This window comes from Podarcis tiliguerta, assembly GCF_965153285.1.
Source record: "Podarcis tiliguerta genome assembly, chromosome: 6".
NCBI lineage: Eukaryota > Metazoa > Chordata > Lepidosauria > Squamata > Lacertidae > Podarcis > Podarcis tiliguerta.
The window spans coordinates 7087004-7231182 of record NC_139539.1 but is presented as its reverse complement, the minus strand read 5'-3'; the positions used below and the strand labels follow the sequence as shown (position 1 = coordinate 7231182).

General features: G+C 45.8%; 1 protein-coding gene and 1 long non-coding RNA gene across 3 annotated transcripts; one reads left to right on the top strand and one right to left on the bottom strand.

The window, feature by feature from the left end:
* The first annotated feature begins 47700 nt into the window (after positions 1-47700).
* On the top strand, positions 47701-116565 carry LOC310680775. The gene is made up of 3 exons (XR_014512933.1): positions 47701-47770; positions 115997-116062; positions 116520-116565. It is a non-coding gene; the product is annotated as an uncharacterized lncRNA (long non-coding RNA).
* On the bottom strand, positions 102830-122618 carry LOC310680632 (uncharacterized protein). 2 transcript variants are annotated; one of them, XM_083447555.1, is made up of 8 exons: positions 122464-122618; positions 115508-115646; positions 113792-113980; positions 113116-113175; positions 110747-111085; positions 108496-108571; positions 107246-107332; positions 102830-103887 (listed from the first exon to the last, which is right to left on the bottom strand). In XM_083447555.1, the coding sequence occupies exons 3-8, from the start codon at positions 113964-113966 to the stop codon at positions 103437-103439; spliced, it is 1188 nt and encodes a 395-aa protein (XP_083303681.1). In that variant the 5' UTR covers positions 113967-113980; positions 115508-115646; positions 122464-122618; the 3' UTR covers positions 102830-103436. The 2 variants fall into 2 exon arrangements, with proteins under 2 accessions (XP_083303681.1, XP_083303682.1); XM_083447556.1 differs by lacking the exon at positions 113792-113980.
* Positions 122619-144179: the final 21561 nt, after the last annotated feature.

Sequence of the window (144179 nt, the reverse complement as noted above, 5' to 3'; positions counted from 1 at the left end):
GTGAGCACCGTTTGTACGCAAAGCTCAGCAAGTGCGAGTTCCACCAGCGGACTGTGGACTTCCTTGGTCACCGGCTCTCTCCAGATGGGGTGCAAATGGACCCGGGGAAGGTGACAGCGGTTCAAGAATGGGCGGCACCCCGGAACCGCAAGGACCTACAGCGTTTCCTGGGGTTCGCCAATTACTACCGGACCTTCATCGCTGATTATGCTCATCGCACCACCCCGTTGACCCGGCTACTGCGCCCAAAGACGCCGTTTTCCTGGGACAAGGAGGCAGAGGAGGCGTTTCAGGGGTTGAAGGCCTGTTTCCAGAGGGCACCAATCTTACAACATCCTGACCCCTCTCGACCCTTTGTGGTGGAGACCGACGCTTCCAGTACGGCTCTCGGTGCCGTCTTGTCTCAACAGATTGGTCCTGAAGCGCCACTCTTGCCCTGTGCCTTCTATTCCCGCCAGCTCCTACCAGCGGAGCGTAACTATACTGTGTGGGAGCGGGAACTACTGGCCATCAAGGTAGCCTTTGAGGTCTGGCGCCACCATCTTGAGGGGGCACGACATCCGGTGGAGGTGAGAACCGACCACCGGAACCTGGAGTACCTCCAGACCACCCGCAAGCTGAACCAAAGACAGATCCGGTGGGCGTTGTTCTTTTCCCGGTTCCAGTTCCGGATCCGCTACATCCCTAGCTCTCAGAATCAGAAGGCGGATGCCCTGTCCCGGAAACCTGACGACAACGCAGACACGGTACAGAAAGCAGAACCCACCACGATCCTACCTCCGGCTGCATTCCTGGCCACCCAGGAGGCGCAGCCACTGCAGGTTCGGGTGCGGGAACAGCAGCGGGTCGACGCTTGGGCCCAGGAACGACTCCGGGAGCTGGCTGAAGGGTCCAGCCCACAGTATCCGGGGCTGGTCCTGCATCAGGGCCTTCTGATGCACCACGGTCGTTTGTACATCCCGCCAGGGCCACTACGGCTGGAGGTTCTCCGGATGGCCCATGATGCCCCAGCAGCGGGGCACTTTGGACGGTATCGGACCACCCATCTGGTCAGTCGAGAGTTTTGGTGGCCCCGCCTGAAGGCTGACGTGGCTCGCTACGTCGCTGGTTGTGATGTCTGCCGGCGCGCCAAGGGACCTACCGGGCGACCCCCCGGCCTACTTCAGCCATTGCCAGTTCCACCGCACCCTTGGCACACGGTTTCGTTGGACTTTGTAGTGGACTTACCCTCGTCTCGTGGCTGTACCTGCCTTCTGGTTTTCTCCGACCATTTCACCAAGATGGTGCACTGCGCTCCCTGTCCATCTGTACCCACAGCCAAGGAAACTGCTCAGCTGTACCTTCAGCATGTCTTCCGCCTGCATGGCCTACCTGAGCGCGTGGTGTCCGACCGGGGCGTTCAGTTCACATCCCGGTTCTGGCAAGCACTACACCAGACCCTCGGGACGGAGGTCTGCCTCTCGTCAGCCTACCACCCACAGACCGATGGCCAGACGGAACGGGCGAACGCGGTGCTGGAGCAGTACCTCCGGTGTTACTGCAGCTACCAGCAGGATGACTGGGTCGACCACCTGGCATTGGCGGAGTTCGCCTACAATAACGCGGTGAATGCGTCCACCCAGCAGACCCCGTTCCAGGCCAGTTATGGTTATCATCCACGGCTGTTTCCAGAGGTGCTGCCGACATCCGCAGTCCCGGCGGTGACGGAGTGGCTTCAAGAGCTCCAGTCCCAGCAACAGCTTTTGGTGGAGCAACTGCACCAGGCCAAGGAAGCGTACAAGGCCCAGGCCGACCGCCACCGCCAGGTGGGGCCGGAACTTCGCGTCGGTGACCTGGTTTGGCTCTCCACTCGCCACCTCCACCCCTCTCGACCTTCGCGGAAGTTGGACGCCCGCTTCACCGGCCCGTTCCCTATCGTAGACCAAGTCTCTCCTGTGGCATTTCGTCTCCGGTTACCCGCAACCCTGAAGGTTCACCCGGTCTTCCACAGGTCCCTTTTGAGTCCGGTGGCCCCACCCGACGAGTTCCACCCGAACCGTCCCCGACCGCAGCCAGTGTTGGTTCGGGGAGAGCCTGAGTACGAGGTGGAACGCATCCTGGACTCCCGATACCGCAGGGGGAAGCTGCAGTATCTCATTGACTGGAAGGGGTACGGACCGGAGGACCGTTCCTGGGAACCAGCGGCCAACGTCCACGCACCTGCCTGCCTCCGAGAGTTCCATGCGACGTACCCCGGCAAGCCGGGTCCGGACCCTCGGTTGAGGGGGGGGCCTGGGAGGGGGGATGGTGTGATGGCCTGGGATTCCGATTCGGAGGATGAAACAGAGGAATCCCGGCCTGCACAGGAGTCCCCGCCTCCGGGGCCGGCTGAACTGGGGCCAGGCCTAGATGCTGAAGAGCCTGCACCTGTGGCAGTGCATCAGGAGCTGGCCCCAGGTGAAGCCCTTCTGGCCCCAGAGAGGCTTGACGACTCAGTGGCCACAGGTGAGCCTCCTCCGGGGCCCAGTAACCCTTCGGCCTCTCCTGATCTGCAGAGGTTTAGAGCAGAGAGGCGAAGGGAACTGGTTGCCCCCAGGAGGAGTGCTCGCCTTAAGGCCAGAGGAGGCGGGGCTCCTGGGGGCCGGGACCGCCCCTGGCCTTAGAAGAGGATAAAAGCCCAGTCAGCCCGGCCCCAGGTTGCGGGAGCAACGTCGTTGTTGGCTTCGGACCTTCCTGCGTTCTTGATCCCTGCTCGGCCTCCTGTTCCTGACTATCCGGTACTCCTGTTCCCTGCTCGGCCTCCTGTTCCCGACCATCCGGTGTTCCTGTTCCCTGCACAGCCTCCTGTTCCAGCGTTCCTGTTCACCGCCCGGCACTCTGCCTCGGACCTTGCCCCTCTTCGTGTGGACTTTGCTACACCCAAGGTACCTTACCCCCGGGACCAGCACACCTAGCATGGAAGACGAAGAGCAGACTCCATTTGAGGATCTCTCCCTCATTACAGTCGATCAGGTATATGAAGATGAGCAGCAAAGTCAGTCCTCAGGGAATGTGCAGGCGACCTTGGAACGGACCGCTCACAGAAGAACCCCGACCAAACCTAAGAGGAGGCATGTAGTGGTGATAGGGGATTCCCTACTGAGGGGAACAGAAGCAGTGATCTGTGGGCCTGACAAGATGTCTCGGGAAGTGTGCTGTCTCCCCGGGGCTAAGATCCAAGATGTAACTGAACGACTGCAAGGAATCATAAAACCCACTGACAAATACCCCTTCCTCTTGGTTCATGTGGGAACCAATGACACTGCAAGCAATAGCCTCCAGAAGATCAAAAGAGACTACGAGGCTCTGGGCAGGAAATTGAAGCAATTAAATGCACAAATCGTCATCTCATCTGTCCTCCCAGTTGAACGACGTGGCCCAGGGAGAGAGGGGAAAATAGTGGAAGTAAACAGCTGGCTTCGCAAATGGTGTAAACAGGAACGGTTTGGATTCTTAGATCACGGACTGCAGTTTCTTGAAGATGGACTTCTGGCAAGCGATGGGCTGCACCTCACAACGGTTGGGAGGAATGTTTTTGCCAAAAAACTCAGAAACCTCATCAGGAGGGCTTTAAACTGACTAATGTGGGGGAGGGAGACAGTGCTCCTGAAGGTAGGAGTCTATCAATTGATGAAGATGATCATCCAAATGTCATAGACCAAATGGAGCAAACAGCAAGCAGACCTAGTGGTGGGAGGAAAAAATCCTTAAATAAGAGACACGGGGGAATGACTAATGGACTTCAATGTCTGTACACTAATGCACAAAGCATGGGAAATAAACAAGATGAGCTTGAGCTCTTGGTACAGCAAACTAAATATGACATAATAGGCATCACTGAAACCTGGTGGGATAAGTCCCACGATTGGAATGTAAAAATGGAGGGATACAATCTATTTCAGAGAAACAGACCAGACAAGAAAGGAGGAGGAGTGGCGTTATATGTCAGGGATGTGTATACCTGTGAAGAGATCCAAGATTTAGAACCTCAAAGCCAAAGTGAGAGCATTTGGGTCAAAATTAAGGGAGAGAAGAATAACAGTGACCTCATTGTGGGAGTTTACTATAGATCCCCAAGCCAAACGGAGGACATAGATGATGCCTTCCTGGAACAGATGGCCAAGCATGCAAAAGGAAGGGAGATAGTAGTAATGGGGGACTTCAATTACCCGGATATTTGTTGGATGTCAAACTCAGCCAAGAGCATAAGGTCAAACAGATTCCTCACTGGCCTTGCAGACAACTTCATTGTCCAGAAAGTGGGAGAAGCAACAAGAGGAACAGCCATTTTAGATCTGGTCCTAACCAATGTTGATGACCTGGTTAATGGGGTAGAAGTGGAAGGATCATTAGGCGCAAGTGATCATGCTCTTCTGAAGTTTACTATACAGCGGAAAGGAGCAGCCAAGCATACTAGGACTCAATTTCTTGACTTTAAGAAAGCCGACTTCATAAAACTTAGGGAAGTGCTGGGTGAGATCCCATGGACAGTAATACTAAAAGGAAAGGGAGTTCATGATGGCTGGGAGTTTGTTAAGAGGGAGATAGTAAAAGCACAACTTCAGGCAATACCAATGAGACGGAAACATAGAAGGTACCTAAAGAAGCCAGGGTGGCTATCTAAAGAACTTTTAACTGAGTTAAGATTAAAAAAGGATGTGTACAAAAAATGGAAAAGGGGGGAAACCACCAAAGAGGAATTCAAACAAATAGCCAGCACGTGTAGACACAAAGTCAGAAAAGCTAAAGCACAGAATGAACTCAGGCTTGCTAAAGAGGTTAAAAGCAACAAAAAAGGCTTTTATGGGTATGTTCGTAGCAAAAGGAAGAACAAAGAAACAGTGGGGTCACTCAGAGGAGAAGATGGTGAAATGCAAACAGGGGACACAGAAAGGGCTAAACTCCTCAATGCCTTCTTTGCCTCAGTCTTCTCCGATAAAGAAAACAATGCCCGACCTGAAGAATTTGGAGCAAATGATTCAGCAGAGAAAACACAGCCCAGAATAACTAAGGAGATAGTACAAGAATACTTGGCTAGTTTAGATGTATTCAAGTCTCCAGGGCCAGATGAACTGCATCCAAGAGTATTAAAAGAACTGGCAGATGTGATCTCAGAACCACTGGCAGTCATCTTTGAGAATTCCTGGAGAACAGGCGAAGTCCCGGCAGACTGGAGGAGGGCAAATGTTGTCCCTATTTTCAAAAAGGGGAAAAGAGAGGACCCAAATAATTACCGCCCAGTCAGTCTGACATCAATACCAGGGAAGATTCTGGAGCAGATCATTAAGCAAACAATCTGTGAGCACCTAGAAAGGAATGCTGTGATCACCAATAGTCAGCATGGATTTCTGAAAAATAAGTCATGTCAGACTAACCTGATCTCATTTTTTGACAGAATTACAAGCCTGGTAGATGAAGGGAACGCAGTGGATGTAGTCTACCTTGATTTCAGCAAGGCATTTGACAAGGTGCCCCATGATATTCTTGTAAAGAAGCTGGTAAAATGCGGTCTTGACTATGCTACCACTCAGTGGATTTGTAACTGGCTGACTGACCAAACCCAAAGGGTGCTCATCAATGGTTCCTCTTCATCCTGGAGAAGAGTGACTAGTGGGGTGCCACAGGGTTCTGTCTTGGGCCCGGTCTTATTCAACATCTTTATCAACGACTTGGATGATGGACTCAAGGGCATCCTGATCAAATTTGCAGATGACACCAAACTGGGAGGGGTGGCTAACACCCCAGAGGACAGGATCACACTTCAAAATGACCTTGACAGATTAGAGAACTGGGCCAAAACAAACAAGATGAATTTTAACAGGGAGAAATGTAAAGTATTGCACTTGGGCAAAAAAAATGAGAGGCACAAATACAAGATGGGTGACACCTGGCTTGAGAGCAGTACATGTGAAAAGGATCTAGGAGTCTTGGTTGACCACAAACTTGACATGAGCCAACAGTGTGACGCGGCAGCTAAAAAAGCCAATGCAATTCTGGGCTGCATCAATAGCAGTATAGCGTCTAGATCAAGGGAAGTTATAGTGCCACTGTATTCTGCTCTGGTCAGACCTCACCTGGAGTACTGTGTCCAGTTCTGGGCACCACAGTTCAAGAAGGACACTGACAAACTGGAACGTGTCCAGAGGAGGGCAACCAAAATGGTCAAAGGCCTGGAAACAATGCCTTATGAGGAACGGCTAAGGGAGTTGGGCATGTTTAGCCTGGAGAAGAGGAGGTTAAGGGGTGATATGATAGCCATGTTCAAATATATAAAAGGATGTCACATAGAGGAGGGAGAAAGGTTGTTTTCTGCTGCTCCAGAGAAGCGGACACGGAGCAATGGATCCAAACTACAAGAAAGAAGATTCCACCTAAACCTTAGGAAGAACTTCCTGACAGTAAGAGCTGTTCGACAGTGGAATTTGCTGCCAAGGAGTGTGGTGGAGTCTCCTTCTTTGGAGGTCTTTAAGCAGAGGCTTGACAGCCATATGTCAGGAGTGCTCTGATGGTGTTTCCTGCTTTGCAGGGGGTTGGACTCGATGACCCTTGTGGTCTCTTCCAACTCTATGATTCTATGATTCTATGGAGACCAGGAAGTACCGGAAAGGGTTACTTCCGGGTTTCACCGCTCATGCATACGCAGTAGTGCTAAATCGCACTTCACGCATGCTCACAAGACCAAATCGTGCCACGCACCTGTGCAGATATGGTGCTTCAGGTTGCAGGCTTTTCATGTTGTGAACAGGCCTCCGGAATGGATCCCGTTCACAATCAGAGGTACCACTGTACCCAGAAGAAACTTAGTTGGTCTATAAGGTGCTACTGGACAATCTTGTTCTCCCTTCTCTGCGCACGTTCCAGCGTATCAATATCCTTCTTAAATTGGGGCACCCAGAACTGGACTCAGTATTCCAGGTGTGGTCTGATCAAGGCAGAATAGAGTGATACTATTACTTCCTTTGATCTCGACACTATACTTCTGTTGATGCAGCCTAGAATGCCATCAGCTTCTTTTTGCCACTGCATCACAATGTTGACTCGTGTTCAGCTTGTTGTCTACTAAGACCCAGAGATCTGTTTCACATGTGCTACTGACAATCCAGGTTTTCCCCATCTTATATTTATGCAGCTGGTTCTTCCTGCCTCAGTGTTGAACCTTGCATACGTCCCGACTGAAATTCATTTTGTTGGTTTGGGACCAGTTCTCCAATCTGTTAAAGTCAGATTGAACAATTCTGGATTGAGGAAAAACTATGTTTGTGCTCTGAATGGGTTGGTGTGCACACAACCTAATAGTGGCAGTTAGGTAGATCAGAAGATAGGATACTAGCTGCCTCATACAGGTCCAGCCAGGAGTGCCAGTGGCAGACATTTTAGGTGGTCCACGAGGTGAGGCTGCCAGTGTCCTACCCACTGACACCACAGATCAAAGAGTTCCTTTCTCCGATCTCTATCCTCTTTAGAGCACACAGAATCCGCTTCCTGAATCTTGCTCAGTGCTGCTGGGTGCTGTGAAGCAGATGGCACCTTCTGCAAAGGGAGCCAAAGGATGCTACATGGCAAATTTATAAAGCTCAGCGAGTGATTTCAGCTCGCTGTGGGAGGCTGATGCGGGGCCTTCAAAAGGACAGACGTTCCGCAACAGATTAGTGAGGGAAATGTAAATGACTGCCAACTACCCATGGGGTTAAGGATGCCCGCTCTGTATTGTCGTGCCAAAACCGAATCGCGGAAGTTGCATGCAATTTCGCAATGCCAGCCAGCCAGCCAATAAATGCAAATGCGCTTGATCTGCCTGGTAAACTGAGATTCCTGGGCCCGGGTTTTCATCCCCCCTCCTCTCAATTCGGAAATAGAGACTGCGCTCCTTCAACTATATTCAGCAAAACACTTCTGTTAGATCCGAGCAAAAGTTTTTGGTACGTCTTCAGAAATCAGCCTCTGATATTTCTTTCGTTTTCAATGTGAGTTGCCATACGGTTATCTGGCAAAGGGAAACAGAGAATCTGAAAGCTAAGTTTTGATGGAGGTGTTGAACTTAGGGAAAGGGCCGTAGCTCAGCAGTACAGCACACAATCTGTACGGTGCTGGATTTACGTAGAAGCCAAACAAGCTATAGCTTAAGGCCCCACTCTTCTGCCCCCCCCCCCAAAATGAAAAAAACCTACATAGAGCAACAGTGTTTTGTGTTGTGTAGGTTCCTATGATGTAAGTAATGGGCCCTGTCTGCTAGCCTGCTCCCTAAAATATCACTAGTTTGCTCATTTCTATCTATAGGGTGCCTACATTCTGCATGGACATGGCAACACGTGCAAATGGCTTGAGATACCTATCAGGTCCATAAATTACCACATAGCATATATTCAACACAAAAACCAGTGACAGTTTGTTGTGGACAAAGGACAACTGGACATATAAAGGGCCCCATTACTTTCAGTAGCTTAGGGCCTCATCGAACCTAAATCTGGCCCTGACTCTGGACACGAAAGGTCCCAGATTTAATCCTTGGGAACTCCAGGCAGGACTGGGAAAGAATAATTTCTGAAACCCTGGTGGACTGCTTGCCAATTGGTGTAGACTAGGAACAGGGAACTTGGTGCTGTTCATATGGTGCTGGAGTACAGCTCTCATGAGTCCCATGCAGTATGGCCAAAGGTCAGTGATGATGAGCGTTGTTGTTCAAAGCCTCTGAAGGGCACTGTTGCAAAAGTCGTGTGCCAACCTCACTCTCTGCCGAGCAACAGCAAGATTCCATGGGGTTCCAGGCACTCACCCAGGGTCTGTGTGCCTTTGGGGAATTGAGACACGACAGGGACTGTCATAGCTTTAAGAAATATTGTTTATTCCCCTTTGTACACCTTCAGTCTCCATGAAGGATTTTGCAGTGTGGCCATTTCAAGTTGGGCTTGTCCCTCACAGCAGTGCAGCCCTGAAGTCCAAGGCATCTCTCCCAGCCAACTTTCAGCCAGCCTGCCCAAGATGGATCCTAGTCTTTCTTCTCCTTTCTTCCAAGAACACCCTACTAAAAGCTCTCTTTTCCTGTCACTTCACACCCAGTCCCCCTGGCAACCTTCCAAACTCCCAGTCCCTGCTCATACCTCAGGGCAAGGGGAAAGGCAGTTCTCTTGAATTGCCAGTTGCCCTCAGCGACCCTGTATTGTTTCTTAATGGCCCTAGCTTGGCCAGGTCATTTTGCATAGGCTGGCTCAGGAATTCCTCTGCAGCTTGTATTTCTCCCGTCACAACCCGAATAATCGAAATCCTGCCATCTATTAATTTTGTGTTTATTCCCCTCCCTGCCGCAATCTGTAACAGGCACCATATTGCATGATGGAAGTTTGGGGGTACAAAAATAAAAACAGCATTCCTGACCTTTTGCTAAAAATTGCCAATGCAAATAACAACAATGTAAAATATGTTTTGAAACAGTTTAAAATCACAGTCACAACCACACTGGGTCCTGAAACTCTGTGCCTCTGGTGTCAAAAGCCAGGGTAAAGATTACGGAAGGCTGTTCTAAAGCAGGAATGGTTTTAGTGCCACCAAATATATATATATATATTTAAAAAAACATATTAGAAATTACAAATGGGTTGGAGGGGATGAAAGAGTAGGTCCACAACATATTTCTCAACTGGATCACATCACAATGGATTGGAACCTAGTTTTGTGTTAATGGGAGACACTCTTCCATCCCCCAGTAACACAAAACTGTTCCAGCCCATAGTGACTTGATCCAGTTGAGGAAACTTTGGCTGGAAGAGGAAATTAAGAATCTTTGAAAAAGGCATTTGGAAAGCACTTTTCCGCCTCCCTCTTATCACTTCTAATTACTTTCTCTTTTTTCAAAAAATACACTTGTAACAAGCTTTATTAATAGTCTTACAATACATTACACATAAATCATGTACACAAAAAATGAAAAAAACACCATATACTTATCTTTTCTTACATAATTACGAACCTTAAGCTTCAGCTGTATTTATGCTACTTTTTATACGATTATTAACAAAAAAATATCATAAAGACTTTGGACTTCCTGTCAACTCCCATTGCATGATTTTATTCTAATAGTGAATGTACCTACCATTATTAATCTATTCTTTATATATTCTCTAATACATTCTTTCAGCAATTTGTGCCATTGCTCTTATTTCTCATATATGTCTTTATCCAAGGTCAATCAAATGTTGCATAGACGAAAAACCACTGGTATATTTTTGTACATATCTCTTATATTTACCCCATTTTTGTGCAAATTCTTGTCTTGAACTGCCCCTTAGGCTGTTGGTCAATTGCGCCATTTCCACATATTCTTGTAACTTATTCTGCCCATCCATTATATCTAATTACTTTCTCAGTCACTCTCTAACTTCTCCCTCCAAATGGGACATTGGCGCTGCCTTCTCCCAGAGGAGTGTGGTTAAGCTCCCCAGGTCTGTCATTAACAGGGACATAGCTGTGCTTTGCATCGAAGGCTGAGTTCTCCCTAAGCTGATCTAATTAAAGGAGTATCCCTCCTCCAGCAGCGGCTCAGCCGATTATCAGCACGCCATATGGCCCCAGAGATGGAGAGGACGGTCAGGGGTGGCGGCTTGTGGGACCCTCCAAACTTCTGCCTTCCTTGAGCTTCTTGCCTAAGGAAGGGAGGCCACCCTCCACTGCGGTAACTTTCCTCAGCCACCCTCTGAAATGTCAAAGGTTTGCAGAGGAGACCTTCCCCGCCCCCTGCTCCAGCCCCACTTCACGATGCTTAGCAGGCTCACTAGAGAAACTTTGGCATCTGCGGCAAGCCCCTCAAAAGTGATCTTGAATGCGCTCAGTGGCTTAATGCAGGCAACGGTTTAATTCCATTAACATTTTAATTAGGCGGCAGATTCAGAATGCGAGAGGGAGAAGAAAGAGGGATTTGAGAGGAGGGTCTCTCTGTGATAATGCAGCGGTGATGCCGGAGCAATGCATTGTGTCCTGAAAGGAACAGAATAAAGACTCTCCTCCTGGAAGAGAGGGGAGTGGTTGTGGGCGGGAACCCGAGCCCCGCCTCTAGCATTAGCCCCCTGCCTCCCACTCACCTGGCTGGAGCCCACGCCCATCGGCAGGCACCCAACCAGGTGCCTCCGAGGGGGAGTGTTCAGCAGCCTAAATGCTGCGGTGCCAGCCCCTCTTCTGCCTCGCTCTTCGTCGTCCCGTCGCGATTCACCCACCCTCCACTCCCTTTGAGCTCAGGGTCTTAGTTTTCCTTGGCCTTGCTATGGACCTTAGGTTGGTCGCCCTGGTTGTCCGGGGGGCCTGGTAGGAATTTTTCCATTTGGCATTAGGCTTTTTGGTTTTTTCGCCTACCTCGTAGCAATCGTCACAACTTTTGTGGTATTGGTGGGTAGGTTAGGCATTGGAATAATGTGTTGTGGTGTCGAAAGGCTAGGTGTGGCCATCGCCTATGCCTTCAATTTTTGGGTATTCCGTTAAAGGAATCTGGCAGTCGTGTATTCTGTCCGATGCCTGCTTGGCAGGAGGCCATGGCATGACCCTCGGTGACATCAGGGGAGAGCCTATAGTTGGATTAGCATCAACAGGCTCCACCTACTGGTGAATAAACCCCCTTCATTTCAGACTCACCCCTCTCTGAGGGGGTGGAGTCAGCTGACGTAATCCAATGCCTAAGCCAATACCTTTTCACTTGCTGTAATCAATAAAGTTGTGGCCTTTTCTTGCCCATTAACCTTATATCACGTGTCCTTGTGTATTCATTCCTCTTTGGGGGGATCGGGTCCTCAAACCACAAATTCCCCTTTCTGCTGTAAAGGCAAACACTTTACCTGCAAGTGGGGATACTTAATAGCTTTGAAATGTAATGTTTGAGGCAGCAATGGTTCTGAATGCCAGTTCCTGGAAACCACAGGAGAGAAGAGTGCTCTTGTGCTTGAGTTCTGGTTGCTGGTTTCCTACAGGCAGTGACATAGCGTTGGTTGCTGGTGCTCGGGGTGGGTGGCCATCGCCACTGATGCCTCCAGAGTGACCCCACTCCCACCAGAGCAAAATGGGCCTGTGCTGAGCCTTCTGCCTGCTTGCCCAGGGGAGAGCCTGGCCAGATAACAAAGCCCTTGGTGGGTGGAGAGGGGCACCAGGCTGTGCTGTGCTGGGGGCACCTGTGTGGGGTCGCCTCCATCATCCTCCCTCAAAAATTGGGCACCCAGGGCCATGGCTCCCCTGGCTCCACCACGCTACACCCCTGCCCACAGGCTTCAGGTTGGCCACTGCAAGAACAGGATGCTGGACTAGATGGGCCATTGTCTCTGAAAAAGTTTACATATCACTTGGGAAGACAGGTGAACTAATGCTAGTGTACTGGAAGAAGCAAAGATCACCAGTGTCGAAGCAATGGTTCTTCAACATCAACTTCGTTGGACTGGTCATGTTGGGCGGATGCCTGATTATCGTCTTCCAAAGCAACTACTCTATTCCGAACTTTAAAATTGAAAACGTAATGCCAGTAGACAACACAAGAGGTTTAAAGACTGTTTCGGGGCAAATCTTTAAAAATGTAGTATAAACACCAGCAACTGGGAATCACTGACCTACGAGCACTCCAATTGGAGAATAAAGGTAAAGGTAAAGGTACCCCTGCCCGTACGGGCCAGTCTTGACAGACTCTAGGGTTGTGCGCCCATCTCACTCAAGAGGCCGGGGGCCAGCGCTGTCCGAAGACACTTCCGGGTCACGTGGCCAGTGTGACATCACTGCTCTGGCGAGCCAGAGCCGCACACGGAAACGCCGTTTACCTTCCCGCTAGTAAGCGGTCCCTATTTACCTACTTGCACCCGGGAGTGCTTTTGAACTGCTAGGTTGGCAGGCGCTGGGACCGAACAACGGGAGCGCACCCCGCCGTGGGGATTCGAACCACCGACCTTTCGATCGGCAAGCTCTAGGCGCTGAGGCTTTTACCCACAGCACCACCCGCGTCCCTTCCAATTGGAGAATAGCCTCTACTAAAGATGTCATGGACTTTGAAGATGCTCAAACTCAGGACGAAAGGGAGAAACATGCTAAGAGGAAGGCACGCTTGGCAAATCCTCACTGTGATAAACTACCGCTCAGAAATCTATGTCCCCACTGTGGAAGGACGTGTGGATCCAGAATTGGCCTCCACAGTCACCTACGGACACACTGTTAAAACCATATTCATGGAAGACAATCTTACTCGGCTATGAGTGATCACCAAAGAAGAAGACCAGGAGGCTCTTCCTGTGCTCTTATGGCGAAAACAGAGGCGGTCCCACATATGTAGAGTTTTATTTCTCTACCAGAGCCACTAGACTGCGACTATGATCTAGAAGATGCTCTGTTCTCTGAAAAGACTTCTAAACCTGCTTGTGTAGGTATGCTGATGCCATGCCTCTCTGTGTAACAAAACACCAAGGACACATTTATTACCTCTTGTTCAGCTTACTGAACAAATGTGATAAATGGCCCAAACCTTTCAAGGACTGGGTTGTTCAAGCCACTCTGGGCTGCTTCCAACAGAAAACCAAGGAGAAGCCTCAACCAGAAACTTTCTCACTGATATCTAGTATTAGTTGAGGTAATTCTAGATTCACAGGGGTGCAGAAGTCTTCAGTATCACAATAAAGGACATCATCTTTGAAGGCGTATCTCAACCTACAAAATGAAAGAATATATTATATGTATTCTCCCCGTATTAAAAACCAAACAGGCCAGCGTTGGTACGTGCAGGACCTTTCATTTCCATCCTGGCAAAGTCACATGGACAACAAAAACAACCTTTTAATTTAAATTCAATTTTTGATTCCGCACTCATTCACAGGCACTGCCACAGAGCGGGGATTTCATTAAAGGGTTTAATAGATTTTATAAGAGTTGTCAGATCCAAAAAGGTTATGGAGCAAATGCATTCTCTCTGCTTCCAGAAATCCAGACCTCTAAGCAAATTTACCGTGGAAATGGAAATGGAGGGGGGGGACCCCTCCCAACACATCGTCTTGGACAAGACGAGGAGAAACAAACCTCATGTGACTGACTTGAGAACCTTGAGGTGAGGTGGCAAAGCCCATCTCCTCCCATGCTTACTCCAAGGCCAAGCGTGACAAGTCCGGTTCATGTGCTTCTCCTGTTTGCAGATACCTTGTGGGATGTAATCCACTGGAGCAGTCAAGTTCAACATTTCCTGTTTGACTAGAGTGGACACAAGCAGGAGATGCTGTTCTTGCCAGTTGAACTTCCTGTAACACCTGGTCTGGAGCATCCTCCTTTTGCATGTGACCAGTAGGTGGGCGCAACCATTCCAGACCTAGTAAAAGGCCATGTCACATAGCCATCTTTCCTTTCCCTGCTTCCTGCTTCTCCTGGACTGCATGGGATATCTCCCCATATGGGGTAAACCCACTTTTATGTATTTGTAACTTCAAGCCTGAAGACAGGAGTGCCTGGCGTGCTCCAGTCCATGGGGTCACAAAGAGTCGGACCCGACTAAACAACAACAATCTCTCAAAGGACCTGTTGATAGCTTTTTACCATTGTACTGTGGAGAGTGTATTAACTTATGGTCTCTGTGTGTGGTTTGGGAGCTGCACATTCTGGGAAAAAACAATGCTGTCCAGGGTTGTAAAGACTGCGGAGAGAATAATTGGGTGCACTCTTCCCACCTTGGATCCAATCTATGCTTCCAGGTGCCATAAGAAAGCTGCAGAGATAGTGCAGGATAACTCCAAAAATATCTCTTTCAGTTTCTGCCTTCTGGAAGAAGGTACAGGGTTATAAAGACTAGGACTAGCAGCCTGAGAAACAGGTTCTCTCCAAATGCAATTTTGGTTTTAAACACAGTGTAAAGAGTCTCTGGGGACGCGGGTGGCACTGTGGGTTAAACCACAGAGCCTAGGACTTGCTGATCAGAAGGTTGGCGGTTCGAATCCCCATGACGGGGTGAGCTCCCGTTGCTCAGTCCCTGCTCCTGCCAACCTAGCAGTTTGAAAGCACATCAAACTGCAAGTAGATAAATAGGTACCGCTCCAGCGGGAAGGTAAATGGCGTTTCCGTGCGCTGCTCTGGTTTGCCAGAAGTGGCTTAGTCATGCTGGCCACATGACCCAGAAGCTGTACGCCGGCTCCCTTGGCCAATAAAGCGAGATGAGCGCCGCAACCCCAGAGTCGGCCATGACTGGACCTAATGGTCAGGGGTCCCTTTACCTTACCTATACTACATTTTTAAAGATTTGCCTTCAGACAGTCTTTAAACCTCTTTTGTTGAATACCAGCATTACGCTTTCCATTTTTAAGTTTGGAATAGAGTAGTTCCACTGAGAGTGCGATAGGCAAAACTCATGCCACACCTCTTACCAAACTCCTTTGATAATTCTTGACATTTCCACAAAGGAAATTTCCTGGAGGAACCTGCTGATCCCCATTTTGTTTGCCCCGGAAGCAGCATTTCGTGGCAGCTGCTGGGGTTCCCTGTTCTCCAGGACTTCTGCCTAGGAATTGTTTTTGTCTGAGTGCAGCGGGAAGGAGAGAGCGCAAAACAGCCAATGGCGGCATAGTTGCCAACATCACAACTGGGCCTCAATGAAATTTCTTTCCCCTGCTGCCACCTACTGCTCAGAAACAGCAAGTGCTGCCATAAAAGCAGAGGGCTCGATCCATGGGGCAAGGAAGAAATGGGAGAAGCGAAACTTCCAGCTTCAGAACAACAGCAGTAAAAAAGTGGCCAAGTTTCTTTCAGAAGTCAAAAGAAAGAAATATCATCAAGCTCGAGACAAAACAAAATGACCGTCTCGTTTTTTCTCTCTTTTGTGGTTGGCTGTCTTAATTTTATTTTTTTCTGAAATCGTTCTATGGGTCTTTGGACCTCAATAAACATTATTATTATTGTTGTTGTTGTTGTTGTTATTAAATTTATTTAATTATTTTTTCAATACAATCAACAACCGCAATAATAACACAATTTGACAATTCAGATTTGAATACACTGATATACCTATGACTCCACCTTTTTAACAATATTTTCCTCCCTCTCTCCTCCCCCACCTCCTGTCATTATCCACATTATCGCTTAAATATTCATTCCAGATTTCTTCATATTTATCCATTCTTAATTATTATTAATACTGAAAAGTGTCTCTCTATGATGTTATAACCGGCTATAAGGCAAAGGGTAGAAATGACAGATTTTGGATTCCTTCTAGCTCTAACCCTGTGACTGCAAAAGCTGATAGAAGTAGAACGGAAATAAAGAAATTCCTTGGAAAGGGGACATTGTCTCATCAAAAGTGGATAGGCAAAATAAGCTACGTGAATTTATAGAGTTGGCTAGAATGACAGCAGCTATTAGATTCCAATCAAACCAGAAACTTTGGAAAGAACGGGAATGTGTGGAAGAATATATGACAAAACATTGTTCCAAAACACAATCATTAAATTTTGTAAAGCTAAAATAGGGATAGATGTTTTATGGGGGAAACATAGACAATACTCACAACACAATAGAAAAAGAAATATGAGTAAAAGAAGCTGTAATGTGGTGGAGGGAAGTCACAGGGGTAGGAAAATGAAAAATGTACACACACATATATAGCTATATATATACATACGCGTAGTACTGAAAGAAATTATAATTTGGAATGTAATGTAAAGAATGTCAAAATGGGTAACTGAATGTAGCAAATGTAAAATTAATTAAAACAGAAATCTGAGAAAAAAAGAAAAATAGAAATTCATAATACAGCCCTTCTTGGACTATACCATTTTGGAATAGGGTGGGTGGGAACTTACATAATTTCTTGGGTGTTCAGGTCAGAAGAGGGAGTCCTCTTGGTCGTTCCTCTGCCCAGAGTGGCTGGGGCAATCCAGTCAGATCGGTGGTGTACAAATAATAAGATTGTGGTGGTTTTTCCTCCTCCTCCTCCTCCTCCTCCTTCTTTTTCTTCCGGAATAAGTAAAGGTAGAGGGATCCCTGATCATTAGGTCCAGTCATGACTCTGGGGTTGCGGCGCTCATCTCGCTTTATTGGCCGAGGGAGCCGGCATACAGCTTCTGGGTCATGTGGCCAGCATGACTACGCCGCTTCTGCGAACAAGAGCAGCCGCACGGAAACGCTGTTTACCTTCCCGCCAGAGCGGTACCTATTTATCTACTTGCACTTTGATGTGCTTTCGAACAGCTAGGTTGGCAGGAGCAGGGACCGAGCAACGGGAGCTCACCCCGTGGCGGGGATTTGAACCACCAAACTTCTGATCGGCAAGTCCTAGGCTCTGTGGTTTAACCCACCAATAGGTCATACCTATTTTCACTGGGGAAATGTTGGAGGGTAATAATAACAATAATAATAACAATAATAACAATAACAACAATAACAATAACAATAATAATAATAAATCATTTATACCCCACCCATCTGGCTGGGCCTCCCCAGCCACTCTGGGCTGCTCCCAACAGAATAGTAGTAGTAGTAATAATAATAATAATGAAGCAATAAAACAGCAAACATTAAAAACTTCCCTAAACAGGGCTGCTTTCACATGTCTTCTAAAAGTCAGATAGTTGTTTATCTCTTTGACATCTGATGGGAGGGCATTCCACAGGGCGGGTGCCACTACCGAGAAGGCCCTGTGCCTGGTTCCCTGTAACTTTGCTTCTTGCAGTGAGGGAACCACCAGAAGGCCCTTGGCGCTGGACCTCAGTGTCTGGGCTGAGCGATGGGGGTGGAGATGCTCCTTCAGGTATACAGGACCGAGGCCGTTTAGGACTTTAAATGTCAGCACCAACACTGAATTGTGCTTCAGGCAGAATATCCATAGCAGCACTGGATTTAGCTCCCATCACCCCTGATCATTGGTAATGCCAGCAGGGGCTGATGGGAATTGGAGTCCAACACCATCTGGAGGGTCACAGGCTCCCCATCCCTGGACTGATGTCAAAGAGCGAGCCGGCAATAAATCACACTGTTCAAAGTTGGAATTAACTCTTTATTAGCAAAAACAGCATCTTCACTTGGAGGAGTGTTAGGACTAACGATCACAGCAGCTCATCTCCAGTAGGTCTTGCTGATAATAATAATAATAACAACAATAACAATAACAATAACAATAATAATAATAATAATAATAATAATAATAATGTATACCCTGCTCATCTGCCAACAGAGATTTGGCATTCTTTTGATTGCAGCCTAGAACAGCGGCAGCTTCCAACTTTTTAAAGCCAGTGTGGTGTAGTGGTTGAGAGCGGTAGTCTTGTAATCTGGGTAACCGGGTTCGCGTCTCCGCTCCTCCACATGCAGCTGCTGGGTGACCTTGGGCCAGTCTCACTTCTCTGAAGTCTCTCAGCCCCATTCACCTCACAGAGTGTTTGTTGTGGGGGAGGAAGGGAAAGGAGAATGTTAGCCGCTTTGAGACTCCTTAAAGGGAGTGAAAGGCGGGATATCAAATCCAAACTCTTCTTCTTCTCTTCTAAAGTTGTTTTGATAATAGTGTTTTACAGATGGGGGTTGTTTTATGGATGATGTGTTAATTATTTTATATAATTTACTTTGCAATGGTGATGTTCCACGATGCTATTTTTTTATTGTATGTAAGCTGTTTTGTGTCTCACGGGAGTGAAATGTGGCATAGAAGAAAAGAAAAGAAATTAAATGTATGGACTAAATGGGCCTCGGGCCACACCAACGTAGGTCCAGAGGATGATGGTTTCGGATCTTTGGAAATTGCTACTTTGGTTTTGACCGGCCTCTAGTAGCAAATCTGCCGGCTTCAATTTCAGCTTCTTTGTGTTTTATAATACCACCCCCTGGTGAAGAATGAAAGAATAGCATCTCGTTCACTGAAACATGCGCTATGGGTGCGTTTTGTTTCCTATAAGGAAACCAGTCTATTTCTGGTCACAGAAAGGACTTGCAGTTGAACATTAAAAGCTCATGCTGTTCCATTTCTGCATTAATTTTGCAATTTTTTTAAAAAAAAATGCAAGAAAGGTCACGTTTAAATGTATATTGAAATGCATATTTCTAAATATTTTCTCTCTCATAATTCTGTTTATAATACACACATAAGCACACACATTTTTAAACATAAGAGAATTTGTCTAATCCTTTTTTACAGCCATTTTGGTTGGTGGCCATCACTGTCTCCTGTTCCATAATTCAACAATGTGTTGTGCGAAGAAGTATTTTTCTTTTATCGGGCCTGAATCTTTCAGCACATTTTGATACATTTTGGGGGGAGTGGAGAACAGAGCTAAAACTTGTGGGACATGCCAAAGGTGGTGGAGACCAAGGGCTTCACTTCTAATCCTACTTGTTGTTGTTATTTAGTCATTTAGTCGTGTCCGCCTCTTCGTGACCCCCTGGACCAGAGCACGCCAGGCACTCCTGTCTTCCACTGCCTCCCGCAGATTTGTCAAACTCATGCTGGTAGCTTCGAGAACACTGTCCAACCATCTCGTCCTCTGTCATCCCCTTCTCCTTGTGCCCTCCATCTTCCCCAACATCAGGTTCTTTTCCAGGGAGTCTTCTCTTCTCATGAGGTGGCCAAAGTATTGGAGCCTCAGCTTCAGGATCTGTCCTTCCAGTGAGCACTCAGGGCTGATTTCCTTCAGAATGGATGGGTTTGATCATCTTGCAGTCCATGGGACTCTCAAGAGTCTCCTCCAGCACCATCTAATCCCATTTACTCACCTGTAAATAAAATCTGTTTATCAAATAAGGGACTGGATGTCCTCTTTGCTTTGCCCTCATCAAAAAGGAACCTCTGTTCTCGACAGAACACGCCGTTCTAACTCATTTTCCTCTCTTTTTTTCTCCCCCCTTCCTCCTCCTTCTTTCCTTTTCCTTTTTTCTTTTTCTTTCCCATAATGGCTTATGTTCTAGGCCATGTACTTTGATATTTTTTGTAGTTTTTTAGCTTTTCCCATTATTATTATTAAGGATTTTTCTTTTGCAATTTTGGTTGTTTATATTTATCTGTATTTGTTTAAAGCAAAATAAAAGTAATAAAAAACCCCACAAAACCCCACAAAACTATTGGCTGCAGACTCCTTGATCAGTGAGCATCCAGCCTCTTCTTAAAAACATCTGACAATGGAGTCTACTGACTTCCAAGGCAGTTTCTTCCACTGTTAAAAGAACTCATAAAATCAACTTATAATATTCTTTTTTTTTTTTTTAGCGTAAATCCTTTTTCCTAGCAATTTCATATCATTTGTTCTGGAGCAACAGGAAACACATTTATTCCATGTCAGTATTTCCAAACTCCCCCCCATCCTCGGACCACTTGATAGTTGCTGAGGGTCTCGGAGGAATCACTCATCGATTTTTCTGCCTGCTCTAATGTGCTGCACTAGATGCTTCATGGTTTTAAATTGCTTTTCTTTTTTTTACTGCTTCTTTCATTTTTGATGTTGCATTTTATTGAATTGTATTTTGAATTCCACAAAGTTTAAATGGTAAGTGTTCTTTCACATCTCAGCAGACCACCTAAATGAAGCTTGCAGGCCCCTGGTGGTATGTGGACCATAGATTGGGAATCCCTGATCTGTGTGAGAAGATGGTGATCCTATCACCTCTCCAATAGTCTTCAGGCGGCATATACCCAACTCCTTCAACCTCACAGGACTTAAGCTCATTGGTAGAGAGCATGCTTTGCTTGAAGAATGTTCGAGAGTTTCAGAGCAGGGTAGCAAAGACAGTGAGAGACTTGGGGACATAGTCACATGAAGTTGATGTGGGAATGTTCAGGGTGGCAGGAGAGGATATATTGTTTATTAATATCCTTCCTAACTTGCGCTAGCAAGTTCCTTTGTGTAGCAGAGTTACATTCCCTTTTTCATGCACAGCAGATAGCTGGTTGCAGGCTCGTGTGAGCCTCTCACTATTATACAATTCAATCTGCCTTAGATTGCATTGTGTCTTCCTGGTAAGATCCCCTTTTCTCCCTCCTAAAAGATGCCACAATCTTATTCAACGTCAATAAGAGAAGTTTACTCACATCAGTTCACAGTTGGATTCCTGAAGGCAGACTTAGTTACAAATAGGTACATGTGGATCTACCCCATATGTGGGAGCAGTCCTAGCTAGAAGCTGGTCAAACGAAGAAGGAAGTCAAAAAGAGAAGGAGTGCTGTATGACTCGTCCTTTTGTTACCTGGACAGGTTGGATCACGCCCACCTTCTATCACATGCAAAAGGAAGGATGCTCCAGTCAGGAGGAACAGGAAGTTTCGACAGGCTGGACCAAACATTCCCTCGCATGTCCACTCTAGGAAAACAAGGAATGTTGTACTTGACTGCCTCTCATGGATCACACCCCACAGTTGAAAGAGGTGGACAATTTGCAGCCTGGTCTGCATACCAACAGTGGTCCATAAGCTTCTGTTGGTTCTATGAGTAGTTGCTGCGGACATAGCAACGATGCACTAATCATTGCAATGAAAGTGGCAACAGCTGCAGCTGTAGCAGTTGAAGCAACGCTAGCAATGTCGGTAGTAGAGCGGAAATGACAGCAATAGCGGGAGTAGCAGGAGTCTTATTGGCTGAATGATCCATCGCTGACCCCGAGCAGAGACAGATGAGGGTTCGTGGCCTTCCCCTGCGCTCTGCCATCCCTGGTGTGTAGGTAAAGTGAAAACATCTATTTCTCTTACAGGCCAAAGAGCAGCAGTTGAAGGCGGCGATGATTTAGAGTCCAAGGCATCTGTGGAGTTTGCGGCACGGAATGGGCTTCCATAAATAAGAGCTCTAAATCAACCCAGGCAGGGGTAAGCTACGAACAACGGCGTGCAGATCTCCTACCACTTTGCAACTCAATTATATCAGTCCCCAAAGAGTTGTTCAGGCAATCATGAACACATGGCCAAGCCAATTAATTGCTCATTAATTAGTATCCGCAACCTTTCCTGGCTCTTGTCCTATTTTTATGAAGAGCTGAGTGGTGATTTTGTTGCTAAATAAAAACGTGGGAAATAAAAACGCCCTCCTTTTTGCTCGAGCCACAAGCCCTCAGGTGACATGGGCAGGTTGGATGCTGAGGAATGGCAGAAGGAACCAGCTGGGGAAGAAGGGAAGAAGACCCAGAGCCCGGGGAGTGGTGGTGGGATGATGATTGATGGTCACAAGGAGAAGAGGGAGAAGATGGAAGTGAAGGAGTCAGAAGATGAAGAGGCAACAGGGCTTAGTGAGCTGGGAGAGTCTGTGGCAGAGAGGAGTCCAGAATCAGAGGCAGAAGCTGAAGCAGGAGAGAAGGAAGACCAAGAGGCAGAGAAGAGTCAGGCTGGGGAAGAATCATGGGTGTCTCCTCCTGTTGCTGCAACAAACTCCCTTCCCCCCTGGTCTCCCAGAACCAGAAGAGGCATGAAAAGGGCGGAGGAGAGATTAGCTGCACATAGGCACAGTCTCTACTTCCTTGGATAAAGCCCTAGAGAGGAGGGGACTTAGACAACTATGGGGAGGCGGTGACTTTCAGTCCCTGCAACTGCTCACTTGGCAGAGTGTCAGCAGCTCATCTCCAGTAGGTCTTGCCCCCATGGATCATGATGATGATTATCATAATCATTTATTATTTTTACTTTACTCATCTGGTTGGGTTTCGCCAGCCGCTCTGGGTGGCTCTCGGCAGAATATAAAAAACACGATAAAACATCCAACATTAAAAACTTCCCTAACAGGGCTGCCTTCAGATGTCTTTTAAAGATAGGATAGCTGCTTATTTCCCTCACATCTGAAGGGAGGGCATTCCACAGGGCGGGTGCCACTACCGAGAAGGCCCTCTGTCTGGTTCCCTGTAACCTCACTTCTGGCAATGAGGGAACCGCCAGAAGGCCCTTGGAGCTGGATCTCAGTGTCTGGGCTGAACAATGGGGGTGGAGACGCTCCTTCAGTGTAGGAAAATGGTTGCTTATGCATATTGGCATGGAAAGAAGTTTCTTACTGGACAAAGCAAGATGCTGCTTGGGGCATGGACAACGCGTGAACAGTTCATGCCAATGTAGCGATTGGTCCATGTAACATGATCTGAGGGGGGCGTGATGTACTGTACATTCTTTGTCTGCTAGCTGATAGATTGTTGCAGGACTCTTGCGGAGACTTCAATAAAGGCGGGCAGCAGCCTTGGAGGCTGTGTGAGAGAGCCCTTAAAAATCCAGCTTGGTGTGTGAGATTCTTTTCAAGCTAACTTGGTGAAAAACTGCCTCATCCCAAAAAAGACGAGCAGGCCTCGTCACTTCAGGTATACTGGACCGAGGCAGTTTAGGGCTTTAAAGATCAGCACCAACACTTTGAATTGTGCTTGGAAACGTACTAGGAGCCAACGTAGGTCTTTCAAGACTGGTGTTATGTGGTCTCGGCGGCCGCTCCCACTCACTAGTCTAGCTGCCGCATTCTGGATTAGTTGTAGTTTCCGGGTCACCTTCAAAGGTAGCCCCACATAGAGCGCATTGCAGTAGTCCGAGCGGGAGATAACCAGGGCATGCACCACTCTGGCAAGACAGTCTGTGGGCAGGTGGGATCTCAGCCTGCGTACCTGATGGAGCTGGTAGACAGCTGCCCTGGACACAGAATAGACCTGCGCCTCCATGAACAGCTGTGAGTCCAAAATGACTCCCAGGCTGCACACCTGGTCCTTCAGGGGCACAGTTACCCCATTCAGGACCAGGGAGTCCCCCACACCTGCTCCCTGTCCCCCCAAAACAGTACTTCTGTCTTGTCAGGATCCAGCCTGAATCTGTTAGCCGCCATAGATAGATTGGAAAGATAGGCAGCTATCAGCCAGGAAGAAGGAAAGTTTGGGCAGGAAGGAGAGGCAGTACTCTACAGGATCCAACCTTCCTCTTTCCAGGTTGGCTGTTCTGCTTCCTTTCAACATTCAGGCTTGGACAAGTGATATCTTTTCCACCTCTGAGAAATGTGCCTTTTCCATTAGCCCCCAAACCCTCATTTTTCACAGCGGCAGTGTGATGATTACTGTACAAACCTAACAGAGGGGGGGAAATAATCTCAATGCCAGAGGAGGTGGCCATTTCCCTCTTTCCTTTGTGAAGCTGCTCTTTAATCCAGAAGAGGAGAGCACAATTTCTCCAAAAGAAAACAAGCCAAATGCATTTTGACCACGTGGGACATGGCTTTATGGGAGTGAGTAGCGCCACTGTCATTTTATCCTTTTAGCAGGATCTACAAAGGGTGCTCATCACTTCACACATCCATTATTAAACTTAAAACATGTTTCTCTCTCTTTTTTCTGTTTTTTTTTGTTTTTTTTTACAGCTGCTTTTAAAGCAGTTCTAAAATTCTGCCAGGCATACAGACTGGTGCAGTGCTTTTTATCTTTAAAAAAAAATGTTTAGGGGCACTCTCATGTTGACTCAAGAAAACCACCATGTTATAGTTCAATTGGGGGAAATAAGTACGGTAAATGGACAAAAGTACAAAAATTCACAAAATGTTTTGGGGAATGCGTACCCTTGCACCTCCCCCTCCAGAAAAAAAAAGCACTGGGTGGATGGAAAGGAGGGCTTTGCAAGCCTCGCCCTCCCCATCTGATTCAAGGCTCGAACCAGTGCTTTAGAGCAACCTCATGCAAACTGGATTTATTTGTGGCTGACCTCACCCAGATCTGGACCCTAAAGTTCCAGTGCCTTAGCTATTGGGGACAGGGGTAGCCAGGTTTTCTGCCCCCAGTGAAGCCTCCAGAAGGACACCATTGAGGCTCCCAGCCTATGTGTAGGTGTATGTACAAATAATAATAATAATAATAATAATAATAATAATAATATCTTTATTGTCATTGCCCCCTTCGGGGACAACGAAATTACTTGCGAAATGCGCTTATATATATACAAATGTGTATATACAAAAGCCAAACTGGCTCTCTCACAGAATCTTTGAGTTGAAAGGGACCCAAGGGTCATCTAGTCCAACCCCCTGCAATGCAAGGATCTTACCTAAAGCATCCAGGACAGAGGGCCATCCAACCTCTGCACTGGCTCCCGGTGGAGTACAGGATCAGGTTTAAGGTGCTGGTTTTAACCTTTAAAGCCCTATACGGCCTAGGACCCTCGTACCTACAGGACCGCCTCTCCTGGTATGTCCCACGGAGGACCTTACGGTCTTCAAACAAAAACATCTTGGAGGTACTGGGCCACAGGGAGGTTAGGCTGGCCTCAGCCAGAGCCAGGGCTTTTTTGGCTGTGGCCCCAATCTGGTGGAACCCTCTGTCACAAGAGACTAGGGCCCTGCAGGACTTGACATCTTTCCACAGGGCCTGCAAGACGGAGCTGTTCTACCAGGCTTTTGGCTGAGGCACAGTCTGACCCCCTCCTTCTGTAATCTTCATAGAACTCTAGCCCAGTGGTTGCCATTAATTTGACTCTGAACTGATTTTAGAATGAATTGATTTTAGAATGTATTGATTGTGATTTAATGTAAACTATTGTTGTTAGTCGCTCTGAGCCCATCTTTGGCTGGGGAGGGCGGGATATAAATAAAATTTTATTATTATTATTATTTATTAAAAACCTCCAAAGAAGGAGAGTCCACAACCTCCCGAGGGAGACTGTTCCACTGTTGAACAGCTCTTACTTTCAGAAAGTTCTTCCTGGTTGTAACTTGAATCCATTGGTTCAGGTCCTCTGCTTCAGGAGCAGGAGAAAGCAAGCTCATTCCGCCTTCCATGTGACAGCCCTTCTGATATCTGAAAATGGCCATTGTATCTCCTCTCAGTTTCCTCTTTTCCAGGCTAAACATACCCAGCTCCTTCAAGCGCGCCTCGAAATGAAGACTAATTTTGCCCCTGCCTAGACTGATTTGGCCCCTTCATGGATCACTGCCTTGTTGTGGCGAAGGGGCTTGAATAACTGAAGCTATGAGCAATAATAATAATAATAATAATAAATTTTATTTATATCCCGCCCTCCCCAGCTGAAGCCGGGCTCAGGGCGGCTAACAACAATAAAACAGTACAAAAGTACAGCACAAACAACACTCTAAAATCATTCATTATAAAATTAATTAATTCAAGCCACTGGCAACCATTGGGCCAGAGCTCTGCGAAGATTGTCGAGGGAGGGAGTCAGGCTGTGCCCTGGCCAAAGGCCTGGTGGAACAGCTCTGTCTTGCAGGCCCTGCGGAAAGATGTCAAGTCCCGCAAGGCCCTGGTCTCTTGTGACAGAGCGTTCCACTAAGTTGGGGCCACAGCCGAAAAAGCCCTGGCTCTGGTTGAGAGCAGCCTAACTTCTCTGTGGCCTGGGGCCTTCAAGATGTTTTTATTTGAAGACCGTAAGTTTCTCTGTGGGGTATACCAGGAGAGGCGGTCCCGCAGGTACGAGGGTCCTAGGCCATATAGGGCTTTAAAGGTGCAGGGCCACCCAAGAGAGACAGGTCATAGCCGAGAGTTTAGACAAAATGTGATGCCCCTGGAGAAGGAACTGGCAATCCACTCCAGTATTTTGCCAAGAAAACTCCATGGACATTAAAAAGGAGAAGCTTTGAGAAGAAAGTGAGGGTTTCGAAGGGATTCTCTGGTTCATGGGGTCACAGAGACTCAAACATGACTAAGACGACTAAACAACAACAACAAAACTGGTTTGGGGACCTTGTATAGTCATGCATACGATGAACCCCGTTGGATCAGGTCCATAGCCCATCTAGTTCATCAAGTAGCTGTGATAGCTCTGCTCTTTCTCTACAGCCAGAGGAAGCAATGCTTCTGAATACCAGTGTCACGGTCCGGTTCACAGGCGATCAAAATCCTGGCTGGGGACGTCGGGACCGGGGGCAAGATGGCGGGGTGGGAGCAGGAACAGGAGTCCAGAAGCCAGGAGTCAGAAAGCCAAGAGTCCGAGGGTCAGGAAGCAAGGAGTCATGAAGTCAGTGGTCTGAGGATCAAGAAGCAAGGAGTCATGAAGCCAAGGGTCCGAGGATCAAGAAGCAAGGAGTCACGAAGTCAGGGGTCTGAGGATCAAGAAGCAAGGAGTCATGAAGCCAAGGGTCTGAGGATCAAGAAGCAAGGAGTCATGAAGCCAAGGGTCTGAGGATCAAGAAGCAAGGAGTCACGAAGTCAGGGGTCTGAGGATCAAGAAGCAAGGAGTCATGAAGCCAAGGGTCCGAGGATCAAGAAGCAAGGAGTCACGAAGTCAGGGGTCTGAGGATCAAGAAGCAAGGAGTCACGAAGTCAAGGGTCCGAGGACCGAGAAGCAAGGAGTCATGAAGCCAAGGGTCTGAGGATCAAGAAGCAAGGAGTCATGAAGCCAAGGGTCTGAGGATCAGGAAGCAAGGAGTCATGAAGTCAGTGGTCTGAGGATCAAGAAGCAAGGAGTCATGAAGCCAAGGGTCTGAGGATCAAGAAGCAAGGAGTCATGAAGCCAAGGGTCTGAGGATCAGGAAGCAAGGAGTCCATATATAAAAAAAAAAAAAGTCAAAACCTTTATTGCATTAGCAAACTGCCATAGCAAAATAAGACAATACAAAAAAGAAAAAAGACAAACTAGAGACAAGCAGCCCAGCAAAATTCAGGTGTTTTGGCTGGCGTAGTGACATTTAAGTTACCCGAAGACAATAATGCAAAGATATAATAGCCAGCGCCCAAAAACTAGTATGCGGGTATATATAAAGCACAAAATGGCCCCAGAACAGACTCAGCATATTGAGTTAAAAGTAATAAAAAGATTAAAACAGGTCCAGGTCTAGGGCACGCTACCCTGTCAGAGTAGCCCTGAGTTTCAGAGCCTGCACTATGAATATTGCCACCCCACGTGAGATTTGGGGATTTGCGTCCACAAGAAGCGATTTCAAACAGTCTTCCTTAGATGTAATGGTGGACGGGATCAAAAGGAGGAGCTTAGATCTTATTGGCTCATAAATAGGGCAGTAGAAAAAGAAATGTATGAAGTCCTCTACTTCATTCATTGTGCATGGACATAGACGCTGGGTAATAGGGGTCTTAGAATAAATCCCCTGCAGGAAGGCCGTGGGTATAGAATGGAAGCGGGCCATAGTAAACGCTCTTCTCAAGTTGGGCTCCGTCAGGTCTATCAAGTAGTTGGCAAGTGATCTTACCACTTTCACTTTAGGGAGCCACATGGAGAGGCGAGCTGAGGTGGACTGTGCCCGGTCCATGGCCTCGTCTCTTGTAAGAATCCAGGCCCGGATTTTATGTTTGTCCCAAGAGGACAGCGAGTCAAGATTTGGGAGAGAGTAGCGTGCAGTAATAGTCACCATGGCCTTGGACCATTTATTGCTTTGAGAACACGTTAAAAAGGCTTGCCTGGCTAGTAGGGGACCTGGGGCATTGATTAATTTACAATAAAAGCTAATAATTCTAATGTGGGCTCTCGCAACAATGGAGGGGAGGCCCAGTTCTGTTCTTAACTGTGCTGCAACCGAGCCCTTGGGGAGACCCAGTATCTTCCGTGCAAAAGAGTTTTGTAGAATCTCCAGCCGTTGTAGTGTTTTTAAATTCCACCCCCAGATTTCAACCCCATACAATAACATCGGGAGGACTTTGCTGATAAATGCTTTTCTGATTGGTGGAACCAGCTGGCCGCCTTTTGCATAGTAGAATTTCTCCAAGGCTTTGATGGTTCTGCGGGCAGCCAGGATGGTTGTATTTAGGTGAGCTGACCAGCTAAGCCCATGCTGAAAAATGATACCCAAATACTTGAATGCTGAACAATGTTCAATAGAATGGCCCTCAAAATTCCAGAGTGACTTCCGAGTTTTCATGCCAAAAGTAAGAATTTTGGTTTTGGCGAAATTAATTTTAAGGGAGTTGGTATCACAATATGTCATGAGCCCTCTGAGCATGTTGTTTAAGCCCAGCTTGGTTAATGACAGTATCACCATGTCGTCCGCATAGAGTAATATGGGGATCTTGAGCTGTTGTAAGGAGGGGGCAGGTTGATTTAGGGCCTTCATAGTTGTGACGATGTCATTGATATAGAAATTGAATAGAAAAGGGGCCAAGAGGCAGCCCTGTTTGACCCCTTTATTCAGAGGGAAAGAATCAGAAAGAGCTCCCAGAGGGCCGAATTTTACTCTGGCCGATATGTCATTATGAATTTCCATAAGAAGGAGGAGGAGTCTCTTATCTATGCTGGTATGACTAAGCTTCTGCCATAGCCTATCTCTGGGAATGGAGTCAAAGGCGGAGGTCAGGTCCACAAAAGCCGCGTGTAGTTTGCAGTTGAACCTGTTTAGGTATTTATCAATCAGGGTAAGTAGAACAAGACATTGGCCAGATGTGCTGTGACCTTTGCGGAAGCCAGCCTGTTCCGGATGGAATAGCTTTGTTTCTTCTGCCCACTCAATTAATTTCTCTAGCAAGAATCTAGAGTAAACCTTGTATGATGTGTCCAACAGGCTGATAGGTCGATAGTTGCGCGGATCTTGTGGGTCCCCCTTTTTATGTATTGGGATAACTATGCTCTGTTTCCAGTTAGGTGGAATCTTAAGAGTAGCATTAATGGTGGTAAAGAGAGATGCTAAGATAGGGGCCCACCACGACTGGTTCGATAAGAATACCTCAGGTGGTATCATATCCTCCCCCGGGGATTTATCCCCTGATAGCATGCTAATTAGTTGAATACATCTCTCTGGGGAGACTGGCTCCCAGGTGGGCAAGGCAGATGCTGGAAGGGTGGTGACTACATTTACGTCAGAATCTGAGGTGGAATACAGCTGAGCAAAGTGAGAGTGCCAGCTGGCTGCTGTGATGTTATTAACAATGAATGAGGGGGGTCTTAGACCTGCATTAATTAAATTCCAAAATTTCTTGTCGTCACGGGTTTTAATGGCCACTGACAGAGCCGACCAGCGTTCTTTCGCAAAGAGCAATTTCTTATGTTGGAGCAGCTTCTTATAGTATGAACGAAATTGGGCTAACTCCCTGATTTTGCTCTGAGTGCTGTCTGCTTTCATGTCTGACTGGAGAAATCTAAGCCTACTTCTGCACTGTTTGCATTCTTGGTCGAACCAGGTTTGATTCTTCCAGGATAGAATCGCACGGGAAGGTTTCGTAAGCGAAGGGAGCAAGTAGACTAGAATTTGCTGGAAATTTGAGAAATGATTCACATTCGTTGTTAACAGCTGAGCTTTCAGGGCTAGGATCTCAGGGGAATTTAGGAGGACTTTTATGTCTTGCTCCAGGTAGATGTCCCACTTCTTGCGTCCGGGGGCAAGGGTCGATGGATCCTGGGGGTGTGGTGAGCTGGGAGGCCCCAGCTGTGTGTGGTGAAAGGAGATGGCAATTGGAAGGTGGTCACTTTCGGTTCTGTTGAACACATTGAAACAGTATGCCTCATCATTAAATGCTGAGGAGGACCAGATGTAATCTATAACACTTGCCCCTCTAGATCCTAGAAAAGTATAGTATCCCCCGGACCAGTCTTTGGGTGTGCCGTGCAAGCTGTGCAGCCCGCAGTTTATAGTGAACTCCAGCAGTATGATACCAGCCCTATTAATGGTCTTGTCCTGTGAATTCCACGTAGGAAACCACTCCTCTTCTATGAATAATTGCGACTTATCGGTGAATAAGCTTATATCTGCTCCGATTCTGGCATTGAAGTCCCCCATTATAAGGATCTCTGACTTTGGAAATTCAGCCCCAGATTTATCTAGAATAAATCTTAAATCCTCCCAAAGCTGATTTGAGTGAGAGGAGGAGTAGGTAGATGGATTGTACAAGTTTACACATATGAATTCCCCAAGCGAGCTGTTAGTGATGTGCAAAGTTTGAATGTAATTACTCTCTAACCAAAAGATAGGAGAGATATTAAGCTGAAGCTCCTGCGAAACAAATGTTACCAGGCCTCCACTAGGGCGCCCATACAAGTGTGTTTTGGTCGCAGGAATCACAAAGGCGTCATAGCCCGGTAGGGATGGGGGGGGTGAAGATTCTAAGCACCAGGTCTCTTGTATACCCATAATCTGGAATTTCGCTAAAAACTCTTTCATACCCCCGTCATCCTGTTTGGACGTCCATCCTGCCACATTCCAGGATAGCACATTAAAGCAATTTGAGGAGGGACTAAGTGCTAGTCAATTGCTCTGGTTGCTGGTGGGAAGGACATTGCCAGGGGTCTGAGACAGCTCCAGGCGAGGTACTACCGAAGGTATCGAAGGGGTGGTGAGTTGATTGATGTGACCAGCAGGGTCTTCAGTAAAACCTAAGTTGTCTCTTTGCACAGTGGGTTCCTTAACGTTTATATATTGGCTTGAAAAGGTTGCGGATAAATGAGGTTCTACCAAAAGAGGTTGACTGGCAAAGGACGGGGATATAGAGTCATTTGACTGGACCGCACTGAATGAAGACTCCAGGTCAGGCATAGAAGAATAGGACATTGACAGATTACCAGGATGAGGTGTGTTTGGCGCGTTACTCTTTAAGGCGGAGGACGAGGTAGTTGATTGCAGATCTATTAGTAGAGGTGAAGGGGGTCTGCGTTGCGACGGTGTATGAGGAGCTTCCGCCAGGCAGACTGCCAAATCATCCGTTATTGGAGTCCCAGTATTTGGCAGGGGTTTCTGGGGTGTTAGCCCCTTCATAACTGGTTTCCTTTGATTTAATAGGTTGCTATGTCCAGGATTTGAGGAGATTTTCTCTTGAAGTACATGTGTAAGATGCTGCTTGAGTGTATCAAGCCTGTTTATAACTTCCTGCTGTTCTACTAATGGCAACTCGCCATAGGATGAAATAAGGTCCCTCTCCTCTGAGATATCCAGATGGCTGGGCCCGCTTTGGTCATGCTTCTTTGTTGCTGGAGTAGATAAACCAGGAAGCTTGGGCTGAGAGGGAGGGTGAGGTTCCCGGGTGGACAACTTGAGTTTCAAGACTGAGTCGCGCCTGTCTGGCGGGCAGCTACCTTTTTGTACGGTGCTGCGGAAGAGAGGTTTAATCCTGGTGTCATTAAAGACTCTTGTTGGGAAGATGCCCCAGGTGGCCAGAAACGCTTTACGCCTAACCAGTATGGAGGGAATTTTTGGAGACTGGAAGGAGAGCAATACTTTTTGGAGCCGATGGTGGTAGTTTAAAAGTTTCACTGTACTGAGGTCTATTAGCGGAGGCCAAATCTGAAGGAGTTGCCTCAGATGATCTTTGACATCTCTCGAATTATTCCACCTTGGGGACCTGGGGTCCCTACTGTGTATAGTTAGACATATTTTGTTTGGTTGTAAAATCAGAGATTGAGAGTCCAATTGAGTTTTTAGGAGGTGACCACCAGTACCACTTTCATGTCTAATAAGGGAGGTATACCTCTGTCCCTTTAAATCCCTCGGAGGCAGAGTGTGGTTGAGCTGGAGCTCTAGCAAATGGGCCTCAAGCTTTTGGTGGAGATTATCCACCTGCATGGAGATCCCATTTGTGCTCTTAAAGATGCAGCGCAGGGTCCTGGTTATTAATTGGAAATGATCGAATCCCATGCCATCGCCGAGGGCCAACTCGGGCTCCCCCTTCGAGGTGGCTCTCACCTCTTTGTCATTATCGTTGGCATTATTCGTTGTCTTCGAGTTCACTCCCTCCACTTCTATATCGGCTGCGAGGTCAATTAAAGGATTAAAACGATTGTGAGTTTCAACCATGTAGCTAACTTCAGAAAGCCAAGAGTCCGAGGGTCAGGAAGCAAGGAGTCATGAAGTCAGTGGTCTGAGGATCAAGAAGCAAGGAGTCATGAAGCCAAGGGTCCGAGGATCAAGAAGCAAGGAGTCACGAAGTCAGGGGTCTGAGGATCAAGAAGCAAGGAGTCATGAAGCCAAGGGTCTGAGGATCAAGAAGCAAGGAGTCATGAAGCCAAGGGTCTGAGGATCAGGAAGCAAGGAGTCATGAAGCCAAGGGTCTGAGGATCAGGAAGCAAGGAGTCATGAAGCCAAGGGTCTGAGGATCAGGAAGCAAGGAGTCAAACGCAGCGAGGCAGGGAACGTGTTGCTGTGGCAAAAAGCCAAAGGGAAAATGCTGACCTTATATCCCTTCCTGGCTCTTGCCACCAGGTGCTGTGAGTTACCAATCGGCCTCACCTGTGTGGCCATGCCTTGCCTCTCCAGAACAAACTTAGGACCTGGCTCCTGCATGCACAACCAGTTACTGGAGAGGAGAGTGCTGTTGTGCTCAGATCCTTGCAGATTTCTCACAGGCAGCTGGTTGGCCATTGTAAGAACAGGATGCTGGACTAGATGGGCCTGATTCAGATGGGCTTGCCTGTCTCTGACACAAGCCCCTAAGTTGGGAATGGCAGTGACTCGGTGGCAAAGCATCACCTCGTATGCAGAAGGTCCCAGGTTCAATACTTGACATCTCTAGTTAGGGCTGGGAGAGACTCCTGTCTGCAGCCATGAAGCGCAGCTGCCAGTTAGTGCTGGGAATACTGAGTTAGATGGAACAACGTGTCTGACTCAGTAAAAGAAAAAGCAGCTTTCTATGTACCTTCCTATAACAGTTATGTCCAAGTGCCACAAGGTGGCAGAGACATTCCATTGAGAAGAGAAACCAACTGCTGAACTAGGGGCTATGGTGCTGTGTTACAACGAAAGCTGCCATCGCACATAGAATTATAGAACTGTAGAGTTGGCTCTACAATTTGGGGACAGCATGCAGGACTAGATGGGCCTTTGGACTGAGCCAGCAGGACTCTCCTCAGGTTCGTATGGGACAAAGTTTACCTGTGAATACCAGTTTGTGGAAACTGAAGGAGGGCAGAGGGCTGTTGTGCTCAGAGGAAATGGAGTCTGGCTTTGCACCTTAATGTTTCAGATATGTTGGGGTCCATGTGGGCTTCCCATGGCCAGAGGCAGAGCTAGTCTGCGGGGGTGGGGCTACCGCCCCAGGGGGGTGCTGCAGCGATGTCACCCCCCCCCCCAGGGATGACACCCAGGTTGGACCGCACCCACCGCACCCCCTTCCTCCACCAGTTCCCATGACCATCAGTGGGAAGGAAGCTACTGAACTAGATGGGCCTTTGCTCTGGTCCAGCAGAGTTTTTCTTACGTTCTTATCTATCTTATCTTTTCTTACATTCTTATCTAAGGCAGTCTCACCTGCCTTAGTGTGAGAAGTTGCACTTTTAATAGCTGTGTAGAAGACTTAAACCAGCATATCTCCGCCTCCTTATTCTTTAGCGATCACTCGTAGCCTAGTAAGATTGTCTTCCACGAACACGGACTTAATAATGAGTCCATAAGTGACTGTGGAGGCCAGTTCTGGATCCACACGTCCTTCCACAGTGGGGACATTGGTTTCTGGGCAGGAGTTGATCATGGTGAGGGTTTGCCAAGCATGCCTTCCTCTTAGCACCTTTTCCCCTTGCGTCCTGAGTTCGAGTGTCTTCAAAGCCCATGACACCTTTGGTATGGGCTGTTATCCAACTGGAGCGCTCGCAGACCAGTGTTTCCCAATTGTCGGTGTTTATACTACATTTTTTTGGATTTGCCTTGAGAGAGTATTTAAACCTCTTTTGTTGACCACCAGCATTACGCTTTCCATTTTTATGTTCAGAGTAGAGTAGTTGTTTTGGAAGACGATCATCAGGCATCCGCACAACATGACCAGTCCAACGAAGCTGATGCTGAAGAAGCAGCATATATGATGGAATTTGCTCCCACCAGTGGTAGTGACAGCCACCAGTTAGGATGGCTTTCAGGGCCATCTTAACCATAGGCACCAGGGGTGCAGGGCACCCGGACGCCAGGCTCTCAGGAATGGCAGGCCAACAGTCCGGGGCCCGAGAGTTGGAGTCCAGGGAAACCCGCCCATCGGTCAGAGCGCCATGGCAGATTCTTCTACTGTGGGCAGCTCTGTGCCACAAGTTCCAGGGCGAGTGAGCCAGCCCTCCTGCATGCCTGGGATTGGCATAGGGCCGTGGAGAGGCTTGCCCAGCCACGCTGCTTACGCCACAAGGCGCCCGGCTTCACTCAGTTGCTGATGTCGACGCTGCGGGCTGGTTTCCCTGAGAAGAGATAAGCGTGGTGCCAGCCCCTTAAAAAAGGGAGTCAACAACTCTGGGGAACCTTTCAACTTTGGGATTCCTCCCCCCCCTAAAAAAAGGTCAGCAACTCTGGGCAACCAGGGTGGATCTTTGCACCCTGGCACCGCATATGCTTAAGATGGCCCTGATGGCTTTAAAAGAAGATTGGACAAATTGATAGAGGCACTCAGTGGCTACTAGACATGATAGCTACGCTCTGTCTCTTCTGTTGGAGAAAGTATGTCTCTGTTGGGAATCACAATTGGGAGATTGCTGGATTAAATGGGCCATTTGTCCAATCCAGCCATTGGGCACTTCCCATGCTTTTAACAGTGGGCTAAAGCAGGCATAGCTTGTATGACCCCAAATACTCAAGCATCCCATTTCAGCTTCACCACAGCTTTGTTCACCAAATCTATAGGATGATCAGCTGGGATTTTATCTAACATGCATCAGATACAGACACACAGGGCTCCCTCTCCACAGTAAAACATGAAATTGGGCTTTCCTGGTGATCTTAAGTATTCCACCTACCTGGCGCTTTCTCACGGATATACTGTGCTGCATTTTTTTTGTACATCTATTATTTTTATAGCATTGGTTTGTTTGATTTACAGTAAGCCCTCAGTTTAACGTGGGGATTATGTGCCTAAATCCAAAATCACATGTAGTAGTCAAAGCACATTGGGTGCCATGATGATAGGGATTGCCAAAGAGCTTTTTCTCAGATGCAGACCTACTTTTAATTTTTTAAAAATCCAAGTGCGTAAAGCTGAATGTGCACAAGTTTTTTTTAATGCTTTTTATTGAGTTTTCTGTAACATATACAAACAAAATAAATACTCTAGAGTTCAACCATCATATGTCTACTTATTTACTACACGCTCCATCGCGCACGGACTTCTGTCCCTCCCTTCATCCAGTTTTCATATTAAATTTTCTCTTTCCCAGGTTCTTGTTTACATTCTACACACATCACAATATTTATTTTAATCCTGCTACAGTCTTTAAACTTCTACAGTTATTACTGGAAGAATGGCAGATGAAAGTTATTGACTATATGGAGTTGGCAGAAATGACTGGCAGAATCAGAGACCAGGGAGAAGAGACGGTGAAGGAAGACTGGAGAAAATTCAAGGACTATTTACAGAAACATTATAAGATAATGAACGTTTGATGACATCGGATTGAGGGTGAATGGGTATTTGGGAAAAAGTGATCAGAGAAAGACTCAATATTTTGTCAGACTTAAGGAAATGCAACTACCTATTAGATTCTAAGAGTATTAGAAAATCAAAATATGATAGAGGGAAAGAATTTGCAGACAGAATATTTGATTTGGAATACAGAGAAGGAAGGTCTGGGGAAGTCGGAGAAACAAGTTAATGTAAAGAATACAAGGAGACAAAAATTGTTTTTTAAAATGTTTATTTTCTTTGTTGTATTTTGCTGTTTTGTGTTTGTGTGTTGCAGTATCCATTTTTTTGTTGTTTTCTCTTTTTTGTTGTGAGGTGTTGTCTTATGCCTGTTTGTAAAACTTAATAAAATATTATTATAAAAATAAAATAAAATAAAATAAACTTCTACAGTTATTACCTATATGCTCAACAAATTTACTCCATTCCTTTTTGAACTTTGTTTCTTCATGGTTACTGATCCTGTGGGTCAGTTTTGCTAATTCTACATATTGGACCATTTTTGTCTGCCACTCTATTAATGTTGGTATTTCCTGAGTTTTCCATTTTTGGGCTACTAAGATTCTGGTGGAGGTCGTAGCGTACATAAATAGTATATGGTGAATGCACACAAGTTAAATGCATGTCACTTGTGGGCTTACTGTATTTCGATAATATCTTGAGAGAGAGAGAGAGAGATTCTTTCTTCTTCACAGCCGATAAAACCCCATGAGTCTCGCCCACTCTTCCATCTTGCTGTCCTGGCCTGGGGGGGTCCCAGGTGTTCACCCTATTCCAGGGACTCTTGCAAAGGCATATTTGGAGATGCTGGGAGATTGAACTGGGTCTTCCTGTGTGCAGAGCTTGTGCTCTAGCACGCAGCGGCATCCCTCCTCCTTTCCCCTCACTACGCAATGTGGGAGTTTTGCCCAGGACGGAGATGAAGGATTTGGGCGCCGTGACACCGCCAGCCTCGTGGCGTCTGGCAGCCATTTCTGCCAAAATGTGCCTCAGGAAGACTAGCCATGTGAAGCCCAATTAATTAGGCCTCATCTTTAACTTGACGGCGCCAAGAAAGAGTCAGAGAGGGACAAAAGCATCAAGCTGCTGTCTCCTTCCCTCTTTTTCTTCTTCAGAACAACAAAGGCGGAAGACAAGAAGGCAGGATAATGAGTTGTCTGTGAAAGGGCCCAGGAAACAAAGACAGGGTTGAGGGTGGATGAGTTGGTTTTATTTTGACAGACGCCATCATGGGATCTACGTCTCGGCAGCCAAGCCGGCCTGCTCAGAACTGAGCTCTACAGTTCTGGAGAATCATAGAACTGTAGACTTGGAAGGGACACCCAGGGTCATCTAGTCCAACCCCCTGGATTGCGGGAAGGACTGCATAGGCCTCAGTTAAAATGGCACCGAGCCAGAAGTTGCCACCCTATGCTGTGCTGGTGGCGTTGGAGCTGCTACGTCAGGGCTAGGCCCAACACAAGCGTGTGGCAAAGATGGCAGCCCCTTGCTATGCTTTGTAGAGAAGCCAGCTGGACTGGCAGATGGATGTTGCTTCAACACCGGTGATGGTATAGCAACAGCATCCCGCACCACAACTGAGGCAGCAGGCCAGTTTCAGGGAGGGGCCCCCAGGTGAGGCCACGTGGCAACAGACGGGGAAGGGCCATAGCTTAGTTGTAGAGTAATAATAATAATAATTTATACCCCGCCCATCTGGCTGGGTTTCCCCAGCCACTCTGGGGGGCTTCTAACAGAATATAAAAAGCACGATAAAATTTCAGTCATTAAATACAGGGCTGCCTTCAGATATCTTCTAAAAGTCAGATAGTTGTTTATTTCCTTGACATCTGATGAGAGGGCGTTCCACAGGGCGGGCGCCACTACTGAGAAGACCCTCTGCCTGGTTCCCTGTTTAGGGAAGCTTTTAAGGTTTAATAGGTTATTGTATTTTACTATTCTGTTGGAAGCCGCCCAGAATGGCTGGAGAAACTCAGCCAGATGGGCGGGGTATAAATAAATTATTATTATTATTATTATTATTATTATTATTATTCCCCGTAACCCCACTTCTCGCAATGAGGGAACTGCCAGAAGGCCCTCAGAGCTGGACCTCAGTGTCCGGGCTGAATGATGGGGGTGGAGATGCCCTTCAGGTATACTTTGCAAGAGCTTTGCATGCAGAAAGTCAAAAGTTTGATTCCTGGTATCTCCAGGTAAGTCTGGGAAAAGACTCCTGAAACCCTGGAGAGCTGTGGCCAGATGATGTAGCACTTAATGTATGGATTATATACTAATTAATGGGCTCCTCCCAGGCCTGCAACTCTTGGGCTCCTCCCTTGAAGGCCTGGCTGAGAAGGAGCTGCACTGTTGCCCAGTGTACCACAAAGAGGAGTCCAGTGGCCGCCCACAGCTGAAAACTTGGTTTTTTTGTAGGAACACTTCCTGCAAGGCTCATGGGCTTAATGCACCATTTTGGCTTCCTGCAACTTGATTTATTTAGCATCCACAATATGCCGACATTGTACAAATCATGAAACTGACACAGGACTTTCCCTGAAGATTGGGGGTGGATCTGCACACAGGAAAAAACCTCTACAAATAAGTCTGAAATTAAATTGTTATAACAAAAGGGAGGAAAAAACCCTTTGTAAAAATTGCTTAGAAACTTTGTTTGCTCTCTGGCGCCATCTGGTGTTGCATGTTTATAATGTATTCAAGGCATTGTTTTTTTGACTAATGTAGCTGAGTCCTCAGTTAACATTAGACAGGCAAAACTGGAGTGTGCATTGTTCTCTTTCCTCTCGCCCAGGCCATGCCCTCATGGAAAGCAAAATAAAATAGGGTTTTTCCAGAGCAGTGTTTCTATAAACATGCAGTGCAGTTTTCTGGGTGAGTGGGGAAAGGCCAGCAGGCCCCAAACTATGAAGTCATGTGGTGCAATGGTTAAAGTGCCTGCAATGTCACTTAGTCTGTTGAAATTTTACTCATGGCGCCGAGCCCTGCAGAATATCACAGAATATCGGCACAGTTCTCATTAGACTTTCCCAACCAATGTTCCAGTGCTCCTCTTCCTTGAGGAATGAGCTTCCCAGATGTTGCCTTCACTCCATGACATTTTCCTTGCGCCAGAAATAGAAATGTTCCACTCCGTCCAAATTCCAGAGCGGACTGTAAAATCTGGAATGTTTCCCACAACCCTTTCTCTGTATTCTGTAAGGCTTAGAGAGTTTTATGAACATTATTATTGATTACATTTCTGTCCCACTTTTCCCTCCAAGGAGCTTGAAGTGGCTTACATACTTCTCTTCCTCCCCTTTTTTTATCCTCACACAACAACCCTGTAAGGTAGGTTAGGCTAAGTGTTGGTAACTGGGCCAAGGTCACCCAATGAGCTTCATGCCTGAGCATAGCTGTCAACTTACAGATTTGAAAATAAGGGACCAACAGCCAAAATAAGGGACCTGCAGCCTCACCTGTTCCAGGCACTCCAGTCTTCCTGTCCTCCTGCAGTCTGGTCAAACTCATGCTGGTAGCTTCGAGAACACTGTCCAACCAACTTTGAAACCAGAAGTTCAACTGAATAGAATCTGAATCACATCCACCACAAGGCCTATGCAGCCTCAACTTAAGATGGCTCCCCGGCCTGGCTTTGCACTGCAAAGTTTGCAGTAGCAACAAAATGCTGTCCAGTATTCAAAACCCCCCTCAGCTTGCATTAACAGTTACTCCATTCAGGACCAGGGAGTCCTCCATATCTGCCCGCCTCCTGTTCCCCCACAACTGTACTTCTGTCTTGTCAGGATTCAACCTCAATTTGTTAGCTGCCATCCATCCTCCAACCAGCTCCAGACACTCACACAGGACCTCCATGGAAGATGGAGCAAGCTTGGTTTCTACTGCTCCAAAGGGTAGGACCTGAACTGATGGGTTAAAATTACAAGAAAGGAGATTCCGACTCTTTCAGTGGACTGCCATCGGAACACGGAGGGAGGCAGGGGGGCTGTTGGGATACAGAGAGCCTCCGAAACTCCTGAGGAGCAGTTCCACTTCCAGCGGCGGGAAAAGCCACACCTCCAGTGGAGAAGAGAGGGAAGGGGCTTGAGGATGCTGCTGAGAGCCCCAGTGCCTCACCCAGTGGCATAGCGTGGGGGGTGCGGGGGGGGGTGCGGCCACACCGGGCGCAACATCGGGGGGGGGGCGCTCGCACTCGCAGCTCTCTGCCCGTACCTGGCTCACTCACTCTCTCTCACTGCAGTGCTGGCTGTGCGAATCCGATCCGAGCCGCCGGGTCGCCGCCCACTGTGGAGGGGAGGGTGCCAGGCATGCGGTGCGGTGCGGAGAGAGAGTGAGGGACTATCTGGGGGAGGGACAGTGCAGCAGGGGGGGCGCAAATTACTTGCCTTGCCCCGGGTTAGGGGGCACAAATTACTTGCCTTGCCCCGGGTGCTGACAACCCACGCTACGCCACTGGCCTCACCTAGCCAGGCTGGCCAGGAGGGACGCATGCCACTTCCGTCACCCATCTTGCACAGAGACGTGAAACGCAAGGAGGGGAGGAGGAGGTTTGGGGTGCCAAAGTTCTTATGTTGGGGGAGAAGCCGGAAGGGGCCACTCCCGGATTCTGCAAATGACTGAGATGGACATGAACTTTGGGGTTCTGCACTGTAAATAGTTTGCACAATAAAACCTGTAAAAGACAGGTCGGAGTCCTGCCTGGTTACTCACGAGCAACCACCACCACCATCTGACAGACTCAATATCAGGAAGAAGTTTATGGCAGTAAGAGCTGTGCCAGGGTGGAACTAACTGTCTCATAAGTTGGCGGACTCACTTTCATTGGAGGTTTTTAAGCAAATTTGTGGCTATTTGTTAGGGAATCTTTAGCTGAGATTCCTACATTGCAGGGGGTTGGACAAAATGACTCTTGGGTTCAACATTAATTTATTGAACTGAAATGACTGGCAGAATCTGAGACCAGGGAGAAGAGTCGATGGAGGAAGATTGGAAAAAATTTAAAAAATACAGAAATATTGCAAAATTAATGAATGTTAGAAGAATATTGGAATGAAGTTATATGGTTTTAGCAGAAGTGTTATTAAGAACTATATGAATATTAATTCTCAACGTGTCAAAATGGAAAATTTAAGGTTAAATTGTGTTAGGATAAATTATAGAACAAAAATTGAAGAAGAGGGAAAGGATTTGTTGAACCAGCTAATTTGAACTAGAATACAAAAAAGGGAGGTGTGAGGAAGTCGAGGAAATAAGCAAATGAAAGATATGGATATGAAACTTGGATGTGTGTTTAAATGTTTGTTGTTGTTGTTGTATTGTTGTATTGTATCTTTCCCTATCTTTTTTTCTTTTTATAATTATAAAACATTTAATAAACATTATTTTAAAACAAACAAACAAACAAAATGACTCTTGGGGTCCCTTCCAACTCTACAGTTCTATGATTACCACTGATTCAACTCTCCACATGCTTAGCTGCCTGCAGCCCTGCAACCCCCCTACATTTTTCAGGTGGTTCAGTCCATGGAGGGCCCCGCTCTCTTCCCCGAATTTCTGCATCATCTTTGATTCCCCAATTAACAGAATGTTCCACTTTACCTTCCAATGATGAGCAAATGAAAAATGGGCTCATGTTATAAACATAATAGAAAAGGAGGTATGTGGATCATTTTCCCATGGCTGCGCTTGTCACAGTTTTAATTTGTTTTTGTTTACCATCACACAGGAAACCACAAAATAAAGTACATTAGAAGTATATTTATCTAAAGGATGCTATGATTTGGGGGGGAGGAGAGGGATGCAGGCAGGCCACTGGAGAATAAAGCCTTTTAATGAACACAGAGCAATTTTCTAAAAGCAAAACAAAACACTGTAAAGAAAAGAGGAAAAGAAAAGAAAAAGAGAACAGTTGCCTTAGCAACCTGGAAGATGAAAGTCAGAGGCAACTTGTCTGCTTCCTGTTTGATGGAGAAATTAATCTCCCAGTCTTGCCTGTGTGGCCGAGTGTGTGTGTGTCGGTGTTTGTACATCTCTCTTTACCTTTTTTTGTCTCTTAAATAGAGAACGATTACATAGTAAATACCAAGGTGAAGGTCTACCATTGCTTGTGTGTTGAGCATGTTGCTTTATGGAAATGGCAACTTTAACCTGCTGGGAGCAATGCCTCAGTAAGATTTTGGTCATCACAATGCAGGACAGAGTTTCAAAGATCCCCCCTCTCTCTCTCTCTCTCCCTCCCTCTCTCCTTCTTTCTTTCTTTCATAGAATCATAGAGTTGGAAGAGACCACAAGGGCCATCGAGTCCAACCCCCTGCCAAGCAGGAAACACCATCAGAGCACTCCTGACATGTGGTTGTCAAGCCTCTGCTTAAAGACCTCCAAAGAAGGAGACTCCACCACACTCCTTGGCAGCAAATTCCACTGTCAAACAGCTCTTACTGTCAGGAAGTTCTTCCTAATGTTTAGGTGGAATCTTCTTTCTTGTAGTTTGGATCCATTGCTCCGTGTCCGCTTCTCTGGAGCAGCAGAAAACAACCTTTCTCCCTCCTCTATGTGACATCCTTTTATATATTTGAACATGGCTATCACATCACCCCTCAACCTCCTCTTCTCTTTCTTTCTTTCTTTCTTTCTTTCTTTCTTTCTTTCTTTCTTTCTTTCTTTCTTTCTTTCTTCCGTATGCTGCCCTTCACCTGTAGATCTCACGGCATAAAAATGCACGATAAAAAGCAAACAAAAAACAAAATAAAAACAAGGGCAAGGGCAAAACAACACAATAACTCTCTCTCCCCCCCCCCCAATCCCACAAACACATTTAGAAGGGTATAGTATGTTAATCAGCCAAGAGCCTTGTTGAAAAGGAAAGGTTACACCTGTGTCTGGTGGCAGAGGAACCAACCCCCACGGAAGGTTGCCAGGAATGGATAGACAAGGAAAAGTCCTTACCATCTGCTTTGTATTCAGTATTCACAGAAAGAGGCTTGGGAATGCAGTCTCTTGGAATAATGGCGTTGCTCCAAGTTAATCTCCATCCTCCCTTCTTTCCCACTTCCTCATTCGTCAACAGTACCCCCCCCCCCAAGGCTGTTGCTTGGTGCCCTCTGCCTTTTAGCTCTTTGCTCTCCTACTTTTAAGGCTCGCTGGGTTCTGGGAGATGGTGGGCCTGGAATGCTTTCTAGTGACAACATGACAGCCAGCTGCTTCTCTGCCTCTGCCTACTCCTCCTCTCCCATTATTTCCCAACCTTTCTCCTCACCTGCTGTGATCTACCTCAAACACCTGTTGTAATTCTGAACTGTCTTCTTCTTCTCTGGAAGGGTCAGGCTGGGGAGGTGGTCTCCTCCATTCCTCCTCTGTCCAGTCCCTGACGCTGGTATTCAGAAGGATTACTGCCTCCAGCTGTGGAGACAGAGCATAGCCATCATGTTCAGAGCAAACAGCATTTCTTGGTCCTGACAAGCACCATCAGGAACACCCAACGCCCAGTTACAGTTTGAGAGTTGGAAACAGAACTTAGTTCTGAACATCTCTTGAGAATGCAGCAGGATATTTATCCCTGGATTATAATCTTCAACTGTGTGGTTCTGTTTTTATCGATAATTATGTTAGTGCTCTGTGTGTGTGTGTGTGTGTGTGTGTAAGAGAGAGAGAGAGAGAGAGGGAGAGAGAGAGAGAGAGAGAGAGAGAGAGAGGGAGAGAGAGAGAGAGAGAGAGAGAGAGAGAGAGAGAGAGAGGTGTTTTTATATTTTGGTTTCCATATTTTACATAAAGTGCCTAGGAATTATATATATTAAACTCTCTCTCTCTCTCTCTCTCTCTCTCTCTCTCTCTCTCTCTCTCTGTGTGTCTGTGTGTCTGTGTGTGTCGTTTTCTTTTTAGTTCAAGATGCTGAGAACCAAGCAGAGAACTCACTTGGCAGACAGTTTTAAAGTGTCGTATTAGTAACAGGAATCATAGGAATAGTAGTAGTAGTAGTAGTAGTAATAATAATAATAATAATAATAATAATAATAATAGGAAGAAGAAGAAGAAGAGGAAGAAGAAGACTAACAACAACAATGTTGTTGTGGTTTAGTCATGTCCGACTCTTCATGACCCCATGGACCAGAGCACGCCAGGCACTCCTGTCTTCCACTGCCTCCCAGTTTGGTCAAACTCATGTTCGTAGCTTCGAGAACACTGTCCAACCATCTTGTCCTCTGTCGTCCCCTTCTCCTTGTGCCCTCTATCTTTCCCAGCATCAGGGTCTTTTCCAGGGAGTCTTCTCTTCTCATGAGGTGGCCCAAGTATTGGAGCCTCAGCTTCAGGATCTGTCCTTCCAATGAGCACTCGGGGCTGATTTCCTTTAATATGGATTAGGTAAACAAAAGCTGTTGTCAGACTAGGAACTCCATGCCCTTTATTTCAGGGGTACTTAACATTATGCCCTTCAGATGTTTTGAACCCGTGTTGTAATTCAGGACTGTCTTCTTCTCCTCTGGAAGGGTCAGGCTGGGGAAGCAGTCTCCACCATTTCTCTTCTGCCCAGGCCCTGACAACCTGGTGCCCAGTGGCATAGCATGGAAGGGCTGAGAGGGCTGTTGCTTTAGGCACAGTTGTGAGTATGTGTCATGGTGCCCTGCTGTGTCGTGAGCTGTTGTGTTAGGTGTGCCCCCTGCCCCCTGGGAGCCCAGTGCTGCTTTTGCAAGCAGTGCTGGGCTTGCAGGAAGGGCGCCGTGAGCTGTTGCATCCTTCGCATGGTGCCCTCTAGCTGGATGGTGGCTGAGAAAGATGCAACAGGCTTGCAGAGTATCGCAAAGCAACACCAGGCCTGCAGGACTCTGAGTGCGCTCCACTTAGCACCAGTGGGTAGGGGTCATTCCGGCAGCGTACCCACCCCAGGTGCAGGCAGGGAACACTCTGTCACTGCTGGCACCTAAAGGTGTCCGGTGGACGATCGGGTTGTGAACGTGATCTGTGCAGGATGCACATTCGCAACCCACAGCATTCACAACCAGCAGTGGCGCATCTGTGCATGCGTGGGTTGCGATTCAGTGCTTCTGCACATGCGCAAAGCAAAATTTAGCACTTCTGTGCATGCACTGAGAGCCAGTGTGGTGTAGTGGTTAAGAGCAGTAGACTCGTAATCTGGGGAACCGGGTTCGCGTCTCCGCTCCTCCACATGCAGCTGCTGGGTGACCTTGGGCTAGTCACACTTCTCTGAAGTCTCTCAGCCCCACTCACCTCACAGAGTGTTTGTTGTGGGGGAGGAAGGGAAAGGACAATGTTAGCTGCTTTGAGACTCCTTAAGGGGAGTGATAAAGCGGGATATCAAATCCAAACTCTTCTTTGCGACTGCCGAAACCTGGAAGTAACCCATTCTGGTACTTCCGGGTTTCGGCGGTCCGTAACCCAAAAAAACTGAAGCGTCTGTAACCCGAGGTATGACTGTATAACGAAGGCACCAGACAAACCTCCCAGGGGTGAGCATTACACTAAGGGGGAGCCACTTCAAAAAAGGCCCTGTTCTTCTGTTGCTCTCCCAAGCCCACATTCTCAACATGTTCACACTTCTGTCTCGGTGACGTCTATGTTGGCTCAGTCATGTCCACAGAATGGAAGGACGTGCTTTAAAGAGAGCTGGCTTCGGCTAAAATGTTTAGATCTAGGACGAATACTTTCTGGAAATTCAGGGAGGCTGGGGGCACATGGATCCACATGTGGTGGAACTGTAAAAAGATCAGACAGTTTTGGGAAGTGATTTATAACGAATCTAAGAAAATGTTTAAATGCTCTTTCCCTGAAAAGCCTGAAACCTTCCTGCTAGGAATTATGGGTAATGAAATTCCAAAAAAGTTCAGGAGAGTCTTCATGAATGCCACATTGCTGCCAGATTCTTAATCGCAAAAGGTTGGAAGGGAGAAACTACGCCATCCAAATCAGATTGGCAAAATAAATTAAGAGAGTACGTTGAATTAGCGAGACTGTCAGCAAGGTTACGAGATGTTACTGATGAAAAATTTACCGGAGGGTGGGACTTATACACAGTCTATGTATAAGAACACTGTCAAAATATTAATCCATTGGCAGGTTTTGATTGAGTTTCTGTTTGTAAATAGAACAACTTTGTATGATTTTAAGTAAGCTAAAAAATATGGAGAAAATATAGTCAAGTGCATATTTAAGGAATCGAATTCGGGGACGTAATGGGAAGATTGGGGGTCATCTTATTACAAAATGATGTATAGAGTAAGTATCAATCAAGGAATGAATGACTGTTTATTTTTTAATTTGTCTTTAATAGCCACTGATTGCTTTTGTTATACTGTTTTGGATCCAATAAAGCATTTGAAAATCAAAAGGTGGGGGAGAGAGCTGGCTTCAGGCACCAGGCCCACTGGCGGACTTACTCTGTATAACAAAGATGTCTGCAAACTTAACATGGAGGCTGGCAGCATGAATCCTACCATGTGGGAATCCCTTTCAGATGACCACAGTGCCTGGAGACAGCAGTCAAGTCATGTATCTATAGCAGTGACCAGAGCAGGAATGGCTGCAGAGAGAAGAAATGCCATGGTGCATCTGCAGCAGCCTAAATGGACGCCTTCATCTGCCCCAGCTGCAACAAAACATGTCTCTCCTGCATAGGTCTCTACAGCCACAGCAGGCACTGTAACTCTAGTAAAGGTAAAGGGACCCCTGACCATTAGGTCCAGTCGTGACTGACTCTGGGGTTGCGGCGCTCATCTCACCGAGGGAGCCGGCGTACAGCTTCTGGGTCATGTGGCCACCATGACTAAGCCGCTTCTGGCGAACCAGAGCAAACGCCGTGTACCTTCCTACTTGAGCGGTACCTATTTATCTGCTTGCACTTTGACGTGCTTTCGAACTGCTAGGTTGGCAGGAGCAGGGACCGAGCAACAGGAGCTCACCCCGTTGCGGGGATTCGAACTGCCGACCTTCTGATTGGCAAGTCCTAGGCTCTGTGGTTTAACCCACAGCGCCACCCGCGTCCCTGCTGTAACTCTAATTTACACCTAATTCACACCAATCCCACCTAATTTACACAAGTTTGCAAGCAGTTCTGCCTGATATACTCGTTTCTGCAACGCACCTTCCCCTGTTTTCACTAACAATATGCATTTTCGTGGACACTTTATCTCAGCATGCACACTAGCTGCCTGGAGAACTGCATTGCAAAATTCAGACAAGTGTGAATTTTGGGGCGTGGTTGTGTCTCGGGTCGCAGATTGTCTTTGAAAATGCAGAATAGGGAGATTTGCCTTCTAATGAGAACTAATCGAATTTCTCCCCCATCTCTAGTCAATAGCTTAAGTTCAGAACTGCACATATCCCCAGATTTTCCTGTTACTCCTGCTTCCAAGTGAAAGGTTATGATGTGCATCATCTCGTTCCTGACCATGTGCAGTGGTTGCTCATTCCTACCACGTTCTCCTTCTTCTGAGAATCTGCTGGCAAAGACATGGTGAGCCCTTTAAGTTTACGTCACCAAAGAAGCAGCCTTGTTATCAGCATTAATTGGCTGGGAGTGCTGTGTTCAGGAAACACTGGCGAGAAAGCAATCTTGCTAACACAAGAGTTATTTAGCCGTCATCACTCTATTGTTTGTTCCGGGGAGGTAAGTGGCGTCATTATTAAAGACAACATATTCTGATGCCCATCGGATGAATTGCTTGTTTACCTCCCTGCAGCATCCCTAAACATTCTAGGAAGAAACATAACAATTATTCGTGGGAACAACGGAGCCAAATCGATGGGACTGTTTGTTCTTGAAGGTGTTTCTTTTTCGTCTCTTTAGCACAACACACAGCACCAGAGCAATACCCTTCCTGGAACACAAACAAACATTTTTGTTCAATGTACCAACAGGGGTCCATTTCCACTGCTACCAGGAATGCTAGGAAGCAGGGCTGGTTTTAAGGGATTTTAGAAGGGTATCTTTTAAACAACATTGGCAAGACCTTTTTATTGGGTGCTGGTTGGCCAAGTCGCAGACTAGATCTGGCATCCCCAAACTCATCCCTCCAGATGTTTTGGGACTACAACTCCCATCCCTAGCTAACAGGACCAGTAGTCAGGGATAGAATCATAGAGTTGGAATAGACCACAAGGGCCATCGAGTCCAACCCCCTGCCAAGCAGGAAACACCATCAGAGCACTCCTGACATATGGTTGTCAAGCCTCTGCTTAAAGACCTCCAAAGAAGGAGACTCCACTACACTCCTTGGCAGCAAATTCCACTGTCGAACAGCTCTTACTGTCAGGAAGTTCTTCCTAATGTTTAGGTGGAATCTTCTTTCTTGTAGTTTGGATCCATTGCTCCGTGTCCGCTTCACTGGAGCAGCAGAAAACAACCTTTCTCCCTCCTCTATATGACATCCTTTTATATATTTGAACATGGCTATCATATCACCCCTTAACCTCCTCTTCTCCAGGCTAAACATGCCCAGCTCCCTTAGCTGTTCCTCATAAGGCATCGTTTCCAGGCCTTTGACCATTTTGGTTGCCCTCCTCTGGACACGTTCCAGTTTGTCAGTGTCCTTCTTGAACTGTGGTGCCCAGAACTGGACACAGTACTCCAGGTGAGGTCTGACCAGAGCAGAATACAGTAGCACTATTACTTCCCTTGATCTAGATGCTATACTCATCTAGATGCAGCCCAGAATTGCATTGGCTTTTTTAGCTGCCGCGTCACACTGTTGGCTCATGTCAAGTTTGTGGTCAACCAAGACTCCTAGATCCTTTTCACATGTACTGCTCTCAAGCCAGGTGTCACCCAGCTTATATTTGTGCCTCTCTTTTTTTTTGCCCAAGTGCAATACTTTACATTTCTCCCTGTTAAAATTCATCTTGTTTGTTTTGGCCCAGTTCTCTAATCTGTCAAGGTCGTTTTGAAGTGTGATCCTGTCCTCTGGGGTGTTAGCCACCCCTCCCAGTTTGGTGTCATCTGCAAATTTGATCAGGATGCCCTTGAGTCCATCATCCAAGTCGTTGATAAAGATGTTGAGTAAGACCGGGCCCAAGACAGAACCCTGTGGCACCCCACTAGTCACTCTTCTCCAGGATGAAGAGGAACCATTGATGAGCACCCTTTGGGTTCGGATGATGGGAATTGTAGTCCCAAGACATCTGGAGGGTCGAGTTTGGGGATGCCTGGACTAGATCTATCAAAATAAATGAACCCAAGTTAGGACTATAGGAAACTGCCTTACACAATATAATGTTGGAAGATTGGGAAAGGTTGTGGAAGAAAGGGGTTAAGTTTACTGCTTGAACTATATTAAAAGAAAACATCATGAAAATGATGTATAGATGGTACTTAACCCCAGTAAAACTAGCAAAGATTTATCATACGAGTGAAAATTTATGCTGGAAATGTAAAGAAAAGGAAGGAACCTTTTATCATATGTGGTGGACGTGTCCCAAGGTGAAAGACTTCTGGGAAAAGATTTATAATGAGCTGAAAAAGATGTTGAAATATACATTTATGAAAAAAACCAGAAGCCTTTCTACTAGGAATAAAAGGTTTGGAATTGCCCAAGAAAGATATTAGATAGTTTTTGTATGCCACAACTGCAGCAAGAATTTTGTTAGCCAAAAACTGGAAACTACAAGAAATACCAACTGTGGAGGAATGCCAGATGAAGATGATGGACTTTTTGGAGCTGACTGGAAGAATCCTCAAACAGAAAGAGGAGGAGCATCAAGAAGAACGGAAGAAATTTAAGGACTATTTAGTTAGATCTTCTAAGATAACATAAGTAGAATTACTTGTAAGTACCAAATTGGCCTAGGAGTTAAATATAACATTATGGATAGAAAATACTATGAAAAGAAAGAAAGATTCTAATTGAATAAGTTAACTTTATTTGAAACTAGATATTGGAAAACTGCTACAATGAGTTATATGGAAACTCAGCTAGGGGGATTCGAGGAAGTCACCCAATAATGATAATTAAATTGGGATTTTAGCAGTTAGGATATATGTTTGTTCGGGTTTCTTTATATATTGTAATGTTTTTCTTCTATGTTTGTTATAAATTTGGAAAAACAAACAAATATATATATATATATATATATATATATATATATATATATATATATTTATATATATATATATATATATATATATATATATATATATATATATATCACTCAAGAAATCACTCAAGATATCCCTCAAGTAATTAAGGAACAAAAGAAGAAAAGGCACACTAGCCTGGGAACCTCCTCTCTGCCCAGAACATTGGAGGCTATACACCACACCTCCTCAACAGTATTTATAGGAACTCAAACACTGAGATCCTGCTCTGTTCCAGTAACAAGAAGCCGAAAGCACCAGCCTGAAGATGACGAGTGAGACCTCGTCGAAACGTCGCCTAGACACCCCAACTTTTACACGGGAAGACACCCGAGGACACCAAAACCTGCATTCCTGTACCCGTGAAAATCTACGAAAGCAAATATATATATATATATATATATATATACACATACATAAGAAGAAAAGGCACACTAGCCTGGGAACCTCCTCTCTGCCCAGAACATTGGAGGCTATACACCACACCTCCTCAACAGTATTTATAGGAACTCAAACACTGAGATCCTGCTCTGTTCCAGTAACAAGAAGCCGAAAGCACCAGCCTGAAGATGACGAGTGAGACCTCGTCGAAACGTCGCCTAGACACCCCAACTTTTACACGGGAAGACACCCGAGGACACCAAAACCTGCATATATATATATATATATATATATATATAGGAAACTGCCTTACACTGAGGCTGACCATTGGTCCATGTAGCTCAGCATTGTCCATACCAGGCTTCCCCAACCTGCATGCCCTCTGAATATTTTGGACTACAACTCCCATCATCCTAGGCTGTTTGCCCTGCTGACTGGGGCTGATGGGAGCTGTAGTCCAACAACATCTGGAGGGCACCAGGTTGGAGAAGAAGGCGGCTCTCAGGTAGGGAATGTTTCCAGGGTAGGGATTGAACCTGACACCTTCTACAAGCCAAGCAAGTGCTCCACCACTGAGCTGTAGCCCTTTAGCACAGCTCAGAGTGCATTTGATGTGTCTGAGCCGAGTGCTTTTTTTTTTTTAAGTAATACTTAACGTTCTAACTGTTAGCCTTTAAGTTCATTTAACCCTAGAAATTAGGGATACGGGTGGTGCTGTGGGTTAAACCACAGAGCCTAGAACTTGCCGATCAGAAGGTCAGCGGTTCGAATCCCTGTGATGGGGTGAGCTCCCGTTGCTTGGTCCCCGTTCCTGCCAACCTAGCAGTTCAAAAGCACGTCAAAGTGCAAGTAGATAAATAGGTATCGCTCCGGCGGGAACGTAAATGGCGTTTCTGTGCACTGCTCTGGTTCGTCAGAAGCGGCTTAGTCATGGTGGCCACATGACCCGAAAGCTGTACGCCGGCTCCCTCGGCCAATAAAGCGAGATGAGCGCCGCAACCCCAGAGTCGGTCACGACTGGACCTAATAGTCAGGGGTCCCTTTACCTTTTAACCTTCTAAAATTACTTGTTAGAATCATCTGATACAAAGAAGGGGTTATGCAGACATGTGTGTGTGGGATAACAACCATGAATATCTCAGTTGGTAGAGTGTGAGACTCTTGGGGTCTTGGGTTCAAGTCTCATGTTGGGCAAAAGATTACTGAATTTCAGGGGGTTGGACTCATAGTCCCTTCCCACTCTATGATTTTATGATTAAATAGAGTTGTGTCCATCACTCCAGGGCTACATCCACCCATGTTTCCTTTCACTCTCTGTTCTTTGTACAACTTTTCAATGATTTAGTTTGCGACACTAAAAACAGCAGCAGCAGCCTTTACAGCAAGAAAGCCAACGAAATCTATAACAATTGAACAATTAACGCATCAACAGTGGCAGGATCAATCCGCAGTGCCAATCCGCAAAAATGCTTTCATTCGCCTCCAAAAGGAGGTGATAAATAAATGGGGGTGGGGGAGAGAGAAAATAAATGTGGTTCTTTGAACAAAAATTAAAGCTGAGATAACAACAATGCAAAATTTGTGCTTATTACCAAAGCCAGCCTACACAAATTAAAACAAAAACAGACGACATATGTAAAAAACATGTAAAAATAATAGTAAAAAAGCAATTAAACTATAATAGAATCAAAGCAAACACTGTATTGCGGCAGAGATCCAACCCTCTCCCAAGCCCGAAAGTTGCTAGAAAATTTAAACACCTGACAACTTTCGGAGTTCATTATTTCCTCCAGGTAAGTCTGGGGAGAGAAGAGGAGAAACAGGTTTTCACCTTTCTCATTTGCAAAGTGTTGCGTGTCGAGGTCCCCAATCCACCCCCCAAATAACTCACAACAGACACGTAATTTTTGTTTAAGATTTTTGGCATGATTTTGGCCACAACTTTATTCAAATACAAACCGTGAGTGGTTGTTTAGGCATTGATTAAGACTATCTGTCCCTCCGCCTGGGGACAGAACTGACTTCCGGGCACTAAGACAGTGCGGGGGAAAGCAAGTCGGGGAGGAATTGGAGCTGAGTCACAGACCCTCAACTCTCACCCGCCTGCTCCCCGAAGCCTTGCCGGCCCTAGTCCCATTCCAGGGATTGGCCGAAAAGATGGCAAGCCCCAGGATTCCTTTAACGGAATTCCCTTTCCGCAGCAACCATGGAGGGGCAGGCACAGCCTATCCTAACCCCTCCTCCACCAATTTATAACCAATGCCTAACCACAACCTTACAAGTTGTGACGATTTGCTACGCAGTAGGCAAAAACCACCCAGCCAGCCAATTTGCCAGGTGGAAAAATTCCTACCAGGCCCCTGCTCAAAGGCAGACGACCCCATGACAGGCATAGCAAGGTCAACGCAACAACCCCTTACTCTAGGGCGGGTGGGCGGGTGATCCATTGCACGCAGCAAAAGAGAAAGTACAAGGCTGTGTGCAGAGTATTTAAACCTTTTACGCCTCCCACCAAAATTGCAACATAACTTTTACCCCAGCAACCCGGTGAACCAATCACTGTCCCAGGCCATCTTTAGAGACCCTGCCTGGTAACAGAGGGGTGGCTCAGTAGACCCCACCGCAACACATGCTCTCCATGAAGGAGAACACGCTTTGTCAAAATCAATCAGACAGCTATTTTTAAATATGGAAGCCAAGGAGAGTGCTGGATTTAAGAGGAGGCTTGATGAACCCAAGAGACTGAATTCCATGTGAACAGCACTCACAGAGAGCAATTAGATCAGGAAGCACAGCAGGTCTACCAAAGCCACATTTCCCCTTCATCTTCGTAGTCCTCAGAGTGGACCACTTTTATCTCGCAGTCAGGAGTAATTCAGTAAAGGGCAATTTGGGAAAGTATTAAAGAATTGCAAAAGATTTCCTTTGGAGTGCTAACTGAGGAAGTTCATTTGCTTCATTTGACAGCATTGTGCAGCTTGTCTTGTCTGAGATAAGCTCCACAGGAGCTTGATGGGATGAGATAAAACTCCGTCATCCTAAATTACCTGATGTTCCTGTGAAAATCCTCATTCCTATGCCAGAAAAATGCTGCAAGATTTGTTAGACTAAGTCTGTCTTCTTCTTCTTCTTCTTCTTCTTCTTCTTCTTCTTCTTCTTCTTCTTCTTCTTCTTCTTCTCCTCCTCCTCTGGTGATCAGTCACAGCTGAGTGAGATTGTCTTTCATGAACACGGACTTAACAATGAGTCCGTTAGTGACTGTGGAGGCCAATTCTGGATCCACACGTCCTTCCACAGTGGGCACATTGGTTTCCGGGCAGGAGTTGATCACGGTGAGGGTTTGCCAAGCATGCCTTCCTCTTAGCACATTTCTCCCTTGCGTCCTGAGTTCAAGCTTCTTCAAAGCCCATGACACCTTTGGAAAAGGCTGTTCTCCAATTGGAGCGCTTGCAGGTCAGTGTTTCCCAATTGTCGGTGTTTATAGTACATTTTTAAAGATTTGCCTTGAGAGAGTCTTTAAACCTCTTTTGTTGACCACCAGAATTACGTTTTCTATTTTTAAGTTCGGACTAGAGTAGTTGCTTGGAAGACAATAATCAGGCATCCGCACAACATGACCAGTCCAACGAAGTTGATGTTGAAGAATCATTGGTTCAACACTGGGGATCTTTGCTTCTTCCAGTACACTGGTATTACAGTGGTGCCTCGCAAGACGAAATTAATTCGTTCTGCGAGTTTCTTCGTTCTGCAAGTTTTTTCGTCTTGTGAAGCACCACTGTGTATTGACGGTTTCCCATAGGAATGCATTGGCTGTTTTAAAAAAAAGGCGCAAGACGTTTTGTCTTGCGAAGCAAGCCCATAGGGAAATACGTCTTGCGAAGCAACTCAGAAAATGAAAAACTCTTTCGTCTTGCGAGTTTTTCGTCTTCCGAGGCATTCGTCTTGCGAGGTACCACTGTAGTTCGCCTGTCTTCCCAAGTGATGCATAAAATTTTTTGGAGACACTGTTGATGAAATCTTTCAAGGAGTTGGAGATGGCGTTTATAAGTGGTCCATGTTTCAAAAGCATACAGTAAGGTTGGTAGTACAACAGCTTTGTAAACAAGCATTTTGGTTTCCCTGTGAATCTCCCGGTCCTCAAACACTCTGCACTTCAATCGGGAGAAAGCTGCACTCCCAGAGTTGTATCACAGGCCTTCTCCTTCCCGGTCTTGTAGGACCTGCCTTGCTAGATCCAAACTAGAGACTTTGCAAGACCTTATCCACTATTTAGATTAATTAGTAAGCTTGCAAGAGATGCTTAACTCAGAATTCAAGAGCTTGGGACCTTGATTTTTGATTACTTACCATTTCAGGTAATGTTCAAAGCATTCCACACATACATTACCTTGTTGTAACCTCACAGCCTTGAAAGAGAAGTCAAAATCATTGTGCCCATATTGTAAGACACCACATTTTAAAAAAAAAATTCATTCATTCATTTATTAAAATATACCAGTATATACTGCTTGACTGTAAGGAAACAGCAGCTACTTCAAAGAGGTATACAAAAAGAACAAAACAATGAAATGACCAGGAAAAAGTTAAAAGCAATAATTTAAAACACAACAAAATAAGTTAAGAACCGGATGAAAATGCACATCAACATTCAATGCGTCTGGGCAGCCTTGCCTAAACAAAACTGTTTTTAGCAGGAGCCAAAAAGAGTAAAGTGATGATGCTTGTCTGATGTCAATTGGCAGGGAGTTGAGTTTCAAAGTGTAGACGCTGCCACACTAAAAGTTCAACTTCTTACAAATTTGGGAGGACGTTATGTGGCACCTGTCACAGTACCCCATCTGCACATTCAAGCAGCTGAGTGAATATATATGGGACAACGCAATCTTCCCTAGATGAGAAAAACAACCCAACCAGCTGTATTTTCCTAGAAAGTTTTGATTCTGAAAGATGAATATTGGTTGATTTCGGGGGGGACAGGACAGGACGAATATTGGTTGATTTCGGGGGCATTTTATCATCCATCATCATCATCATCATCATCATCATCATCTATTACTTATACCCCGCCCATCTGGTCAGGCCTCTTCAGTCACTCTGGAAGGCTTCCAACAGGATATTCAAAACACAATAAAATATCAAACATTAAAAACTTCCCTAAACAGGGCTGCCTTCAGATGTCTTCTAAAAGTCTGTTAGTTGTTCTCTTTGACATCTGGTGGGAGGGCGTTCCACAGGGTGGGTGCCACCACCAAGAAGGCCCTCTGCCTGGTTCCCTGTAACTTGGCTTCTTGCAGTGAGGGAACAGCCAGAAGGCCCTCGGCGCTGGACCTCAGTGTCCAGGCAGAACGATGGGGGTGGAGACGCTCCTTCAGGTATACACCCAAACACAAATCCTGAGACTTTGGTGAATGAAGATTTGATCAGGAAATTAAAAAGTATAAATAAGCCCTACAATTCAAAGGGTGCAAAAGTACTTCAGGCCTTCGACTTTCTCATTTCTGAGAGAGAAAGGGGAAATGACTCCCACAACTCAAAATGAGTGTATCTCTCTCCCCCAAATAGATGGAGTTTGGAAGTGGAAAATGCAGCTTAAAACAACTACATCACATTCTTTCATAGTAAGGCTGATTCTGTAATGGAGCAACTCAGCATGCAGATGTGTGCGCAGAGAATGGAATGAATTTCTTATGTCTTCGGAGTTTTGATAAAAACAAGAATTTTCCAGCACTTGCGTAAACCTCGACTTGAAGTTTTGGTTAACAGATAATGAAAACGTCTCTCAAGTACAATTTCTATTTTGGGTCTCTTCTCTCTCTGCTTTCATTTTACCGATACTGTTGATTTCTCTGGGCGCATTGCAAGTTGTTCCAGCGACACTTATTTGTCCCATATCTGCCCATTTTGCTACCTCCGCGGAGCTATATGCCAACGCTGCCTTGATATTTCATTTACAAAGGCAGTGGGAATGACAAGTGGAAATGTTCCTCGCCTTTCCTCCATCGTGACTCTTTGAATTTAATATCCGCTAAGGTGATTATACCCCCCTACTTTCATCTCAAACATAAAACACAAATGCAGTCAGCAAATGTTCTGCAAATCAGTGAAAGCATCAAAAGTTGCAGATATCTCTGGCTAAGCAATTGTGACCCAGGGGCTCTCGAAAACTACTCAGATAAGCTTCTCTACTATAAAGCAGAATTGTTCAAACCTCCCAGTGTTCAATATCCCAGAGATATGAGCTTCCTCCTGACGTGGGCGGGGCATTTATCTTACTTTTTTCAGATTAGAAGCAGTCCAGCCAGCTTTGGAGCAATACAGGATTATCCACTTGCCTTCGTGAGTTGAGAAGGATTTTTTTCGGAGCATTCCTGAATGACTATGGGGCTCCTTTTCACTTACAGTAGTACCTCGGGTTACAGATGCTTCAGGTTACAGACTTTGCTAGCCCAGAAATAGTATCTCGGATTAAGAACTTTGCTTCAGGATGAGAACAGAAATTGTGCACCAGCGGCGCGGCGGCAGCAGGAGGTCCTGTTGCAAACAAAATCCCCCCTTTTCCCTTATGGGGTATCCAAGAGCCCATATAGAGTCCTTACATAGGTTCCCTATTGGTAGGAGAAAATAACAGAGGCCAACCAGAGAATATTGAGAAGCAAAGCAGCTAGTAAGCCTGATCTTTATTCAACTGTTGCAACAGGGTCCTCACCACATGCAGGAGGAAAGAACCTAGAACAATGGTGCGCAAGCCCTTATATAGACTTTTGAAATTTCCCACCCTCCAGCTCAAGACCATCCCCGAAAACATCATACATACATCACAGAAGGAGGCGGTCTACAGCAGAAATCCTGTCTGCCAGGATAATGGTCACTGATTGGTTTACCTGGACAGCCCAGCCATTCTTTTGTGATGGTGTAGCACCCTGCTTGTGGTTAACGCTGGAATGAAATATTCAACGCAGCAATAGAGAAATTAAAATAATAATTTATTTGTCAGACAAATAAATGATAGGCACAGTGGTATATGGTTACCAAAGCTCTGCACACCCCAGCCCTGGTGGCCAGCACTTATATTTCCTCAGCCCAGCCCCCTTGCTCCTCCTTTGGCTGCCTCTGTCCAATCAGCCTGGTTGAAATTCCTATTGGCTGTCTGCTAGAACCAATCATAAAAGATACACCCATTTCCTATTACCTTTTATGGGAGACAAAGAGCTATATTTCCTTCTATCCATAAATGGCAGACAAGTAGTCATATACCGTATTTTTTGCTCTATAAGTCTCACTTTTTCCCTCCTAAAAAGTAAGGGGAAATGTGTGTACGTCTTATGGAGCAAATGCAGGCTGCGCAGCTATCCCAGAAGCCAGACAGCAAGAGGGATTGCTGCTTTCACTGCGCAGCGATCCCTCTTGCTGTTCTGGCTTCTGAGATTCAGAATATCTTTTTTTTGTTTTCCTCCTCCAAAACCTAGGTGCGTCTTGTGGTCTGGTGCGTCTTATAGAGCGAAAAATACAGTATCTTACATTTGCCTCAACAAGGCACCGTAATTACCAGATCACCTTTTGCCCTTTTTGCCCTATTGCTCTATTGCCCCTTCACTCCAAAACAGATGGCTAAAACAGATGGCTCATGGTAACAGAGATCACCTTCTCACACACCATCAATGAAATAAGAATCTAACATAAGAATCTAACATTTCTTACTTCCTAAATCCTTTGCATAATTACATTAAAGCCAATATATTTCATACATAACATAGATAATTTTTAGCAGAAAGGCCTTTGCCTGAGAAACTCAGTAAAGAGAAAAACCTCTTCATTTTACACCCCCCTTTCCCAGCCAGCTGCTGTTCCTATTAGCTCTTGCCCTTTAACCTTAGGAAAATGTGGCTGATGGGAAGCACATGGTAAACTATTTACCAACTGTTAATTAGTGTTTTTGCAGCTTGATTGTATTCTTGATTGTATGACCTTTGCTCCCAGCTTTTGCTCCTTTTACAACTTTGAGGTACTGCTATAAATCAATGAGGGGCCCTGTTCAAGAGGATAAACAACTGCCAAAGTACTCAGCCAGCTGGTTTCTGCCTGGCATGAAACACACAAGAATTTTGCAAATATTTTTAAGCTTATTTTAAGATACAGGCCTTGATCAAATGCCTCAATGGTAAATACTTTAATTCCTGAATCCAGGTCACAAGTTCACCCTAAAGGTAAAGGTAAAGGACCTTTTCAGACAACAGAAGAACTCTTCTTTTCTTATCTCTGTGGCTGTGATCTCCTGGGTGATGCAGACACCACTAGGCAATTGAATATGCATGCATGCTCCCTCCATTTCCTTCATCTCCATCATGTGGCCCCGGGCACTGGCAACCCACGCCATGCCACTGTTCGAACAACAACCCAGAAGTTTGGTTCTGTACATGCCTCAGTTTTACTTTTGATATACAGGGGCTCTTGCCTTCATTTTCTCCAGATTTTTAGGCAATTTTATTGAATGGCATTTACATGGTTATTGTTGTTGCATTTCTAACTACTTAGAGATTTTTAAAAATTATGTTAATAAGGGGTTCCCCAGGGGGGCAGTTTGCCAGGGGCTCCCTTGGACCCGTGTCTGTTGCAGTTGGGACAAATGAAAACTATCCAGACAGCCCAAGCCTTTGCATAGACAGGCGGAGTCCTCCAAAACCCTGGGCAGTCCCTGTGTGGAATAACGACTCAAGACAATGTGCTATGGGATTAATATTGGCCACAACTTTATTATGTTTCAGATGTAGACCTGGGCTCAGGCACTGGGAGTTTATCCCTCCCAGTCCCCCACTGGGGAACTGGGGAACATCAGGGTTATCCAGTGGGGGGGTGGACTGGCTCTGGAGAACATATGTTCAAGCAGAGAGAGCCCGCCCCCGTTACGCCGCCGCTGCAGGAGAGAGCAATGACAACCTCTAGGTGTACTGCCAAAGCCTCCCCTCAAAACAACCCCTTTAATGGCGAACCCTGGTATTGCTGCCGCAAAGAGAAGGTGTAGCACCCTGCTTGTGGTTAACGCTTAGCTGGAATGAAATATTCAATGCAGCAATATAGAAATTAAAATAATAATTTATTTGTCAGACAAATAAATGATAGGCACAGTGGTATATGGTTACCAAAGCTCTGCCCACTCCAGCCCTGATGGCCAGCACTTATATTTCCTCAGCCCAGCCCCCTTGCTCCTCCTTTGGCTGCCTCTGTCCAATCAGCCTAGTTGAAATTCCTATTGGCTGTTAGCTCGAACCAATCATAAAATATACACCCATTTCCTATTACCTTTTATGGGAGACAAAGAGCTATATTTCCTTCTATCCATAAATGGCAGACAAGTAACCATATATCTTACATTTGCCTCGACAAGGCACCTTAATTACCAGATCACCTTTTGCCCCTGTTGCCCCTTCAAAACAAATGGCTAAAACAGATGGCTCATGGTATTAAATTCTATCTTAAACAGAGATCTTGGGTTCACATTCTCACACACCATCAATGAAATAAGAATCTAACATAAGAATCTAACATTTCTTACTTTCTAAATCCTTTGCATCATTAAAGCCAACAAGTCTCATACATAACATAGATAGCTTTTTAGAAGAAAAGGCATTTGCAAAGTAAAAGGAACTCAGTAAAAAGAAGCCTCTTCATTTTACACCCCCCTTTCCCAGCCAGCTGCTTTTCCCATTAGCCCTTCCCAAAATTTATTGCCCTTTAACTTTCTCAGGATACCTTAAACCTTGGGAAAATATAGCTAGAATCTGATGGGAGGCACATGGTATTATTTTCTGTTAAACAATAAATCTTACTATTTACCAACTCTTAATTAGTGTTTTTGCAGCTTGATTGTATACTGTAATATGTAGGGTCAGTATAACCTTTGCTCCCAGCCTGTAATTCCCTTTTACAACTTTGAGAAACGTGTCTCCTGCTACTGCTATAAATCGGGGGGGGGGGGGGCTTGTTCAGGAGAGCAGGAAGAAAAACAACTGCCAGAGTACTTAGCCAGCTGGTTTCTGCCTGGCATGAAACCCACAAACATTTACAAATATATCTTTAAGCTCATTTTAAAATACAGGCCTTGATCAGATGCCTCAAAGGGGGGGCGTGAATCACTGCTACACGCCCACCCCCATTTAGGGAAGATAGACTAAAGGATTCCACCCAAGGCCTGATACTGCTAAAGTGGTGACGTTTTGCTACTGGAAAGGCAAACCTGCCAATGCAGGAGAATTCCTTTCTGGCCCTTCAATAGCGACCTTGACGTAGCAGCGCCTGTGTACCTGTGGAGAAAAGGTTAACCTGCAAAAGAAGTCTTAACTGAGGGTGGGTAGGGTGGGAGAAGCTCTGGAGCCATCTGACTATTCCCAGGTAAGATCCTCCCCCTATTGTGTGGGCAGGTGGTCCCTCCCCCTACCTGGCCCGATCACCTTAGCAACGCCTCCCCAGGCATGATTGGGCAACTGGCTGAGGGAGGCGGAGACCTCCAGGTATCCCACCTGGGAAAGGTGAAGCCAAGCCTGTGCTAATGGTGCCGCATAGGGTCCCAGGGGCTGCACGTGACCACACAAAGGGCGCCCCCCCATTTAATATGGGAAGCGGTCATTGTTGAAATTATCCTTTATAGTGGGGAAAAAATGGATATTGCCAGAAGTAGATTAGATTCAGCTGCTCCCTTCTGCACCTCCAGAGTGTTAGCAAGATGGTAGCAGATAGAAGCTTCTAGTTTGTAGTCCAATATAAGGTGGGTAATCAATAAAGAGGGGGGGACACCTCCCAGATGGAAGCAAAAATCAGCATTCTGTTATTATTGCAAGTTAGTAATAAATAAATGTGGAAACAATCTGCATAGGAAGATCTGCAAAGGAACTAAATGTGATGTTCTGACACTTCCGACCACTGTTCTTCCATCCTGTTCCCCTATTAAAATTCTGTCTGAAGCTGATCTGTCCCTCCAGGATTGTAAGGAAGAAGAAAACATGTGATCCGCCATGATTAAAATGCTGATTTATGCCACCACTTTTTATAGTACAGACACTATCGACATTGCTAGGACACCAGACAGTTGATTTCATATCTCATTAACACTAGCCCCATGAAGGGAGCTTAAATTTGATGCAGGATTGTCCAGTGCATGGGTAGGCAAACTAAGGCCCGGGGGCCGGATCCGGCCCAATTGCCTTCTAAATCTGACCTGCGGGAATCAGCATGCTTTCACATGAGTAGAATGTGTCCCTTTATTTTAAATGCATCTCTGGGTTATTTGTGGGGCATAGGAATTCGTTCATCCCCCCCCCTTCAAACTGAGGGACAGTGGACCCAGTGGTGTAGTGTGGGGGGTGCAGGGGGGGCCGGCCGCACCGGGCGCAACATCTGGGGGGGGGCGCTCGCACTCGCAGCTCTCTGCCCCTACCAGGCTCACTCACTCTCTCTCACTGCACTGCTGGCTGTGCGAATCCGATCCGAGCCGCCAGGCCGCCGCCCACTGTGGAGGGGGGGGGGTGCCAGGCATGCGGTGCGGTGCGGTGCGGAGAGAGAGCGAGGGACTATCTGGGGGAGGGACAGTGCAGCGGGGGGCACAAATTACTTGCCTTGCCCCGGGTTAGGGGGCGCAAATTACTTGCCTTGCCCTGGGTGCTGACAACCCACACAGCGCCACTGAGTGGACCGGCCCCCTACTGAAAAAGTTTGCTGACCCCTGGCTCCAGTGCAAGGCTACTCCCTGTGCTTTGTGCCTTTATTTGCTTTTCAAATGTTTTGCCTTCTACCTGTGTGATTCCACAGAATAGAATTTTTGTTTGTTCTTGCGGCTGTTCTGCACTTGAAGTATGCACGATTCTAGGATTCTGAGAGAACCCTCACGGGTAAATACCATAGATTCTTAATCCCTAGCAATGTAATGTTCATGAATATATTACAAATTAGCCTTTGGTCTCAGATCTGTTCAGTACAGCGCAGGTCCTGGTTAGCAGCTAGCTTTACCTATCTGCACACATTGAGGACAAATATCTGGTGGCGGAACATCTCCCCCCTCCCACTGACACGGCCGGCACTCTTTCTGGGATGGAAATTTGCAGGGGGGCATTATTATGCCTGCACTCTTTTATTATTGCATTGTATGGAGATGGCCTTATTGATGGTAGTTTTCTTCTACTGACACTGTTTAATACATTGAGACTTTTCAGGAAAAGCAGCCTACGAATTTTACAACATGAAATAATGTTTTTGTCCCCGTCACCTCATCGCTAGTGCAGTTTCTACTTAATAATTTCATTTGCACACCAATTTTTCTCTCACTCAAGGCAGCTCACATAATTCTTCCCCTCCGTTATAAGGGAACAACAGCCCTGGGAGGTAGGCTAGTTTGAGAGGTATCAAGTGGCCCAAGGGCATGCAAAATGTTTGGTGGATAAATGGGGATGCAGACTAGGGTGTTGTCAAATTTAGGGCTCATCTATACTTAAATTAGGGACGCGGGTGGCGCTGTGGGTTAAACCACAGAGCCTAGGACTTGCCAATCAGAAGGTTGGCGGTTCGAATCCCCGCGACGGGGTAAGCTCCCGTTGCTCGGTCCCTGCTCCTGCCAACCTAGCAGTTCAAAAGCACGTCAAAGTGCAAGTAGATAAATAGGTACCGCTCTGGCGGGAAGGTAAATGGTGTTTCCCTGCGCTGCTCTGGTTCGCCAGAAGTGGCTTCGTCATGCTGGCCACATGACCTGGAAGCTGTACGCCAGTTCCCTCGGCCAATAAAGCGAGATAAGCACTGCAACCCCAGAGTCGGCCACGACTGGACCTAATGGTCAGGGGTCCCTTTACCTTTACCTATACTTAAATTTGCTCCATATTTCAAGGCATAGATTTGGATTCTCCTGGTCTGAGATTGAACCCCCCCCCCCCTTTTTTGCCATGACACATGAAAACCCTCTCTTTACCACAGAATTGGAGAAAACAGTAATCTGTGGGACACCTGAATTGCTGTTTGCTCCGATTCAGTGGTAAAGATTGGGTTTTCCTGTGGAAAACAGTGGCAAAAAAGAGCACTTGGACACAGACTAAGAAAGCACAAATTGTTGCCTAGAAAGGTACATGCGGATTAGTCCAATACCCTCAACCTCTACGACACAAATGGCACTTACCTGTATTTGCGTCATTGCTAGAGGCTTCTAGCTAATATATTGTGGTGGTACATCATATTGGTTGCCATTTTACTTTTGTCCCCCCCCCCTTTTTTTGGAGTGGACAATAACCCTGCCCCCTAATTTCTTTGCAATTACAGGATTTGCTTGCGTCTCGCAACCAGGCTAGATTGAACAAATTAAATCCCCATCTTTCAGCCAGCTGACGTACCCATCATTTAGTGCCTGAGTGGGTACAAGTGGCATGCATTACCTGCCTTCCTTTGGTATCCATGGCAGCCTTAATTTCAAGAGGAGAATGGAAGGAAGACAACAACAGGTGGCAACAAACAAGAGCGCTGTGATGGCTGTTGACAAAATGGCCTTATTTTCTCTCTTTCTGCTAAGCAGATGTGGCCAGTGGGGTGATTTTTTGTCTCTCAGTGTCTCTCTAAAAATCCCCAGAGAATCCTAAAAAACAACAACACCCCACAGATGTCTCTTTCACAGTAGGGGCCCTTTAGTATTTTCTGATAATAGCTCTGATCCACAATATTAAATCCTGACAGTGGTACCCAGAGTATGAAAGGCACTGTGAGTGAATAAGCTATTTCATAGGGAACATAGAGATTTTTTGAGGCACATTTCATCCTGCAAAATGACAGTAAATCCACACACCAATGGATTCATCAATACATTTTGTTTTCCTTACTGCATGGAGAACTTTTAAAAATATAGTTTTATTGATTTCCAGTAAACAACAACAACAGCAAGAAAACAAGACAAAAACAAGATCAATCTAGTTTAGTTTCCCAAAGTCCAATCTGTGATTTTGCTAGTTGCCATTTTTCCAGGATTATCAGTAAAGTATTTTATAAAAGGGTGCCATAGTTCAACAAAATCATCTACATCCTTTATGCCATTCAAAGCATCCAATCTCTTTGTTAATTTTTCTGATACATCACTAGACCATAAAATCTGTTTCCAACAAGAAATACACAGATGTTCCAACGTTTTCCAGTTCTGTGACAATAGTAGGCATGCAGCTACCAAAAGAAAAATAATTACAGTGATGCCTCGCAAGACGAAATTAATTTGTTCCGCAAGTCTCTTCGTCTAGCGGTTTTTTCATCTTGCGAAGCAACCCTATTAGCGGCTTAGCGGCTTAGCGCTATTAGCGGTTTAGCGGCTATTAGCGGCTATTAAAGGCTTAAGGGATTAGCGGATTAGCTGCTAAAAGGCTATTAGCGGTTTAGCGGCTTAGAAAAAGGGGGTGGGGAGCGAAAAAAAATCTCAAGACTCGCAAGACATTTTCGTCTTGCGAAGCAAGCCCATAGGGAAATTTGTCCTGCAAAGCGCATCGAAAAACGGAAAACCCTTTCGTCTAGCGGGTTTTCCGTCTTGCGAGGCATTCGTCTTGCAGGGTACCACTGTAGTTCTTTTATAACAAAGCTCAGATTGCCCTTCTTTTAAAAATAGCAGTACATCCCACATGTTGACCAGTAATATAGCTTATTTCTGTAACCACCCTCTGTCAGAAGGACTTTATATGTCCACACTTCCACCACGTGTGAAATGTTGTACCTATACTATTGCAGCCTCTGCAGCACAATGGTGGGATATTTTGTTGATATAGCTACATCATAATGGTGTCAAATGCCACCGATGCAGTAATTCAAATGTATTTTCTCGTAACTGAGTTGATATTTATTGTAGCGTTGTTGTTTTTAGCCCACTTATTATTCCAACCAACTTCCGCAATATCTATCCCTAGATCAGTCTCCCATTCCCATTGGAGAACTTACCGTATTTTTCACTCTATAAGATGCACCAGACCATAAGACGCACCTAGTTTTTGGAGGAGGAAAAAAATGAAAAAAAATATTCTGAATCCCAGAAGCCAGAACAGCAAGAGGGATTGCTGCGCAGCGAAAGCAGCAATCCCTCTTGCTGTTCTGGCTTCTGGGATGGCTGCGCAGCCTGCATTCGCTCCATAAGACGCACACACATTTCCCCTTACTTTTTAGGAGGGAAAAAGTGAGTCTTATAGAGCAATAAATACGGTAATTTTTTGAGGAAAAGAAAGTTGATCAGCTGGACCTCTGAAACCGCTTAGTGCTAGAGTGTCCACTTACGCATTCCCCCAAAGAGAAAATTCATCATCAGTAAGTTTCTTACCTGTACCTGGAGAAATCTCTGTCTTCACTTTGTCGAGTTTCCTGGGTTATTATTGTCATTATCTATTGAATTTGTATACCGCCCTATACCTGGGGGTTTCAGGGTGGTTCACAGAATAAAATCAAGATATACAACCACAAAATACATAATAAAAACAATAACCCAATAGCCCCCCCTCCCCCAAAAAACCCCATATTTTAAAAGGGCATAGAATGTAAATCAGATCAACCAAATGCCTGGTTAAAAAGGAACGTTTTGGCCTGATACCTAAAGGTGTAAAAAAGAAAAGAAAAGAAAAAAGGACTCACCGGATGGTTACGTCCAGTCAAAGGCAACTATGGGGTTGTGGTGCTCATCTTGCTTTCAGGCCGAAGGAGCCGGCATTTGTCCACAGACAGCTTTCCGGGTCATGTGGCCAGCTTCTGGTACAACGGGACACTGTGATGAAAACCAGAGTGAACTCCCGTTGCTCTGTCCCAGCTCCTGCCAACCTAGCAGTTTGAAAGCACACTAAAGGTGTACAATGAAGGTTCCAGGCGAACGTCCCTGGGAAGAGCATTCCATCGATGGGGAGCCACTGCAGAGAAGGCCCCGTTCTCATGTTGCCACCTTCCAGACCTCTCAAGGAGGAGGCACATGAAGGAGGGCCTCAAAAGATGATCTCAGGTAGGTTCAGATGGAAAGAGGCAGTCCTTGAGGTATTGCGGTCCTGAGCCATTTTACACTTGTTCTCACAGTGGCCAACCAGATGGCTACAGGAAACCTGCAAGCGATACTTGAGTGAGCCCAAGAGCCCTCTCCCCTCCAGTGGTTTCTAGAAACTGATATTGAGCAGCTTTGTTCCCCCTCGCCATTGCTTTAAATCAGAGCAGAGATGTGGCCAAAGAATCGTTTTCATCCACTTGCATGTTTGCCAGAATCAAATAACCCCGGAGCTGGAGGAAAGGTGTTTGAGCACTCCACTTTTAATGAATGCCTTTGAGAGGTTCCAGCGTCCTTGTTTTTCACACAGATATTTTATTTCACTTTATATGTTATTAGAGAAACGAAAGGAAACATTCCTGAGGCTATCAAAGCACCCTCCAGTTAGATCTTTCATTAGCCGTTTCAAAGGAAAAACAGAAATGGGAGTTGGTGGGTTGTTTCCTTATATATATGTGTTGTTGTTGTTTCTCCAAATCTAGTAGCTCAGGGGACAATACATATGCCCTCTGCAAATAAAATGTGTTTTTGCCACACCAGGAAGCAGGTGCTGAAGTGTTGGGAATGGTCCAATTGTCAGTGGAGACAAGGAGAATCTATTTAGATACACGAGGGGAGATTTACTGAAAAGACCAGTTCTGAGTGAATCAATATCAAGAGCAAATTTTCAAGTACTGCAGGCTATTTAGCTGGACTTGTTTATTTTTATTATTTTGTTTTTTTCTTTTGCAAAGGGAGTTCTGGAATCTTATCTGTAGAAGACTGAAACCATGGTGCTTGGGGAAATTGGGCCTTCACCCTCCACCGCTCAGTCAGGAATATGGCCCTGATTCATTGCAGGACTTGAATGCTAGAAATGTCCATTTATCCTAAAGCCTGGATTATTGTTTTAAGGTGTCAGCTGATCCAGAAAGGTACCATATGTTGGTGGAGGCAGGATATTAGGAGAGATGGGTAGGCCCTCTAAGGCTTACTACATCAATAGAGTGGTACCTTGGTTCTCAAACAACTTGGAACCCAAACACTGCAAACCCGGAAGTAAGTGTTCCGGTTTGCGAACTTTTTTCAGAAGCTGAACATGCTCTGTTTTGACAGTTACACTTCCAATTCGAGTGCCACACTCCCAATTTGAGTGTTACGCTGAGGTCTGTCTGTTTTTGCTATTTATTTTGCGTTTTCGTTTTTGCGGCTTTTTTGTTTTGTTTTTTTGTGACTGTGTGGAACCCAGTTCAGCTACTGATGGATTGATTGTGTGACTTCAGCACATTGTTTATTGCTTTCATTTAATGGATCAATGGTCTCGTTAGATAGTAAAATTCATGTTAAATTGCCGTTTTAGGGGTTGTTTTTAAAAGTCTGGAACGGATTAATCCATTTTGCATTACGTTCTATGGGAAAGTGCACCTTGGTTTTGGAACGCTTTGGTTTTAGAACAGACTTCTGGAACGGATTAAGTTTGAGAACCAAGGTACCACTGTACTTTCCACCTTCTTTGCCCTCATCTGAACATGTTCAAATCTTATTCTTGTTTTGCTGCCATACCACGCTGCTGACTCACGTTCAGGCTTGTGATTGCCTACATTCCTGAAATCTTTCTAAGCTCGTACCAGTGCCACTGCTTTGCTATTTTGTTCTGAGCTCGAGTTAAGGTGTCTTAAAGCACCCCCTTGTGGAGTATAATTCTGGAAGCATTCACACCTTTGTAGAAGCATGGGAGGGATTGGATCCTCAACTTTAGGAGGCAGCATGTGGCAATGACATCATGGACACTAGAGGATTCTGGGAAGATATGCAGAGGCCCATGGGTGCCGTAGTGGAAAATCAGTCAGGAAGGCTACAGTCTACCTCCACTTTCGGAGGAATATGACAATTGCTGGGGATTGCAAGTAGGGAGAACGCTGCTGTGATTATGTCCTCCTTTCAGGTTTTCCACCGTAATCTGGCTGGCCACTGTGAGAACCAGATGCTGGACTAGACAGGTCATTGATAATAAATATTAATAATTAAAAAATAATAATAAATTATTTATATCCTGCCCTCCCCAGCCAAAGCCAGGCTCAGAGCGGCTAACAGTAAAAGTAACACGGTTTACATAAAATCACAATCAATTAATTGAAATACATTCTAAATTCAATTCATTCTAAAATCAATTCTGAATCAAATGAATGGCATGCATTGGGCTAGAGTTCTATGGGGATTACCAAAGGAAGGGGTCAGACTGTGCCTTGTTCAAAGGCCTGGTGGAACAGCTCCGTCTTGCAGGCCCTGCGGAAAGATGTCAAGTACCGCAGATCCCTAGTCTCTTGTGACAGAGCATTCCACCAGATTGGGGCCACAGCCGAAAAAGCCCTGGCTCTGGTCGAGGCCAGCCTAACCTCCTTGTGGCCCGGGATCTCCAAGATGTTTTTATTTGAATACCATAAGGTCCTCTGTGGGACATACCAGGGGAGGCGGTCCAGTAGGTACGAGGGTCCTAGGCCGTATAGGGCTTTAAAGGTTAAAACCATCACCTTAAACCTGATCCTGTACTCCACCAGGAGCCAGTGCAGCTGGTATAGCACCGGGTGATCTGATCTGGCAGGGTTCTTCTTGCACTTTTATCAGGAACATAGCATGGACTTGGCCGAGGCAAAGTCATAGAATCATAGAATCATAGAATCATAGAGTTGGAAGAGACCACAAGGGCCATTGAGTCCAACCCCCTGCCAAGCAGGAAACACCATCAGAGCACTCCTGACATATGGTTGTCAAGCCTCTGCTTAAAGACCTCCAAAGAAGGAGACTCCACCACACTCCTTGGCAGCAAATTCCACTGTCGAACAGCTCTTACTGTCAGGAAGTTCTTCCTAATGTTTAGGTGGAATCTTCTTTCTTGTAGTTTGGATCCATTGCTCCGTGTCCGCTTCTCTGGAGCAGCAGGAAACAATCTTTCTCCCTCCTCTATGTGACATCAGTGCCAAGGTCAGTGCCTTCTTTTCTGTTTTTCTTTTAAAGGAATACACAGGAAATGTTAGAGCCGAAATTGTTTTCGCTTTGTACCCTCAAAAGCTACTAAGAACTGTCGATTTTGTTTAGCCTTCTTCCGGGAACAGCACCCAGAGCCTGAAACAATTGCCATCGATTTTTATATGAAAAAAGGAGGTCTTGGGTAATTGTAGTTCCGTCTCCACCTCCAATGCCTAAGTCACCTATTGTGTGCCTTGAAGTCCACCCCCGCCCCGCCCCCCCCCCCACTGCAAATGCCAACTGACTGAAATGAGGCTTTTTAACAACAGAGTTTGAAAATATTGGTAAAATCCAACTGCTCTTGAGCGGAGAAGCAGTTGGCTGGGCTGGGAGGCTGTTTGCCTTGTTTCAGGGGCTGCTGACTGCTCCTTCATTGGGGAGCTTTGTAAAAGACACCATCTGACTGCATGAGATTACGTGCTATTAAAGATCATTAACTGCAACGCTGGCAGACCGCAATTGGCTGCCGAACACGCAAGGCTTCCGCTGCAATTGTATTTTCCCAGTCCCCTTGCTATTTGCAATTGTTTCATCTTTCAGCTACGCTTTCAGGAGACTACCAAATGCTGAAAGGTATTTGTCAATGAGAGTTGAATATATAGAATAGCATCGTATTTGAAATATTCAACAAATATCCAAGAGAGATTGCCAGCAGCTGGGGGGGGGGGGTGTGTGTGCAAAAAGAATGCTGTCCACCTCAATAATATACTGATTCTCATTTTCCCAGTTCTGCATTAAACAACACATCAACTCATTGAAATCAGATGTCTTGATTCATCATGAGATCTGTGCATCAAAACAGTCCTCCACGCACATAGCAAATGTGATTGCATGGGCACTCCATCTCTCTATTACTGATGTGCATATGTGCATCAACAGAACTTTACAAAAACAAGACTCTTGGTGTGAACACCTGCATTGGTCCATCAGCGTTCTCTTTGTGCCTTGAGTTGTACTAATGTGCAAAGCATGCACAAAGACTACTGATAAAACAGTAGGTATAACAGCATCAAGTTTGCTTCCTTGTGTGTGCACAAGGTGTGTGTGTGTGTGTGCGCGCGCACAAGTGCTTTTGTGCATTGGTAAAACACCACACCAAAATAATCTCAATGCAACCTTACATAGCTATGTTTTTTGGGTAGTGTCCTATCCATGGACATATTATGCACCTACATAATGTAGAAGGCAGTCACGAAAGGAACTGGAGCAAACTGTACATGCAGAGTTCTTTCAACATAGTCTGGCAATTAAAGGAACTCATAATACATTGGTTAACTTTAATAAACAGACCAAGTAATGTCTCCCAAGAAAGGGAGACATTTAGATGAGGAGAATGAAGCATCTTGGACCTTATTCCCCATAGGTCTATTATCTTTCCTACATCCTTGCCATCAGTTTCTATTAACCCAAGGAGCTGATCAAGCTCCTGGTGGTGGGAAGACACCCTTGGGAGTGATAATGTCTATTACCTGAGCAAGATTTTCCTGCCCATGCTCCTCTTCATACTGAATCAGACCATTGACTCGCCTAGTTCAGTACCTACAGTGAGCGGCAGGGTCTCTCCTGGGTCTCAGAATGGGTCCTTCTTGTTGTAACTGGAGATGCCGAAAGTTGAACCTGGTTCCTCTTGCATGCAGAATCGCTTTTATTGCAGCGCAAAGCAAAGCGAGAGAACATTGAAATCAGATAGCAGAATATACCGTATTTTTCGCTCTATAGGACGTACCTTTTCCCCTCCAAAAATGAAGGGGAAATGTGTGTGCGTCCTATGGAGCGAATGCAGGCTTTCGCTCTCCAGGCTTCAGGCAGCCATCTGCAAGCCTTCTGAGCGTGGCAGGAGTTCCCACTGCGCTCGGAAGGCTTGTGGATAGCTGCCTGTTCTGGGGGCTGGGGCGGGGGTAGCCCGGGCTTCCCCACCCCCATCCCCCAGTCCTGCAAACTCCAGGAGCGGCGGCGAGGTTGCGCACAATCTTGCCGCCGCTCCTGTACCTGTTCTGGGGGCTGGGGTCAGGGGAAGCTCGGGCTTCCCCATCCCTAGCCCCACAAGCTCCGGGAGCGGCGGCGAGGTTGCTCCTGGACCTGGGGGGGGGGGAATAATTTTTTTTTTCATTTCCCCCACTAAAAATTAGGTGTGCCCTATGGTCCGGTGCACCCTATGGAGTGAAAAATACTCTACATGAACTAACTTTTAAAAATTCACAACTCTTTAAGAATTGTAATTAGTAAAATTAGTAATTATTTTTTTTTAAAAAAAATGTTAAAACGTAAAGCATATTAAAGCATATTATATCTTAGTAGAAGGGCTGTAGCTCAGCAGAAGAGCATTTGCTTTTCACACAGAAGTCCCTGGGTTTGATCCCTGGCAGCTCCAGGTAGGGCTGGGAAAAATTCCTTGTTGGAAGCCTGGTAGAGGTGCTGCCAGTCAGTGTAGAAAACTGAGTAAGGCAGACTAATGGTCTTGCCGTGGAAATTCTACTCAATATTCATCCAGAGCAGAACTCCGATGTATAGTTGTTGTTGTTTAGTCATTTAGTTGTGTCCGACTCTTCATGACCCCATGGACCAGAGCACGCCAGGCACTCCTGTCTTCCACTGCCTCCCGCAGTTTGGTCAAACTCATGCTGGTAGCTTCGAGAACACTTTCCAACCATCTCGTCCTCTGTCATCCCCTTCTCCTTGTGCCCTCCATCTTTCCCAACATCAGGGTCTTTTCCAGGGAGTCTTCTCTTCTCATGAGGTGGCTAAAGTATTGGAGCCTCAGCTTCACAATCTGTCCTTCCAGTGAGCACTCAGGGCTGATTTCCTTAAGAATGGATAGGTTTGATCTTCTTGCAGTCCATGGGACTCTCAAGAGTTTCCTCCAGCACCATAATTCAAAAGCATCAATTATTTGGTGATCAGCCTTCTTTATGGTCCAGCTCTCACTTCCATGATGTATAGTTAGCAGAGCCAAAACGTAAATATGTTGCAGGATTCCCCCAAAATAGACCAGAAGGCAAATGAGAATCATTGTCACAAATCCAATACATTCAGGATTGGCACTGCCAATAAGAAATCCAGTTGCAGCAGACCTAACTTAAACTTACAATATATAGCTTTATAGTCCATAGACCCACAAAACAGTTTCAAAACAAGATACAGTTAAGACAACCAAACAACAGGCGAAAGAGACCGAGCTCGTCATTTTGTTGTGTATAGAGCGTGATGGTCTTTGTTTCTTGCGACCTCTGAAAGAAACTTTGCCACGGTCAGTGTAATATCATTTGAGCTGTAAACTTACAATAACTTATAAGTCTAAACCTTAACACTATATACAGAACACCACAACAGAAGGAAAAGAGATAAAAAGAGAAAGTGAAACTCAGGCTCCTTCTAGCCTTATGATCATAGTCAGCATGACCTTGACAGAAGCAATAAGAGAACCAGTTTAAAGCAGCTGTACTCAGCTTCTCTGAAGGTATAACCCAAACATCACAAACCTTCTGCTTGTTTCTTTCACACAGAGAAGCTACCAGAACCCTCTTGAACAGGAAAGATTCCTACACCTCAGATCAATGCTTTCTGTACTAAGAAATGCAAACTGACAGATCTGACTCAGAATAAGGCAGCTTCTGGTGTTTCTATCTTTGCTCGCAAACTCCCCCAGTTGTGACAAAATCATCAGCAGTACAAGAGAGGTTATTGAGGACATATTGGAAATGAACAGTCTCCAACCATACAACCAGTCACTGGTTCTTCCACTTTTGAGACCACCAGAACATAAATGAAACCAGATAATGGTTGGTCAATGACAATTTTAAGCACCCACTTTTGCCAAACTAGTCTCCTGTCAATGGAGTAGAACATGAAACCCAGTGACTGGCTTGACTGAGATACGGAGGGGAGCATCCTCAATTTGTCGCCAGGGCAGCCATGAAGGCTCCAGCTGCTCCAATAAATATATGTTGATTATCCAAAACTTGTTTAATCTCTACTGAACTGCCTCCATAAGAAAGCAGATGATCATAGAACTGTAGAGCTTGAAGGGACTCTGATAGGCATCTCATCCTCCAGTGCAGGAATCTCAACCAAAGCATCTGTGACAGACGGCCATCCACTCTCTGCTTAAAAACTTCCAAGGAAGGAGAGTCCACAACCTCCCAAGGGAGTCCATTTCACTGTTGGACAGCTCTTACTGTCGGAAAGTTCTTCCGGATGTTTAGTTGGAATCTCCTTTCTTGTAACCTGAATACTGTGCTGGGCCCGGGGGTAACCCATGTAACGCGGTCCAGGACCGGACCAGAATCCGAAGGTTTTGCTAGGAGTCAGCCCGACAGGGCCAAGGCAGGACACCAGGCAAGGGCAGGTACAGGATCTCAGGCAGGATCTAGCATACAGCAATGTTGCTCCCGTAACCTGCAGCGGGGTCTGACAGCCTTTATCTTTGTCGGGGTAGCGGCCGGTCCTGATCCCCCGACAACTCACCTCCCTGTTTCGCCTGAAGGCAAGCACTCCTCCTGCGAGTTCTCAGGTCTCTTCTTCTCTCAGACCTGAGTCTCTGCAGCTCAGAAGACGTCAGTGGCTTACTAGACCCAGCCTCCCCTGACCAAACCGGTAGTGGAGCAGCTATAAGTGATGGCCTAGCTGGAGGCAACAAGGTAATCCCTGCATCTGGAGCCAGGGCAGGCTCAGGCCCCTGAATCGGCCCAGCTGGTGCTTGTTGCAGGGGAACCTGTGCAGACTGGGACTCTTCAGGATCAGGCCCCAGACTTGGTTCAGATGATGCCTGAGGCAAAGGATCCGGTGCAGACTCTTCTGGTTCCGAGTCCGAGTCCCAGGCCATCACAAATCCATTAGTTTGGGTCCTAGCCTCTGGAGCAGGAGAAAACAAGCTTGGGGTATGTGATAGCCCTTCAGATATTTGAAGATGGGCTTTGTATCTCCTCTCTGTCACCCTGTTATGCAAGTTAAACATACCTACCTCCTCAACCATTCCTCATAAGTCTTTGTTTCAGACCCGTTTTCCAGGTACAGTGGTGCCCCGCAAGACGAATGCCTCGCAAGACGGAAAACCCGCTAGACGAAAGGGTTTTCTGTTTTTCAATGCGCTTCGCAGGACGAATTTCCCTATGGGCTTGCTTCGCAAGACGAAAATGTCTTGCGAGTCTTGAGATTTTTTTTTGCTCCCCAACCCCTTTTTCTAAACTGCTAAACCACTAATAGCCTTTTAGCAGCTAATCCGCTAAACCGCTAAGCCTTTAATAGCCGCTAATAGCCGCTAAACCGCTAATAGCGCTAATCCGCTAATAGGGTTGCTTCGCAAGACGAAAAAACCGCTAGACGAAGAGACTCGCGGAACGAATTAATTTCGTCTTGCGAGGCACCACTGTAATAAGATTTTTATTTTTATTGTTTTCATTCTACACATCTCTTCCATCTCTGGGAAGAAGCAGGAATTGTTCCGCACCCTGCACCTTCCACTGCCACCTTTTTGTGTTCTGAGGTTCATATTTGAATTGGTGAAAAGATATAAATGTTTCAGTTGCAGCTGTTTGATCATTGTCGCCTCATTAACACACACAAATTACTTTTGGATTCACCAGACATGAGCATGCTTGTGTGAACCAGGTCCCCAAGCATGAAGCATCCAATAATGAGAGCTGGTGTAACCTAATAATTAAAGTGAAAGCTGTGAACCAGGAACCCCTGGGTTCAAATCTCACTTCTTCTCAAATTCATTAGACATACTTAAACAAGCTACATCCTTCGCCCCCAACCCTCCACCTGTAATATTTAGATACTCATGTTTTGTAAGGACTCCTGCAATAAAGCACGTGAAACACTTCAGGCACTCTGAAATGCAAAGTGTTGTAATTAAGATTGTGTGGTGAATATGTAGGTGGGGCCGAACCCTTAATTATCTGGTATAAATACATTTCTCATCACCTCCATATGGAAGATAACTCACCAACAGGGCCATGGCTAGGGGGTGGTGAGATGGGCCCCCGCCTAGGGTGCAGGCGAGGGGGCTAAAATCGGCTAAAAATATGTCCATAAATCTGTTGAGAAATAAAAATATTGATTATTGCCTCATAAGAAACGATGCCTTATGAGGAACGGCTAAGGGAGCTGGGCATGTTTAGCCTGGAGAAGAGGAGGTTAAGGGGGTGATATGATAGCCATGTTCAAATATATAAAAGGATGTCACATAGAGGAGGGAGAAAGGTTGTTTTCTGCTGCTCCAGAGAAGCGGACACGGAGCAATGGATCCAAACTACAAGAAAGAAGATTCCACCTAAACATTAGGAAGAACTTCCTGGCAGTAAGAGCTGTTCGACAGTGGAATTTGCTGCCAAGGAGTGTGGTGGAGTCTTCTTCTTTGGAGGTCTTTAAGCAGAGGCTTGACAACCATATGTCAGGAGTGCTCTGATGGTGTTTCCTGCTTGGCAGGGGGGTGGACTCGATGGCCCTTGTGGTCTCTTCCAACTCTATGATTCTATGATTCTAAGAAAAGGTTTTTAATAGAGGGTGAATTGAATGAGTGGGGTTGGGGGTTGGAGGAGAGGTGGAAAGAAGAGCTAATTTATCCATACCAGGGGGCACAATCTGGACGGTTCTGCCAGGGGCGCAAGATCACCTAGCTATGGCTCTGCTCACAAGCTGAACCTTCCTCATTCTGGTGCCTAACGGCTGTAGGTAAAAAGGTAAAGGTAAAGGACCACTGGATGGTTATGTCCAGTCAAAGGTGACTGTGGGGTTACAGGCCTCATCTTGCTTTCAGGCTGAGGGAGCTAGTGTTTGTCCACAGACAGCTTTCCGGGTCATGTGGCCAGCATGACTCAACCACTTCTGGCTCAATGGGACACCGTGACAGAAGTCAGAGTGCACGGAAATGCCGTTTACCTTCCCGCCACAGTGGTACCTGTTTATCTACTTGCGCTGGCATGCTTTCGAACTACTAGGTTGGCAGGAGCAGGGACCAAGCAACGGGAGCTCTCCCCGTCGCAGGGATTCGAACCGCCAACCATCAGATCGGCAAGCCCAGGAGGCTCAGTGATTTAGACCACAGTGCCACCAGTGTCCCAGCTGTACTGTCTGGGGATTCATAGGAGTAGCTGTCCAAAACATCTGGAAGGAACCTGGCTGGGAAAAGCTAGACTAGCTGAACCTGCAGAGACTCCTGCACCAATAAGGTGCAAAACTCTTCCCTTTTTGCAGCAATCTCCCTCCTTATATGCAGTAGGGACTTAGCCCGTCGCCTGTTGAAGGGGCTGAATAGGAACGTTTGCAGGTGGATTCCTCAATTGGCCTTAGAGTCACTCTGTTTTTCCCTACTCCACACTCCTGGGGCTAAGTTATTTGACTTTCTGGGCATGCATCGTGCAACATAGTGTTGGCACTGATGGTAAGGAAGCGATAGGCAAAATAGTTGGTAAACTGAGGCATTGCTGGGTTATAAGGGCACCCACCCTACTGGGGCCTTCCAGTGCTTTTGCCTAGTGGGCCTTGGTCAGGTATATTTTAGGCGAATACTTGGGTGCGCATGTTGGGTTCATACTCAAGGCTTGTCTAGTAAGGAGGGTGTTATTCCTACCCCCATCCTTAGCATATGGTGGAATCACATGCTTGGGGGCTGGAGGGATGCGCCCTTGCCATAGTTAGTTAAGTCCTCATCTGCCTGGACTCCTTTGAATTTTGTTGATTGGGTTAATGTTGGTTTGCAGTTCCTCTGACTTACGTTTTAATGAATAAAGGTAAAGGTAAAGGGACCCCTGACCATTAGGTCCAGTCACGGACAACTCTGGGGTTGCGGCGCTCATCTCGCTTTATTGGCCGAGGGAGCCGGCATACAGCTTCTGGGTCATGTGGCCAGCATGACAAAGCCACTTCTGGCGAACCAGAGCAGCGCACGGAAATGCCATTTACCTTCCTGCGGGAGCAGTATCTATTTATCTACTTGCACTTGGACGTGCTTTCAAACTGCTAGGTTGGCAGGAGCAGGGACCGAGCAACGGGAGCTCACCCCTTTGCGGGGATTCGAACTGCTGACCTCCTGATTGGCAAGCCCTAGGCTCTCTGGTTTTAACCCTTTATTCCATTTCTGTCTTATGAGCCTTCTTTCCGGTTTTGGGGGCAAATAGATCCTACTCTTTTCAGACTGAAGGAACCTTGGTTGCCACCAGCCCACTTTTATTATTTCCCTCTCATTCCATCCCAACATTATTATTTTGAACAGTTGGCCAAAACCTTTGCACTAAAAGAGCCCTTATTCCAACATTCCCATTACAAAGGCTATAATTGTGCCTCAGTAAAACAGAGCCTGAAGGCAGTAAGATCTATGATCCATGGCGACTAGACTGAAGGTTATACGTGACTCTAAGCAAAGCCTGGATCTTTTACATGCAAGCCATGCTGTTGAACATTTTGAACCTTTCAGGGCTCCAGCTTGTCCATCTTCCTTAACATTCCTCATGGTTGCCCTGATGTTTCACTGTTATGAGTGGACCCATCGCATTGCACAACGTATGTGTAATGGTTCTAGGGGTTGCTCGTGCGTAAGTTGCCGCCACTCCTGGCTAGGTTACCTGGTTGAACCCTTTCTGTCTGGACAGCCTCAAGTTTCATGGCTGCCTCAGTCGCTGGCAGAATCCGTCAGTGGGTGTTTCTTGAACCTCTTCCAGCATAAAAGCTGTTTGACGCCCAGTCTCCTCCTACTCTCCCTGCGTGGAAGTCTTCTGCGCAGGGAGGCTGTGGGCAGCGGAGTACCCGTACTCTCTCCGCTGGTCTCCGGCGAGGAGTCCTGGAGCCACCTCTCTGATTCCCCCATCTGCCCCCCTTCTCCACTGGTGTTACGCTGATTTCCTTCCCCAGCGGATGGGCTGCCTCTCTCCCTACTGGGACCCTCTCCGGCATCCCTCTGGAGCCTTCTCTCCACCTCCAGCTCCGATGGCAGTTCCCTGACAGTATGTGACCTCTGAGTTTATTTAAATGTTTCTTTGTCAAATGTGTATCCCACCTTTCCACCAAATAGTGCTTAGAGATGCTAAGAGCTCTCATTGAGTCCTTGTGCACACCAGGCATGGCTTACCAAGACCTTCTTGAAGACTCTACCCTACCAGCGCTGGACATTCACGGCAATCTGTACACCTCCAGTAAGCAATTTCAATGAGCGCAGAAGTCCCACCTAGCCAGAAGAGGTGAAAAGGCAAACATGAGGAATATTTTTGTCTGAGCTATTCTTGTCTTTGGTAATAACTGCTAGCCCTGCAGCATTGCGATCATAAACTGACAGCTCTTACAGGGAAAAACATCTAAATAATAACGGCAATAATAAAACCCAATTTAATCGTTATCGGAAAAAGGTTGTGCGGTCCCAGATTTCCTGAGTAGGCCAATTGTCTGTGAGCCTTTCACTTTTAATAATAATGTCACGAATTTCTCTTTTGTCAAGCACTTCAAGGAGGCTTTAAAGAAAATGGGATTAAAAAACCCCAAAAGTGTGGTCTTAAAGCTCACCAGTTGTCTTCCAAAACAATTACCTCAAGGTCTCTCTCTGCCTTCATGCCAAGGTGTTTATGGCTAGAGGCAGGGGCTGACTGAAAGCAGGCAAGCCTCTAATGTGTTGCTGGCTGCCTCAATCTCATTCCTGGCCACAGGCCAAATTAATCCACACTTTTAATTATCTGAAACGTAAACAATGCTGCAAAGAGGTCTGTGAGTGCCATCGCTGGAGACAGGAGCGGGAAATATAAGCCTCTCATTGATTGCAAACATTATTTCTGCTGCCGCTCTAAATTAGAACCAACAAAAGTAAGATCGTAAGAAGTGAGAAGATTGTAAGATCACATGCTTCTTTCCTCAAAATGATTCTGATCAGGTTCTCTCAATTTCTCTGCTCTTAAGTCCGGTTCTCCACATTTCCACAACTGTTTGCGAAAATTCATAGAGATTCAGCGGTAGTTTAGTGTGAATTTCTCCAGATTTTTGCAAAGCAGCTTTCTCTAAAATAATCTGTCAGGGAACTGCCATTGGAGCGGGAGGAGGAGAGGAGGCTCCAGGACGATGGTGGAGAGGGTCCCAGTAGGGGGAGAGGTAGCCCATTCGCTGGGGAAGGAAATCAGCGTAACACCAGTGGAGAAGGGGGGCAGATGGGGGAATCAGAGAGGTGGCTCCAGGACTCTTTGCAGGAGACCAGCGGAGAGGGCACGAGTACTCCATTGCCCACACCCACTTTGCGCAGAAAACTTCCGTGCAGGCAAAGGGGGAGGAGACTGGGCGTCAAACAGCTTTTATGCTGGAAGATGTTCAAGAAACGCCCACTGACGGATTCTGCCAGCGACTGAGGCAGCCACGGAACTTGAGGCTGTCCAGACAGAAAGGATTCAACCAGGCAACCTAGCCAGGAGTAACGGCAACTTACGCACAAGCAACCCCTAGAACCATTTCATAATCCTTTTTTCTTTTTCTTTTTTTTTGCATGTTATATATAGTCATTGATTGTTAAACCACTCTGGGAATTGTAACTCTGTGAGGAGAATGGGGGGGGTGGGTCTTCCTAAACAACTCTCAGAATCCGTAGCAAATTACAGTTCCCACTTAGGGAAAGCCATGATTAAAATGGTATCATAGCGCAACAAATGCCAGATGCAAAACTGGCCTCAGTGACTATCGCATTTCACCCAAAGAAAATTTCTGAAGAAAATTCCAAGGTTCCCTTCAGGCAAAAACAGCCAAATAATTTTGAAGGAAGTGAGCAGAACTGGGATAAGTATAGTGAGTATCCTGAAATGACTCCTACCCATCCATAGAATAAGGGTTTTTTAATGTAGGAATTTGAACAAAGGTAGTGAAAGGGGCATCACTTAAGTGTCTTATCTATTGTCAAGTAATAAAAAAAAATTAGTAGTAGTAGTAAAAAGGTAAAGCACCCCTGACAATTAAGTCCAGTCGTGGATGACTCTGGGGTTGCGGCGCTCATCTGGCTTTACTGGCCAAGGGAGCCGACATTTGTCTGCAGAGAGTTTTTCCAGGTCATGTGGCCAGCATGACTAAGCTGCTTCTGGCGAAACCAGAGCAGAGCACGGAAACGCCGTTTACCTTCCTGCTGGAGCGGTACCTATTTATCTACTTGCACTTTGTGCTTTCGAACTGCTAGGTTGGCAGGAGCAGGGGCCGAGCAACAGGAGCTCACCCCGTCACGGGGATTCGAACCGCGACATTCCGATCAGCAAGCCCAGAGGTTCAGTGGTTTACACCACAGTGGTTTACAGCACAGTAGTGGTAGTATTTATTAAATTTGTATACCACCCTATACCCGTGGGTCACAGGGCATTTCACAACAGAGAGTTACAATATACAAAGCTCAGTGAGTCCTTGTAAGCTAGCAAAAATGTACAAAACAAGTACAAATATCTGTTGGAAATGTAAAGAAAAAGAAGGTACCTTTTATCATATGTGGTGGATGTGTAAGGCAAGAAAAGCATTCTGGGAAATGATATATAATGAAATGGGGGAAAGGTTTAAAATAACTTTTATAAAGAAACCAGAAGCATTTTTATTAGGAATTGTAGGTACCGAGATCCCAAAGGAGCAGAAAAGACTTTTCATGTATGCATCAACTGCCACACAGATGTTAGTAGCCCAGAGATGGAAAGAAGATGAAGTCCCTACAAAGAAGAATGGCAAATTAACCTGTTGGAGTACACTGAAATAGCAAAACTGTCCGGAAAGCTCAGGAACTTTAAGAAAGAATGGGAAAAATGTATAATTTATTTAGGAGGCCATTGTAAGCAGATGAAAACATTAGCAGGATTCTAATAACATTTGCGATCACTGCAGATGGTGACAGCAGCCACGAAATTAAGAGACGCCTGCTTCTTGGGAGGAAAGCAATGACCAACCTAGACAGCATCTTAAAAAGTAGAGACATCACCTTGCCAACAAAGGTCCGTATAGTAAATGCTATGGTTTTCCCAGTAGTGATGTATGGAAGTGAGAGCTGGACCATAAGGAAGGCTGATTGCCAAAGAATGGATGCTTTTGAATTATGGTGCTGGAGGAGACTCTTGAGAGTCCCATGGACTGCAAGAAGATCAAACCTATCCATTCTGAAGGAAATCAGCCCTGAGTGCTCACTGGAAGGACAGATTGTGAAGCTGAGGCTCCAATACTTTGGCCACCTCATGAGAAGAGAAGACTCCCTGGAAAAGACCCTGATGTTGGGAAAGATGGAGGGCACAAGGAGAAGGGGACGACAGAGGACAAGATGGTTGGATAGTGTCTTCGAAGCTACAAACATGAGTCTGACCAAACTGCGGGAGGCAGTGGAAGACAGAAGTGCCTGGCTTGCTCTGGTCCATGGGGTCACGAAGAGTCGGACACGACTAAACAACAACAATAACACTTGCAATGTAACAAATGCTATGGACAATATGGAGAGATATAAAATACGGATGATGAAATAATAGGCAGTTGAAAACGTTAACAATAGGACCCAGGGAGGGGAAGGTGGGAAATCAGGAGATTCAGAGAAATCTCTAAACAGATATGTATTTGATATTGTTATAACTCTTCACTTGTAAAATCAAAGAAATATATATATATACAGTGGTAAAGGTAAAGGTAAAGGTACCCCTGCCCGTATGGGCCAGTCGTGTCCGACTCTGGGGTTGCGTGCTCATCTCGCTTAAGAGGCCGGGAGCCAGCGCTGTCCGAAGACACTTCCGGGTCACATGGCCAACGTGACAAAGCTGCTCTGGCGAGCCAGCACCAGCGCAGTGCATGAAAACGCCATTACTTTCCCGCTATAAAGCGGTACCTATTTATCTACTTGCACTTAGAGGTGCTTTCGAACTGCTAGGTGGGCAGGAGCTGGGACCAGACGACGGGAGCTCGCCCCGCCGCGGGGATTCGAACCGCCAACCATGCGATCGGCAAGTCCTAGGCTCTGTGGTTTTACCCACAGTGCCACCCGCGTCCCTATATACAGTGGTACCTTGGGTTAAGTACTTAATTCGTTTCGGAGGTCCGTTCCTAACCTGAAACTGTTCTTAACCTGAAGCACCACTTTAGCTAATGGGGGCCCCCGCTGCCGCCGCGCCCCCGGAGCACAATTTCTGTTCTCATCCTGAAGCAACGTTCTTAACCCAAGGTACTATTTCTGGGTTAGCGGAGTGTGTAACCTGAAGCGTATGTAACCCGAGGTACCACTGTATACCCAATATAAAAAGCTCAAAATATATAATAAAAATAATCAAAGCAGAAATTACTTAATAAAAGTAATCAAAACATAATAAAAATAAAAGTAATCAAAATGGAATAAGAATAATCATAACAATTAACAATACTAATGTATACACACTAATAAACAATACACTCCCCAACAAAAGCCCCTAAGTAATACTCCAGCCCACAAATCCAAAAATCCAAGTGAACGTGTATCACTTAACAACAATTCGAAGCAGTCCCACCCTCCAAAAAACAACAACAGCAGCCTCACTGCCGTCACAGCATGGATTTCACCTGAAAGTTAGGTTGTGTTTCCCCCCTGCATATTAGGAATGCAAAACTGGTATTAATCTATTTTCCTAGAATAAGGATGGATCAGCCAAGCATATCGCAGCCTTACAGTAAATTAGTTAGTGTAATTATATCATTATATCCACTAGAGTGCTGATAACGACAGTCATAATCAGCCGTCCCCAGGCTGGGGAGGAGGATTGAGGAGTTGCAGGATCATGTACCCCGGCAGCAATTGGGACCTGAGGTGGTGGCAGAAGCAGGAGGAACTTTGGGGAAGCAGCGAGGCTTTAATTTGCACAGAAGACTCGAAAGATGCCAGATGTTAATATCAGTGCAAAGCATATAATTGGTAGGTATGCTAATGAGCAGGCACAGATCGCTCTATGCAAGGGGAAAAGGCAACTTGTTATCAGGGACGCTGAAGCTTAATGCAGAAACTTTAAAGACAAATTGGCTGCTTGAAATGATGGGCATGCAGGCCTCCTATGAACGTAAGAGCTCAGGCCAGCCTCCTATGAACATAAGAGCTCAGGCCAATGGCCTGTCTGGTTCCAGTATTGTGTTGCGTGGCAAGTCCCCCTCCCCCAATGAGAAATAAAGACACAGGACACGGTATATAAGGTTAATGGGCAGAAAATGGCCACAACTTTATTGATTGCAGGAATTGCGGGAATTGAGCGGTATTGGCTTAGGCATTGGTCCTATCAGCTAACCGGTGAGGGTTAACCACCAGTAGGGGGAGTCCTGCTGATGCACGTCAACTAGGAGCTCCCCCGGGGTCACTGCTCGGGGGCGTGCCTTAGGCCCACACCTCCATAGGCTTCGGACAAGGCAACGCCCCCCAGAATCCTTTACCGGACTACCTTTGCTTTGGGGGAAGGTGATGGCACTTCCTTCCGACAGACGCATGCACCACAATACAAACCAAACCTGATCAGCTGGAGAGGCAAAGAGAGGGCGGACCTCGGGTGCGCTTGCATTTGCTTTGTTTTGTTAAAGCACCCCAGTGGGTTTTTGTTTTTATTTTATTTGAAAGCTTCGTTTAAGTTTTTGTTTCTGTTTTTTATGTTGCTTTGCTTTAATGAAACCAACCCTCCTGGTCACTTCAGAAATCTGTAGGCAACATTCTAAGCCTCTCATCGTGGGTTTCATCAAAAGCCTGTTATCAGGAAAGGCCGGAGTGAAGCTTTTAAAAAAATGTAGCAGCAAGAATACGCACAATCCGACAAGGGGGCACTTCTGGTTCTTTTGCTGATGCTTGAGACTCAGCTGGCCTCGACGGCACAGAGTGCCTTCCATTAGGTTCAACTGTTGGCCCAGCTGCACCCCTGTCTGGACAGAGATAGCCTAAGTCCTGTCGTCTGTGCTCTGATAACCTCTAGGTTGGATTACAGTGGTACCTTCGTTCTCAAACGCCTTGGTTCTCAAACACCGAAAACCCAGAAGGAAGTGTTCCAGTTTTCAAACGTTTTTCAGAAGCCGAACATCCAACGTGATTGTCAGCTATTGTTTCCAGGGCACCTGCACCAATCAGAAGCTGCACCTTGGTTTTTGAATATTTTGGAAGTCAAACGAACTTCCGGAACGGATTAAGTTTGGCACTTCTGTTTTTTCTATTTATTTTGCGTTTTTGTTTTTGAGGCTTTTTCGGTTAATTTGTTTTTGTGGCTGTGTGGAACCCAGTTCTTGGGCTGATTAAACAATCTATGGCTTTTAAAATGTTCTTGTGGTGTGTGTGTGTGTTACAGTGGTGCCCCGCAAGACGAAATTAATTCGTTCTGCGAGTTTTTTCGTTCTACGAGTTTTTTGTCTTGCGAAGCACCAATGTGTATTGACGGTTTCCCATAGGAATGCATTGGCGGTTTTTTTAAAAAAGGCGCAAGACGTTTCGTCTTGCGAAGCAAGCCCATAGGGAAATCCATCTTGCGAAGCAACTCAGAAAACAGAAAACCCTTTCGTCTAGCAAGTTTTTCGTCTTGCGATGCATTCGTCTTGCGGGGTACCATTGTATTAGTTTGTTTTTGTTTTAATCTGCATTTTGTGTTCTTATTTTGTATTGTGTGTGTGTGTGTGCCCTGTGATCCTCAGATGAAGGGTGGCATACAAATTTAATAAATAATACTAATAAATAGGGACGCAGGTGGCGCTGTGGGTTAAACCACAGAGCCTAGGACTTGCCGATCAGAAGGCCGGCGGTTCGAATCCCTGCGATGGGGTGAGCTCCTGTTGCTCGGTCCCTGCTCCTGCCAACCTAGCAGTTCGAAAGCACATCAAAGTGCAAGTAGATAAATAGTAATACTAATAAATAACTACAACTAATACTAATAAATAGATACTAATAAATAACTATAACTGAGGGAAGCTTGGGATATATGGTTTCTTCTAGAGTCATTTTTTGTTGTTTCCCCAAAGTATTTACCTGAGAGACTCAAGGGGGAAGCATAGGCAGTAATGAACCATGGATGTTCTGGAAACATGAACCAAGATCTCCAAATCACACTGAGCAACGCAGAGGCATACCTTCCTGATGTTACTAGCAGTCAGGAACAAAAAACACTGATGCAAAGGTTCAAAGTGTTCTCTCTCTGCACTTTAAAGCAGCACATTAAATGCTCTCCTGGGGTGCTGCCGCCACAGCCTTGCATAGGCTTTTTATTAATCTTCTTCAGATTTCCCCAGTAAGGAATTGAACCTGTGGTCTTTGACACAAGAAGCAAATTATTTAATAGCCGGTTCCTGCCTTTGAGGGTCCAGTTCAGACAAACACACTCACACAAGAAAACCACAGCCTGCTTCTGAGCCCCCAGCCCTGGGTGCTCTAAGACACGATGGAAATTAAATTTATCTCATTTCTTCCCTGGTAGCTGCTATTCTTCCGTCTTCTTTTTAAAAATCCTACTTATCGTTCTTTTTTTTCTTTGGCTCTCTATTCTTAATTCTAGTCTGCTGGCTGCAATTGTATTAGGCTGGGGCCAGAAGATCAAGGAACCATTGTTTGTTCAGCCATGTCTGGGCTTCTCAGATAAGATTAAACACCATTTGAAAGGCGGGGCTGGAGGATGGAGCCTTCCCATGTACAGCTTGGCCATAAATCAAAGGAGGAAATGAAACAACAGGGCCTTGATAAAGCAACTTTGAAAGGAAGAAAAAGTACCCGGAGGTGTATATTGTGAAACTTTGGGAGCAAGAAAGATGAATGGACTATCTTCCTTTTATTTTTTTTTTCTTTGGGTTTCTTTTTTTAAAAAAACCAAATGGTTATTGCAAGTTTTGTGCAATAAACTGTAAAAAGAAACAGAAATGTTTCTCTATAACCAGGCCTTTGGTCAATTTATATTCTATGACCTTTTAAATGTGTTTGTGGGAAGGGGGTTGTTGGTTTGTGTTTGTTTTATTATGTACCATATTTTTCGCTCTATAAGACGCACCAGACCACAAGACGCACCTAGTTTTTGGAGGAGGAAAACAAGAAAAAAAATATATTCTGAAGCCCAGAAGCCAGAACAGCAAGAGGGATCGCTGCGCAGTGAAAGCAGCAATCCCTCTTGCTGTTCTGGCTTCTGGGATAGCTGTGCAGCCTGCATTCGCTCCATAAGATGCACACACATTTCCCCTTACATTTTAGGAGGGAAAAAGTGAGTCTTATAGAGCAAAAAATACTGTATTTTGTGTTCTTATTTTGTATTTTAGGTTGTGAATCGCCCTGTGATCTTTGGATGAAGGGCTGTATATAAATTTAATTAGCAACCACCACCAGACATATATATATATAAAGGACTACTTTCCAGAACACATTCATTAGTCATAACTACACATATTAATTAAATAAAAATGAGACTGTTATACATATATTGCTCAGGGCCAGTTTTAGGTTTGATGAGGCCCTAAGCTACTGAAGGTAATGGGGCCCTTTATATGTCCAGCTGTCCTTTGTCAACAACAAATTGTCACTGTTTTTTGCATTGAATATATGCTATATGGTAATTTACGGACCTAATAGGTATCTAAAGCCATTTGCACATAACAAAATATGTATTTTATCAAAGTAATTGTTGAACCAAAATACAATTAGGAAGAAGTATATTAATAGTGAAATGCAATTAAGAAGAAGTATATTTTGGGTGGGGGGCCAAGAGAGTGGGGCCCTAAGCTATAACTTATTTAGCTTAAACGTAAATCCGGCACTGATATTACTTCACTGATATATCTAGCAAATCATTAACACATTGTACCAATCAATGTGTTTATCTGGACTCCAAAGAGGAGAAGTGACTGAGTTTATTTGACCTAAGGGAACCCAAACCTACAATCACCACTCTGTGAAGTTTGTGGCAGCAGCACATATAAGTATCACTGATGGATATGTAGTGAAGTCTCCAATCACTGCTGTCATCATTACACTTCATGGTCCTCTACCCCTCTACTTCTGCATAATTTCTGAATTGGGCTCTGATATTTGCAGTAATGAGATTTGTTGGGATGGCACTTACCTGCGTTTGTACATGTTTTAAATGCACCTCTCTGGTTTGGTTCAGGCAAAGAGTGGGCACTTACCCTTAAAGTATAATCCATAGGTCTGAAATATCAGGCATGAACAAGAGCTGGTATTAGCTCCCGAAGGGGAAGAAATGTACCTTTCCATGTCATGTTCCTGATTAGGACAAATAAATTAGATGCTCAGCTTTCTATAAGTTCCCTCTACTAAAAACACAACAACAACCTGGAAATTGAAAATATAATAATGCCATGCACTTAGGTGATTCATCCTGTTAATATGTGGTATTCCCAAGCTACGTATTATTAACCCTGAGCATACTGGAAAATAAGCTCTCTCCCTTCTCCAAACCTCCCATTACCAGGTGCACAACAAAAACAAGCTGATGGCAGAAAATGTGAGTTGTTTGCAAGGAGTGGAACTCTAGAATCATAGAATCCTAGAGTTGGAAGAGACCACAAGGGCCATCGAGTCCAACCCCCTGCCAAGCAGGAACCACCTGTTCGACAGGTGTTCGACAGTGGAATTTGCTGCCAAGGAGTGTGGTGGAGTCTCCTTCTTTGGAGGTCTTTAAGCAGAGGCTTGACAACCATATGTCAGGAGTGGTCTGATGGTGTTTCCTGCTTGGCAGGGGGTTGGACTCGATGGCCCTTGTGGTCTCTTCCAACTCTAGGATTCTATGATTCTATGATTCTAACTACTTTGGTCGGCCCTCACACATGTTCACTTCATCAAATTTGACCCTCTTTGAAAAAATTTTGGACACCCCTGGGTAAGAGGAACTGGGTGGAATCTGTCGTTCATCCTGGACACCGATATCCAGCTCCGAGGGTCTTCTGGCGGTTTTCTCACTGTGAGAAGTGAGGTTATAAGGAACCAGGCAGATGGCCTTCCCTGCAGTTGCGCCCTCTCTATGGAATGCCCTCCTATCAGATGTCAAAGAGACAAAGAACTACACAACTCTTAGAAGACCTCTGAAGGCAGCCGTGTATCGGAAAGTTTTTAAGGTTTGGCATTTTATTATGTTTTTATATTTTGCTGGAAGCTACCCAGAGTGGTTGGCGAAACCCAGCCAGATGAGTGGGGTATAAAATAATGAAATGATGATGTTGATGTGCAAGATCTTAGTCAGGAAACCTGGGTCAGCTGAGTTCTCCAGTGGCGGCAGCAGTGGCAAGGAGGTCTGGAGCTACACAGCAGAATCCAAGTAGCTAGGGCTGGATCTGCAAAACAAAGGGAGATGCTCCTCCATAGAGTGTTATTCTTTGCTGCTAGGCTCTGGATTCGCCTCTTCCTGGATCTTCTCAGGTCCCTATGTAGTGTAGAGCATACATGGACCTCCTCCTGAGTAAGCCAGGTGGGATGAGGAACATTGGGCTGCTAGAGGGGAACTCTTGGCCTTCAGTTTCATCATAATGGGCCATTAAGTCTTGAGGATGGTGAAAGAGGATCCAGGTATTCTGATAGGGGTGTGTGCACAGCATCATTCCAGGAGCAATCTGGGTACAATTTCAAATGTAGCTGGGTGGAATGAGCCCAGCCAAGCCACCACTAACTTCAGGACAGAGAATAATAATAATAATAATAATAATAATAATAATAATAATAATAATAAAATATTATTTGTACCCCGCCCATCTGGCTGGGTTTCCCCAGCCACTCTGGGCGGCTTCCAACAAAGATGAAAAATACACGAAAATGTCACATATTAAAAACTTCCCTGAACAGGGCTGCCTTCAGATGTCTTCTGAATGTCAGGTAGTTGTTTATCGCATCTGATGGGAGGGCGTTCCACGGGGCGGGCGCCACTACCGAGAAGGCCCTCTGCCTGGTTCCCTGTAACTTGGCCTCTCGCAGTGAGGGAACTGCCAGAAGTCCCTCGGAGCTGGACCTAAGTGTCCGGGCAGAACGATGGGGGAGGAGATGCTCCTTCAGATATACTGGACCGAGGCCGTTTAGGGCGTTAAAGGTCAGCACCAACACTTTGAATTGTGCTCGGAAACGTACTGGGAGCCAATGTAGGTCTTTCAAGACCGGTGTTATATGGTCTCGGCGGCTGCCCCCAGTCACCAGTCTAGCTGCCGCATTCTGGATTAGTTTCCGGGTCACCTTCAAAGGTAGCCCCACGTAGAGCGCATTGCAGTAGTCCAAGCAGGAGATAACCAGAGCATGCACCACTCTGGCGAGGCAGTCTGCAGGCAGATAGGGTCTCAGCCCACATACCAGATGGAGCTGGTAAACAGCTGCCCTGGATACAGATTTGACATGTGCCTCCATGGACAGCTGTGAGTCCAAAATGACTCCCAGGCTGCGCACCTGGTCCTTCAGGGGCACAGTTACCCCATTCAGGACCAGGGAATCCTCCACACCTACCCGCCTCCTGTCCCCCAAAAACAGTACTTCTGTCTTGTCTGGATTCAACCTCAATCTGTTAGCCACAGAGAAAAGAAAGCGCTTCTTCACACAGAACATGGTTAAACTACCAGATCAGATGAGCCGCTGGACCAGTTCAGCAGAGCTCTTCTTAACTTCTTGCCACTTGCAAAACAAAACCAAGCAGAATAGTCCCTGATGCAGTTGTTACTTTGTTTTTATTTTGAAAGAAAGACAGCAATTTTTATTTTCTTCCTGGCACCCTTTCAAAATCAACACATTTCACTTTCAATTTCTTTCTCTCACCAGATGGCACAAAAATCTATCGCTCCCCATTTCCCGGAGCATCGGCAAATTTCTAGTAGCTCTGTTCCCTAGATAGTCGGTTATCATTTTGACTATTCCTGCCAAACTCCCCGAGACATGTTTTGATGGAGCAATTCACTTTTCTGTAAAACCTTTTCGTTTTCTGTTACATTTCAACTTCTCTTCCTCTCCCTTCCCGCTTGCCACAAACACAACACAAAAGGTTTAATAACTGTTAGTGTTTTAGCAGAAATGTTCTGTGTCTATCACTTCCTTCTACCTCCATTAAGCAATAAAGAACAATTGATTTTCTGTCCTGCTGTCCCTTGGGACCACACTTAACCTTCTGAGGTTGATCACCTCTCATATTTTCAGTAGCAGGTAATTTCTACAGTCCACCTAAAAAGCACTTTTACTGGGACACATCACTGCCCAAAATCCTGTTGACCTTTATGTTTGCAGAGACTGGAACTAAAACTAAGAGGTGGTTTAGGTTTTAGTTGCTTTTTTCATATATATATATATATATATGAAAAAATTCCAGGGAGTCTTCTCTTCTCATGAGGTGGCCAAAGTATTGGAGCCTTAGCTTCACGATCTGGACCACTCTATATATACAGGTACAATTTGGTGAAAGGTTGGATGAGTCATTGTAGGTCGCTGACACATCCTGACTTAGTTCTTTTAAGCATTAAAGAAACAGCGACCAATTTTTAGCCGTGACAGTACCCCGGGTTACAGACACTTCAGGTTACAGACACTTCAGGTTACAGACTCCGCTAACCCAGAAATAGTACCTTGGGTTAAGAACTTTGCTTCTGGATGAGAACAGAAATCGTGCTGCTGTGGCGTGGCAGCAGTGGGAGGCCCCATTAGCTAAAGTGGTACCTCAGGTTAAGAACAGTTTCAGGTTAAGAACGGACCTCCAGAACGAATTAAGTTCTTAACCTGAGGTACCACTATACATGATAAGGATCCCACAAGGATCTACCAGGATAAGCCGGGAATCTACCAGTAGATCACGATCTACTGGTTAGACATCCCTGTTTTATGGGTTCTCTCAACCCTCTGGAACAGATCTGGGATGGCCTCAGGGGGAGGAGAAGGGGTCAAGTCCTGTTGTGCAATCAGCAGTCATTTTGCACACGCAATTATTATTTAGTCGAATGCCGCCCTGTTTCTGTGTTTCCTGACTGGGGCAATCCACTAAGGAACTGAAAGTATTCTGTTTTCTGGAAGTCAAGTTCCTTCTAATTTAGTTTTCAATTCTGTACTGTAAAAAGTGAATTAAAGTAATGAACTTCCTATCTGTTTCTCACCAGAAAGGATGAGAGGAGTGTGTTAATGGACACCTACAGAAAGAACTTAAAATGACACCCTCGCCCCCCCCCCCCAATTGATTCCTCCTAATGGCTCTGCCATATTGTCATGTTGATGAGCTGTTGCTCCCTTTGCGGGGGCACAAGGCACAAGCGACAGATCTCTTAGCAAATCCTCAAGGGAAAGCTAAGCAGCATTCTGTTACATGCTCTGACAAATTGCACTGTGTGTTTAAATGAATCACAAGTACTTTGCTGAGACTCGCCTTTGCCAGTGCTTTGTGCTGCAGTGTTAGCCTGACGGCGAAATTGCTTGTAAGATAAAGAAGGGTGGATCGCTTGACTCAGCCCTATGGTGGAATCTATACCCATATAAAAACCGTTCTGAAAATGCTTTTTTTAAAAAAAAGCGTTTTTAAAAACACATTGAATTTTCCATAAGGCTCACCATCGCCATCTAATGTCACATTTTATATTGCACTTGAAACACACTTAAAACATTTTATTTGCAGCAGTATAAAGGGAAAGGGACCCCTGACCATTAGGTCCAGTCGTGGCCGACTCTGCGGTTGCAGCGCTCATCTCCCTTTATTGGCCGAGGGAGCTGGCGTACAGCTTCTGGGTCATGTGGCCAGCATGACTAAGCCGCTTTTGGCGAACCAGAGCAGCGCACGGAAACGCCGTTTACCTTCCCGCCGGAGCGGTACCTATTTATCTACTTGCATTTTTGGTGTGCTTTTGAACTGCTAGGTTGGCAGGAGCAGGGACTGAGCAATGGGAGTTCACCCCGTTGTGGGGATTTGAACCGCCGACCTTCTGATCGGCAAGTCCTAGGCTCTGTGGTTTAACCCACAGCTCCACCTGAGTCCAAAAACTTGCATCCAAGTAGAACTTGCTGGGAGGCGGGGAGAATACTCCAAAAGTTCTATTTTTTTATTATTTTTGCAGGGGATTTTGGTGGCAAATATCAAATACAAACTCTTAGCTCTATGGTTCAGACAGAGTTGGATGCTAGTCCAGTGGAGGTGTCTAGAGACTGCCTGTTCCATCTGTACTGGATCAGTTTAGATAATTGCAGCCTCAGGATGTGTAGAAAGCTGCTTGGAGAAATGAAGCTGGCCACCTGTATCCTTGACCCTCACCTATCTTGGCTTCTACGAGCTAGCTGTAGGGGGTTGCCTAAGTGGATCCAGGGAGCAATTAATACTTCATCGGTGAAGGGGGTGGTACCAATTTCCTTGAAGGAGCTGGCAGTTCACCCCCTCCTTAAGAAGACCTCCCTGGACCCAGAAGTGTTGAGCAACTATCGCCCAGTGGTGAATATTCCCCTATTGCGGAATAATAATAATAATAATAATAATAATAATAATAATAATAATTTTTATTTATATCCCGCCCTCCCCAGCCGAGGCCGGGCTCAGGGCGGCTAACAACACTAAAATAGTGCAACATTATAAAAACATTATAAAACTAATTAAAATCAAAATTGATGGTAACCATAAACTAAAGTTTTGTAAAGATTGCCAGAGGAGGGAGTCAGGCTGGGCCCTGACCAAAGGCCTGGTGGAACAGCTCTGTCTTACAGGCCCTGCGGAAAGATGTCAAGTCCTGCAGGGCCCTTGTCTCTTGTGACAGAGTGTTCCACCAGGTTGGAGCCGCAGCCGAAAAAGCCCTGGCTCTAGTTGAGGCCAGCCTAACCTCTCTGTGGCTTGGGACCTTCAAGATGTTTTTATTTGAAGACCGTAAGTTCCTCTGTGGGGCATGCCAGGAAAGGCGGTCCCGTAGGTACGAGGGTCCTAGGCCGTATAGGGCTTTGAAGGTTAAAACCAGCACCTTAAACCTGATCCTGTACTCCACCAGGAGCCAGTGCAGCTGGTATAGCACCAGATGAATGTGATCTCACAGTGAAGACCCCGTAAGGAGTCTCGCCGCGGCATTCTGCACCCGCTGGAGTTTCTGGATCAGTCTCAAGGGCAGCCCCACGTAGAGCGAGTTACAATAATCCAGTCTGGAGGTGACCGTCACGTGGATCACAGTGGCTAGGTCAGGGTGAGAGAGGTAAGGAGCCAACTGCTTAGCTTGGCGGAGATGAAAAAGTGCCGCCTTTGTCATAGCTGCAATCTGTGCCTCCATGGAGAGGGAGGTATCGAAGATTACACCCAAACTCTTAACGGAAGGTGCTGGCACTAATTGCACCCCCGCAAGAGATGGGAGTTGCCCCCTCAATCCCATATCGTCCCGTCCCAGCCAGAGGACCTCTGTCTTCGAAGGATTTAACTTCAACTGGCTCCCACATAACCATCCAGCCACAGCTTCCAAGCATCTGATCAGTGTGTCTGGGGCTAAGTCAGGATGGCCATCCATCAACAGATAGAGTTGGGTGTCATCAGCATACTGATGGCAGCCCAGCCCAAAACTCCGGACAAGCTGGGCGAGGGGGCGCATAAAGATGTTAAAAAGCATCGGGGAGAGTATTGCACCCTGGGGCACTCCACACACCAAGGAGTGGTGGGATGACAATTCCCCGCCAAGCGCCACCCTCTGTCCCCGACCAGAGAGAAACGACCGCAGAAGAAGAAGAAGAAGAAGAAGAAGAAGAAGAAGAAGAAGAAGAAGAGTAGTAGTAGTAGTAGTAGTAGTAGTAGTAGTAGTTTGGACTTGATATCCCGCCTTTCACTCCCCTTAAGGATTCTCAAAGCGGCTAACATTCTCCTTTCCCTTCCTCCCCCACAACAAACACTCTGTGAGGTGAGTGGGGCTGAGAGACTTCAAAGAAGTGTAAGCAGCCCAAGGTCACCCAGCAGCTGCATGTGGAGGAGTGGGGAAGCGAACCCAGTTCACCAGATTATGAGTCCACTGCTCTTAACCACTACACCACGCTGGATCTCTTTGGAAGACGCCCCCTTAGATGGAAGTCAGCAATTGCACACTTTGTAGTTGGTGCTTTGCAACTCCAGGAGAGGCCTGCTTTTCAGGTTGAGAGGTAGGAGAACCCAAGGTTACTCAGTAAAACCTGCTAGAAGTTTATGAAGTTGTCAGAAAGAGTGGAACTGGGAGAATGTGCTGGGTGGCTCTGGAAGGGGACTGGTTTCCTCTGCTCTGCAGATGTTGCTGCCCCAACCAGTGGTGTAAGCTTGGCTACCTCATGAGAAGAGAAGACACCCTGGAAAAGACCCTGATGTTGGGAAAGATTGAGGGCACAAGGAGAAGACAGAGGACCAGATGGTTGGACAGTGTTCTCGAAGCTACCAGCATGAGTTTGACCAAACTGCGGGAGGCAGTGGAAGACAGGAGTGCCTGGCGTGCTCTGGTCCAGGGGGTCACGAAGAGTCGGACACGACTAAACAACTAAACAGCAACAACAAGTCCTAAGGGGTAGTAAGTTCCAGAGATTTGTCATAGTCGAGCAACCACATTTTCATATAGAAAGAAGATTCCTCAGCCTATAATACATTGGTTATTTTCCTTAGTATTAGATAATACAAATTTGTGAGCTGGCTTTATAGTTATGCTTTTTCTGATCTGAGGTTTCCCCGGGGGAATGGAATGTACTGGGAGAAATCTGCAATTTGCTGCCACTTGTTGGGTACCTGCCATCGAGGGGGGGGGGGGGAGTCTAATCCAAAATGTCAAGATAATCTCCTTCTTCCTGCACATTCTTTTGCTGTATAGAATGAATTATTTCTCCACAAATATAATGTGTGTGCCTATGACAGGTGCTATAAATGCATTTGGGAGGGGGGATATTGAAATATACCATGCAATTTTCCAGAAGTTGCTTCTTCTTCCTCTTATGCTCCCCCCAGCAAGAGAAGGTGCCTGAATTAGTAATGTAGCAAATTGCATTTTGTAGTGAATAGTGGAGTTTGGGAGGAAATGAAGACAGAAACATGCTATAGAGGTGCAATACAGAATTCAAGATGAAATCTGGGATTTCACTCAGGTGGAATCATGCTCCAGAACTTGCTCTGTAACCCACACAATTTATCTCAGATTCTTCTCGGTCACTCTGAATACATACCATATTTCACATTCGAATGGCCCGGGATATTTTTGTGCATGGACTTATCACTCGCACTACACCATGCGCTTTGCAGTCTACACTCACAGTCCAAGTGCAGCTGTCCCACATGCTCATTGCACAGCCATGCTACACCTGAACAGAGGTTTCTTAACAGAACATTGTCGTGTGCGCCCCAATCTCTGAGCAGCGAGAGACTTCAGGGATTCCAGAACTTACCCAAGGTTTGGTTTCCTTGGAATCAAGGTCACTGCAGATTGTGGTGTCTTTAGGATAAGTGGTTTAATTTAAACATATCTACATCCTGTGTATAAGATAGCAGGGTCATAGCATTTACACTCCAATGTATCCTGCTTTCCAAATAGGTTTTCAGGAAAGCCACAGCTTTAGTCTCAGCTCAGAAAGCAAGCTTCATCTTCCCTGCTTCCAGCTCCTGACATAACTAAAACAAAAGTTTAGGTAAAGGTAAAGGGACCCCTGACCATTAGGTCCAGTCGTGACCGACTCTGGGGTTGTGGCGCTCATCTCGCTTTATTGGCCGAGGGAGCCGGTGTATACCTTCCGGGTCATGTGGCCAGCATGACTAAGCCACTTCTGGCGAACCAAAGCAGCACACGGAAACACCTTTTACCTCCCCGCTAGAGCAGTAGCTATTTATCTACTTGCACTTTGATGTGCTTTCGAACTGCTAGGTTGGCAGGAGCAGGGACCAAGCAACGGGAGCTCATCCCATCAGGGGGATTCGAACCACCGAGCTTCTGATTGGCAAGTCCTAGGCTCTGTGGTTTAACCCACAGCGCCACCCGAGTCCCTAAAAAGTTTAGCTCCTGGGATATTGCTCTGCTTCCTACAAGATGATGTGTCCTCCAACCAAGTGAGGAGGGGAAGGCTTACATCCTCCTGAAAAAACATCACCTAGCTGTTCCCATGCCAACAAAGCTGTACTCAGCCAGCTCCTTAGACATGTAAATAGATACCCAACAGACATGGCCAGGCCTATTGACTCAACAAAGAGAATGGTTGATGCATTCAGAAAGGTAAAGGACCCCTGGACGGTTAAGTCCAGTCAAAGGCGACTATCAGGTTGCGGCGCTCATCTCGCTTTCAGGCCGAGGGAGCCGGCATTTGTCTGCAGACAGCTTTCTGGGTCATGTTGCCAGCATGACTAAACCGCTTCTGGCGAACCAGAGCAGTGCACAGAAATGCCACTTACCTTCCCGCCGCAGTGGTACCTATTTATCTATTTGCACTGGGGTGCTTTCAAACTGGTAGGTTGACAGGAGCTGGGACAGAGCAACAGGAGCTAACCCCATTGCAGGGATTCGAACCACCGACTTCTGATCAGCAAGCTCAAGTAGCTCAGTGATTTAAACCACAGCGCCACCTGTGTCACTATGCCTTCAGAAATTCCTTCTAACACAGACAACAATCTTACAGATTTTTTAAAGCTATGTGGGGCACTCTGCCCAATATCATTGTGAAGCCAAAATGACTTACTGGGTTAACAAAAGATCCGTGATTAATTGTCATATCTTCAATCAAACATGCAAATACCACTAGACAGAAAGACAGAATTTCCTCATGAGCACAGCTGTTGCTTTCAGTCACAAATGGAAATCCAGAAGACTGAACAGGTTTCTACCTTCATGAAGCTGATGAAATGCTTAGCTGTCAAAAGGATGCATTATCAACACTGGCAAATGTAAACCTGAAAGATGGAGAAAATGCACACACACCATTTAAGAGTGTCTGTGTGTGTGTGTGCGCGCGCGTGTGTAGAATTTTGCCTCCAACCCCTTAAGGAAATGAGGCATAATGAGGAATTAGTTTATAACTGGGGTAGTTTTCCATGAACAGCTGCTTCCCAGTTCAAGCAAACAGAGTTATCAAAGATGCATCGACCATCCGGACAATGATCTTCAGGGGAAGATAAAGGGTCCATTCCTGTGCTTATCTCAAAGTTGGCATGGAAGTAAGAATAAGCTGTGCATTCAATGATGCTTAGCCAGCACCTGTCCTGCTCCTCTAGCCTTTGGTCTGGGCATCATGATCACCGCAGATTCTCGAAACAAAACTTTGGTTCATACACTAAGTGGATCTGCTGCTTCTGTATGTTGTTGCCTGTTGGCAGGACTCAGCCCCCGACACGTGAGCCAGAGCTGGTCACAGGAACAGAGCCCAAGCAAGTCCGCAGACAATGATGTTTCCAATTAAATCCAGCAGTCTGCGAAGCATGGTAACCTAGGGAAATGAACAAGCCTGGGCTGGAACTGCCAGCAGCGGCCTCTTAAACATATTTCCCGCTCTCCAAGACAGATAGAGAGGCAGAAAGCTCCGGGGAGAAGCCATGTGTGGAGAGCCAGGCAGCCTGCAGAATGAAAGCAGCAGTTTGTCTTAGCCAACTGACCCAATGCTTATCTGAATGTCCCAGATGGCTTGCTAAAAGGTCCAGGTAGCAACCAGTCCAATTGCAGCATCCGGGGGCCATGGCATTCTCATCCCCTAAAGTAAGGTAAAGTTTCTACGAGGATGAGCCCTGTGGCTAAATTGGGCCACATTGCAAACTCCAACTCCTCGAAAGATTCCATCAACGGTGTCTCCGAAAATTTTACACATCACTTGGGAAAACATGCAAACTAATGCCAGTGTACTGGAAGAAGCAAAGATCACCAGTGTCAAAGCAATGATTCTTCAACATCAACTTCGCTGGACTGGTCATGTTGTGCGGATGCCTGATTATCATCTTCCAAAGTAACTATTCCAAACTTAAAAATGGAGAGCATACTGCTGGTGGTCAGCAAAAGAGTTTTAAAGACTCTCTAAAAGCAAATCTAAAATAAAAATAAAAATGTAGTATAAACACTGACAACTGGGAAACACTGACCTGCGAGCGCTCCAGTTGGAGAACAGCTTTTACTAAAGGTGTTGTGGGCTTTGAAGATGCACGAACTCAGGACACAAGGGAGAAACGTGCTAAGAGGAAGGTACACTTGGCAAATCCTCCCCGTGATCAACTCCTGCCCGGAAACCTATGTCCCCACTGTGGAAGGATGTGTGGATCCAGAATTGGCCTCCACAGTCACTTACAGACTCATTGTTAAAGCCGTGTTCATGGAAGACAATCTTACTCTGCTACAAGTGATCGCCAAAGAAGAAGAATGTATGGTGATTCTGATGTGGGTGCTACTTAGCTTAAGCAATGGGCAAGTATTATTCAGAATTAGTATTTCAGTGGATGAGACACCATACAAGACCAACATCACAATACTTGTTTGGGATCACTGGTTACTCAGTAATAAAAAGGCTGATCACTGTTGGAAGAATACGACATCTGTAGTAAGCTTTGCTGGTCATAATACATCTTTTATATCAAGAATCTCTTTTTAACATTTTGCGCATAAGGGAGGTGGGAACTTCCAATGGAAATGGGAGCAGAAATTGACGATGTCCGCTTAGTCATCCCATGTCCAGGACCAAAATTAATCCAATGGATCATTCCACTATTGATGTTCACATGTCGCTGCTTTCAGTCCGCAAATGATGATGCAATTGATTATATCTTCCCCCTTTTACATTGTGTTTCCTTTGCATGGAAATGAATGGGGTGGAATAACACAATGAAAGTATAATTTATGAAACTAATTACGCTGAGCTGTGTAATTTCACCACAGCGCAGTGAGGCAAATGTTGTACATTTCGGCAGAAGACAAACCTGGTGGTATAGGAACAGTCCTGCATGTGATAAACACAGGGCAGAATGGAAGATGACGTCTTCTTAACTCCCTTTCCACCCATCAGTCTCTGCCTACAAATTGATAGAGAGTGAATAAGACAGAGAGAGAATGCATTCAGTTGATAGAGCATGAGACTCTTACTTTATTTTATGTATTTTATTCTTAATCTCGGTCCAATATACCTGAAGGAGCGTCTCCGCCACCACCGTTCTGCCCGGACACTGAGGTCCAGCGCCGAGGGCCTTCTGGCGGTTCCCTCACTGCGAGAGGCCAAGTTACAGGGAACCAGGCAGAGGGCCTTCTCGGTAGTGGCCCCCGCCCTGTGGAACGCCCTCCCACTAGATGTCAAAGAGAACAACAACTACCAGACTTTTAGAAGACATTTGAAGGCAGCCCTGTTTAGGGAAGCTTTTAATATTTAACAGACCACTGTGTATTAATACTTTGTTCGAAGCCGCCCAGGGTGGCTGGGGAGACCCAGCCAGATGGGCAGGATATAAATAAATTGTTGTTGTTGTTGGTTTGAGCCCCATGTTGAGGGAAAGATTCCTGCACTGCAAGGGGTTGGACTAGAGGACCCTCGTGGTCCCTTCCAACTCTACAATTCTTTGATTCTATATTGTAAACTGTGTCCATTAAACTTTAATTAGTTTAATGTTAAATAAACGTCCAGTGCGCTTCCAACGCCATAAATCTTATCTCAGCAGAGAATTTCGTGCAGCGGTAGAAGGAAGGCAGGAGAGGCAGTACCGTTCAATGAAGAATCCTGGAGCAAGCACTTTGGAACTCAGGAAAAAACTTTATTTACAAAAGAAAAAACCCTGGCGATAAAGCACACATGCTTTTATCTCCGGCATAAAGAAAACTTTACTCTAAACTTAACTCATATCAGCAAACACGCCCATGGCCACAAACTGAGTCAGGTCAAAAAGAGGGCGGAGGGAAACACACGGGTGAACTGACTATTTATACAAACTAACTCACATTCCTGGATGCTTAATGACTTCCAGCTGCTCAGTGATTAGAGCGACTTGTTACCTCTTAACCCTTTAGTACCAACAAACTGCCCTGTGATGCTCGGATGAAGGGAACTATAGAAAGTTAATAAATAATAATGTATTTAATGTACACGTGTCATGCTGTCTGGGGCTGATGGAAGCTGTAGTGCCAAAAAAGCTGGAGGGCACCAGTTTGGGGGAGCCTCACGTGGCCTTCCAGATGTTGCTGGACTCTATCTCACATCATCCCTGACCATTGGCCATGCTGACCTGAGAGCTGGAGCTAAACATCTCCTGGAGGGTCATGGGTTCCCCAGCCCTGATACAAATGGCACGATGTAGTTGTGCAAGAACACCCTTATCTTTTTCAAAATAGCGTCATGGCATAAATTTCCATCAAATTACATCTTTTTGAAGTGTTCTCTGGTTGCTTCCAGAGAAGGTTATCTGGCACTTGAAATGCATTAAGCTAACTGGAGGGCCCTAGAATATAAATAATGTTTTTTACCACCTTCCGAGGCTCAATTCTGTTTGTCTGGAGCTTGGCCCTGCTCTCTCTACCCCCCCCCACACACTTTTCCTGCGTCACTCTCAGCTCCATGAATTGACATTTAGACTAGCCCCAGGCTCTGTCTCCTTCATCTCTCTCTCTCTCTTCGTCATGGTTTCAAAGCCTAAGATGCCTTTGTCTACAAGAAGCCCATCAGAGTGGAGGTCTGCAGATGCAAAGGCATGCAGATAAGGGCTGGGTCAGTTCTCAGTGGCTTCCATCGAACCCCATTGGAAGACAGGGGTAGGGGTCAGACTGGAGGCCGTATTCCTTCCTGAGCTACCTTCTGGGGGCCGCAAACTAGTATTCGGTGAGACCAGAAACAAAAGTAGGAAAAGCAATGGACATGACTCTGACCTTTCTCTTTTGTTGTTGTTGTTTAGTCGTTTTCCATTTCCCAAAAAATGCCGTGTGATTTTACATATCTTTACATTCCTTATATTCTGACTCTCTCTAGTCAATGACTTCACCTTATCCTTCCCAACTGACTTTCTAACTTCAAATTATAATTTCATCCGCATTTCCTTTTACTTTGAGATTCCTTATCACTGTAAATAAGTTTCTAATTTTAACTGACAAACCTTTAAGCCAGCCCTGTTAGTGTTGTTAAGTGTTTACAATGCTCTTTAAAATAAATAAATAAATTTATTCCAGTCTTTTTGAAACTGTTGGTCTCTCTGGTCTCGGATTTTCCTGGACAGTCTTGCTAGCTCTGTATATTCAATCATGTTCTGCTATTCTTCTACTGTCGGAGTTTCTTGCTGTTTCCACTTCAGGGCTAAAAGAATCCTTGCCGCTGTTGTTGCTTATAAGAATATAGTATGGTCCACCGCTTTTAACCACTACACCATGCCACAGCACCTGGTTTGCACCATGGGGGCACCTGGTTCGCACCCGCCAAGTGCTGGGTTGGCTGGCTGATCTCCCACTTGCATGGGCTGGCCGGCGGTGCTGCGTGGCCCGCTTGGCTCCATTGCAGGGAGGGTTGCTCTGGCGGTGTCGGCTGTGAGGGCTGGAGTGCCGTGGCTGGATCCTTCACCCTATGTGATCCTTGTCCCACCCTCTGGCGTGCTTGCACCCACCCCAGGCACCAGGATCTCATGACACACATCTGCCTGCAGGGTCACATTTGAAGAAGAAGAAGAGTTTGGATTTGATATCCTGCTTTATCACTACCCGAAGGAGTCTCAAAGCGGCTAACATTCTCCTTTCCCTTCCTCCCCCACAACAAACACTCTGTGAGGCGAGTGAGGCTGAGAGACTTCAGAAAAGTGTGACTGGCCCAAGGTCACCCAGCAGCTGCATGTGGAGGAGCGGAGCCACGAACCTGGTTCCCCAGATTACGAGTCTACCGCTCTTAACCACTACACCACACTGACATTCGGGGCTAAGGTTTTCCACTCCCTGCTGCAACCAGGGAGCTAGTGGGGTGTTGCAGTTAGAGCGTCAGACTAAGACCTGGGAGGCCAGGGTTCAAATCCCCACTTGGCATAAAGTTCACTGGGTGACTTTGGGCCACTCACTGCCTCGTAACCTAACCTACCTCACACGGTTGTTGTGAGGGTTAAATGGGGAGAAGGAGAGCTCCTTGGAGGAAAAGATTGGATATAGATGCAATTTTAAAATCCTTAACCACACAAGTGCAGAGGTAGCTCTGTTCTTCATCCCATGTACTGCAACTCTCCAGAGGTAGGGAGCACATCCAGCCCCACCCACTGACTTTTCTGTTGCACCTCTATACTTCCTGCCATATAAATGAATGGCTGCCATTTGCTCCTACGGGAGGGAAAGAAATAAAAATTACTGAACAGGCTGTACTCATGGTATTAAAAAACTGTATTGCTCTTTGAGGCCTCCATAATAAATGGGCTCTTGTTTTGCATACACACACGGAAAAAACAACATAAAATAGAAAATTTATGAGCCATTTAATATGGAGAAGGCGAGAAAGTGAGAGCGAGAGAGAGCAAAAGACATACAAAGTGAGAAGGCAGAATGCTAATTTGGTAGTGCAAACACAAACAATGAATACAATCCAAAATCAATGAAAGCATAATCCTATGCCTATCCAGTCAGAAGACCCGCTGAGATCAGTGGACCTTATTCCTAGAAAATATTGTTTGGGACTGTATTGCTGTTCTATAAGAGGTTCCAGTCTCATCTGGCTCCCAGCATGTGGATATCACTTTATGACCAGCTGAGCTTCACGTGATGTCCTGCTTCCTAACATCTCATCTGTCTCCTAGCATATGGAAATCAGTTTATGAGCTGGTGCATATGGCAAACTGCCTGCTTCACAGCTCTTAGCTCCACTTCTGCGTAGGGTAAGCAATAGATCCGTATTCCCAATGACAGGATGGTAGCAGCTTCAGCTTCAGAAAGGCTTTCAGGATCAGACAGCAAAGATCTGGGGTGTCAGCAGTAGGCGTCTTTCATCTCCAAGGCCCCGATCAACGCTGGTGATAATGTAGCAGGGAACCCCCATCTCGTCTACAGATGGGATGGTGCATCTCAGAGACATTCTGTCTTGAATTTCTGCCTCAGAGCTTTCTGCACGTTCTGGATCTTCTCCGTGATCACCGTGTCGCTCAGATGGTCCCCAAACTTCTGCTTCAGCAAAACCCTGATGATTTTTATGCATCTCTCGTCCATCATGGGCTTAGCCTCCCGGAAGGTGTTTCCCCGCCTCCCCGTGATGGAATGGCTCTGTATATAGTCAGAACTGAAGAGCTTGTAGAGGAGTGTTTTGCAAGCGGTGCTGATCTTCTGGTCAAACCGGATGGCCTCTTTGAGTTGCCCCCTGGTGTACCCATTGAAGAGTTCGGATGCCTCGCAGGGATGGCGTGCCGGCTCTTGCTCCTTAAAGGAGGAGGCTTCCAGGTACTGCACTTTCCGCTTCAAGGAGAGGACTTCTCTCTGGAGGCTGAGGACCATTTGTTCAAGATGCTCGATCTTTTCTTCCCTAGAGGAGTCAAGCAACAACATGGATGGCTTTAAAAGGGGGGGATAGGAGGGTAGACAAATTCATGGATGATGAAGCTATCAGACCAAACTGCGGGAGGCAGTGGAAGACAGGAGTGCCTGGTGTGCTCTGGTCCATGGGGTCACAAAGAGCCAGACACGGCTAAACGACTAAACAACAACAACAATAGCAGCAATAGCAACAAACTCTTTTTAGCACTTAAGAACTGCCTTGATTAATCAGATAAAGGACCTCCAGTCTAGCACTCCCTTTAGAACATCAATTTAGAACATCAGATGTCTGGGTCACTCACAGACAGAGAATGAACATGACAGCCTTTTCTTATTCTTTGTCTCCAGTCCTCAGCACCTGGTACACAGTGTGACATTCTGCTTCTAATGGAGGTTCCATTCAGCTGTTATCACTAATAGCTATGGACAGATCCATTGTCCAAAAACATCTCTCTCTCTCTTTCTCTTTTTGTCAAGCCATCTAAGTCAGCTTTACTGAACCGTGTCCCCCCTAGATATCTGAAATGAACTAGTTCAGTTGGATGTACTGTGAAAACCTCAGGGCTACTCCTGGTAGTAGTCCCCATAATTGCCAGGTGAACTAAAGGTGAAGGAAGTTCATGTTGGGTTAGAACTTTGAACACTTTCTAGTTCATCTTCACATTCATTCCCTCCCCCCTGCTACCTCCAGCTGGAGGTCTAGAGCCTTAGCTTTCATTAACAAAAAGGGGGAAGTCAGTTATATATCGCCTTACCCCACATGCGCCCACTCGACCACTTTGATAAATGGAATTGGCACCACTACACGTGCCACATACCCATTCCTCATGTATAAAAACTCAGTCATTTAATGTGGCAGCACCTGCACATTAGAACTCCCTGCCTATTGAGATCAAGCATTCACCTTCACTGTACTCTTTTCAAAATAAAAAATTCCTTCCAGTAGCACCTTAGAGACCAACTAAGTTTGTTATTGGTATGCGCTTTTGTGTGCATGCACACTTCTTCAGATACATGCACATGAAAGCTCATACCAATAACAAACTTAGTTGGTCTCTAAGGCGCTACTGGAAGGATTTTTTTTATTTTGTTTCTACTACGGCAGACCAACATGGCTACCTACCTGTAACTTGTACTCTTTTCAATGCCTGTTAAAAACATTCTTGTTTAGACAAGCCTACCCAGATGCTTAGAAAGTTGAGGTAATTTTATTGTTTCAGTATTTTAACTCGCATCTGTTTTAAAGTACCGTATTTTTCGCCCCATAAGGCGCACCGGCCCATAGGACGCACCTAGTTTTTTTGGGGGGAAATAAAGAAAAAAAAATTATTTCCCCCCCCCCAGGTGCGGGGCTGGGGCGGGAAGCTGTCCCCCGAGCTTGTGGGGCTGGAGGCAGGGAGAAGCAGGCTTCTCCCCCCCCGCCAGCATTTTAACCAAGTCGGGGGACAGTGGGAAAGGTGCGCTGCACCTCCTGCTGTCCCCCGAGTTTGCGGGGCTGGCGACGGGGAGGAGCAGGCTTCTCCCCCCGCCAGCCTTCTAACCAAGTCGGGGGACAGCAGGAAAGGCGCACCGCGCCTCTCCCGCTGTCCCCTGAGTTTGCGGGGCTGGCGATGGGGAGGAGCAGGCTTCTCCCCCCGCCAGCCTTCTAACCAAGTCGGGGGACAGCGGGAAAGGTGCGCTGCGTCTCTCCCGCTGTCCCCCGAGTTTGCGGGGCTGGCGATGGGGAGGAGCAAGCTTCTCCCCCCGCCAGCCTTTTAACCAATTCGGAGGACAGTGGGAAAGGCGCGCTGCGTCTCTCCCGCTGTCCCCCGAGTTTGCGGGGCTGGCGATGGGGAGGAGCAAGCTTCTCCCCCCGCCAGCCTTTTAACCAATTCGGAGGACAGTGGGAAAGGCGCGCTGCGTCTCTCCCGCTGTCCCCTGAGTTTGCGGGGCTGGCGATGGGGAGGAGCAGGCTTCTCCCCCCGCCAGCCTTCTAACCAAGTCGGAGGACAGTGGGAAAGGCGCGCCGCGCCTCTCCCGCTGTCCCCCGAGTTTGCGGGGCTGGCGATGGGGAGGAGCAGGCTTCTCCCCCCGCCAGCCTTCTAACCAAGTCGGAGGACAGTGGGAAAGGCGCGCCGCGCCTCTCCCGCTGTCCCCCGAGTTTGCAGGGCTGGCGATGGGGAGGAGCAGGCTTCTCCCTGCCGCCAGCCTCCAAACCAGGTCTGGGGACAATGGGATGGCGGTGTTCCGCCTCCCTGCTCTCCCCCGAGCTTGTGGGGCTGGGGGTGGGGCTCTCCTGAAGCCTGGAGAGCGAGAGGGGTCGGTGCGCACCGACCCCTCTTGCTCTCCAGGCTTCAGCGAAAGCCTGCATTCGCCCCATAGGACGCACACACATTTCCCCTTCATTTTTGGAGGGGAAAAAGTGCGTCCTATAGGGCGAAAAATACGGTATGTTGTGATTTTTTAAATTGATTTTCATGTTTTATCTTTTTGTAAACCTCATTGAGGTTTCTTTATAATCAAGCGGTGTGTAAATTTAATGAAATACATAAGTAAATTATGAAATATAAAGAAAGTTAGGAAACAAAATGAGGTGGCAACCTTCTCTGGCTAATTAGGCAGATAGAAAGGTGCTGCTGTTGTGAACGATATGTAGTCACACTCGCTGCTACTAAGCAGTCAGAAGGAAGGAATATGAGGCATTTCCTGTATTTTCCTTGCTGAAGAGATTTGCTCTCTTCTAATAGGAGCAGCTTGCAGCAAGAAGTACAGGGATAGTAAGAAAGCAAATGGCGCATTTTCATCTTTAGAGCTGTGTGGCTGGGACAAATTAGACTGGGCAAGCCTGTTCTAATCTGGAAATACAATTATGAGGAAAATTTCGGCTGCTGACATTTTTATATCAGACGTTTAATTACTGGTGTGTGGCCCCTGATTGACTTTTTCAGCCTGTACTGCAGCACAGCAGTTCTGAATGTTGTGAGAAATTGCCGAGGATTTGACCATGAGACTGAAAAGGGTTACTCAACCCTGACCTAAGCATTATGAAGGATTAAACATAGGGGTGTCACAGTCCACTGCTGGAACTGCTCTATGTAGTTCTAGCCAGAAGGAAAACAATAGTGTTTCGGTTAGGAACCCACCTAGTGAGTGGCTGGTATGTGATTCTGAAATATTTCACTTCTCTGCTACCACGAGCAATGCTGGACACTCCAGCTAGAAGCCATCCAATGGAAAAGCCAGGTGAGTTTGTGGGCCTGAAAATTGCTATTAGGTTTCCAGGCATGTCTAATCTATATCCCATTATATTCCCGCAAGATGCTAGAAATGCAATTAGGGGCAGACGGGTCTCTTCTCTGCCAGATTACCTTTCCATTTCACAAGCACTGAAGACTTTCTGAGCCACCTCAAAGCCATCCATTTCCAGAGAATTGGTGTCCTTTGACTTGTCACAGCTAGAAGAACAAACAGACAGCTGAAACAAGTGACTCCAGAGTTCATTAAAAACAGCAACAGCCCACTATCTTTAGGCCAAGAGAAGATTATACAGTTTTGTTTTGTTTTTTGTGTGTGAAGTGCTGACACTGATGGGTGCAACTGGAGGCAAACTTGGGCAGAAAAACAAATGTATTCCCCCCCCCCTTTTGGTTAGTGTCTACACACACACACACACACACACACACTTATCGTTCCTCCATCCAAACATGCACGAGACATTATATCAGATTCTATTGATATATTACAAGCAGTCAGAAACACCCAAGGAGGCTGCATAACAGAGCGAGAAGGGTATGTGGCCTGGGAAGGGTGTGGGGCCTAGGGAAACTCTCAAGGGCCAAACAGAGTGGCTGCCAGCACCACTTTCAGCTTCTGGGTCTGAGGTTCCCCACCTGTGTCTTAGCACAACCCTCCTGCATATTATGCAGCTCACCTGCTTTCATCTCTAGTTGGGCAAAATATTCTTTAACCATCTTCTTCTCTCAAGTGTAAACAAAATCCATTCACCATATGCACATCCTCCAAGGCCTGTTTGTGTATATGGACCAGGAAATATGCAGAATTACCTCTCCATGGAAGGATTATGTGCACATTCTCCACGAGGGCTGGTGAATGTGCACAATGGCTGGTGATTATGCACATTCAGCGCTCAACTTACAATCCTCTTAACACTTTGACAGGAACTGAATTGCACTCCTAATTAGGGATGGGTGAATCTGTCAGTTTCGGATTCTCATTTCTCCTCTGTTAATGTTTCCACATTTCTTTGCAAAATTTGCCTAATAGATACATTCCTTCAAAGTGGTTTTCCCTTATACAATGCATTTTTGTGTTCTTTCATTAATATATGCATTTTTAGGGACACTTTACCCTAGTATATGCATTTTTGTACTTGGACGGGGAACGGCATTGCAAAATTCAGAGAAGTGCAAATTTCAAAGGATGGCTGTGTTTCGGTTTACATATAGTTTCAGAAAATGTGGATTACATAGGTTGGCCTGTAAACGTGAACCAAACTGAACTTCTCCCCAACCCCTACTCCTAATGAAAATGAAAATGCTTGATCCATATACCATGACACATTTGTACAATTTGGGGTTTTTTGGGGGGGATACATTACCTGTTTATGAAGATATGTTTCTGACACAGGGCCAGAGAATCATCAGACCTCCTCCTAGTTGCTATGTTATTGTAATCTAAAAAAGAAGATAGGATAAGGAAAGATTATGTAAAATTAAACACGGCAGATGGAAACCCCTTTGTTGTTCTAAGTGCATTTATGACCACCACATTAAAGTGATGGTCTTCTAAGGATTCAACAGCATTTAGGTACCCATTTTGATGTGTGATTTTCTGATTTCTTTGGCAGAGATACTGAGGAGAAGATCCAGTCTAATGTTACTGTAGAGTCAGCTCCAAATGTAATTCAATTTAATAATAATAATAATAATAATAATAATAATAATAATAATAATAATAATAATTTTATACCCCGCTCATCTGGCTGGGTCTCCCCAGCCACTCCGGGTGGCTTCCAACAGAATATTAAAATACAATGGTCTATTAAACATTAAAATTTTCCCTAAACAGGGCCGCCTTCAGATGCCTTCTAAAAGTCAGATAGTGGTTTATTTCCTTAACATCTGCTGGGGGGGGGCGTTCCACAGGGCGGGCGCCACCACCAAGAAGGCCCTCTGCCTGGTTCCCTTTAACCTCACTTCTCGCAGGGAGGGAACCACCAGAAGGCCCTCGGAGCTGGACCTCAGTGTCCGGGCAGGACGATGGGGTGGAGACCCTCCTTCAGGTATACTGTGCTGAGGCTGTTCAGGGCTTTAAAGGTCAGCACCAACACTTTGAATTGTGCTCGGAAACGTACCGGGAGCCAATGTAGATCTTTCAATAATGATAAACGCATCTTCATGCTCAGGAACCTCATATATGCTTCTATGCTCACAGGAAGCCCCTCAAACCCACAATTTATCAGTCATTTCAATGGAGGGAGAGGAGCCACAAGGTCATTCCTTTGTATGCGTTGGGTTTCCTCCTTCACATTGGCGAAGGAAGCCCTTGCATGGGAGGAAATTCTGTATGCAACTCATGTGGGAGGAAAATATATGATCCTTGTGACCCATGCGTGTGGGGCGAATAGCAAAAGAATCAGCTGGTTGTCTGGATTCAAAACGTGGGATTAAACTCACTCTCCAGCACGAGAGAGCCTCCAGTAGCCGAGTTTAAACACATAAAAGTTAAGCAGCACTGTGAAGCATTAGGAATGTAGGCTGTTAAATCTATTTATCCCAATCAGTCCACTTGAAAAAAGTGCTCCTCTTCTTCTAACCCGCTTAAAATGAACAGACCACACTGCGAAGTAAGTTTAAAATGCTTCACTTACAAAGCATGCCAAAGGTGAGATTCATGAATTTATCCAAGCAGCAGCAAGGAAAACACAGGCAGAACACTCTTGTGTATTTCTGAGGTTTGATGGCTCATAACACCACTTCATTTTGATTAATACCATAAAATTGTAAATCAATGGAAAGATAATTATTGAAGAATGTAATGCAACAAAGTTTGTTCAATTATCTGTATTCTATCAAAAGTTATAGCCAAATAACCAGAAAAAGGAAGCACAACTTGCTTAGGGTGATTGATTTCATTTGAATGTAGCCAATGAGCAGGAGTGTTTAGAGAGCCAATCAGCTGTTATGAGCCATCAAACCTCAGAAATACACTTTCCCCAAAAGGTGCCCACAATTTTGGCCGCTAGTGTAGTTTCAAACACATGCTCTAAGCTTGGAGCACGTCTTCCGTGATCAGTTACATGGCATGGAGTGAGAGATAACAGGAAGAAGTCTTCACTTCCTCCCTTATTGGAGAAAAGGGAGAGTGACTTAGTTGAGCCTAGGACTTCAACTCTATTGCCTTAGCTTATGGGTAGGCAAACTAAGGCCCGGGGGCCGGATCCAGCCCAATCGCCATCTAAATCCAGCCCATGGACGGTCCGGGATTCAGCGTGTTTTTACATGAGTAGAATGTGTCCTTTTATTTAAAATGCATCTCTGGGTTATTTGTGGGGCATAGGAATTCATTCTTCTTCTTTCCCCCCAAAATATAGTCTGGCCCCCTACAAGGTCTGAGGGACAGTGGACCGGCCCCCAGCTGAAAAAGTTTGCTGACCCCTGCAGCTCTTTCATGCACTAACTAGCACTTGTGCATTGTTATGTTTGATTGCAATTTCCCACAACTCAGAACACATGGCATATGAATTAACAGACTCATATGCTAGGAATACAAATGAATGTAATCATCTCACATTTGCTGTACCCCTGTTGCACCCTCATTCCATTCTTTGATCATAACAGATGTTTTACCTCTGGTTGCTGGGCTTGGCCTCGTTGCCCCTCTTGGGAATGCCCCAGCCGAAGATATTGTTAGGAAAGGAGGCGATACATGAAAGGGAGTAGAAGAGTGAGGAGTGGCTGGCTCAGAGGAATGGGACCTCATCATGACACCAAGGGTGCGCACCTCTCTAAGGCTAGAAGAGGTTGCAGGATCTTGCTGGAGATCAGCCTCTTCATCTTCCACAGTGGTCTCAACATCTTTATCACTGGGGCATTTCTTCAAACTGTTCCCTGGGTTCCACTTGGGAAAGGACTTTCTGGACCTCTTTGGCTGTGGTGGCCCCAGATTCTGCACTGCTGACTGATCATCTGAAATCAGGAAAAGTGCATCAAACAATAACACTGTGTTATTCTTGCTTGTACAGTGATACCTCTGGTTGCGAACAGGATCTGTTCTGGAGGCCCGTTCGCAACATGAGAAGAGTGCAACCCGCAGCTGTGTGTCTGCACACGAGTGGGTCGCAATTCACCGTTTATGTGCATGCGCATGATGTCATTTTCCACGTCTGCGCAATGCGCGAGTGGTGAAACCCGGAAGTAACCTTTTCCGGTACTTCCAGGTTATCGCGGGACATAACCTGAAAGAATGTAACATGAAGCGGATGTAACCAGAGGTACCACTGTACAGATTTGTTGGCCAAAGAATTGCACTGTACAGCATGATTAGAGTATTCCATATTGAGAATTCCCTTATAAAGACTAGTCTGTCTAGTCCCACATTGTCATCTACTGTGACGGGCAGTGGCCTTCCAGGAACTTGAGCAGGGAACTTTTACAGCATCTGTTACCTAAACATTTTAGGAATGTAGAAAGGTATCTAACACCGAGTCAGAGCTTTGGTTGATCTAGCTAAATATTGTTAGTGCAGACTGACAGCAGCAGGTCCAGCATTCTCAAGTACAGAGCAGCATGTGTGAGAGGGGCCAGGAAGAACATTTATTGATTATTACATTTGCACTCTACCTTTCCTCCAAGGTGTACATGCTTTTTTTGCTCCCCAATTTATCCTTGCAACAAACCTGTGAGGTTGGTTAAGCTGAGAGACAGTGCCTGGCCCAAGGTCACCCAGTCTCCTAAGTCCTGGTCCAACACTCTGACCATCACACTACATGTTTGTTTGTTTGTTTGTATGTATGTGTGTTTTCTTTCCATTGGACATTTCTCTAGAGCTCTGCAGCCTCCCTAGCTGCCCACACTTCCTGATATGAAAAAGAAGCCAAAGGAAGAGTTATCTTCCCCAGTTTATCTCAATTATAGGAAAGTAGGAAGGCTGGATAACAAGTGTCTGACATTTGTGTGCTTGCTGATTTTTCTTCTAAGGAAACTGACTTCCTCTTTTAAAAACAACAGTTCACAGCTGTCAGGTAGAGATGCCAGTTTTAGTTTCTCTCAGTTTCTCGTTTTTCCAGTCTTAAATTCAGTTCTGTATTTCTCCGCTTGTGATTAAAAAAAAAGTCCTCATGAGAATTCATCAGCATTTTAGTGTGTACACATTTCTGCAAAGCCATTTTCTCCAATTAAATGCATTTTTGTATATTATTTTCACTACTATATGCATTTATATGCAAAAATTAGCCAAGTATCTGCATGCTTGTAGACCTTTCATGGCCAGAGAATTGCACTGAATTTTGAAGGCTGTGTTTTGGTTCACATATTCGTTTTGAAAACAGCAAATTCAGTAAGTCCACATTTAAGTCCTTGTTTAGGGAAGTTTTTAATGCTGGAAGTTTTATTCTGTTGGGAGCCGTCAAGAGTGGCTGAGCAAATCCAGCCAGATGGGCGGGCTATAAATAATAATAATAATAATAATAATAATAATAATACTAAAATAATAATACTAAAATAATAATAATAATAATAATAGTAATAATAATAATAATAAAAAACAACTGAATCTATTCCCCTTCCCCTTCATACTGTCAGGAACATGGTAGACAGCCTCCCCATCTCCCCATGCTTATAGGGAAGCTCAACCAAAAATAGCATGGGATTTTGAGGAAGTGCAGGCACCCAGGGAGGCTGCAGAATGAAGATCACTGCCAAGATGATTTGTGGAATGAAATAAAGGACAGCCACAAAAGTCTTTTGGCCACCTTGGAAGTAAGGTAGGGGTGCCCCATCTACGAGCATTTCACGATAATTATCTCTCCCCTTTGATACAATCTTCAAGTGCAATATCTTCTTCTCATTTATTAGTCTAGAATGGTAAGGAAAATGCAGAAGGAAGTTTTGGAACCATACTAATTTAGATCCTTTTTGAATTATGTTTTGAAAATTTAATACTGGACTGCCCTGAGCCTCTGCTGCACTTACAACGCACAATTAGGGACTCTGCTTACCCAACATCTCCAGCAGTTCTTTATCTTCTTGTAGCTTTTTCTCCAGGATATATTTATGCTCTGTTGGAAGAAAGGCCTTTTAATATTCATTTTTCACCTCTACAAAGGTTGCAGGCAAATCCATCCCACTGTGCTGTAGAACCGTCATCAACTTTTGCCCAATAGAAAATTTTGACAACAATAATACATGCCATTTACTTAATGCTTTGGAATACTCAAGGCAATTCATATACAGTGGATTGATTCCAAGTCATTGCATGAGCCTAATTCTGGTTTGCCCAACAAAGCTTCCCCTTTTTCTCCGCACCACCACACCCTGCCCTTGGTGCACCTCTGCAAGCCCTCCTTTTAGTTGTGTTGCGGTTCACATGCTGCAAATTGCTAAAACCAAACATATCCTGCATCCCTAGTGGATGTCATCCTTTGATCTCTTATGGGCACAGGATGTCCTGTTGAGAGTCCTGGGCTGTTCAGAGTTGATAAGACCTGGAAAAGGAGTTTCAGAGTTTTGGGGTTCTTTCCTCTTTGAGCAGAACAATGGAGGAACTTCTGAGATCTTGGAGAGCAAATAGAACAAATTTTCAAGGCAGTACCTCCATAAAACCCACCCATTAATGGAAGTGTGTTTGTTTGTTGGTTATTACAAAAACTTAGCTATATAGTGAGTTCTGCTTACCGCTTATTCCTTCCACGATTCCCCAATACAGACCACTGAAGCCTGGACATCGGGCCAGAACTTGCTCCCCAGCCTCATAGAGGTGGAAAGGTTTCCGTGGTTCCTTGATGTTTTCAATGTTGATAACACGGCTTCCGTCTGGCCAGCTGATGAGAACATAAAGCTTGGCAGCCATTGGCAGCTGGGTCACTTAAGATAAGAAAGAAGAGGCAAGGAAAATCTGAGGGAACAATTCACATGTCTTTTTCTTGAAAGAAAGAAAACCACCTGTTAATACATTATGAGTTGGTACTCTAAGCTTTCTGTAAATGGCTAGCAAACACTTTACCTATTGGCACATGCCTACAGAGTTTGAAATCGAACCAATGGAGAGTTACAGTGCCTGCTGTGTGGCTGTAGAGACATGTTTTGGGAGAGACATGTTTTGTTGCAGCTGGGGCAGTTGAAGACATCCGATTGTGCTGTTGCAGACGCACCTTGACGTTTCTTCTCTCTACACTCCTCCCAGCAGTTTTTGTCAGTTTTTAAATGTACCGTATTTTTCGCTCTATAAGACGCACGAGACCACAAGACTCACCTAGTTTTTGGAGGAGGAAAACAAGAAAAAAAATATTCTGCATCTCAGAAGCCAGAACAGCAAGAGGGATCACTGTGCAGCGAAAGCAGCGATCCCTCTTGCTGTTCTGGCTTCTGGGATACCTGTGCAGCCTGCATTCGCTCCATAAGACACACACACATTCCCCCTTACTTTTTAGGAGGGAAAAAGTGAGTCTTATAGAGCAAAAAATACGGTATATGTTGTGTTTTGAATTTTTAACTGCTTCTGATTATCCTCTGTGTGAATCGCCTTCAGATGGCGGTTTAGAAGGCAATTAATAAATTAGCTGTGATCATCATCAGAGTTCAAGGGCATATCTGGAGTGAATATCTGGAGTTAGCAAAATTGATAAGGCATAAATCTAAAACTATGGTACAGAAACAATGGGAATGCATAAATGGATATTTACACAAACAGGGATCAAACATGAAAGTTTGGTTGTGCTTACACTAACCTTGTGAAGAATACAGAGAATACAAAGATTAGATGGACTATGAAAGAACTTAAGGAAAGGAAGTGACCGAAGGACAGATGTAAAGGTGAATTAGATAACCAAGAGACGTGTGGTGAATGTGGTGGAAGCCTTTTATAATATTTTAACTAGGATTTATATATTGTAATGTTTGAAGTATGAATTTGGAATTATTGATTATGAAAAGTATTTTTTCTCTTCATTCTTTTTTTTTGTCTCTTTCTTCTATTTTTCGTCTTTCTTCATTTCTAGTCTACATTCTGGAAAATTGTGTAGCTAAAGGTTTTATGTATGGTTATGTATTGTCCCTATATTATTTTTTTGGTAACATAAATTTATTAATAAAATTTAATAATTTTTTTTTTTAAGAATTCAAGGGCACATTCCAGCCAGGCAAAAACAGCTGAGGGTGGGAAGCAGCACCAATGAGGCGTGTGGCCCTGGGGATAAGGGGTGTGTCTGAGGAGGGGGAGTGACCTGGGGAGAATCGTGAGGACCAGGTAGAAAGGGCTAGAGGGCCACATTTGGCCACCAGGCCTGAGGTTCCACATCCTTGAATAAAGAACACTACACACCATTAAAAAAATATTTGCTGACACATCTGATATTATATGGTTGGCATGAACATTGAAATCAGTAGTCTTACCTTCGGTCCCATTACTATGTGAGATGTCATGGACAGCTGCAAGACATTGGGCCTTTTCAGTGGTGGCACCGTGGAATGTCCTCCTGATGGAGAATCACCAGGCTTCCCCTCTTTTTGTCTCTAGGCATCTACTGAAGATCTTTTCAGAAAAAGAAATCAAGCTTTTTTCATTTTTTAAAAACTATCTGCATGGTTGTTTGTTCATTTATTTTGAAATCATTTTTATTGCATTTTACAAATATAAGTTTATATCAATACCAAAAACCTATCCGTATAAAGAGATTTCTCTGAATCTCGAGCCTTCCCCCCCCCCATCTCCTCCTATCGTCAACATTTTCAGCTACATTTCATAATCTGTATTTTGTATCCATCCATATTATCCATAGTATTTGTTACATTACAAGTGAAATCAAAATCCTGCTAATGTTTTCATCTGCTTACAGTGGTCTCCTAAGGAAATGACAATTTTTCCCCAATTCTTTTTTAAAGCTTTTGTCCTCTTGGTTCCTGAGCTTTCCAGTCAGCTTTGCCATTTTGGCGTAGTCCATCACTTTGGTACGGTTAGCTTTTTTCATTATTAACAACCTGCTGGTTGTATGGGTTGCATTAAAACTTCTATTTTAGTGCTGCTATTTTCTGTACTATGTTCTATTGTTCTCAAGGCTGACCTAAACAATGATAGATATCAGATGTGAAAATCTAAATGATTCTCACCACAGAATCAGTGTGGAGTGCTATAAGCTGGCCAAGTTATGTTGGTATCTGCGCCAGAAAAAGCTCACAAATGCCTTTCCCTGGGAGACAAATATACAATAAAAAACAACTTTTTGCTGCCCTCTCGCAACACTCAAAATCAGCTGCCTGAGGAGGCTGCCTCACTCTGCCTAAAGAAAGGACCAGGCTTAATGGAGGCTGCTTAATTCTATTTTGCTTGATTTTGATTGAGCTTAAAGCCACAGAAATGTTGATCTAGGGCATAGATCTCATGGATCCTCATGGGGTTTTTACACAGGACAATGAAACCATCAACAAATCATAGGACATATGTGTGAAGGCAGGAAGAAGAAGAAGAAGAAGAAGAAGAAGAAGAAGAAGAAGAGGAGGAGGAGGAGGAGGAGGAGTTTGGATTTGATATCCCACCTTTCACTCCCCTTCAGGAGTCTCAAAGCGGCTAACATTCTCCTTTCCCTTCCTCCCCCACAACAAACACTGTGAGGTGAGTGAGGCTGAGAGACTTCAAAGAAGTGTGACTGGCCCAAGGTCACCCAGCAGCTGCATGTGGAGGAGCGGAGACGCGAACCCGGTTCCCCAGATTACAAGTCTACCGCTCTTAACCACTACACCACACTGGCTCTCATAGGAATGAACTATGTTTCGATATGGTTACAAGGATGCTTAAGGATATTTTTGAGCAATGACAGTGCTGGAAGGCAGAAGGTCCACTATTTTTACAGCTCAGTCAAAAGAGGCAAATGTGATCTGTGATCTGATGGAGATTTGGGGAATGAACTTCTGGGAAAAACCCATGAAAGTTCAATTTTACTGGATCCAATGTGTGTGGATGAACATGCCTCCCTCCTTCCTAACTTCTGTGCCACCCCACTTTCTCTCCCCTGCTGTTTCCTCCCTCCCAGTCATTTTATTTTCCTCCCCCAAGTCTCCCAGATCATCGCCCTTCCACTGGCTCGGTTTACCTGTTCCCCATTTTCTGACAGCCATGATGGGTTATCAGGGAGAAGACAGTTGCAGGCATTAGGTCTAAGAGATGCAAGACAGAAACTGATCATTCCCTTTCCCACTCTCTAGAGTCTGATGTTGTTCAAATTAGCCTTCTTGATTAAAAGCCTCAATCTAATTTAAACATTGCTCAGTCCCGCTCCAACAAAATCTTTTAATTACCATCCATGTGGAAACGTTCGTTACGGAGATGTTAAAATTCTGCACGTACCCTCACTCCCCCGGCCACAAACTGAAGGTCCTGAAGCTCCTGTTTACGCATTTTGCAGTAGCTGTTTTTGCTCAAGCATCTTTAGACCCAAACCACAGGAAGTATTAACCACTGGGAGTATACCCTGCAAACAAATAGCTTTTCTTCCCTGGATCAATGCACAAGTGCAACCACCATTTCATAGAAATCGCAAAAGGAAAGCCCCAACCCAAACCAAACTCTCCAGCTGAGATGGCAAATCTTTTTAAAATACTGATTTAAATCTTCTAAAACTACTTGCTTAAATCTTCTAAAACTACTGCCCTCATTTGTGTGGGTTGTGTGTGCTCTGGGCTGCCTGAGTAGGAACTGGAGGCTGTGTGTCAGTGCATGCGCAATGCATTTGCAAGTTATGCATTTGCAAGCTGCGTGGCCACCAATCCAATCCACAAAGGCCCCAATTCTGGCTTTACATGGAAATTTAGAAGGGTGGGAAAAAATGCTCCCCCTCAAACTCAACACCCCATTTCCCTGTTGATTCCAACCTTCTGCTTTTAACCAGTCACCATTTCAGAAAAGGTCCTGTTGTCTTATTCCATGACTGCTAATTTCACCCCCTTTGGTGAGGGACTTGGCCAAAAACATAACATCTACCACAGGGATGGGCAACTTGTGAACCTCCAGATGGTGTTGGACTGTAACTTTCATCAGCCCCGGCCAGCATGGTCAATGATGAGGACTGATTGGAAATGCAGTCCAGCAATAACTGGAAAGCCATAGGTTCTCCACCAATGGTTTGTTGGATTGCCTGTATCAAAATGCTTATTGACACTTGGAAAGAATACTAGAACTCTGTGGGTCCCCAAAGGAAGAGAAAATTCTTGGGTAGCTTTGAGGAAGCAAGGAAAAGAGATGGTGAGGGAAGACCATGCTGCTGCCAAGGTAAATAGTGTACCAAACTGAGATTTCAGTTTCTCCATTTTATATATAGTTAACAGTATTTCTCCTAGTGCTTCAGTGTGGGTTAGAAGGGTCTAGGACCCTGAACTCTTCATGTGAATTAAGGGCCCCCAAATGTTTGAAAGCAAAACACAAGAGAGATAAATGATCCTTTCACATGGTGAACAAGATTATGTGCACTAACCAATGTTCAGTCTGCTGTGGTGCGAGACTCGTGCTACTTATGCTCTGGTCTTTGTCCAGCTTGCTGCATAGCCCAAAGCTCACCCAAATAACAAGGAACCACTTGGGCTCCACAAGAGAGGGTGCTCAAGAGAGAGAACGTCACCATCCCATTTCATCTTGCCATTTCATAGCAAGAACAGGACTTTGGTGGGATCATCAGCTTTCCGTGTTGCAAAATCCCCCAGAGCATGCAGGAATACATCAGGTTCCACCAGTCTCTGGGAGTGGGTCATCCAAATTGGCCCTCACCCTTATAGGGGAGAATTGCTGCTACCACTCCAAACTTTGACAGATAATGGTCCCACCATGGCAAGGGAGTGCATGTACCTCTACTCTATCTCTCATATCACTTGGGGTAAAGACAACATCAAGGGTAGTCTGGTGTTGGATCAATGGCCATTTGAGACAGCCCAAAGGTTGTCATGGAGGCCATGAAGTCTCGCGCCTGCCCAATGACAGCCTCTGTGTGAACGTTGAAGTCATCCAGAATTATCATCGTAGGGTTCTCCAACATGACACCAGAGACCTCAGCCTCCATCCAGGTACGAAACATTACTACATATTCCATCCAGGCAAAAAGCATTCATGGAAGGAGCAGAGCAGGGACCCTGAAGGGCATAGGAAAGGGGTGTGGAATGGGAAAGGCTCTGAAGGCTATAGAAAAATAGGGTCACATTTGGTTTTCAGGTCTGAGGCTCCCTACCTGTGTCCTATAGAATAACTCTTATCACTAGGAATCTTCTCCAAATGCTCAGCTGAAAACAGATTCCCTGCAGTTTCAACCATCTCTTCTAGCCTGCCTTCTGGAACAACAGAGATCAAGCCCACTCCATCTTCTGCATGACAGCTCTCCAGATATTTGAAGGCAGCTATCAGTTCTCCACTTAATCTTCTCTCCTCCAGGCTAAACGTACCCAGCTCTTTCACCTGCTCCTCCGGAGACAGACCCATCACCATCCTGACTGAATTCAAATTAAAAGGATTTTATGTATTTTATTTCTCTTATCCAGTTTCCTTTTGCACTGGCTGCTCTTGCCTCTCTGGGATGCTGCCTTAGAAACACAGGAAACTGTTTTATATGGAGGTTTTATGGGTAGGTAGTTCCCTTATCTGGAAGATGGGCCATTTGCTTGTTCTGAGTGGGATTGCACACCCGTCAAAGGAGCAGGTATGTAGCTCCTGGGCACATCCTTGCCATTAGAAGACCCCAGTGGCTATGAGTGTCTTTTGCCAGTTTCACCTGATACACCAGCTATGGCCATCCATATCTAGATCAGGATAAATATGGTCCATGCATTAGTAACCTCAAGACTGCATTACTGCACTGCACTCTGGCCACGAATTCTGCAGTACTACTAGGGTCAGGCTTGGGTTGACAAGCCCTGATGCAAGAGGAGGGGAAGCTGGGGAAAACAGTGGGAAGGCCTGGATGGTGAGGAGCTGAGCTGCTGAAGGGAGCGCTCCTCTTTCTACTCAGACTTCAGTTGTTTGCGAGGAGGGATCAAGGATGCTTGGCCTCCCTCCCTTGCTTTTCTGCAAAGTGGACAACCTCAGTGGGGGACTCAGGAGGGCTCTGTGCAGCCAAGGGGTGAGCCAGAACCAGAGGTGGCAATGACTGAAGAGGAACCTCAACAGATGAGTACAGTCTTGCCACCTAAAACCAGACACTGCCTTTGCAAAAGGGAGCAGATCCACCCAGCCCAGAGAAGCACATTTTTGCAGCCCCCTACAGCCTTGCAGGATGAGTGAGCCTTGTGAGAGAGCACACCACACCTCATCTTTAAAAGCTTGGCAAATGGGGTGTGGAAACTGGTTTGGACATCTTTGTTGCTTCTGCTCAATTCTGAACTTCTGGCCCTTCTTGTCACTTCATTGTGACATCAGCGGATTGGCAGATGAGTGCCCTTGCCCACCTGTCAAACCTGGCCCTGGAGTGGGTGGATAGGGGAGAAAACAATACAGCCAGTTAGCCAGATTCAGCTCCAATGCCCCAGATTTCAGAATTCCACCAGGCAGGATTTGGATTCTGTGGAATGGTCCAACCCTCAAATTCAAGGTCAGAAACGGGCCCTAGATTCATCAGGGCCCATCAGAAAGCAAGCTCAGAACATATCAAAACCACAAGTAAACTGATGCCCACAGCATATGTTTCCGATGTGCTCAGCTACCTCCTGACAGCAGCCATGCTTCATTAATGGTCCAGGAGAAGGGAGAGCACCACAGTGGCAGTTGCTAGGCAACCACATCCCACATGTTCTTTTCTGTAGGATGCAGAAATATCACCAGGCCAGCACTGGAGCTTGCAAGTGTTTCCTAAGAAAGTTGGTTGGGGTCATTCAGCAGATGGTTGCAAACTGTCTCTTGCTCCCAAGAGCATAGTCATTTCCCAAGGTCACAACATTTACCATAAACAGAGACATCATTTGCTTTTCAAGTCTGGGAGAGATTTTTTCTTCCTGCCAGACACTGCATGCATTTTATGATACTAATACTATCTTGACCATCATGCGTTAGTTGCAGGGAAAGAACCCTGCCCCACTAAATATTTACAATAGGATGTGCAGAATCCCACCCCCTTGAGAAACGTGATTCTCATTGAAATGTTCTGGTCCTCCTTCATAAGTTGCATTTCATACTTAAGGCTAAAACAGGGAGGGAGATGGAAGGGGAATGTCCTGTGGTCCTGCCCCCAGTGTAACTGTTCCTACTATCAGGTACCTGTAGACTTTATCTTCAGACCATCAGTGGATGTCCAAAGGTGGAGCCCTGCTCTCTTCCAGATGTTCCTGGACTCCATCTCCCTTGAGCCAAATGGTCAAGGATAATGGGAGTTGTAGCCTAGGAACATCTGGAGGTCCCACCACATGTTGTTGGACTACAACGCTCAATAGGCCAAAGCAACATGGCCAAGGTCAGAATGATGGGATTTCTGGTCTAGGAACATCTAGAGGGCGCCATATTCAGGAAGGCCACCTGGTTACATGTGGGGAAACTTCTAAATTCAGCCTCTGGTCCTCTCAAGTCCTCAGATCATGAATCTCAGGATAGGTCTATTAGTCATGGTGGCTAAATGGAACTTCCAAATTCAGAGGTAGGGTACCACCAAATACCAGCTGCAAGGGGAAAATGGCAAAGGAGGGCTACTGCCTTTATGCCCTGCCCGTGGGCTTCCTAGAGACATCTGGATGACCACTGCTGGGAAGAGAATACTGGATCAGACAGACCTTTGCACTCTACTGCTTTTCTTGAGTTATCCAAACTTGCCTTTCAGTTTTGCCTTAGAAGAATATTGCTGGCAGATGACCTGCCCAAGTAGAAAACTTCAGATTTTATTTGGGGCAAAATGAGAAACAAGAGCTGGGTGGGAGGAGGAACAAGTCTATGAATCGAATGGCAGGGCAGCCGTGTGTGTGTGTGTGTGTGGTGTGTGTGTGTGTGTGTGTTGACACTGCACAGCCTTGAGAAGCCATAACCAGCTTTTCCTGCCCCCCAGGCTATAAGTGTCGTTTGAGCTTGGGTGCCCCTAATTTCAGAAATGAAGCTGTTTCCAGAAGGTTTCTTTGGGTGGGGTTAGGGTGAGGGTGGGGAGGCAGGCAGGCAGCTCCCATAAAACCATCTCTTGATGATATCAGGTGGTTTTGAGTGCTAGTCCCTCAGAGGAGTTTCCCCCCGCTCAATTTTTAGTTTCAGGATAGCAATGAACCAACCAAGTCATGCACCCAACACCCAAGAGAAAGAGAGAGAGAAGGAGAGAGGGAGAGAGAAGGGGTGGGTGGGGGATGAGAGGGAATTGAAAGGAGAAGTCCCACGGCCATCAAAAAAGTAAGAAGCACAAAGTCCTTGCCTGCTTTCCTTCGGAGTCTTCTTCTCTCAAAATGTCTGCTGAGGGTAGAAGTGGAGGTTGCCTTCCAGGTCTCCTTCTCCTTTCATCACCACCGTTCTTTGATGGGCTTCCTTTTGTTTGCAACCCCCTGCCTGCCCCAAGTAAAATCACACCCCACCACCCTGAGATATAGTTGCAGCCCCACTGCCCTCCACCCCCACAGCTGCAAAACAAATAGGTCTTTTGCTTTATTACAAACCAGCCCCCCCCCCAAAAAAAACCCCAAACACTTCCCTTATGGGAAGGAACAACAGAAAAACCGGGCTAAGGACAAAAAAGAAAAGAGAGATGGGGGGGGGGATGAAATCTTGGCTGAGAAGAGGGGCTTCTCCTCCTCCTCCTCCTCCTCCTCCCCCCCCCTTTCCGCAAAGCATGAATAAACCTTGCATTTCCATGAGTTATTCATGAATAATTCATGGCTGGGGTGTGGTGTGGGGGGGAAATGCATGATTAATTCAGGTTCATGCATTATTCAGGGATAATTCTCGAACATTCCTGGTTAATTCATGTTTGCCGAGGGAGCGGGTGAGTCACATCGCTGGCGCTCGGCTCCCCGAGATGGAGGGAGGCAGCGAGGGAGGGGTGCGCCCCCATGGCAAAGTTGTGTCAAGGGATGACCCGAAATATTCTTTTGGAACCTTCTGAAATATGACAAAATAAGGAAGGGTGGGTGGGCTGTTGTTGTTTTTCTAGCTTTTTCTGGGTCCTCGAGGGGAGAAAGAGAATCTCACAGGTGACAGAGAACCAGAATTGTGAATTCCTTCGGGATGACTTGCAGCCTCTTCTAATGTTTTTTTTTTTTGGGGGGTTGCAAAATAAATAAATAAATAAAAGCCTCTTTGACCTGCAAAAGTGGCTGTCCACTCATTAGCATCTCTCTCGCTCTCGCTCTCAGTTCATTTCCCCTGCTCATAGTGGCATCGTCCACACAGGCCAGTCAAATGGGATGCCCAAGGCTGAGATGTCATTTGCATCATGCATCACCTGGATGGCCGTGGAGCCAGTGCCTACGCGTGGATGTGTAGGAAACTGCCGGCTGGTAAGGCCAGGCCTGCTGCTCCTGTCGGTCCCTTCCCCTCGAGCAAGATGGCACCTTCTTTTCGCACTCAGAAGCAACACGCATCCTGCAAACAAAATAATAATGCCAGCAAAGATTTACAAGAACAGAGCAAGCTTGCTAACGAAGATATGGGGAGGGAAGGCTTGGCTCTGTCATCAAAGGATGCTGCAAAAGGAAAATCTATGGGCCTGTGCTACTCTAGGTTCCAACTTAACTGTGGCAGCTTTGATGGGGGAAGAAAGATTTTCTTTGGAAGGCCATTTTTGCAAATATTTGCTTTTTTAGTCCTGGGTTCCTATGCAACCAGGGTAGTAGGTTGCAGTGGGGAGAAAGATCACTGCTGTAGATGAGACGAAGGCTGAGGAGATCATGGATCGGGCCTGTCATCTGCTGATGTTTGTAGTCAAGTTTGGTATCCATGCTTTGCCAGTTCATTTCTCTCTCCCTCCCTCTGCCCTAGCGTTCCGGAACCCTAATAATTACACAAATGAGGAATTTTGCCAGATGCAATTCCTCAAATTCTTAAAACACGATGATGGGGAAAGCAAAACAGATGGGAAGAAGAAGAGTCTGGATTTGATATCCTGCTTTATCACTACCCGAAGGAGTCTCAAAGCGGCTAACATTCTCCTTTCCCTTCCTCCCCCACAACAAACACTCGGTGAGGTGAGTGGGGCTGAGAGACTTCAGAGAAGTGTGACTGGCCCAAGGTCACCCAGCAGCTGCATGTGGAGGAGCGGGGAAGCGAACCCGGTTCACCAGATTGTTGTTGTTGTTGTTGTTGTTTAGTCGTTCAGTCGTGTCCGACTCTTCGTGACCCCATGGACCAGAGCACGCCAGGCACTTTTGTCCTCCACTGCCACCCTTCAGTTTGGTCAGATCCATGTTTGTAGCTTCGAGAACCGCCGGAGCACGATTTCTGTTCTTATCCTGAAGCAAAGTTCATAACCTGAGGTAATATTTCTGGGTTAGTGGAATCTGTAACCTGAAGCGTATGTAACCTGAGGTTCACCAGATTACCAGTCTACAACTCCAACCCCGGCATCCTCTATTTTTGCTCATGATTGCCAGTACAAATCTGACCCAAATCTGGGGGAATTGGCTAACCACTCGGACGAATGTATGAAAACGCTGCTAATCCTAAATTGCAACTGCAACAAAGGCAGGTGCTCTAACTGCCAAAAGTGTTGGAAGCTGATCTGATGCTGTCACACCCAGTCACTATCCTGTACAGTGGTACCTCGGGTTAAGTACTTAATTTGTTCCGGAGGTCCATTCTTAATCTGAAACTGTTCTTAACCTGAAGCACCACTTTGGCTAATGGGGCCTCCTGCTGCCGCCACACCGCCAGAGCACGATTTCTGTTCTTATCCTGAAGCAAAGTTCATAACCTGAGGCAATATTTCTGGTTAGTGGAATCTGTAACCTGAAGCGTATGTAACCTGAGGTACCACTGTATTTGGGGCAGGATCAGCTTAAGGCTGAAGGCGTTTCTGCAGTCTCTGTAGGCAGAACCCTTGTTCTCTTTGCTTTTGACTCCTCTTGGAGGTGACAGGAGATTTGGCTGAGTCCGGTGAAACATTGCTCTCTGGCAAGGGCAGACTTTGGTCTTTCAAATTTCAGCAGCACCCTGTTTGAGACCCAAACTTTGAGCCCCCTGTTTCTTGTATTCCATTCACTCAGCTCAATTCACTACGTCATAGTTATGACACCCTGCAGCGCCCCCTAGGCTCAGCTCCCAGCGCAGTGGAACTGCTTGTGCTGCCCTAAATCTGCCTCTGTCTCTGGGAAGACAGAGTTCCACCCAGCATCTGACAGCAACAGAGTGGACATGTTCAAGAGAGCCTCTGCTATGTTTGGAGAGGGAGGCGGAGCTTGCAGCGCCCATCAAGGGGATGTAGAAGAGAGAGCAGACTTAGGACGCCCCCACCCATCCTCCGAAGCAGGCTACCCCAATCCCAGCAGAGACCTGCCCCCCATGTCCCACCAGGGCCTTCCCCTGGGGCCTCAGCCAATCTGCTTCATCCTGACACATCCAGTCCACGACACTCTCTCAGGAAGTGTTAGTGACACTGCCATCAGGATGCTGCCACCACGAGGTGGCCCCAATCCCTGCAGGTGAGCCACTCCTGCTACAGCCTCATCCCATTCTAGCTCTCCCCCCCCCCTGCCAGATGGACTAGCGATGAATGTGTTTAAGTATTCTGAGAATGAAGATGCTGTTGGAATACGGCACATGCATGGCATCAAAATTTCTGAAATGCGTTGGCAGCCGATTCACCGAAAGCAACATAGCTTTGGTACTTCTGCCAATGGGCCAGATAACTTGACTAAATGGTTGTTCTGGTGGGAGCCAGCACAATGCATACAACTTATGGAATTGGGCTCCCTGCACTCTCCTTCCCCTGCCCCCACCCACCAAAATTGGCCAGGTGGGTTGGGAGAACCCGAAAAGCCACAGGGGAAGAGGGGGAGATTGTTCAGTAGGAATGCTTGCACTGGTGGAATGATCCCCTAATGTGACACTGAATTCTACCCTATAATTTTAGGATACTGCTTGCTTGACAGAGCAGCAATCTTCAGATTTGCCTCACTCAGCAATCGGGCCACTCCTTTCAACAACTCAGTCTCAGCAATGGCCTAAAAAGAAAACCCCACAGCATTTTTCTACCATGCTGATGGAAACAAATAAGTGACAAATCAGCGTCTGTTTAAGAAGGCCTTTTCCAGACTGTCACTATTTGCCAAATGGGATGCCATTCGGTACCAGCAAGTTCAGGTCACACTGTTAAAGCGGATCAGTTCTCTTGCGCAACACACCTGCTTAAATAAAGAACTGTAAAGAAATTGACAGGGGTATGCAATAGAAGGAGTATATAATCCTGTGCCCAAATCTTTTTCTCTCCTCTCATTTTGCCTATTGTGATCATTATTCCTGCCTCATCTAGGTGCTCCCAGAGGTGAACTAACGTTAGTAGCTAGGTGATGCAAAATGCAATCACAAGGACTTTGCATTGTTTGTTTTGCAGGGGATAACCTGGAGCCCTGCAGATGTTGTCTTGACACTGGCTGAGGCTGATGGCAGTCCGACATCTGGAAGGAGATAGGTTACCCCTCAAGTTTGCAGGATATTGGGGGTTTTTGGGGGGGAATAATAGCATTTATCCATCATTTATTACTAAATGTGTCAAAGCCACTTACAATTACAAAAGCATAAATGAAGCAAAATTTAAAACACACACACACACACACACACACACACACACACACCTAACTAAAAGTGCCCATCCTGCAATAACATGAAAGGACAAATCCTACCCTATTAAAAGATGGACACCAATGCAGGCTTGGTTGTCTTCATACCCCATGACCTCATGGTGCCCCCCAAAAGATGCTAAGGATAGTGCCAGGCACCATGTCTCTGGAGACAGTGCTCCACAATCAGGGTGCCAACACTGAAAAGGCCCGTTTTTGTGTGGCTACCCTCTGCAGCTCCCTTGAAGGTTGTGCACAAAGAGATGAGAAATGCATCTGAATGTAATAAAGGCCACAGCAATTGGATGAGAGCACATTATCTTGCCAGAATTACTGCTCTGGAAGCCAGAGTGTTTGCCCAAAGCTGCCATTCTGAAAATGTGACTGGGGAGACGATCTCTGGCCAAACAGTTCAACTCCAAGGAGTCCACTGCCCAGCAGAGAGGAATCATGTCCCAGTTAATTTGGTTCATGAACCAGACCAATGCAGGGGAGCCACTTGTCACAGGTACTTTTGCTGAGATCATGGTTTTTTTCATAGCACCAGAACAAGACAAGAGACCTCAAGTTATCTTGGTGCTTTAAAATTGTCACTCTTTCTTGGGGGTCAAGCAGGAATTTTTTGCCTGCTTCATATTGTGGAATTGGAAGGGTTTGTAGTCCTGATTTGGGTAGCTGGCACTCTTTGCTCACTTTGGCAGGAAACACAGACAAGAAAGATGTAATTCAGGAGACCTTGGTAAGTCCCCTGAGGCACCGGCTTCGTGAACAAACCCTCCAGGTGTCCCTATTTTCCAGGAACATCTCTCTTTTAGAGAAGCCATCCTAGTTTCTGATTCAATCCCGGAATGTCCCACTTTTCCTTAGGATGTCCCTATTTTCATTCCATCGTTCTGCCCGGACACTGAGGTCTAGCTCTGAGGGCCTTCTGGCGGTTCCCTCGCTGCGAGAATCCAAGTTACAGGGAACCAGGCAGAGGGCCTTCTCGGTAGTGGCATCCACCCTGTGGAACGCCCTCCCACCAGATGTCAAAGAGAAAAACAACTACCAAACTTTTAGAAGAGAACTGAAGGCAGCCCTGTTCAGGGACGTTTTTAATGTTTAACAGGTTGTTGTAATTTAGTGTTCTGTTGGAAGCCGCCCAGAGTGGCTGGGGAAACCCAAACAGATGGGTGGGGTATAAATAATAAATTATTATTATTATTGGCAAAATGTTGGAGGGTATGGAGTTATCTGACCCCCTAGCCACCTGAAGGCAATTTTGTATAGGGAAGGTTTTTTAAAAAAATGTTTTATGTTTCATTATGTTTTTATATATGTTGGAAGCTGCTCAGAGTGGCTGGGGCAACCCAGTAAGATGTGTGGGGTATAAATAGCAAAATTATCATTATGGAATGGGACATCCCTATTTTCATCAGAGAAATGTTGGAGGGTACTTGTCATTGCTTGTTGGCCCAAATAACCCAAGAAGAGCCTGCTACATCAGACCAAAGCCACATCTTTGGAGCCAGTGCGGTGTAGTGGTTAAGAGCGGTGGACTCGTAGTCTGGTGAACTGGGTTCGCTTCCCTGCTCCTCCACATGCAGCTGCTGGGTGACCTTGGGCTAGTCACACTTCTCAGAAGTCTCTCAGCCTCACTCACATCACAGAGAGTTTGTTTTGGGGGAGGAAGGGAAAGGAGAATGTTAGCCACTTTGAGACTCCTTCGGGTAGTGAGAAAGTGGGATATCAAATCCAAACTCTTCATCTAATCCACCATCCTATTCTCACAGTGGCCAACCAGATGCCCGAGTGCAACAGCAACACTCTCTTGGTTTGTGATTCCTGGCAACTGGCTTTTGGAGGCATTCTGGCAGTGGAAATAGAGTCGAGGGAAGGAAGATTTCCTCAGGTACTTGATGCTTTGCCCCACTGATTTGTCACCAGTGCAGAGGGGTGAAGCTGACAAGAAGTGCTTGTATATATTTATTGATGCAGACTATGAGAGGCACAGATCTATGACTTCATGGACCCAGTGAAAGGAGCCAGGGTTGATCTGCCCTATGGGGAAGTCAAGAGGACCATTTCCTACCATCTTCTTCAGTGAGGCCGCCTGCTGTTATTCTGAAGTTTCTCACTGCTTTGTGCTAAATGCTGCCTTATATTTAATAGCCTGACTCTAATTCCATTCACATGCCTGACGTCTTTATTCTGATAAGGAGGTGTGGGTGCAAAGGTCAGCATTTCTACTCTGTGTGATGGTTTTGAAGCCTGCTTTCTTGACTGATGATATTTGAAAAGGATTCTAGGTTAGGAAAGGAGGATGCTTATACATTCAGTGACATTAAAAATAAAAAGCTATTCAGCATGTCTATCCAGGGTCTCCTGTACCTACTTATTAAAGGAAATGTCACTTGTGGCAGAAATTAATAGACTTCTGATGGAACACTCTTTGCAATCTTAAGGTACATGAATGTTGTTGGAATTTGGATTCTATGGAGCTCCGTAGAACTGGAGAATAGAAGTCCACAGAATACAATTGCCTGGGAGATATGTGCTGGGGTTCTGATTTATTCACCAATTCTGCCTTGGTAATCCTTATGTGAATAGATGAATACTGTCTGGGGAGCCTTTGTGGTCTTCTACAGATGCAATAATATTGGATGCTGAGACTGAGGGATGTTTCTCCAGCAAGAATTAACGCAGCTGTTGAAAGGTATAACAATAAACTTTCAGATTTGAAGACACTTCCCCTAACAATAGCTATGCTAACTGGTGGTGCCCAGGAGTGCCTGGCGTGCTCTGGTCCATGGGGTCACAAAGAGTTGGACAATGGCACCCGCGACATAATGTGATGTTGCGTTATGTCGGCACTGCCACAGCAGCGTTTCTGGGCCTACAAATCCTATCAAGTCCAGCCAGCATAGTCCAGCAATGTCCAGAGGAATCACATGTGCTTTATCCTTTCTGGCGTGTTCCAGCACCCTATTAATTTTTGTCCCTTTCTACTTTTCCAGATCTACAGTATCCCTTTTGAGATTACACAACATCCTGGATTGATGATACAGCTTGCCATTGCAGTTTTATTCAAGCAGTTAAGACAATTTTTATAGACAGGTATTTTACGATTAAAGTTATATTATTGGGAGCAGTACTGGCTCTCATGCCTTTGAACCTACCCTTCTGTGTGTGTTTTGCATTTTATCACTGTATTTTATTATTTCACTTTGCATTTTTTAAATTTCTGTTCTGAGAATTCCAATTGAAAATCAGACAGCAAATCATTTATCTGCAAATGAAAAACACTGCACACAACATTCCATATGCGGCTGCACCATATATTTTTATGAATGCATTGCCATACTGACAATCTAATTTTCAAATCCTAATAATCTCTAGTACAGAGTGTGCCGTTTTCTATTGCTACCATCACTGAGTTGATGCTATCCATCACTACTACTAAGTCTCTTCCCTAGTTGGCCACTGCCAGTTTAGGGCCCATCCTATGTTGAGATTATCCCACAATGAAGAACTTGATAGATCAGGCCAACATCTTGCTCTTGTTAAGTGTAGTGATTTGATTCACTGAAACTGTAAATGCTTGAATGCATTAAAGGTAAAGGTAAAGGGACCCCTGACCATTAGGTCCAGTCATGGCCGACTCTGGGGTTGCGGCGCTCATCTCGCTTTATTGGCCGAGGGAGCCGGCGTACAGCTTCCGGGTCATGTGGCCAGAATGACTAAGCCGCTTCTGGCGAACTAGAGCACCGCACGGAAACGCCGTTTACCTTCCCGCCCGAGCGGTACCTATTTATCTACTTGCACTTTGACGTGCTTTCAAACTGCTAGGTTGGCAAGAGCAGGCACTGAACAACGGGAGCTCACCCCGTCGCAGGGATTCAAACCGCCGACCTTCTAATCAACAAGTCCTAGGCTCTGTGGTTTAACCCACAGTGCCACCCGCGTCCCATTGTATGCATTACCATGTGTTTAAATTTGATTGGTTGATAATTGAATTCTGGAAAGTAGTTCTCATGTGATTGGCTAATGTTGGTCACATGGGAGGTATCTAGTGAAGGAGAGACTTCTTTTTTAGGTGAAGCAAGATGACTGTGTTTTAGAATCCACTGTGAACACTGCTAGGTTGAATAGAGTGCTGGAGTGCTTCTTTGCTTGAAAAGAAAAAGCAAAGCTGCAGTAGAAGGTAAAAGTGAAATTCTCTCATAGGAGCTGCAAGACATGGCCTAATTGAGATACAGAAGCCTGAGTGTTGAGCTCTGGAGAGGAAATTACAGCTGTTTGGAAGTTAGAAGAACAGACCGTAAGCCCATGTTTGGAGAAGCATGTGACTGTAAACATGTTTTAATTCATTTCTAAGTTTCTGTAAGTAAGGTTTTTGAATGTTAAAGTCTGGACATTGGTTTAATTTCCAAAGAAGGATGTCAGTCATATACAGTGGACGCTCGGGTTGCGAATGTGATCCGTGCGAAAAGCACATTTGCAACCTGCAGTGTTCGCAACCCACAGAGCCGTGTGTGCGCATGCGCGGTTTGTGATTCGGCACTTCTGCGCATGCACAAAGCACGATTTAGCGCTTCTGCACATGCGCAACCGCCAAAACCCAGAAGTAACCCGTTCCAGTACTTCCGGGTTTCCATAACCCCCCAAAAAAAACACAACCTGAAGCGTCTGTAACCCGAGGTATGACTGTATACAATTTAAGCTTCTTAAACATGTTTTTGCTAACCTTATTCCAACAGTTCGCACAGTGGTCAACCACAGGTGAGTGGGAAACTTGCAAGCGGAATCTGGTGGTTCGAACCCCACATTGGGCAAAGGTTTCTTGCATTGCAGGGAATTGGACTAGATGATACTCACGGTCTCTTCCAACTCTACAGTTCTATGATTCTTTGATCTGAGTGCAACAGAACTCACCCCTCCTGCGGTTTATAGCAACTGGTATACAGAAGCATACTGCATCCGAAAGAAAGGTAAAACACACTAACTTGGATACAGAAGCCATTGATAGTCACCTCCTTCATGAGTTCATCTAAACCTCTTTTACAGCCATCCAAGTTGAAGCTGTCCATGGAGGCACAGGTCAGTTCTGTATCCAGGGCAGCTGTCTACCAGCTCCATCTGGTATGCAGGCTGAGACCCTCCCTGCCCGCAGACTGTCTCGCCAGAGTGGTACATGCTCTAGTTATCTCCTGCTTGGACTACTGCAATGCGCTCCACATAGGGCTACCTTTGAAGGTGACCCGGAAACTACAACTAATCCAGAATGTGGCAGCCAGACTGGTAACTGGGGGGCGGCCGCCGAGACCACATAACACCGGTTTTGAAAGACCTACATTGGCTCCCAGTACGTTTCCAAGCACAATTAAAGCCCTAAATGGCCTCGGTCCTGTATACCTGAAGGAGCGTCTCCACCCACAACGTTCTGCCCGGACACTGAGGTCCAGCTCCGAGGGCCTTCTGGCGGTTTCCTCACTGCGAGAGGCAAAACTACAGGGAACCAGGCAGAGGGCCTTCTCGACAGTGGCACCCGCCCTGTGGAACGCCCTCCCATCAGATGTCAAAGAGATAAACAACTACCTGACATTTAGAAGACATCTGAAGGCAGCCCTGTTCAGGGAAGTTTTTAATGTGTGACATTTTGATGTATTTTTAATCTTTGTTGGAAGCTGCCCAGAGTGGCTGGGGAAACCCAGCCAGATGGGCAGGGTACAAATAATAAGTTGTTGTTGTTGTTGTTGTTGTTATCAATGTACCACATCCGTTTTCAATACTGTGAGCTAAAAAATGTAGGAGGGGCACTGCCTTTGTGACAGACTTGTGGACTTCCCAGAAGCATCTTCCTAGCTCAAGCTGGAAACTGAAATCTGTGCTAGACGAACTTTTGATCCAAGCAACCAGGACTCTCCTTATGTTCTTAAGCATATGTAGGCAACAATTAACCGAACTGGGCTGCAGCAAGCATAGTTTTGCAAGAGTGAACTCTTAATTAGCAAAAGCTGCCTGAAAGTTATTGTTTGTGTGGGTGGCTACTGAGAGATTCATCTACAAGGGAGATGGGGACTGAGTCATAACCAAATGCTTCTCAGACAGAGGACCACCTGGTGCCATACTCCAGTTTTTAATAAAGGCGCACACGGCTTCCATTTAAGCTCATGCTGGTAGGAACACAACAAAGCATTACTTGGAATAAAGGAGCTGTGAAAGCTTTTAAATAAATACAATTAGTGGAGCACCATTAATTATCAGGGAACTAGCAGCCTCATACCCAGTGTTGTTCGGAATTTCTAAGAAACCGAAAAACCTGTGCCGTTTTGAACCATCTTGATTCAAAATGGCACCCAGCTGTAGCCATACATAAACACCTGCTGCTTGATCTCAGGAACCATAGTGCAAAATGTTGTTACGATGTCTTAGGAGGTGTTCTAATGCATAGACAAACAACTTTCCAAAACATATAGTTGTAATGCCTGGACATGACCTGGTCCCAGGCATGGAGTCCTTTGAGACTCTAGACATGCCACAGGGTAGCAGGCAGGGTCCCCTGAAACCAATACTGAGGACCCCCTTGAGGGGCCGTCTTGAGCTGGGACCTGATGGAGAACCCCTCAAGCTATCAGAAGAGGATGTTTAGCCACCATTATGCAGTCCTGGAGAACACCAGCACCGAAAGGAACCAACTGGAACAGCAAAGTCATCGAGTGCATCTACATGTGGGAAGGTTGTGGATAGTAGGAGAGGATATATTGATTAAATATTATCCTTCCTCACTCACGCTAGTGAGTTACATATTGCAGAGCTTATTCCCCTTTTACACAGTAAGAAGCTAGTTGCAGATTCGTTTGGATTTCTTTAGTTAAGCAATCCAATCTGGCAGGCCCAGATTGGAGTATATTCCTGGTAAGACCCCTTTGTTCCCTCTCAAAAAGAAATAAAGACACACGAATCTTCCTTATAAGTAATGAAATGTTTACTCACATTCAGTTCAGAGTATGATCCCTGAAGGCAGGCTTTAGCTTGTAGTTACAGATACAGTGTGGCTTACATCCTTGTAAGGATGGGCTCATGTGCTGCTGGCAGAGAACCATCAGGAGCAGTGGCCAAAATGGGAGAGAGAGCATCAAGAGAGAGATGGTTGCATGACTTTTGTTAGGTCTGCAAAGGTCACGCCCACCTACCTGGTCACATGCAGGGGGAGGATGCTGCAGACCAGGTGGAACAGGAAATTCTACCTTGGCTGGATCAACATCCCCCTGTCTGTGTCCACTCTAGGCAAACAAGGAATGTTGTATTTGACTGCTCCAATGGATTACATCCCACACTACAGACCCAGAGTCATCTTGCTTTGTTGTTTAGTCATTTAGTCGTGTCTGACTCTTCATGACCCCATGGACCGGAGCACGCCAGGCACTTCTGTCTTCCACTGCCTCCCGCAGTTTGGTCAAACTCATGCTGGTAGCCTCGAGAACACTATCCAACCATCTTGTCCTCTCTCATCCCCTTCTCCTTGTGCCCTCCATCTTTCCCAATATCAGGGTCTTTTCCAGGGAGTACTCTCTTCTCATGAGGTGGCCAAAGTATTGGAGCCTCAGCTTCACGATCTGTCCTTCCAGTGAGCACTCAGGGCTGATTTCCTTCAGAATGGATACGTTTGATCTTCTTGCAGTCCGTGGGACTCTCAAGAGTCTCCTCCAGCACCATAATTCAAAAGCATCAATTCTTCGGCGATCAGCCTTCTTTATGGTCCAGCTTTCACTTCCATACATCACTACTGGGAAAACCATAGCTTTTACTATACGGACCTTTGTTGGCAAAGTGATGTCTCTACTTTTTAAGATGCTGTCTAGGTTTGTCATTGCTTTTCTTCCAAGAAGCAAGCGTCTTTTAATTTCGTGGCTACTATCACCATTTGCAGTGATCATGGAGCCCAAGAAAGTAAAATCTCTCATCTTGCTACTTGTGACTAAAGGGGCTTACTTACGAGTAAGCAATCTCTGAAACTCCTTTAGTGGCAGCAGCTTTGGTCAGGGTGTGGTCCAGATGGCCAGAGTATGCAAAGTCTCCCTCCTGAGCCTTCTAGTTATCAGAAGCAACACAGATCTCTGCTTCCTTGTTCTTCATGCTACTGCAACTGTCTTGTGAAATACTCTGGAATATTGACCTCACTTCTGTATTATGTTTGGACCTATACTGATTTTATGGGTTTGACCTTCATTTATTTAGACTGTGAACCCTTCCATTGTTGGCAAGTACTTCCCCGAGAGTCTTGCCTACTTGGAGTACTACTGAGAGTACTACTCACTTGGAGCAAGATGAAAATGGTAGATTAATCTCCTGTCTAATATTCTGCTTGTGGGGCTCACTCCAGCTTTTCGCCTCAGTAATGGAGTAATTTATAATCTCTAAGTGAGCCTACGTATTATGAACTATCTACAACCATGTCTGTAACTGCATAATAAACTACTCTAAAAGTCTAATGATCCGTATACTTACAGCTCTGTGCATCACTTTATCTATGCCTCCACAAATTGCAACATCCCATTTTATCTGAAACATGGGTTGGGTATGACAAAAAAGTTTTGTTCTCAGATTATATACCCTCCAGTGTTTCTCAGATGAAAATAGGGGTATCCTATTCCTCCTCCTCCATCATCATCATCATCCTATTTACACCCCACCCATCTGACTAGGTTGCCCAAGTCATTCTGGGTGGCTTCCAAAATATATAAAAACATAATAAAACATTAAATAGTTAAAAACCTCCCTATGCAAGGCTGCCTTCAGATGGTCCAGGAGTTGGAAAACTCCACACCCTCCAACATTTCTCTGCTGGAAACAGGGGCATCCTAAGGAAAAGAAGAAGAAGAAGAGTTTGGACTTGATATCCCGCTTTATCACTACCCTAAGGAGTCTCAAAGCGGCTAACATTCTCCTTTCCCTTCCTCCCCCACAACAAACACTCTGTGAGGTCAGTGGGGCTGAGAGACTTCAAAGAAGTGTGACTAGCCCAAGGTCACCCAGCAGCTGCATATGGAGGAGCGGAGACGCGAACCCGGTTCCCCAGATTACGAGTCCACCACTCTTAACCACTACACCACACTGGCTCTCAAAGAGGGACATCATGGGATCAAATCAGAAACCGGGATGGCTTCTGTAAATCTGGGACTGTCCCTGGACAATAGGGACACTTGGAGGGTCTGTGATTAGCTTAGACTACTTCAAATCTGCCAAAAGGATTTGAATTAGGATTAGGATTTGGCTGAGGATTGAGCCAAAATTAGCATGTTTGTAGGACTTCAGGCCATGGGGCAGCTCAGGCACACACAGCCACTGATCACCATGAGTCAGGCTGGATTAGCCCAGACCTGTGGCTCTCAGGTGTGAGGACATCATATTGAAAGGAGAGGCAGGGTGGGGGGACCACACAAAAAAGCCTGTATCTCCTTGGTTAGAAGGCAAACCGTTTCCTGCCTGCAGCTCTGTTTCCTGCCTGCCATCTCACCGCACAGGATAATGCCTCTACTCAACAGCTGTTGAGCAGAGCCATCAGTCCTGCAGGGCTTGGGTGCTGCTTTTACACAGGATCGAATCCCCCAACAGCTGGAAAGCAAGAAGATCTGCTGCTACAGCCTTTCTTTAAACTGTTTTTAGACTCAGGTAGGTCGCCGTGTTGGTCTGACACAGTCAAAATATATAAAAAGTAAAATAAAATTGTCCAGTAGCACCTAAGAGACCAACTAAGTTTGTTCTTAGTAAAAGCTTTTGTGTGCATGCACACATCTCCAGATACCACATTGAGCTGCATGAAATGGAAGTCCATCAATCTCACAAATCGTATGTGAAGAAGTGTCCTTCAGGGATCCAACTGTGAACTGATGTGAGTAAACTACTTTTATACAAGATTGTGGCATGTTTATTTTTTTAAGAGGGATATAAAGGGAACTTACCAGGAACCTAATAGTGAGAAGCTTACACAAGCCTGCAACCAGCTACCCACTATGCGTCCAAAAGGGGAATGTGAAACTCTGTTAAGTAAAGGAACTTGCTAGTGCAAATTAGGAAGGATATTAATAAATAATTATATATCCTCTCCTGTCTCCCTGAACATTCCAACAGCTTTCCACTCTATAATTTATGTGATCTGATATGCCCATCCACTGACACATTTCTCCATTTGCTGTATGGCCATGAAGAGAGATCTTAAAGGTCTATCATCCTTTGGGGGGAGGGCATAACTTTTCAGGAACTCGTCCCACTCTTGAGTAGGACCCTGGCAGAGACACATGCCCGACTGGCATGTTCTCTCCCTCCTGATCAATCGTCCGGGAGCTTCAAAAGCTTTCTTCAGCCTGAAGATCACAGCAACCGATGCCAACAGACATCGGCACACTTAGGGATCCGCAGAGCCTTTGCAGCTTGCGTAACAGACCTCAGCAACTCAGCATTTTGGCTAATCTACTTTATTTACATATAAACACACACGGAGCACTGCAACACGGCTCCCTCTCTCTCTAGCATCAGACAGCAAAGAGAAAAAGAACAAAGGACAATAGTCCCACTTCACGGAACACAATAACACAAACATCCTGTCTCCGTCACTTCCCACTCTGTGGAGTCAAGCATACACCGTCATATGAAAGACAACAATTCCATGACTGCAATCACAGAGCAGGAATTCTAACGTAACTTACCTTTTCTTTCTAAGCTAGGCTGCTGAGTATTACTCCATGCCATAGATCACAGAGCCAGCATGATGGCTGAGTTGTATAATTCTCTTTCAGTTTTCACCCTCAATTTAACAATTCCAGTAAAACCACCATGGGTTTTTCATGCAGTAAACCTTAAAAACCTCATGCTGGGCTGTATCCGGCAAAGCCATCCCATTAATGCAAGGACTTCAGCTTGCCCAACAGGACCTCCTCTCCTTCTCCCTTTGTACTCCTGCATCCCACAGGCCTGTTCTGTTGCTTTCCCGATGCTCTGGAACAGATTGGATGAATGGAGACACAAAGGGAATCGCAAGGGGGGGGGCGAGTCTCATTGCACAGGCAGATGTCTGTGCACTAACAGGGCAACTTTGCTGCATACGACCCAAAGTGTCTAGCTTCATTATTTCCTGCCAGAATTGGATCTGAGTTTTGGGCATGGTCACCCCTTCTGAGGGGGTGAAGCCTACCAATAGGAATGGGGGACAGGTTTGATTCAGTTCACATTTTTCAAGCTGCACTGGCTCCCGGTGGAGTACAGGGTCAGATTTAAGGTGCTGCTTTTGACCTTTAAAGCCCTTCACGGCCTAGGACCCTCGTACCTATGGGACCGCCTCTCCTGGTATGCCCCAAGGAGAGCCTCAAGGTCCATAAATAACAACAACCTAGTGGTCCCAGGTCCTAAAGAAGTCAGATTAGCTTCAACCAGAGCCAGGGCCTTCTCAGCACTGGCTCCGGCCTGGTGGAATGCTCTGCCTCATGAGACCAGGGCCCTGCAGGATCTGATTTCTTTCCGCAGGGCCTGTAAGACAGAGTTGTTCTGCCTGGCCTTTGGCTTGGAGCCAATTTGATTCCCTCCCTCCCTCTCTTTCTTTTTTCTTTTCCTTCTCCTCCTGCAATGAGGCTACATTTTAATATTTTAATGTTCCATTATTTTAATGTTGTACTTTACTTTTGTTTTTAAGTTGTAATCATTCATCTTGTTTTTATTATTGCTTGTAAGCCGCTCTGAGCCCGGCCTTGGCTGGGGAGGGCGGGGTATAAATAATAAATTATTATTATTATTATTATTATTATTATTAAAGGTCAGATTTATCAAATTCACACTTTCTAACGCGACATCGAAACACAGTAATCTTTCAAGACTCACACTCGCCAAATTTTGCGATGCAGTTCTGTAACCAAGTAATGTTTGCCAATATGCATATATTAGGGGAAGATGTGCATAAAAATGAATATATTGGCGGAGATATAAAAAAATGCATTATATTTTTTTGGAGGGGGGGAATGCTTGCAAAAAAAAAACTGCATAGAATAATGTGTGTGTTAGGGAAAAAATGCACAAAAAAGATTTTTAGTTTTTTAAAAAATATGTTATTGAAAATATATCAGTTAAACAAAACAAAGAGATTTGAACACAAATTCTAAAGAATTGGCATGAGGGTAAAATCCATAAATTGCTGCAGAAATGTGCAGAACTGAATTTAAGATTGGGAAATGTGAACATTTGAGAGGCCCAAAGTCAGAAGATTAATCCACCTTCACCTGCCCAATTTGTGCAGCTGTCAGTCAAAATAAAAAAGTCTTGCACTTCTTCAGCTCCTACTCTGGGCATTTCCTCAGTCACTTGGGTATCATTTGTCAGAGGAGTTACCTTGGGTTACCTTGACACACCTTGTTAATGACCAGCAATCTGGCTAAGAAGGTAATGGTCAGTTAACAGCTGTCCCAAAGGGAACATACGAAGCAACCTTTGACACAATCAGTTCCCTTGATCTATCTGATTCAATATTGTGGCTCCTCAATATATCGAGGCAACCACAGCATCAAATAATGCACATGAGCTCTTATTAAATCCTGTGTTAAGGAGGGAAGGGGCTCTGCCATTCTTTCTACAAAGAATGAAAGATCAATTAAATCAGATCAGTTCTTCTCATTCAGAACGCTGCAGGGCAGCACACAGGACAATCAAATTATATAGATGTCTTCACAACGATGATATATGATCCATCATTTCAGCCTGAAGTCTGTGCTGTGGAGAATAGAAACAGGTGTTCATATCTGTACGGAAACTGAATTATATACACTGTGCATTTCAAGTGGAGCGATATTACAGCAGATATGTTAGTAGCACCCTTCCCCCACTCCCCCATTTCCCAGTATCATAGACTGGTTTGTATAATCTTGAAAAAGCAGCCTGTTAACTTATGACAGTTGCTGTAGCCATAGAGATAACTGATGCATTTTTAATATTACTGTGGGTTTTGGGGGGGTGTTATTATGGAACATATTCAGGAGAAGAATCCAGAGCAGTGTCTCTAAAACAGTTAGATGGCATATTGTAGGCCTCTTTCTAGGGGACGTGGGTGGCGCTGTGGTCTAAACCACTGAGCCTCTTGGGCTTGCCAGTCAGAAGGTCGGTGGTTCCAATCCCTGCGACAGGGTGAGCTCCCGTTGCTCGGTCCCAGCTCCTGCCAACCTAGCAGTTCAAAAGCACACCGAAAAAAGTGCAAGTAGATAAATAGGTACCTCTCCGGTGGGAAGGTAATCAACGTTTCCATGCGCTGCTCTGGTTTGGGTGTTCCATTGCACCAGAAGCGGGTTGTGTGTAACAATATGCTAATGATTCAACACAACAATCTGAATCAACAAATGCCAAATACATGAGTAAGGTGCGTTTAACTATGCCTCCTTGTAGACCAGGGTTTCCCAAACTTGGGAGTTGTAATCCAACAACAACTGGAGACCCATCATCCCTAGCTTGCAAGACCAATGGTAAGGGATGATGGGAGTTGTAGTCCAGCAACAGCTGGAGATCCAAGTTTGGGAATCCTGTTGTAGATGATGAACAACTACAGAGTCTGGAAAGGTATGAGCCCTTGTCAGGCACTGGTCTGAACATGGAGAAGGATAAAAGCATCTCAAGGGGTAAGAGGCAACCTAAATGTCTCTGTGCATAGGTTCTCAAACCTTCAATGCCAGAGGCTTCTAGTTCTACACACATTTGACTGGATACTTATTCATTTTATTTAGAATACACAACGCGGGGTTCTCCAATGAAGCTGAACGTTGAAAGAATCAGGACAAGAAACATTGTCAGACTTCACAAATGTAGGATATAGTGATGGACGCCAACCTAGATGTCTTGAAAGGGGATTGGACAAATTTCTGGAGGAGATAGCCAATGGTGGTTATGAGCCACAATGGCCATGTACAACATTCAGTAATAAAGGAGGTATGCTTCTGAAGACAAGTTTCTGGGATTCCCAAGTGGGCAGAGCACTCGTTTTAAATGTTCTTTCTGTTTTGCTAGTCTCACCATCAAAATTCTCCCCAAAGCTACTAGTTACAGGGGTAGGAGACAGTATCAAGTGGGGACACTGTGTGGCAGGGAAAGGTTTACCCCAGCACCACATTCTGAATCAGATGCAATTGTAGCTGCTATTAATTATAAAGGGGCAGATCTGGTCTTGGGTCTCCTGCTGTCGCATGTCTTTTGGCCCTGGAAGAGGGTTGCTAGGAGGTGGCTGGGACAAGGCCTGCATGAATTTAGCAGCTGGCTACAGTTGCTATAATGGGTCTCCTGGCACAGGTGCGAAACAGCAGACGAGTCCTTTATGGCAACTGGTGCATATGAAATTAAGTGCGAGTGTGTGCGAGAGACAGACAGAGAGAAAGCACGACAGGCTAATCGAGAACTACATCTGCCTTGGCAAATTGAAAAGGAGAAGAAAAAAAAAACCCGGGAAAATGCAGAAGTGGCAAAAATTAGCATCTGAAGGGAATAATTGAATGTTTTAAAATCCTGCTCATTAGGCCATTCATTAGAGACTTCTTCTGGCAGCTTACAGGAGAAACAAAAGTAATTGCCACGTTCTTGGTGCACATTCAATTGGCACTCCAGCTTATTAACGTTCTAATGGCTTTGGAGTCTGGTGCTGAAAACTTTATAGTGTGCATTTAGAAGGCTTTTTATATTCTCACACAGAAGAGGGGCTGCTCTCATCTCCGCACCAGGAAGGCTATAGGCCAAATCGATTGCAGTCTCTCAAGATGCTGGGCGCTTCAGAAGAACAAAGGAAGAGCTTGGTTAGCTGGTGATTGGCTAGAGCCCACTTTAATAAATTGCACGAGTTTTACAGTACAATCCTATCCATGTCAGGTTTGATTCAATTGGCCATGGTTGCTTCCTGGAGCAGGTCTATGCATCATGAGTTGGGGCTGCAGCAATATGGTGGCTCTTTTATTCTCTGCAGGCCCTGCCCCCAGAGAGTAGCACTTATGGCAACTGAATTGCAGGATGCCTCAGGGTTCTTTCTTGCCACCAGTACTAAAAAGGTAAAGGGACCCCTGACCATTAGGTCCAGTCATGACCGACTCTGGGGTTGTGGTGCTCATCTTGCTTTATTGGCCAAGGGAGCCGGCATACAGCTTCTGTGTCATGTGACGAGCATGACTAAGCCACTTCTGGCGAACCACAGCAGTGCACGGAAACACCGTTTACCTTCCTGCCAGAGTGGTACCTATTTATCTACTAGCACTTTGACGTGCTTTTGAACTGCTAGGTTGGCAGGAGCAGGGACCAAGCAACGGGAGCTCACCCCGTCGCGGGGATTCGAACCGCCAACCTTCTGATCATCAAGTCCTAGGCTCTGTGGTTTACTATTTAACATTTATTTGAAGCTGCTGGTTGCAGCCATTGGGAGGAAGTGGGTGTTGATCCTCAGAATAATCAGTGAGATGAAGACAGCCATTTCTATATCTATGGACAGCTTTATTCACCTAAGCTTATGGTGGATTTGGTTAACTGCTCTGGTCTATGGATTTTTAAAATGTTGATGGCCGCTGCTTCTGTTGCTTTTATTTTATTGTGATACCATAGGATGTTTTCTTGGATTTTATTGAATCTATTTCAACTGTTTAAATTGCACAGTTTAATTTTGTTGCTGGGCTTTTGGAAACCACGTTGATCTTTTTTTAAAATGAAAAGCACTTGAATAAATGAAAGAAAGACATCTTCTCAGAGGTAGACTCCATTGAACTCTGTGGAATTTACTTTCAAGGTAAGATGTGCTTGACTGTACCAATGGGGTCATCTAGTGAGTAAACATGAGTATGGTTATACTTTTAATCATGAGAGCCTTGCTCAATCTGCGCAGAGGTTTGTCATGTCCAGCATCCTGTTCTCATATTGACCATCTGTTGTTGGCATCCATCTGACTTGAGGGACAATGGGGTACAGGGGTGAAGTCAAACCACTACATTTGCAGCACTGAAGTGCCATCACTTAGGTGCAAGCCTGGGCAGTGGGTACAGAGCTCCTGGGTTGCCCAGACAACAAGACCCCCCTCTCAACCTCGCTGATGTGATCCAAATAAGGTTGTCATATTTCAAAAAGCAACAAACAGGATATCCTGAAGGCTGTTGAGCTTCCGAGCACAATTCAAAGTGTTGGTGTTGACCTTTAAAGCCCTAAACGGCCTCGGTCCAGTAACCTGAAGGAGCGTCTCCACCCCCATCGTTCTGCCCAGACACCGAAGTGCCGAGGGCCTTCTGGCAGTTCCCTCACTGTGGGAAGCAAAGTTACAGGGAACCAGGCAGAGGGCCTTCTCCGTAGTGGCACCCGCCCTGTGGAACGCCCTTCCATCAGATGTCAAAGAGATAAACAACTACTTCACATTTAGAAGACATCTGAAGGCAGGCCTGTTCAGGGAAGTTTTTAATGTGTGGCATTTTAATGTATTTTTAATCTTTGTTGGAAGCCGCCCAGAGTGGCTGGGGAAACCCAGACAGATGGGTGGGGTACAAATAATAAATTATTATTATTATTATTATTATTATTATTATTATTATTATTGTTATTATGGAAGACCCCAAAACTGTTGAGTTTTTTTAAGGAAAACCTGAAAGTTGTTGGGCTTTTGCTTACAAAAATGGGAGTGGGGGACTACGTGATTTTTCAATTGACTTGCCTAAGATCCAGGACAAAGTGCCACCTTTTGGAAATTCAGCCTTTGAAATCCTGGTAATGTCCAGGAAAATCCAGATATATGGCAGCCCTAGGTCCAACAGAAAGCATAGCAATATGTTGGTGGCAGCAGTTGCTGGAAGGAGACATACAAGGAACCATCTAACCGTCTTAGGGAATCCACTCCAGATTTGTGTAGGATTTACTCCTTAGCCATTTCTTCTCCTCAAGATGTCACACAAGGCAGTGGAGGTTTGGGATCAGAGTTTTCCTTCTCTTAAATGGGCTACCTTCCCAGGTTGATGAGCCCCATCTGCTCCTTGACCAACTAGATGCCTTGTAAATTCATACAAGAACCTTGAACTTGGTTGAGTAGTGTATGGGCAGCCACTGCAAGTTTTGGAGGATCAAAGTGATGTGCTGGTGACAGTCTGTTCCCTTCAACAGCCTAGCCATAATGTTTTGAACCATCTGGTGCCTCTGGGCCAGGTCCAAGGGCAGTCCAATATACATCACAATGTAATAATTGAGCCTTGATGTTACCAGTGGATGGCTCACTATGGCCAAACTATCGCTGTCCAAGAATGGGCATAAGTGGTGTGCACACCATAGCTAGTAAAGGGCCCTTCTACCCACTGTAGTGACCTGAAACTTCAGTGACAAAGCTGGACCCAGGAGCACACCCAAGCTC

What these genes read in the sequence shown, in the direction of transcription:
- LOC310680632 (XM_083447555.1), bottom strand. Translation starts at nt 113,966, where the DNA reads ATGGCTGCCAAGCTTTATGTTCTCATCAGCTGGCCAGACGGAAGCCGT. An exon ending in GCCAAGCCCAGCAACCAGAG is followed by an intron (nt 108,572 to 110,746) that starts GTAAAACATCTG and finishes CTTCTTTTTTAG; the next exon opens with ATTACAATAACATAGCAACT. An exon ending in AGTGCTTGTGAAATGGAAAG is followed by an intron (nt 103,888 to 107,245) that starts GTAATCTGGCAG and finishes TGACTCCTCTAG; the next exon opens with GGAAGAAAAGATCGAGCATC.